This window comes from Arvicola amphibius, chromosome 2 (genome assembly GCF_903992535.2).
Source record: "Arvicola amphibius chromosome 2, mArvAmp1.2, whole genome shotgun sequence".
NCBI classification, from domain to species: Eukaryota; Metazoa; Chordata; class Mammalia; order Rodentia; family Cricetidae; genus Arvicola; species Arvicola amphibius.
In genome coordinates, this window is record NC_052048.2 from 60,248,773 (window position 1) to 60,392,951 (window position 144,179).

At 46.5% G+C, this 144,179-nt stretch overlaps 2 protein-coding genes across 3 annotated transcripts; one reads left to right on the forward strand and one right to left on the reverse strand.

The window, feature by feature from the left end:
- The first annotated feature begins 1,731 nt into the window (after positions 1-1,731).
- Positions 1,732-78,893, forward strand: Arhgap25 (Rho GTPase activating protein 25). Of its 2 annotated transcripts, none has more exons than XM_038318969.1 (11): positions 1,732-2,132; positions 36,653-36,852; positions 42,397-42,484; positions 44,990-45,106; positions 61,070-61,277; positions 66,903-67,035; positions 69,697-69,770; positions 71,112-71,233; positions 71,986-72,182; positions 75,374-75,906; positions 78,152-78,893. In XM_038318969.1, the coding sequence occupies exons 1-11, from the start codon at positions 2,072-2,074 to the stop codon at positions 78,363-78,365; spliced, it is 1,947 nt and encodes a 648-aa protein (XP_038174897.1). In that variant the 5' UTR covers positions 1,732-2,071; the 3' UTR covers positions 78,366-78,893. The 2 variants fall into 2 exon arrangements, with proteins under 2 accessions (XP_038174897.1, XP_038174898.1); XM_038318970.1 differs by lacking the exon at positions 1,732-2,132 and adding an exon at positions 36,399-36,502.
- A 29,050-nt stretch (positions 78,894-107,943) lies between these two features.
- Bmp10 (bone morphogenetic protein 10) lies at positions 107,944-113,465 on the reverse strand. Its single transcript, XM_038318931.1, has 2 exons — positions 113,070-113,465; positions 107,944-109,486 (listed from the first exon to the last, which is right to left on the reverse strand). The coding sequence occupies exons 1-2, from the start codon at positions 113,401-113,403 to the stop codon at positions 108,555-108,557; spliced, it is 1,266 nt and encodes a 421-aa protein (XP_038174859.1). The 5' UTR covers positions 113,404-113,465; the 3' UTR covers positions 107,944-108,554.
- Between the last annotated feature and the right edge of the window lie 30,714 nt (positions 113,466-144,179).

Here is a 144,179-nt window from a genome sequence, read left to right on the forward strand (position 1 = left end):
CTTGGATATTGACTTTGGGTTAGTCTGGGCTGCCTCTTGGAGATCTAAGCATATATGTACATAATTTGGAATTCAAAGGTGGTCGATTCTGGAGACACACATAGGGGTTGTTATATACGTGGTATAACTAATGCCCTAGGGCAGCCAAGCTTGTCAAGGTGAAAAGGGTGGAAAAAGAATCTCTGGTGGAATCATGGCTTACAGGCTGGAGAAACAAGAGGGAATTAAAGAGGAACCAGAAAGAGAGCAGAAAGAAAGGGGGCAGAAAACCAGGCCAGCCATGGACCCTGAGGGGCAGATGGAAGGTTCAGAGTTGTGTGACGGGGCAGTGCCCACTTATGTCTGACGCTGCTTGCGGTCCAGCGAGGCAAGCCTAGAGACCTGGCCTGCTGGTTTAGCGACAGAAAAACCACTGGTGTTCTTGAGAAGCCATTCTATGTAGTCCTGGGGACAAGAGCTTCAAATGAGGAATCCAGGAAAGAAAAAGAAGGGAGATAACAAGAAGTTCAACAGTCTTTATTAAAAAAAAATAATTCTCAAAATCAGGCTACAGCCAAAGGAGGAAGTGGCATCAAGAGAGGTTTTTTTAAAAGATGTGAGAAACGATAATGTTGATGGGAAAGACCCAAGAGAAAAAAGAAAGAGGTGATGTAGCTGAGCTAGGGGAGAGGGGAGGGACTCGTGCAGCAGGGAGCAGGAAGCTGGGTCCTCAGTAGACAGCATGAGAGAGGAGAAAAATGCACTCAGAGCTGGCCAGTGGGAAGGGAGCGAGTGGGCCTGAATGTGTGGCCTGTATGCGGTGACTATGTGGAGAGGCCTGGGGTCTGCAAAGACCTTCACTGAAGTCCGCAAAGTCCTTTTGTTAATTGCTACATTTACAGATGAGGGCCTCGAAACAGGAAATAGTCAAGGAACAGACCCAAAGCTGCATAGCAAGATAATTGTAAAGCTGGGATGTGAACACCAGCAATCCATTTCTAGAAGCTTTAACTGCTAGGTCAAGCTGGCCGGGATAAAGATGTGAAAGCCTACCACAAACTGAACTAGGTAGAGTGAAGGCTGAATTAGTGATCGTGGGGTAAATACCATGTGCCAAAAATCTGTACCAGGGGCCTCTGCAACAACTCGGTACACCCACGATCGGTAAGGAGCCCGTTTTTCTAAAGAAGACATTGAAGCCCAGGAAGATTCTTCCAAAGGGTTAGGGAACCTGGGTCATTAGCAGTTGGTCTGGTTGTAAATACCACACCATGTACACAAGGTGGAAGAAGCATTAGCCCTCTGCGTGGCTCTGCCCAGCTGGAATCAACTTTATCAGCGGAGTGCATCCTAGTCCTTCATGCTTCAGGCAGGGTCACAAGGAACCTTTATCCCAAGCAGGTGAGAGCTACGTGGTCCTCACACAGCAGGGATTTTAAAGAATTTTAAAGCTTTCTGCCAGGCTGCCTGAGCACTCTTAGGTGCTGAATGTTTGAGGCAAGAGCACAGGAGTCGAGGCACGTGCTGAGAGCCTTGGGATTCTCTCTCTTTTTAAATTAAAACCACACACAGCCTTATGTCACAAACATGCTCTAGCTTTACAAGAATTTCTAAATGTCTTCTGAGGAAAGTGTGCTCATAACGCCACAACGCTGAAGCCACCCACTTCCTCAAAATTGCAAGGAAGCAGACAGTTAAAAAAAAAAAAAAAAAGCAGAGGCTGTTGTTTATCACAGCTTCGCTTCAGCAAGGCCTGAGATTCTTCCGCGCAGCGCCCTGCTTCCCACAGGGCAAAGCATCAACTGGGATATTTCTGGTAAAACTCAACGCAAAGCAAGATGCCAGCCCTGGGGGACTGTGGGTGGGATTAGGGGAGCTTGGGTGCCATCCCCAAGTGACAGATGGATGGACCTTCCGTCTGAGAGAAAGGAAGAGACACATGGGCAGATGAGCCTGGCACGTAAGAGTGCCCGCGAAGCAATCACTAGGCAGAGAAGGCAGACGAACCGAAGGGAAAATCAGAAAAGCCAGAAGGGCACAGACTGTGACACACTGGCCACTTGACCAGCCACTCACCCAAATCGGAAGCAAGATGTCCCTGAAGTTGCCAAGGAACTGGGATTTCAACTTGAAAGCGGAGGCTGTGAAAATAGGTAGGTCAGGGTCCAGGTCTTTTCCTACGGGGGGGCGGGTGGGGGGGCGGGGGGTCTTATGCTTGAGCGCCCACTATTTGCATGCCGGGCTGTGGGAGCTCAAGTCAGCATGAGCAACAACACTGAGCTGGGTGGAAATTTGCATCCAGGTAGATGTGTTGTCTGAAGTCTCAGAGTGCTCTCCTGCCCAGAGGTGGGGTACACAGGTCAAGGGAACTCTGGTGGTCTTAGGCTGTGCCTTGTATACAAAATTGAGATTTTATTGATTTCTCTGACTCGGGAAGTTGTCTATCAACTGAATGGCTTCAGCAAGAGCACAGAGATTGCAGTATTTAGTGATTCATCTGTGAGTGAGTTTAAGTGAGTGTCACATTTGTGAGCCCAGGGGTCAACAAGGGGCTGCCTACAGGAAGGAGGAGACACGGAGAACGAGGCGAGAGCATGGAGAGAGAGCAGCGTTGTAGAGGAACAGAATGTGAGCGAGCTTAGGAGAGGTGAAACAGACAGACTTGGAACATTCTGAGATGTTCTGGCTCTCATACCATTGTCCCCTAACGACGACAATTACACATTGGCTCAGATCTATTTTTGGTTATTATATAGGTGTCTTTTTGTTTGTATTTTAAGACAGGGTCTTGTTATGTACTTCTAGCTGGCCTGAAACTTGCTATAGAAACTCATATTCATAGAGACCCATCTGCTTTGCCTCAGTGCTGGGATCATCGACATGGCTTGCATACCTAATGTTTCTTTTCCTATTAGATTTTATTTTTAAATTGGTCACAGTCAGATGAAACAATTGGGCTGAAAGTGATTGACTAGGTTACACACACACACACACACACACACACACACACACACACACACACCATCTACACAGTGAGAGAACTTCTTGATTTTAGACATTGGTGTTTGGGTGCTTGCAGCAGCTTGGAAAGATTTTGCTTGGAGGAAAGTTTAGGCCGATGATTCATGGTAGTCGGTGTGTTAAATGGTCCACTGGAAGCTCACAAATGGGAAGCAGGTTAGAAAAAGGGCTTTGAGATTAAACTGAAAGTAAGCCGAGGAGTCATTGATCTTGGTGAGCGGGAGACCACATTACCAAACAAAGCTGGGACTGTGTGCGGAGCTCAGTCCAGAGATGAGGAGCAGGCAAGCAGTCTCTGTCCTGTCCACAAAGCATCCGTGTCTGATGTTCACCCTAAGCAATTCACATCCAGTCTGAAGGTAAAGTCCATGACTGGGTCCTGGTGGAAACGGCCTGCCCTCCTGTGTAAAGGCATCCTGCTCCCTCCTCATCCATGTTCCAGCTGCAACTGGGAAACCCGAGAGAATAAACGTTAGAGTATTTTCAGAGATACAGAAAATCAGCACGTGAGATTCTCAAGCCTGGGGTTAGGTGGAGTGGGATTTTAGATTTCTACCACTGATGAGCCCAGGAGGGGACCCTGGGATCCTGCACTCTTGTGAGCATCCACCTGGTGAGCTTCAGCTTCCAGGGCTAAGTGCACAGGTTAGAGTCACTGTGCACGCAGCACAGGGCACAGGCTAGAGTCACTGCACACAGCATGGGGCACAGGTTAGGGTCACTGCACACAGCATGGGGCACAGGTTAGGGTCAATGTGCAGGCAGCACAGGGCACAGGTTAGGGTCACTGTGTACACAACATGGGGCATAGGTTAGGGTCACTGTACACAGGGCACAGGTTAGGGTCACTGCACACAGCATGGGGCACAGGTTAGGGTCACTGTGTACACAGCATGGGGCACAGGTTAGGGTCACTGTGCATGCATGCAGCACTGAACCTAGTGCCTGCACCAGCTGGGCAAACAGGGTTTGTTGACTGAGTAAAATCTGATTATCAGAAGACCATATTATTTAGTGTTACTTAATAACTTATAATTATAAGTACCTAATATTTAGAGGAGTCTTTGTCATTATCCATGTCATCTACATGTGGCAGTGTCATACAAACCGGCATCTGTGTCATAAGTGGAGGCCCTCTGAGGAGAAAGAGCTTGATTCAGTTGTGAGAGCTTCAGTCCCATCTCCCATGACCAGATACAGCGGTAGAAATGCATCTATATGTCTGAGAAGCCACCTCCATAGGAAGGGCTGTGTATTGGGAGTCTCACAGGGAAGTCAGGGACTGTGGTTTGCTGTCCTGGGTAGTATGATGGAGGGGGATCCAGGCTTCTCTGCCTGGCCACTGTTGACATTTGTGCCTCGGTAATTCTTATTACCAGGGCTTTCCTGAACATTGTAAGACAGTTGGCAGCATCCCTGGCCTCTACCACCACACACCACAGCAACCAAAAATGTCTCCAGACATTGTCAAGTGTCTCATGGAGAGAGGTAGCTGTAATATTTTCCCTGGACCACTCTACCAAAGGGTTCCAGTTATAAGGTCATGGGTATTGGAGCCCATACATCATATAGTTCAGTTTTTAGGAGGCTTTTGTTAAGATGTGACTTGAAGGGGATGAGAGAAAGCTAGGAGTTCCAAGAATGGCTCTTGATGGGAAAACATAAAACCCAACCATCGTGGAGCCCAGCAGGGAGCTGCTTTTCCTTTCGGTTCCTCTAATCTTGAGTGCTGAACCAGGGCAGAGGGAACACCAACATCTCTGAGACTGGGGAGGACTCCGCAGCTATGATTTTTCTCAGAAAATTTAGGGTACCCTTAGAGTAAGTAACAGGACTGCCAGGAGATCCCCACCATGGCTTGGGTGCTCCTGGTGCAGAGATGAGAGAACATGAACAAGGCCACCTTACTCTGACCCATCAATCCTAATGGGGGACAGAAGTCAGAACTAGAGGGTAAAGGCAGCGATCAGGACTTGCGGTGGGACCAGGAGCACATCTTTCTTCTTGGGATGTGGCATCATCCACCGCTTTAGTCTAGCCATTTGGACTATGACAGCCTGCCACTGTGTTCATGTTCACATCTGTTTTTCTAACATTTACACATTTGTACTACCTCCCTTCTGCCTCGCTGTGTGTGTGTGCCATGTGTGTATGTGCACACGGAGGCGAGAGATCAATCTCAGCCATCATTCCTCTCACCGGCCTGGAGTTCACGCAGGCTCAGCTGACAGTTAGCGAGCCCCAGAGATGTGCCTGTCTCTGCTTCTCCAGGGCTGGGATTGCAAACACCAAGCACAGATGGATACACAGATACACAGAAGTGAGCGGATAAAGACATCTCTGAATTACTGAACAGTAGGTAGACAACACAAATAGTAATACTTGACCAATAACCTTATGAAAATATGCAATCTTACTCTTCAGAGGGTGAAAGTAAGAAGCACTGTGGCAATTCATTCTCATCCACTAAATCAAATAAACAAGAAAATTTGGATAATTCCCAGTGTTGTCCATAGCATGGTGCAGGGAGGAATCAAGCCATTGTGGAGAAGTGCTTGACATAGCTAGCCTGAGCTGATGATCCACAGCTCTCCCCATGTTGTCTTTCTCTCCTGAGATCACATCCTAGAGAAGCCCTGTGCATGTCATCAGATTAATGTGCAGGAGAAATCTATGTGTTCATCAGCAAGGGAGTGGTTTAATGCTCGGTAGCATCTTTATGAGATGGAACACGGCACAAGAGCAAATAACTGTGGCTATGCACAAGTGAAACTGACCAGCAGCGACTTATTTTGGAGTTCCCAGAAGAGAGCGAAATGCACTCATATCCAGTTTAAAAAGTACATATGCTTATAGCAAAACTATAAAGGAAAACAGAACTGCCTGGTATAAAATTTAGGGTTATTGCTCTTTTGGGAAAGAAAGGATGGAAACCAGATGTGTGAGGTGCTGGAGGTCCCAGCTCAGCCATCCGCACACGTGTGGTTCTATGTCAAATGAACAACACTGCCACCGCTTCCAGATACATGGCAAACCATCAAAGGCATGCAAGGTTTGTGAACAGTGGTTAACTATGGGGAAAGACTTCATCAGTGAGATGCACTCACACACGAATGCGTTATTACCCCAAGACTTAGACTAAAGGCTTAAACTAAGTGTCGTGTATGAGGAACAAGTGTTACTGTGTCATTAAAAATGCCCCTTCCCAAGTGCTTGACCAAACAAGTTGGCCAAGGTCTTTATACGACACATGATCCTTTAGCAACGGGCTCCAAAGCTCTACGTTAACTGTAGAGGCTCCCCTAGGCTAGGACCCGCCCTTGCTCCCCCACACATCCCACAGATGTCCCAGGGAACAAGTATTTCTTGAGCGAGCTCCATCATTCTACAGCAGCTGGGTCAGCCTGCTGGAGTTCACCTGGACACTGGAGATGCTACTGCTCCCCAGTAAGGCGTTCTGACGCCTCACAGTCCAAAGCCACCTGTTTGTGGGTTCAGCTTTAGAGATCTATTTCTACTTAGTTGTCAAACATAACAGATGCTGATCCAGACCAGCCTGCATCTCCATCACTGAGGTCTATTTTTTGTGGCTTGTGCCACTGTGCTCCCTGTGCTGAAGATTACCACACAGGCAGCAGAGTCCTGGCTAGAAACACACCTTCCTTCACTGTCACCAAGGGGGGGTTCTCAGTCCAGGCACCACACCTGTCTTTCTGCAGAGGTTACATCATTGTCCATTGTCCCTAGGCTATTGTCTACTTACTTCTAAGTTGTTAATGTTAAGTGGGGGATACAGCCTTTCAGTCAGTTGGGTAACGAAGGCCGAATATCCCCTCTGGGTTTCCTGCAGTGGTTGCTGGGAGAGGATGGACTTTTGAGGTACCGGGAAGAAACACCTGTTTTCTACCCACTCACACACTGAGTGCCACCTGCAGACACTGGACAGTCTATACTTCCTGCTAGATTAGGAGCCGAGTGGCAAGGTAGGTGAGTCTCAGAATCCAAGTCTCTTAAATGGGTCTGGGTTGAGATGGCTCTGGCCTGGTCATATCAGCCTTCAGTAGCTCAGGAGTTCTGCCACAGCATGTCTGTCTCACACAGTTCACAAAGCACCATCAGAGTTCCGTGGGAGAAAGCCATGGGAATTCTATGCAGCAGCAGTGGGGAGGATTCAAGGATCTGATGGGAAGGATAAGTTGGTGACAACAGTAACTTGAGGCTGCATTTTCATTTTCTGGCTGCTCAGTCCCCAGTAATCACACAGAAACTTTTATTAATTACAAACTGTTTGACCTATTAGCTCAGACTTATTATTAAGCAGCTCTTACAACTTAAATTCATTTCTATCATTCTATATTTTACTGTGAGACTCGTGGCTTGTTACCTCACATCTTGCTTCTCCAGCAGCTGCTTGCATCTCTCTCAACTCTGCCTTCTTTCTCTTTCTCTGCTTGGATTTCCCACCGAACTATATTCTATCCTGCCCTAGGCCCAAACAGCTTCCTTATTAACCAATGCTAATAAGACATATTTACAGCGTGCAGAAAGGCATCCCATATCAGACACCCACAACTGTCCTTTTACACACAGGATGGCTTGAAAGAGAAAAACTTTGCATAAATTAGCACCATTTGGGGTTACCTAGGTAACATGAGCTATGATATGGGAGGGCACAAAAGACCCCAGCTGTGGCCATAACAACAGAGCCCAAATGACCCCCAGGAGAAACTGAGAAATCATGGACACCACAGTAAGGCCATTCAGGAGGGTCCCATCACAGAGGACAGCAGCGAAGTCTTCAGAAGCCCAGGAAGACCTGAGATAAGAAAGTCACAAAGAGAAAAGAGACTTTGCCTGTCCCCCTCTCCTCATCACCACTTCGCTCCTTGAAGAAAAGACTCTCACAGGATTGGCTGCCAGACCTAGGCAGCTGGCCTGTGTCTTAGGATCCCACGGGTAAGAAGAGGCAGACAGGGAAACAATTGCAAGATTGTGTTGAGAATAGCTGCACGGGTCACAGGAGACATCACTGAGCCAGAAGTCTTCTGCCACCATCTTCCTTCTCAACCGTATCCTTCCATAAGATACTGACCATTATTTCTTAAACTTTCTCTGATTATGAATTTTTTAGCCCAGGGAATTTTTGTGTGATTCCAGGTACATAGGTATTTTAAATTGGTATACAAATCAGTATTTATTGGTATTGATTCTTAAACAAATTTCCAATAAGTCTGTGGTACGCATATAATTTTAGCACTTATTGAAACCAGTTTACACACTGGTGAGAAGGATGTATTCGTTCATTTCTTGCACAGGGGATTCAGTCTTGGCTGAATATTTGATTGCAGAACACAGAGGATCTTCAAGGCTTTTCAGAGCTGTTTTAATACTTTGGTTTTATAACTCAATGCTGAGAATACTACTTTGCATAAATATATAATATAAAATGGCTTGGGGCTGGGAAGATGGCTAAGTGGTTAACCAAACTGTCTGCTCTTGCAGAGGACCCAGGTTTTCTTCCCAACACCCACAGAGCAATTCACAACCATCTGTAACTCTAGTTTCAGGAGACCAGGTGCCTCTTCTAGCCTCTGCAGCCACCACCCATGCATGTGGTGCACATGCATACATGTAGGCAAACACTCATACACACAAAATAAGAAAAAAAAACTTTATAAAAATAAAAAAGAGATGGCAAAAATATGTTTAGGACCATTTCAGAAATTGCTAGAAATTCTGCCCCAATTATAAACCAAAATTCATGAAATGATTTCTTTTAAATGAAACGCAAGTAAGGAACTCAAACAATTTTTAAAACCAAGCATTCCAACACAATCCAATCCAAAACATATATTAATTCGATGCTTACATGCTGAGGAAGGACGGTAGGTAGGAAAGTGGTTTTTAGTTGAAGCATTTTGCTACTACACAATTTTTTTGTACGTGTTGTAAAATCCCTGCCATAATTCCGTGATAATCTCGAGTCTGAGTCAGCTGTATCGGCAGTGCGTGCTGGTTCTCTGCGATGCAGGCTCGGCACAAAGTGCGCATGCTCCGTGTTCAGACCCAAGACTGCAGCACAGCCTGTGATATAGCGCAGGTGAATGCCGTCGCAAGCACCTCACATTCATCCTTTGAGTTTGAGTTAACTTTTTGGCCATTGCATATCCAGGAGGTTTTTACTCTTGCCATGTTTTCCACAGCCCCCACATTAGTTACAAGAACCTCCACGGGGCTACAGCCCGTAGATTAAGAAGCTCTGAGTATAGGGATTTATATTCTTCAGTGAGTCTCAGACTTCCCTTCAGGCCTATGTTAATTTTTCTGTGTGGTGTCTCGTACATATTTTATATCGTTCCTCTTCAAGAAAGGAACCAAACTGGAAGGCCTTGTGATCTAACCCCGGTACCCACTGCTTCCTCTTGCACTTCCCAAGCGTATCACACTGCAGACTTCAGCTGACTTCTTTACTTGCTCACCCTCTCTGCTCTGGGCTTCATCACCCAGTCTGCTGGAAGTCGGTTTATCTCTGGAAAGAATAGACAATGGTCCTTTCAAACAATAACAGAAAAGTTGACTCTTTTGAGATGATATTTGTGGATGCTTCTGAGCTCACGTGATTTAACTCAGTCCTGCCAGCTAACTGGTCGCTTTTATCGAAGAGTTTATTCTTCACTCTGTGGACTACTCTACCTGGAAGAGTTGGCATGGGCATAAGATTGGCATAGGGTTGGACTGTCTGTTGATGATTGATAGACAGGAAGGAGGCCAACATTGCCTTGGATGATGCTGACAGTTGATGGCAGACCTAGAACACATGGCTTAAATTCTGTAATAAGATTCGTAACACCTATGCGTTATGAGAAAGGAATAAAGTCTTTTCCTGCACATCGCATACGTGACGTGCTCAGCAAACATCGTGTCCTTTGTTTATAGACAAGCTCGTCCTTAAGCTTGATCAGACCAGCAGCTGTGCTTGTGTTCCCGGCAGAAGAAAGCCCACTGAGTGTGCTCTGGGCTGTGCTCTCGGGATTTAGTTTTACTACAAAACTTGGTGCAAGTTTTCCAGTTTGGAAGTAAGGACTGCCAAGGGCCAGCAGCTCTGAGATATCACCCCACGTGAGAAAGCTTTCTGAGTCTCCTTCTGATAAGGCACCCATCGGGACCTACTATGTTCCCCTTTCATCTTGGCTTCCAGGACACTGAGTCACGCCAACTTCTACCCACGGATTAGCATACTCGCCTTGCTGGGCCTCAGGGAGAATTTAGGAGTTCTTTGAGAATGATTGTCCATGAGAACATGAAGATCCTACAGCCCCTTTCTCTGATGACAGCATATAAGAGCATGCAATGTATCGGTTCCCCTGCCCATGTGTCCTGTGGGCAGAGCTCATGTTTTTTCGGCAGCAACTTTGCCATCTGAACATTGTGATCTGTCTCAGAGGGGCTTGAAGAGCACATTCGTGATGAGGACCGTTCCTTCCAGTTTTGAAGGAGAACACAGCTCCAAGCACACTCCTTCTCTCTTTAGAGGTTCACGGAGCAGCGGCATCTTTGGTACTTTCGGGCCAGTGACTTCATTCATTCTCCTGCTTGTTTATCCACCAATCTGTTCACTCCTCCAGACAGAAGCTCTCCAGAGGGTGTCCTTGCCTCTCTCTGGGTGTCTCCTGTGTGGAAATCATGTCTCCCCACCCCCGCCCCGCCAACCTTACTAAAGAAAGTCTTCCTTAACCTCTAGCCCATCACAGTCTACAGAAATTGAGTAGATGTGTCCGCGGGATTGGCTAGCTTTGACGAGCTCCGCACTCCTCAGCCACTCCCAAGCGTGCCTAGCCAGATTTTGTTTCTAGATGAGTCCAGGTGCCTCCAGGTTGCCTCTGCCTGAGTGTCCCGTGCTCCTCTGAAACCCACATTTCAGGGTTGTCCACCCCCCGGCACTGAGCTCACTCTGAGCATCCGAGTTCTCCCTTCTATCAGCTATCTCAGTTTCCCTTGGACACAGGGTGGGCTGGGGCCCGCCAAGGTGAATTTTCTACAAGGCCACACACAGCATTTGGGGGTAAAAATGGAACCTGGGAAAGTATTTTTAAGCTGGAATCTTTCTTCTTTCTAGGATCTGAAAGTCCTCCAGAGACTTTGCTCAGCCTATCTGAGGCTGTTTCTCTGGCTTTTAGGCAGCCTTCCCTTCTGCTCACACACTGGCAGCCACATCTGTCACTGTGTTGCCAGGCTATTCCTGGAGTCACACACAATCCCAACCCTTATGTATCCTATATCCAGCTCCTAAGTTTGTCATTCTGGGTTTGGGTATCCATCCAACTCTGCCCCTCCGTCCCCATTGACATGGCTACCACCCTCCCCCTGGGAAGCCTAATCAAATTGCCCAGGTGGGATCAGTTCCCCAGAAAGTTGTTCCATTTTGGTCATTTTTTCTTTATCCTGGTTGATAACTATTATCGGGTGTCTGTTACGTGCTGGACATCACACTCAGCTCAGAACTCTCAGAGATAAAGAGATTCTGACGGTTTCTAGAGATGGCTGCCATGAAAGAGTGGTTTCTGGTCATGGCAAGGATGCTGCGCATGTGAGCTTATGGCAGGTGTGACTGCACACATAAGATCAGGTCATCTACAGTTCCAGCCTGGGCTGGGGAGGAACTCGTGAGGTCCCACCCCTGCCTGAGGAGCTGTTGACAACTGCTGGCTGCAGAGGGAAGGAGAGACAGTTTACCTGTGTCCCCATGTGCGAGTAGACAGTCTAGACACCTCCCACACTCTGGAAGCGCTAAGTGGACTCAGGGGTTTAAAAAAGAAAGTACGAATCTGGGAAGTGAAAGAGGTGTTAGAGCGTATGGGGAGGGAGCGGGCGGGGCAGACTTGGTCAGAACGTACGACATTTCTCAAAAAATTCATTTTGCTTAAAATATTCCCACAGTGCCTTTTACCTGAGGGAAGAGGCCCACCCCACCAGAAAGAATCAGATATACCATAGTGACAATCATGAGATTGTCATGACAACATTTAAAGAGCCAACACAGAGTTTGTCCTATAAGGCCCTTATGTTGATGCCTATCATTCAAGCCTGGGTGGGCCTAAGAAATCTTCCACTCCCAGACTGCATTCCCATTTACAGCCAGCAGAGGTCGCCCACAGACAATGTTCTGTTGTTCCATTGCTACAGAGAGACTTCCTAGATTTTCCTTCCATATACTTTCCCAGAAACCTTGGATTTAACCAGTTCTCCAAACAGCATACATCTCCCCCACGCTTCATCCTTCTATGACCTGAAACGCCTAGCAGTACTGAAAGGAAAACATAACCACCCGCCTTCTCAAGGAAAAAGTAGCCATCCAGATTAAAGGATTTCTTGAACGAAAGGAAAAAGATCTTGATTTGGGAAGCCATTTCTAGCACAGATATGGGGTTGGGATCAGATTTGAGGACAGAGTCCTTGAAGACACATACACGTGGATTGGATTACAAGCTCAACCCTTTGTCACCCCTGACTCTGGACATTCTACATCAGTGTTTGCAGGGGAGTCACTCTGCTGCTTTGTAGGCTATTAGGCAAAGTCTCCTGTAACAAGGACAGGCCACTCACTGTACACTGTGCCATCTCTGACTTCACCTAAGTGACCCCACATCCTGTATACTTAGTTTACCTCATCCTACCCATTCTCTGACATCACCCCCCACCACTCTGAACATCCTAGAGAAAATCTAACCACTGGGCAGTCTGGTTCTACTTCAGGCTTATGCTCATCACCCTAAATGGGCAATTACAGAGTCACTGAGAGCCTGACTGATTATCTGTATATGATTGCAAAATATCTGTGACTAGTAATGCTAACGTTGAGATTTGTGCCTCACAACACTGGGTGCCGGGAATCCCAATGCCAAGGTTGTTGGTGGTGAAAAGCTATTGCATATAGATAGCACTACCACTGGCGTGATGGGAGGTGGGTACCACTGGCGTGATGGGAGGTGGGTACCACTGGCGTGATGGGAGGTGGGTACCACTGGCGTGATGGCAGGTGGGTACCACTGGCGTGATGGCAGGTGGGTACCACTGGCGTGATGGCAGGTGGGTACCACTGGCGTGATGGCAGGTGGGTACCACTGGCGTGATGGCAGGTGGGTACCACTGGCGTGATGGCAGGTGGGTACCACTGGCATGATGGGAGTGGGTACCACTGACGTGATGGGAGGTGGGTAAAGAGAGGTCACACACTATGAGTTCAGAAGGTGGAGGAACAGAAGAGGGCAAACCTGCTTCCTTAAAACATTTTGTAAGGGTCCTGAATCAGTCAGCTGTCTGCCGAAGAGTCAAAATGTCCAAGAAGATACTTGAAGGGAAAACAAAAACTTATTTCACCCTGTTCTAAAGATCTCTGTCCACTGTTGTCTAGTCTTATCTCTTTGGTGTGAAGTGAGATCAAACATCAGGGAGGACTGATAGCTGAGCAAAAATGGTCATGTCATGGTGGGCAGGAAGCAGGGGGGGATGGGGCAGGGACTATAGACAAGATGTGCCCTCCAGAGGGGCGCCCCACATCCTCTACCCAGATCCAGCTCCCCAGAGCCCACGAGGCTTTCCAGAGTCAGTGGATGAATCCACTGTACGGTCAGCATCCTTAAGACCCAGAACTACTCAATAGCACCACCAGCTAGAGGCTAAGCCTCCACACAGCGTCCTCAGGGCACAGCTCACATCGATGCTGTCCTTAACTCTGTCCTCAAGGGCAGCGCTCTCCTTGCTCAACAGCTTGCTAAGGCATAGCTACTTTGGGGGTTGAATTTCAATATGAATTTGGAAGGGGCGTTCATCACTCAGACCATGGAATCTATCAACCAAGGTTACTTTTCTTTGCCCTAAAGTCTTGCTGCTGAAGGTAGTTAATCGTGATTGCCAACCTGATTGGATAAGGGCCCCTGGGATGAGAACCTGATGGGATAAGGGCCCCTGGGATGAGAACCTGATGGGATAAGGGCCCCTGGGATGAGAACCTGATTGGATAAGGACCCCTGGGGTGAGATGAGTAAGACACAGCTGTGGGCGTGTCCATGAGGGAGTTTCTAGAATCCCCTAGAACCTAGTTTGCCCTAGGAACCCAGAAGGAATTTAAAAGGAGGAGAATGAGAGAGAGCTCTGTGGGAGCTACTTTCTCTCTTGGCCCCCTGGCCACCATGGGTTCCCTTGCTGCCCCATAATAACTAACACTTTGAAACCGAGAGCCAGAGAAAATTGTCCAGTTTTCCTCTTAGGTATTTATCATGCTTTTTCCTTCTCGGGGTCTTAACAATTCCTCATACTCTTTCTCAGACTTTTATATTTCAAAATGAAAAATGTGGCAGTGAAGTGAGAATTGTCCCCCTCTCCTAACACAGAGATTTTACCTGTCCCTACTTTTACCTCCAGTCTCCCTCCTCCCACTCTCACCAGTCTCCCTCCTCCCACTCTCATCATCAATCTCTCTTCTTAACTCTTTTTTATTGATTTTATTGAGCTCTACATTTTTCTCTGCTCCCCTCTCTGCCTCTCCCCTGCCGTTCAACCCTCTCCCATGACCCCATGCTCCCAATTTACTCAGGAAATCTTGTCTTTTTTACTTCCTATGTAAAATAGAACCATGTATGTCTCTCTTAGGGTCTTCATTGTTGTCTAGATTCTCTGGGATTGTGATTTGTAGGCTGGTTTTCTTTGCTTTATGTTTAAAAGTTACTTATGAGTGAGTATATGTGATAATTGTCTTTCTGGGTCTGGGTTACCTCACTCAATATGATATTTTCTAGCTCCATCCATTTTCCTGCAAATTTCAAGATATTATTTTTTCTGCTGTGTAGTACTCTGTTGTATAAATATACCATATTTTCCTTATCCATTCTTTGGGCAAAGGGCATTTAGGTTGTTTCCAGGTTCTGGCTATGACAAACAATGCTGCTATGAACATAGTTGAGCACATGTCCTTGTGGCACGATTGAGCATCCTTTGGGCATATGCCCAATGTGGTATTGCTGGGTCTTGAGAAAGGTTGTTTCCTAATGTAGAAGGAGCGGCAGCCTGCATCCCACCACCCGGATCCCGCACGGCTAGCTTTACACCCAAAATAACAACACACAAATTGTATTCATTTAAACACTGCCTGGCCCATTAGTTTTAGCCTCTTATTGGCTAACTCTCACATCTTGACTAACCCATATTTAGTAATCTGTGTAGCACCACGAGGTGGTGGCTTACCAGGAGAGATCTTAACCTGTGTCCTACTCAGAGAGGAGAGGCATGGCAACTGTCTGAGGCGTCTGCCTGACTCTGTTTTTTTCTCCCACAATTCTGTTCTGTCTACTCCACCTACCTAATTTTCTGTCCTATTAGAGGACCAAAACAATTTCTTTATTAACCAATGAATATAACACATAGACAGATGACCCTCCTCCATCATCCTAATTTTCTGAGAAATCGCCACACTGATATCCAAAGGGGCTGTACCAGCTTGCATTCCCACCAGCAATTTAGAAGTGTTCCCTTTCCCCATAACCTCTCCAGCATAAGTTGTCATCAGTGTTTTTGATCTTGGCCATTCTTCCAGGTGTAAGATAGAATCTCAGAGTTGTTTTGATTTCTCATTTTTCTGATGGCTAAGGATGTTGAACATTTCCTTAAGTGCCTTTCAGCCATTTTTGAATCCTCTGTTGAGAGTTCTCTGTTTAGGTCTGTATTCCATTTTTTATTGAATTATTTACTTTTTGATGACCAATTTCTTGAGTTCTTTGTATATTTTGGAGATCAGTCCTCTGTGTGATGCGGGGTTGGTGAAGATATTTTCCCATTCTGTAGGCTGTCATTTTGTCTGTTGACCATGTTCTTTGCTTTACAGAAGCTTTTCAGTTTCAGAAGGTCCCATTTATTAATTGTTTCCCTCAGTGTCTGTGCTACTGGGGTTATATTTAGGAAGTGGTCTCCTGTGCCAATGCATTCAAACGTACTTCTCACTTTATGAGGTTGGCTTTATGTTGAGATCTTTGATATATTTGGACTTGAGTTTTGTGCATGATGATAGATATGGGTCTATTTTCATTCTTTTACATGTTGATATCCAGTTATGCCAGCCCCATTTGTTAAATATGCTTTCTTTTTTCCATTTTTTATTTTTTGATTCCTTGTCAAAAATCAGGTGTTCATAGGTTTGTGAATTAATATCCAGGTCTTCAATTCAGTTCCATTGGCCCTCCTGTCTGTTTTTATGCTAATACCAGGCTGTTTTCAGTACTGTGGCTCTGTAATAGAGTTTGAAGTCAGGGATTGTGATGCCTCCAGAAGTTCTTTTATTGTACAGGATTGTTTTGGCTATTCTGGGTTTTTTGGTTTTTTTTTTTTTTTTGCTTTCCACATGAAGTAGAGTTCTGTTCTTTCAAGGTCCGTTAAGAAGTTTGCTGGGATTTTGATGGGCATTACATTGAATCTGTAGATTGCTTTTGGTAAGATTGCCATTTTTATTATGTTAATTCTGCCTACCCAAGAGCATGGGAGATCTTTCCACTTTCTGGTGTCTTTTTCAATTTCTTTCTTTAAAGATTTAAAGTTCTTGTCATACAAGTCTTTCACTTGTTTCTCAGGTACATTTGATTGAAATTTTTTCCCAACTCTTTACTCTGAGGCAATGTCTGTCTTTGAGGTTGAGGTGTGTTTCTTGTATGCAGAAGGAGGATAGATTCTGTTTTCATATCCAATCTGTTAGCCTGGATCTTTTTTGATCTAGCCTATTTAGTGTTCTGTAAGCTTCTTGTATCTTTGTAGGCATATCTTTCTTTAGGTTCAGCAATTTTTCTTCTATGATTTTGTTAAATATATTTTCTGTGCTCTTTGACTCAGAGTTCTTTTCCTTCTATACCTATTCTTGGTTTGGCCTTTTCATGGTATCCCATATTTCCTGGATATTTTGTGTTAAGCATTTTTTTTTTCAAGACAGGGTTTCCCTGTAGTTTCTAGAGCCTGTCCTGGAACTAGCTCTTGTAGACCAGGCTGGCCTCAAACTCAGAAATCCGCCTGCCTCTGCCTCTGCCTCCCGAGTGCTGGGATTAAAGGCGTGCGCCACCACCGCCAGGCTTTGTGTTAAGCTTTTGTTAGATTTAATGTTTTCTTTGACTGATGAATCTATTTCCTCTATTGTATCTTCAGTGCTGGAGATTCTCTCTTCCATCTCTTGTATTCTGATGTTTATGCTTGCTTTTGTGGTTCCTGGTTGTTTTCTCATGATTTCTCTTTCTATAATTCTCTCAGCTTGTGTTTTCTTGTCTCTATTTCAGTTTTCAAATCTTGAATAGTTTCTTTCATATTTTTGATTGCTTTTTCTTGGTTTTCTTTAAGGGATTTGTTGATGTCTTCCATTTTTTAAAAATATGTCTTTTCCTCCATTTCGTGAGATATTTTTTTATTTCCTCTTTAAGGGCCTCAAACATTCTCCTAAAGTTATTTTTTACATTATTTTCTTCTGCTTCATTTATATGTGGTTGTTCAAGTCTTGCTGTTGTAGGGTCACTAATTTTTACTAGTGTCGTGTTGTTCTTTGTGGTGTTGACTGTGTTCTTACCTTGTCTACCCATCTTTTCCTCTGATTGGTGTAGTTGGGGCTGTCTGTGACTCTGGTGATTAATCTTCCAGGTGCCAGTGGATCCAAGGCTCAGATGTTTGCTCCTCATGGTGCAGTCAGGACTAGGTTCCAGTCACCCTGTTGCTTACTTTGTGTTCCTGGAGGTCACTCGGTGTTCCTGGGGTTCGATTTGCATTACTAGGGGTAGTTCAAGCCTGCTCTCTTGGAGATTGCTTGCTTGGGGCTCTTTCTGCTGAGGTTGCTTCCTTGAACCTGCTCTGGCAGAGATTCTGGCTCAGGCCTACTCCCTTGGAGGTCCCAGACTCATGCCTAGACCCGCACCTCCTCCCACCCTCACCAGTCTCCCTCCTCCCACTCTCACCAGTCTCCCTCCTCCCACTCTCACCAGTCTCCCTCCTCCCACTCTCACCAGTCTCCCTCCTCCCACTCTCACCAGCCTCCCTCTTCCCACTCTTGTTCCATGCCATATTCTCCACACCAGGCTCAACTCAGCAGTTCTTTAAAAGAATCAAATCGTGTATTTGTTCCTTCAAACTATCAATGCATTTAGAATTAAATTAAAAATCATGGTCTCCATCTATAGGCTAGGCCTGCCCCTACCAACCCAGCAGCCAGAGCTCTGGTGCTATTGTCTGTGCCCAGGCACACTGACTTCCAGTTCAGCATGTGCTCTGCTTGGGGTATTCTCAAGGCTGGGCCTTTGTTCTCCTTGAAATACCCTTTCAGAGATTTACCATGGCCTCCCCACTACTCATTCAGCTTTAGTGAAAGCACATCTTTTCAGAGAAAGTGTCTGATGAGCTCCAGCGTCTCAGCATCCCACTCTCGGTGTCTTCCTGATGATGTGACTTTAAGTCTGAAATGATCTCATTTGTTGGTATAACTGCACTGCAATATCCCTATAGTCAAGGCTTTGTCTATTTCTTTTACTTTCAAATTCCCCAGGAGTCAGGATACACCTTCACATGGCAGCTACCACCAAAAATGTTGTGGGATAAGTGTTTTTTTCTGATTTTCCTTTATCACTAAATTAAAATGAGGCCAAAGCATATTTATTTATTTTAGTTATCTCTAGTTGTTATTCTTTTTTTAAGATTTATTTATTATGTATGTATACAGCATCTGCCTGCATGTATCCCCAAAGGCCAGAAGAAGGCACCGGATCTCATTATAGATGGTTGTGAGCCACCATGTGGTTGCTGGGAATTGAACTCAGGACCATCTGGAAGAACAGTCAGTGCTCTTAACCTCTGAACCATCTCTCAGCTCCTCTAGTTGCTATTCTTATCAGTGTCAGAGCAGTGGCTTGATGTGGAGCTTGTTCTGGCATCCTTACAGAAAGAGGTGACTGAGCATGTAAACATTCTGAGGCCTAGCATCTCTATGACTGCCTGGGATGGCAAGGAATACTTCTTGCTCCATCATCAGAGCAGAATTCCTCCACTTGAGACTTTGTAGGCAGGGTCTGTGGGTATCCTTTACACCTGCCTTCCCTTCCCTGCTCATCTCTAACTGGGCATTGGTTTTCTTCTTTACTGTCTAGGGAGCGGCCAACCCAGGAACTTAAGAACAATTTTAAACAGAGGGCTAGAGGTAAGATCAATAATGTAGCTTAGTTTTCCTCATTGGACAAAAATTAATTCACACTCATAGGGTGGTTTTCTGTTTTTGAGAATTCCACTTAAAACCCTGGAAATTTCAGCTTGAAAAGACTGGTAGCCAAGGGGAGCTTACCAACTACATACCCAGAAAATACCTTCATTGCCTGTCTATGATGGATGATAGCATGCTTGCTCCTCTAGACACTTCATCCCACCTCCCTGTGGAGAGGTTGAAAAACTAATCAGGGACTCTCTTGCAGCTAGAATTCTGGAACCAGATTACTTGTATTGATTAAATTAGCTAGATAAGATCAGTTAAGGGAAGGTGTCTTCCTGTGGTTCCACCATGGCCTTGTCCACGGCTGGCCAAGCAAGATCTCTAGAATTTCCTAGAAGCTAAGCTTCCAGTTCAGCCTTATGTCCATGCCACCAGAGCTGTGGCAGTCATCTCAATGGTGAGGCAGTTCCCCATGAGGTGGTTATGACTTCCTCTGACAATGGAAGAAGCAAGTGTCCTGGCTTGTGGAGGTATTCTAGGTGAAAACTCACTCCTTCAGTTCCTCCAAACATTCTATGACCATCCAAGTCTTCATAAATCAGTTCTTTCTTGCACTAAACTCTGATTCCTACACTGTTCCATGCTGTGTTAGCAGAAATTTTGCACATAATTCTCTTCTCTACCCAGATCAGCCTCCCCACACTATCAATGACTACTTCCCCAGTCACTGGTACTCCGAGCATCTCAATAGCCAGTCAGTGCCTACAATCTCAGTGATACATCATGCCATTCAGACCATTCACTTAGCAAGAGAGAAATCTATACCACTCTTGCTAGCGTTTCTATGGATATTTGCATAGAAAACCCTTTAATGATGGCCTTCTGTATTAGTTACTTTTCTCATTGGGGTGACAAACAGAACCAGCTTAAGGTGAGACAAGTTTACTTTGGTTCATGGTTTTGAGGAACTTCAGGTTATTATCGGTGTGTTGGGGAGAGGTATAACGGCATGAAGGACTGGAGCCAGCAGTGTGCATAGCTTTCAAAGGCCCGCCTCTAGGGACTTCTTTGTGCCCATCAAGCCCTATCTGCTAAAGGCTCTACAGTCTTCAAAATGGTGCCATAGCTTGGGACTGGGCATTCAGACATCGGCCAGTCAGGACAAATCAGATTGAAACTGTAACACCTTGCATCCCTGGTCATCCTGAGTACCTCCTCTGTGGGAGTCTCCTTCTTGTCTCATTAATAGCTAAGATCCTCTGCCCATGTGCCAGCTTTGCAGTGTGCACTGGCAGCCTCCTGACCACCTCTAGCCTGTGTGTACATGCTTTGCTTCTTTTCTTTTTCCCGTGAGAGCCTGTTATGTATTAACACTTTCATGGTTCAGTGCAATCACCCAGGCTCCAGCAAATCAAACAGCAGTGATTTTAGGCTCTAGGGATGAGTGCCCTCTACCTCTCCCCTGATTAGCAAATTTGACTGCCCTGGGAGCCTCTGGTACATTTCCACACCAGAGATGCCAACCAAAGTGACCTGGGGTAGGAGCTGGAAAGTTAGAGATTTTAGATTTTTAAATAAGTTATACTATTGTGTGTGTGTGTGTGTGTGTGTGTGAGAGAGAGAGAGAGAGAGAGAGAGAGAGAGAGAGAGAGAGAGAGAGAGAGAGAATGGATTGTGCCACGATGGGCCTGCCAGCCAGAGGAGACCTTTTAGGGGTCGAGTCTCTCTCTACTGTGAGGTCTAGAGCCTGAAGTCCTGTGGTCGGGCTTGCACAACAAACGATTTTACCTACTGGGCCATCTCACCAGACCTAGAAACTCAGACTTTCATCAGCTCAAGGGATCAAACATGCAGCAAAGTTTTGAGGTTTGCTGCTGTTGGTGTGGCGTGGGCAGGCTCAGCACCATGCAGCATTTATGTTGAGTGGAGGGAGGATCTGCAGCAGGACCTGAGAGCTTATAATTACGTTGCTCCATTGCAGCAGTGATTTTGACTTTTGAAACCGTCTCCTTTCTAACAGTGTATATTCCAGTAAAGGGCTGCTTGTATTCTAGAGTAAAGCTTGAGTAATATGCAGCTGACCTTGAGAGAACACTAACAGAGTTCTGTTGAAACCAAGGGGGATGGGTTCTCTCTGTGTGTGGAAGGGTGTGAAGGGACTGTAGAGACTGAGCCATGTGTCTACAGGTCCAGGGAAAGGAGGAGGCTGCACCCCTTTTCCCTCCTGCACCCCTTTTCCTCCCTTGACTGTAGAGCCTCTAAGAACATCACTGTGGACTCCAGACCATTTGTTCATTGTTTCTCACTTATACTTGTTGGTGGGGGGCAGCTTAACCCTGACCGTAAGGATTAAGACATGTTTGTCCTCAGTTGTCCACAGAAACAGGAGGATGTGCTCACACTGGGTGGTAAGGCTGTCGGCTTTTTTCTGAGTTTGTCTGGTTTTCTCGTTCCCAACACAAGCCTCATGGACAAAGATTTTGGATGGAGATGAGCGGGGTGGGAGGGACCAGGACTCCAGTGTGTGAAGCGGAAACGTGGTGCTAAGGGCAAAATGGAAAGTCGGAGGGTACTAGACACGACTAAACACAGCTAAGCACCACACTAGCATTTGGTATGGCCTAAGAAGGCAAGTCCTGCCCCCTAGTGGCCAACAATTTTCCCCTCCCTTTTCTCACACATGATCTGCTAGCTCCCTTTCTGTTCCAAATGATGTCAGAGTAGCTTAAATGATCCCTAGATAACATGGATATCAAGATTTTCCCCTTTGTGCTCATGGGCTGTTTCAGGGAATCCACGCCCCCTAGAGGTTGAATAAAGTAATGCACGTGAACTCGCCTATTCCCCAATGAGGTCTGTAACCTCACAAAGAATAAAAACATTGCTGTATGTTTCTAAGTGCAAAGACAGCCCTTCCCTCTTAAGAAGCGAGGCGGCAGGGACTTCTGTTGATGTTCTCGCTAGGCTGTGCAGGTGGCCACAGCCTCTTCCGTAGTTAAGGCACCATGGTAGTATAGACTTCACTGTTGAGCGGGAGGGCGTATCCTGCTCCTGCGGCCACATATTTGGTCCTTATAAAGGATGGCAGGAAAATCACGTTCCACCTCCTCACGTCTGAAGAGACACTGGATTTGCTTCTGACTGGTAGAGATTAACACATAGACTGCTGTGAATATCTGCCTAGAGACGTCCTGTGACCACAAAGCCTCATTTCTCTTGGGTACACGCTGAGGAGTGTGACTGCTGATGAACCTGAGCTTAACTCCGTAAGACACTTGTCAGTTGTCTGTCAAAGTGGCACTGCCGCTTCCTGTCTGGCCAGCCTCCTCGGAGAGCGCCTGCAGCTCCCGGCTTGCCAGGCTGCCTTTCAGCTTTGCCCTATGCATGCTAATATGCTTGTGTTGGCATCACACTGGGGTTTTATTTTACGTTTTCCTAGTGAGTAATGATGGATAGCGTCTTTTCATCTGACAAAGTGTCACTCCAAATAGTTTGGCCATTTTTAAGACTGGCATGTTTTCTCGGTGATGTCTTTGAAGAGTTCCCCCTCCTCTCTTCTCCTTCTCCTCTCCTCTCGTCTTCCCATCCCCTTCTCTTCTTCCGCCCTCTCCTTTTTTTTCTTTTTTGGAGAATATTTTCTTAAATTCTCTGTAGGAAGGTATCAGACTGGGAAGTTAGCGGAGTGTTATCTGCAGGCAAGAATCTGCAAAAGTATGTTCTAAATTCAAGTCTTCAGTCAGATGTGTGAGGGGAGGCACTTCCTCCCGCTCGGCCACCTGCTTTTCAGTCTCTTAGTGCCTGTCAAAGAGTGAAAAGTGCTGCTCCCGCTGGAATCCTGTGTCAACCTTTCCCCATGTTGGTTTTGGTGTCGAGTGTGGCCTCGGTGATCTCAGCTCAGGAGACTCTGGGAGTAGCAGATCCCTTCCATAAATACCCGGGACTCCGCGCCTTTCCTTCGCCTCCTTCCTGCAGTGGCTTGTAAACATCTTTTATGTCTTCCACCCTAGCACTGCCCACGAGGACACGCCACAATTAGACATAACAAATATGGGTTTCCCGTGTCTGAACTCTCCGCCTTCCTTTCCTAGGCCTCCCAAAGATTATAAAAGCAGCCTTTCTCAAAGTATCTTTTATCACTCAGACAAAAGTGCTGGAAGATTGGGTAGCTAGTGCAAACTTTATAGCAGAACACTCTAGAATATCACTCTGCATCCTCTAGAAGCTCATGCCCCCCCAAACGCTTCTACCCTGCAAATAACAAAAGTCAGACACAAGCAGCTGGCATTTCCCTTTTAAGGCAGTGGCCGTTTGTTTATATCTGTGTTGTAGAACCTCTTCCCCTGTATGAAGGGTGCAGATATTCTTGGAGGCTTTTCCTGAATCTAAGTGCAACTTCCTCCTGCTTCCCGTGGATCTGATTTTAAGTCAGCCCCTTTCGCAGCTGATGTGAGAAGGAAATGCCAAGGAAGAGAGGCAGAGATGATGGCTGAGCTAAGGAGAAAGAGAACGATTCACCCAGAAGCACAGGAAACAATGGCTTTCTCCCCATCTTATTTTCAGTTCACGTGACTATTTCCTCGTGCCATTGAGAACCTCCTCGGTAGAAGTACTTGCTGCATAAACCTGTTGGCTTCCATTTGCCCCCCCCCCCCCGCATCCAGGCTCCACAGTGGACATAGAGAATAGTTGCCCTTTGACCTCCAGTTATACACACGTGCACCATGACGTGTGCGCACATGCTCACACATATGCGTGTGCACAAACACGTGCATCAGACATCCAATAATAATGAACAAAAATTAAACATTTCCTGTTTTTCTAATTGTATCCCAACTCAGTTTATTATAAATTATACATAAGCTATTTTATTTTTGACAAATTTCTACTTTTTGGCTAGATCTAGTTGAACGGAAATAACCCATAGAGGATCTGGGACAGCAGGAACACAACACAGACATCTATATTCCTACCTGGGCGTCAACAATGCAGAATCCACCTAGTGTGACTATTTGGGGACCCAAGTCTCATGGAGGCTTCAGTTTGCCAGGAGAAGGTTTGGGTGGCAAATTGTGCTTAATTTTGGAAAATCCAGGTCTTTGCACATGCGTACTCACTGGTTCCCCACTACCAGCCCTGTGCCAGGCAGCTACAAATGCATCCCCGGAGCAGCTCTCTGCAGCAGGGGTGGAAAAAAGATCGAGTTACTAAACGATAGGGATCTGTGCTCTGACTACAAACACACAGGCAGAAAACCCTGGAGAGGGGACAATCTGGTTTCCAGAGTCACATTATTAAGTTCAAATGGTGGGTCTATCTCCCTCTCTCCCTCCTTCCCTCCCTCTCTCCCTCCCTCTCTCCCTCCCTCCCTCTCTCCCTCCCTCTCTCCTTCCCTCCCTCTCTCCCTCCCTCCTTTCTTCCTTCCCTCCCTCTCTCCTTTCCTCCCTTCCTTCCTCCTCCCTCCCTCCCCTTCCTCCCTCCTTCTCTCCCTTCTTTCCTTTTTTCAGGAAAAAAATCACAAATTATATAAATAAACAAGAAAGCATGGCCCATTCAAAAGGGAAAACAGATCAGCAGAAACTGTCTGTGAAAAGGAAATAGAAAAGCCGGGCGGTGGTGGCGCACGCCTTTAATCCCAGCACTCGGGATGCAGAGGCAGGCGGATCTCTGAGTTCGAGACCAGCCTGGTCTACAAGAGCTAGTTCCAAGACAGGCTCCAAAGCTACAGAAAAACCCTGTCTCGGAAAAGAAAAAGAAAAAAAAAGGAGTGTAAAAGAATATTAAAAGAAATGTTGAAGCTAAAAGTTATTATAAATGAAATAAAAATCTTACTAGAGGGTTTCAGAACCAGACACGAGGAGGAAGACACAGAATCTGCAAACTCAAAGGAGGCAGGTGGGCGCTGTCAAGCTTGAGGAGCCAGATTCAAGAGAAGTGTTCAGAACCTAGGGGTCTGTAGGACATGAGTCAACAGAGCAACACACTCACCGTGAAAGTCCCAGGGGGAGAGAGAAAGGGGAAGAGAGGATTCTGAAGAAATAACAACCCAAAACTTCTCACATTTGATGAAAGACACGAATATAAAGATCCAAGAAGCTGAGTCAATTACAAGCATGAGGAGCTTGGGTCCAGGGAGAGGCATTACAACCCAACTTTCAGAACAGAATGATAAAGAGAAATTTAAAAGCAGATGGGGAGAAGTGACTGATCACTTATGAAGGATTCTCAATAAGATTATGAGAAAATTTCTCATCAGAAGTTTTGTACTCCAAAAAAACAGTGATCTGATAAATTCAGCCTTCTAGAAGAGGAACTGTTGACCGAGAATCTTATATCCAGCAAAATTACCCTTCAGTAATGCTAATTCAACTCAAAAAAGGTACCTTCCACCAAACCAGATGACCTGAGTCCAAGCCCTGGGACCCACATGGTGGAAGGAAAGACCTGACCCCTCATGCTGGTTTGAAAGAAAATGGCCATCAAAGGACTGGCACTAGTAGGAGGTGTGGCCTTGTGGGAGAAAGCGTGTCACTGTGGGGGTGAGTGTGACATAAAATCCTGTTGCCTGCAGGACGTAGGACTCTCAGCTTCTCCAGCACATCTGCCTGTGTGTCGCCATGCTCCCTGTCCTGATCATAATGGACTGAACCTCTGAAACTGTAAATGAGACCCCTCAATTAAATGTTTTCCTTGTAAGAGTTGCTGTGGTCATGGTGTCTCCTCACAACAGTGGAGACGCTAAGACACCCCGCAAGTCGTCCTCTGATCCCCACATGTCCTCTATGAAGTTTGCGTGCACACACGTGTGTGTCGCACATACTCTACATACTCTACATAAGTAAATAAAAGATAGATTTTAAAAGTGAGAGGGAAGGTAAGACGTTCCTAGAGAAACAAAAGCTAAGAGCGTTTGTTAGTCTCATGCTTGCAAGAGGTTCTGAATGAAGCCCTTCAGGTCAAAGTGGAACGTTATTAACCTGTAACTCAAAACCAGCGAAGATATACGGACCTCAGAAAATGCGTGTGTATGACTGACAGGTACTAAAGCAAGTTATAACAGTACTACTGTAAGTGCTACCCTTTTTCTGTATGATTTAACATTTTTTTTTTTTTGGTTTTTCGAGACAGGGTTTCTCTGCAGCTTTTTTTTTTTTTTTTAGAGCCTGGCCTGGAACTAGCTCTTGTAGACCAGGCTGGCCTCAAACTCACAGAGATCCGCCTGCTTCTGCCTCCCGAGTGCTGGGATTAAAGGCGTGCGCCACCACCGCCCGGCATGATTTAACATTTTTAAAGATTACTCTAGATGCTAATATAATTGTAATTTTGCTTCATAAACTATATGGTTTTCTTAATAATTTAAGAGATTAAAACGTTCAAGATTAAAAAGTTGACAATTTTCTTGGAATTATAAGATATAAAAATGCAATTTGATGACATTAAGAACTGAAGGCATAGGGGCACAGGCATTAAAAAACAGTATTTGCATATTATTAATGTTAAATTGGAATAAATTCAAATTAGAAGGGAATACGTTTGTTCCATTAAATGCAATTCCAATTGTAATCAACATAAAATAGCTAAATAACATATGCAAGAGAAAATGAGAAACGTAAAACTTTTGCTATAAAAATTCAATTAAATAAGATAGTAATACAGAAAATGAGGAACCAAATGCCATAAGGAACGTGAAAAATGAATGGCAAATGTACAGAATTGAATCCATCATCATCAATGATTACTTTGAATGTCAATGACAAAATAGAGATTTTTCTGAGTGGAGAAGAAAACATGAACCAACAATATGTTATTTCTAAGAGGTTCACTGTGTATATAAAACCACAGTAGATTAAAAGCACAAGCATTAGGATACTTTCCCTGCTAATACTAACTGAGTGAAACTACACTCACAGCAACCGAAATGCCCTGGACCTATAGAAGGGGCTGCAGAAGAGACTCAAGTTACTGAAATAAAAAATGGAGTTGGAGACATTGCCATCTGGTCCACAGACACACAAATAATATGTGAGTACATTGGACAGTTATACACCAGCAACTTGGTAACCAGAATTGTTGGAAGAAAGTTCCAGATGGGCCACACTTTCAAGACTCAATCAGGAAGAACTAAGGAATTGGAACAAACCTTCAACTATAGTCAAGATTGAATAAGTAGTCACAGTTCTGACAAAAAGACCCACTACTTCACCAGTGAATTCCACAAAATTTTTATGTTTTGGAATTTATTTTTATTTTATGTGAAAAAGTAAATGTATTTATTTTGCCTGCATGCATGTCTGTGCATCTGGTGACCTTGGAAGCCAGAAGAGGGCATTAAATCCTCTGGAACTGGAGTTACACATGGTTGGGAGCCACCAGGTTGATACAGGGAATCAAATCCAGGTCCTCTGGAAGAGCAGCCAGTGTTTTCAAATGCTGAGACATTTTCCAGCCCTCCATCAAAACTCTAAAAATGACTGACACTAATCGGTCTCTTTTCCAAAAAAAAAAAAAAAAAAAAAAAGAGGAGAAGACTTCCCAGATTGCTTTTCCAAGCTAGCACCACCCTGAAATCAAAGCTAGGAAAAATGCTAAACAAAAAAGAAAACCACAAACCGTTATTGTTTATAGTATTGTTGTGAATATTGCCAACAAATTACAGTCATGCTGGACCCCACAATATCAAAGGCCATGCATCGTCACCGTGGCATTTATTGCTGGAACTCCAGGATGACTCAACCTTAAAACATCAATCAATACGACACGCCACATAATAGAAGGAAGGACAAATGCACAATCAAGAATGCTGAGGTTGTAGGAGTGTGCCACTCCACCAGGACATGTTCTTTATTGCCCAAGAAGGGAGCCTTCCATTCTTGATTTTGACTTTCAAGAAGGTTGATGTTGAAGGTATTGAATTCAAGTTTTTTTTTTGAGAACATTGAACCTTTTAAAATTTGTCTTAACTATGGATGATATAAGCCAGTAACTCTGCATTCATAGGACAGTCTGGACATTTGTCATAGTTAAGTGACAAAGCGGGCAAAGCTGCCTGACTTTGTGGATTGTATTAAAGTATTTAACTTTACAAACTATATTGGAAATCATTCTTATTACCCATGTAGAGATTAGTTTTGTTCTTCACTGTTTCCACTGTATTTTGTGTGCAGTAGCCTCTCTCTCTCTCTCTCTCTCTCTCTCTCTCTCTCTCTCTCTCTCTCTCTCCCTCTCTCTCTCCCCCTCCCTCTGGCTTTAGCCTCACCTACAACTTCTGATTTTGTTTCACTCTTTTCAGATTTTCTTCTTCTTGCTGCTAAGGTTGCTTTGGCCATTTCCATCTCAACAGCAGTTTGTAAAGGAGAGAGCTGTCCCTGGAAGCCAGAGATCTAAGTGCCTGGGTGAAGGATGGCAGTAGTGATGCCAAAGCTGTCCCTTCTTGATTTCCCCTCAGCCCTCTGGGCTTGAGCAGAATGACTGTGACCAGCAGCCCCAGCGGCTCAGTGCTCCCATCCATTACCTGATTAAATGATAGAGGGGGGAGCAGATCCATGTGAGGGAAAGGTGACCTGTTTAACGTGACATCTGGGTAGTCTCACTGATTCGAGGCTGAAGAGTAACCGTGGGGTCTGGAAACGCCAACTTGGAGAAAGAGCCCGGATGAAATTCACAGCAGCGACTGATGTCTGCGGGATGGAGGGAGCCTGATGGGATCTTGAAAGACGGAGCGTGCTTCCCCCACGTGCATTCCGATACATCCCATTTCTGAATTTCAATGTTTATTGAGGTTGTCACCTTTGAATCTATCCCTTCATTTCCTCTTTGCTGAGATATTTTGAAGGAAATTCCACATACAATGTAAGCTTTTTCTTCATGCTAAAGTAAACATCTTTAAAATCATGGCTGTTCCCTACACATTGCCTTGACCATGCTTACCCACACTAGTCAATATCTCATGTCATCAGCCTTCTGATCATACATAAAATACTTGGATTTCTAATGAGATATTGGATCCTTTTGTCAGGTTGTGTCTCTGGCCACCACACCCCAAAGGTTGTTCATATGCTGGGTATGTGTCGAGGCAGAAATCATTCTTCCCAAAGTTCAGTGGTGGCCCCAGGAGCCAACTAGAGCAATGTCTGAGGAAGGACGAAGGCCTGTGGCCCCCAAGACTCAGGTCTTGATGGGTCCAGAGTACTGTTTTCCTGGAAGGATTCTGCCTGTGAGGGGTAGGGCCCTCACTTGTCAAAACTGCAGCCTTCAACACCCTAACATACTCTGTATGGATGTTAGGGGATAATGAAGCAAACCCTTCCCTAAAGCGGCTAGTTTTGATGCTGGACAAAGGGCATAGCTCTCTTAATTAACTCTTGTCACTGGGTAGCTCATGGCTCTAACTATCCCACAGATGGGAAGCTTTGTTCCTAACAGTCACATCTGGGGAAGCAGGTAGCTTCTCGATAGCCAGAGCCGTGGCTGCCTGGTCTTTGAGTGCTCATTAGAACCCATTGCCGAATCTCTCCTTGTGTCTGCACTGAGGAAGAGGCCGCGCTCAGTAGGAAGTGCTCACGACACTTCGAAGTTTCTTGTTATTACACTTGGTTTCCTGTTATGCAGAGATGGGCAGAGAGAGAAAGAGAGAGAAAGAGAGAGCTGTAGCAACTGGTGGAGACACATGCAGACCTGGGAGAGGCAACTACACTCTACAGTCCTGAGAAACATGAAAGCCCCAAAATGTGAACACCACAAGGGGATCCTGAGACCTACCCTAAACTAGAATTTTCCTGAAGGCAGGAAAACTTTAGGACCTGAGGCTGGTTCCTAGCCTGGGTTTCTAGAGCTTCTGAATGAATAAAAACAACAGAAATCCAGGCCCTCCTAATCCCTACCCCCTCTTTCTCCCTCCCTTCTCTCTTCACACACACACACAAGGCACACAGACACACACCCTTCTATATCCTTTCTTTCTGTCAGCCCCCCCCCCCTTGTTACTACTGAGACAGCATTCATGCTGTTTCTGTCACAAGTCACTACTATCTTAGAATCAGTTCCAAGGTGGGCTCTGCTCTCTGCATCATCGTGGTCACCCAGCTGGTCACCCAGCTGGCATGAAAGATGTTCCTAGCAGATGTAGAAAGCGAAACACACTCCAGTCGTGGGCAGCCAAGACAAGCACTCAGGGACAGTTCTAGGCGTTGCGTCAACCTGTTCTCAAGGGTGAATGTGTCATTTCAGAGAAGACAGCAAAAGTCCCTCTGCTGCCTCCAGGCTCGCAGCTTGTTGTTTGTGTAAGTGGTGATATTCTTCATGCCAGAGCAAAACGGAATTGAGGTTGCTTCGTGGCTTGTTTGCAGCCAGAGGTAGCAATGGCTTTGCTGCTCAGAGGGTTCCTCAGCAGCTCCCTCTCGGCCTGTGGTGAAGCTGGGCTATCTCAGTACCCTACTCCCACTCCAGGCCCTCACTAGGATCCGCTCTGGGAAACTGCTCGGCTCCCAATGCTCTGTTAAGCAACAGAGACTCTTGAGGACCTCTGTGCCAACTGCTGCTCTGTGCAGCCACAGTGACTTCTGAAGATCATCCACCACTTCATTTTTCTGAAGTGAGGTTTTCGTGTTAGTTAAATTTTTCCTTCTAGCATCTCTTGATTCAGACCCTTAAATGTTAGGACCCAGAAGTCTGGGGCAGCTGGAAACGAAGCATTCTTGTTCTCTAATCAAAACCCCCTTGTTCCTGAGGCTCTGAGGGTTTCTTGAGGCAGAGAGGTCTGTGGTCTAGGATCTGATGCTGTCCTGCTACCTGTCAAGGGCTCGGCAATGTAGGCTGTGCGAGCAGTGGGAAGGGTAGCTTTCCTAAGCTATGTAATTCCAAGCCCCCAGACTCCTGGCTCCTTCTTATTCATTCTGCACTCAGCCTGCCCATCCCTTCTCAGTAGCATCTCACAGTGCATCCTTGCCCGCTAACCCCTTCCTAATTCAGGCTCGTCTGCTCCATCTGGGATACCATGTGGTGTCCTGCTAACCTTCCACTTCCACCTCCCTCCCCCTTTTATCCCTCCCCCTTCCCAATCTATCATTGCCATCTTGTTTGACATTAAATCAACTACATACTTTTAATGTTTACAGCACTGCTTGCTTTTCAGTTCTTATGGGTTTTTGTTGTTTGTTTTGTTTTCTCTGTGTAGCCCTGGCTCTCCTGTCTGTAGTCCAGGCTGATCTCAAAGTCGCAGAGATCCACTTGCCTCTGCCTCCTGAGTGCTGGTCAATTCTCATGTTTTAAAACTAGGCGCTGGCTGAGCTATGCCCTTTATCATTGTTAACTCTTGTGGGTTAATCACTCACAAACTGCCACTGATACTCACAAACTCACGAAAGAAGAAACACGCCGCAGAGTAGGCTGAGATTCAGCCATGGCCACTGCTACAGAAGCATCTGTACCCCTCTGCCTCCTGCCTGCTCTTCATTGGGAGCCAGGACACAGGATGAACAAGGGCAAGCAGAGAAGCTGCGCCCTTGTCCTCTTACATTGCAAGCGGAGAGGGAGACAGTAGGAAAACTACAGGCGAGGTGTTGGATGCTGGACTGCTTGTGTGCCCCTGGTGAGGAGGGGATGGTGCTGGAGCACTGCTGAGTTTAGCTGCTGGGTGGTAGAGGTGTGGCCTGATGTGACTCTCAAAGGGTGAGCAAGAACTTTTAAAGAGGAAATCCACACAAGAAGCATACTGTCCTGTGGGTTGGATGTGTAGGGAGAGCAGAAAATGAGCAGAAAGCCACTAAAACCCCAAGTCCAGGGGCAGGGTGTTTACACCTGATCTAGGAGAGGCGTTGACGTTCCGGGAGATCTGTAGTCAGGAGACAAACCCAAGTCGAGGGTAAACCTCAGAAGGGCCATGGCATCAGCAATCCCAAGTCGAGGGTAAACTTCAGAAGGGCCGTGGCATCAGCAATCCCAAGTCGAGGGTAAACCTCAGAAGGGCCATGGCATCAGCAATCCCATCAGCGCTGACTGCAGGAGCCACAGCCTATGGGTCCCTCACAGGACTGTTGTACACAGAGAAGGCAGGCAGGCGGGGCTGTGTTTGTGAGTTCAAGGTGGGAATGGCAGACGGTGTGAAGGCGGCGGAGTGGGGTGGGGGGTTGGGTTTGACTAGCAGTGTGGTGAACTTGAGAAATTCCCTGGTGCCTGCCCTGTAAGCAGCCGGGTGATGAGCCTGCAAGAGCAGTCTGGAGGGACTCCGTGGGAGCTATTTGTCCAGACAGGCGTCCCCGGTGATGCACGGCTCACAGAGAGAGAACAGCAACAAGCCCTCCCAGCTGTAAAGCCTGGTGAACCTTCCCCGCCACACCCCAGCCCCCTGAAGCAGACCAGGGCAGCTGGAGAGCACATGGTAGAGCTACTTCAAAGGTGGACCCTAGGAAAGTTTGCGGTTAATTTTCAGGTCAGTGGGTCAGCAGATGGGAGAGGAAGAGGAAGTGACAGTGTTTCCGAGGTAACCGCTCTGCTCATACTTCCTTCTTCAATTTTCTCTTGTTCCAACTTGGGGCAAAACTAACTTCTGCTGTAGAGATAAAACCCTGGGCACACAGCGCATCTTCTGTTTCTCCCCTCTCCCTGTGACTAAAATTCAGCATGGACAATCTCATTACAAAATGTGCTTATGTTTTTTTTTTTTTGTGGTCCCCCCTTATTCGGTAACATGAAATGGCTCCCTTTTCCCTCTCAGAGAAAGGTTGAAGCCCCAGTCTATACCTAAGTCCTCTTCTCTGGGCCCACTAGTCCATCGGCAGCCAAGAACCTGAAATATGACAGATGGGAACATAGTTTTACTTAATTCTATGTATCCTAATGTATTCATCTGCCTACAGCCACTTACAGTGAGTGCTGTGTTGTCTAGCACAGTGCTTGCTGAGGGCTTGGTCTTCTTCTTTCTGCTAGAATGAGGGTGGGTTTCTGACCTCACTAAAACCCTCACTGTGCTCTTGCAGGGAATTCTACAAACCCTGTGAGGCTGTGGCTTCGCTCTGCCTCCCTTGTCCCCAGTAACCTCCTGTAGCCCTGTCTACCTCGTTCATACCTCCTCCCGTAGGGGAACACTTCCCACGGGTGTGAAGACCAGCTCACTGCGGAGCTTATCACCATGACCGTGTTCGCTGTGAGGAATTAACCACCGACAGTAGCGATCTCCCACAAAAGGGCTGTTCAAAGATGCGACAAAGAAGGGCAGTCAGAGCCAAGGCCCACCAGGCCACTTCTCGCATACTTGCACCATCTACAAGATGGCCCGCCTGATGGCCACAGCTGGGACCCAAGACTGGGCAGGAAGTTCAGTTGCTGGCTCACTGTGCCCCCAGCTGTCACTCTCCCCCTGTATCGGGATCGACTTCCAGCTGTGTAGAATGGGCACAGATCTCTCCACATGCTCTAACTTAGGAGGGAAACCCTGGACATACAATCGTATCAGGGATAGTAAGAGGACAGTAAACACTCAAGAGACACTGGGCACATGGTGAGAGGGATCATGCCAGGCCAGGGTTTGGTATTGTGCTGTCTCAAGGCTATTTTGTCCTCTTTGGGCTGTATTAAGAATGCAAAGTACTCACACATTCTCTTGCCTTCCCCAGGCCATTCTTCAGGGAACAGATGTTTTTAACCGTGATTGTTTTTTTTGACTTTGTTATTGTTTATCACCCTAAAGAATCCTGAAATCCCCCCAGAACTAAGTATTAAAGAATACCCTAGCTACTGGGTTCCATGCTAATCAAATTCCCTCCACTCTGCAGCATCTTTCTGGTTCCTTCAGATCCCTGTCCCCTTTCTGGATGGTTCTGAGATCCTCCACTTTTCTTGCCTCTAAAAGTGATCTTAACCAGGTCTGTGGGGTTCTGGGAGTGGTTAAAGAGATCTAAGCCCTCAAAGACACCATGTGGTCTCTGCCCGACTTCTTCCCTTTCCTTGGTCCCATTTGTTCACATGGAGCCTAGCATTGCTCTGCTGCAAGAAGGGGCCCTCGTCCATATCTGGTGTTGCTGTAGATGAGGGGCCATAGGAGCCGCACTGGAACGAATGGGGTCCTCGTCCATATCTGGTGTTGCTGTAGATGAGGGGCCATAGGAGCTGCACTGGGACGAATGGGGTCCTCGTCCATATCTGGTGTTGCTGTAGATGGGCGACCATAGGAGCCGCACTGGAACGAATGGGGTCCTCGTCCATATCTGGTGTTGCTGTAGATGAGGGGCCATAGGAGCCGCACTGGAACAAATGGGGTCCTCGTTTATACCTGGTGTTGCTGTAGATGGGCGACCATAGGAGCCGCACTGGAACGAATGGGTTCACACTGCGGCCATATTGCAGCAGAAGAGAATGCCATGGCCTCACTCCCCCACCTTCTTCAAAAGCTCTGTGTGGGAGTGACACTTTCACCTTTGTCCATGTGTGCCCACTTCCTGGTACAGATGAGTCTTCTCAAGATACTCTCCTACAAAGAGAGATACAAAGCCACACCAAGTTTTCAGTCCTTCACTCAGGTCCGCTCCTCCTTGTTGCTCCACAGCCAGAGCCCGTTCATCCTCTCAAAACCTGGTGGTGCTTGAGGAAGTAATCAGCCCCAGTGAAAGACTCCGGGAATGAGTTAATAGCTGGGAAGGAAGACTGGAAGCAAAGTCTTGTTGTTGTTGTTGTTGTTGTTGTTGTTGTTAGGGTATCAAGACACAAAGCAATCTCTACAAACCAAATGGGCATCAAACTGAAATGTTACCTTCCACAGCCACTGACCGTATGCTCTCCTGTGCTGATGGCTGTCCAACGGAAGGCTCCATCAAGCATGTGTTGCAACTCTTCCAGTTCCCTAGTGGAAGCTAAGGGCTGAAGGTGTGACCCAAGTGTCTTCTAGGAACACAGAATGACTGCAGGGTTGAGGGGCTCAGGTAGGCAGACGTCTGTGCACACAGCTCTGTAGCTACATGCTACAGGTGACAGTTCTGGTACAGCTGAAGTCGGTGGAGCAAAGACTGTCAATCTGTGTAGTTCTGGTGCTAGAAGGTTGCTACAAACGTGAATAAAGGCTGAGAGCCATGGGCTTAGAGGAAGACAGGCAAGCAGGAATCAAATGCAACAGGGAGAAGTTTGCAGTTAGAGATTTACACTAAAGATGGGAGTGAGTGAAACTGGGGGGTCTGAAGCTTGAAGCGAGAGGAAAGCTGCTCTAGACACGAGCTCCATCCTTCGAGTTAGAAGCAGTCACCAGCGACAGAAATCAGAGTGGCATATGCTTAACTAAGTGTGCTAGATAGTTTCTATGTGTTGTCTGTCTAATACCAACAATTCTGTGTTGTAAGGACTATCAACAACCCAGGTTAGCTAGTATGGAAACTGACTGGGTCTTGGAGAAGTGCCAGTCAAAAGCAAGGCAAGAAAGGACAGCTCTCTATTCGGGTAAGGAAAAGGGATGAGAATAGACTCAATAATTTAACCATATCATTAATGTCTCAGGGACCAACCAAAGCTAACAAAATGAACAGTGAGCTAGAGATGTGCTTCAGCTGCAGAGCGGAGCCCAGACACTGCTGTCAGTGAGTCCAGAACTTGCACAAGGCCACAGCTCTGCCTGCTGCATTGGCTAGAGAAGCACAAAGGCAGGTGTTAGGAGAAAAGGTTGGCTGGAAGCCAGAGGGTGAATGGGTCACTTTGGGGGTACAGGAAGTAAAGACGGAGACAGTTGTTCTGGGTGGTTGTCACCATGGAGGCACAGGCCAGGACCCGATCAAATGTCAGGCAGAACTCTGTAGGAAGCCAAAAGCTGATGATAGCATGCAGTGGGTGGAGGGGTCTGGCTTTGAGATCCACTTCTGCTTCTGCTTCTGCTAATGGTGACATCTGACCAGAAACATACGACAGATGTACCAACCAAAGCCCTTGACCCTGCTGCAAAGGGATGTAAACACAGTGGGTAGGTGACTGGAGGACACAAGATGACGCTTGGCCAGAAACTTCAGGAGGTGCCAAGTCCTCTGGGTCTGGCACGGGGATACAGCCTGTTGGAGACACAGTGTGGGGCAGTGGGGTCCAAGCTCTGGGCTGACTCCTCAAAGGGGCCATGGAGGGAAAGCAGTCAGCTTCCGGTGGTCTGTGCAGCTGTGTGGGCCTTACTCTGGACACAGAGCAGGGCATTATTTTGTTCTCTGTCAGATACTCCCACGCAGGAAAAGGAAGCACCTCTGTCAGATGCTGTGGCCACTTCCTCTTCAGAGGCCCCAGCCAATCTCCGCTTTGCGGCTCGCGGGGCCAGAGGCAGCCGGACTGCAGGCTCTGGTTCGTTGGGCTCCTTTCAGGAACAGGGCCCCGGTTCCTCTCTGGGGTGTGGGGGACATCAGGGTTTTCTCTCAGGTCCCCCGGCCCCCCTGCTCTTGACTCCCTGCTTCATGTCCCTCAGTCAGCCTGCCTGTCTGTTCCTCTCTATAGCTCGGTCACGGAGCGTGATGACTGGGGAGCAGATGGCGGGCTTTCACACACCCGCCACCCCCAACCCCCTCGAAAGGCCAATTAAGATGGGCTGGCTGAAGAAGCAGAGGTCCATCGTGAAGAACTGGCAGCAGCGCTACTTTGTGCTGAGAGCTCAGCAACTCTACTACTACAAGGACGAAGAGGACTCCAAGCCGCAGGTACCCGCTGGGTGTGTGTCCTTGCTTTGGGCCCAGAGGAGCTGGGCAGGGGCCCCCTGGCTGCTTTCACTCCTGTAGGCCTCCTCGGTGAGGACACAGAATCATCCAGACACCTCCACCCGGGTGGTGCTATTGCCTTGTTGCTGATTTTCTCTATATGCCCCGAGTGTGAAGATGGCCGAGATGTTCCCGTTAGTGCAGTAGGGTTCCTAGGGCACCCCAAGTCCAATCTCACACCATAATGGTGACACAGATGGCAACCCACCATGGTAGCTCAGAAGACCTGGTGTGGGGACTCGTTGTTGTTGTTCAATAAGTATATCTGGAACAACGATTGTATTTAATGCCTAATGCATTCGCACATAAATGTTCCCACACCGGTTCACTGTGGACGTGAACTAAATCAGTGAATAGAGCCGGGGAAACAGCTGCTGAATGGAACAGAACAGAGTCACAGTAGATAAGGGAAGCCAGCAGCTGTTAGGGGAACGATGAGTGGTTGGGAGACACATTGCGATCTTAGGTGGGCACAGGAGTGCACACTGACTTCATGCAGGTGGTGGGGATGCTAAGGAGAGGGGCCTGCTAAGTGGGCCTCTGGTACCAGAGCCTGCTGGACAGAGGGAACGGCCACACGCAGACTAGAGGAGCAAGTGTGACCTGGGTAGGGAGCACCGAGGGTTCCAGGTGGCAGGAACGGAGCCAGTACAGAGACCCGGAGGGGAAGAGCTCAGAGAAGTGAGGGCAGGGGTGGAGGTTTAGGGTTGTAGGTTGTGAGCACCGCTGCACAGACTTGGGCATTTACACTGCGTGTCATGAGAGCCACTGCGGGTTTCTGACCGGACGGGAGGCCGTCTTTAGCTTGCTGTCAACAGATGGTTCTGTGTGTCCTAAACAGAATGAAGTTTGAGTAGGGAGCCCAGGAAACACTGTTAGTGGTGACAGGACTAGAAACGTCAGAGGGAGCTGGGGGCTGGGGGCAGCAGTGCCCAGATTCAGAATTTATGAGAACAGAGGCACAGCGTCACACCTGAGGGTCAGGATGAGTCCACAAGACAGCTTTGATCCTCGGTCTCAGGCCCGTCCCTTCTCCCTGCACCCTCTATTCTGCCCATAGTGGGAATGAGAGTGTGACAGGCTATCACTAGCTATGCCTATGGGATCCCGAGTATAAACTGAGGTCTCTAGTGCCTAAGACGGCTGCATTCCCACCTAGAGTTCCTATCTGTGGTAAAGGAAGCAGCGTGGAAGGACTTTACTAGAACTTCTTAGAGAAAATAGACTCCAAAAATTAGGAAGGAGAAGACGAGGCATCTATGGATATTGGAGGTGGCTGAGCAGATGAACTGACGAGCAGATGGGTGGAACCAAAATGAAAGTCTGCCTCGCCAGGCGTTAGCGGAGATCTGTATGTGGTGAGTGGACTTCCTGTTCTTTATGAACAACACAGACCTATGGAGCCCAGCAAACGCAAGACAAGATCACAGTGGCAGGCGTGTGAGAGAGACATGAGAATCCTCTGGGAGGCAAGGCCGTGTTTGCCACCCCAGCCTCCCGAGAGGGCCCGCTGGGTAGAGGCTGTCTCTGTGAAGTGTAGAAAGGGAAAATTGTCTCCCACGGAGCACTGCGCTCCCTCTTCTCGTGGCCCTGCAATTACCTCTGCCTTTTCTGGATTCTCCTTCTTGTTTAAATGAGACAATACTGCCTGGCCTGTGTTTATCACGTGCTCTAATAATATAAAGTACATATGAAAGCCTGTCTTGTAAAAGCAAGCTAGTGACAAGGGTAAAATCGTCACGTGTGAGTCCCAGCTTCTTCCCCGTGTGGAAACTCACCACTCCCATGATTAAATTGACCGGGGATGAGTAGGCGATTATGTCCTAAGTCTGCAAGGACAGTTTATTACGAAATCTGTGAATATAGTAATCGGACCAAGAGGGCAAGTGAGAAAGCCGCACAACCCCTACCAAGTGGTTAAAAAAAAAAAAAAGACTGATAAAATAACACATTCATTTCAGATCTAAAAATGAAGATCGTAGGGCTAGAATGGTTATTCCTTACAAAGGACATATTTTGGTGTGTGTTGTACTGCATATTTGTCTGGAAAAGCTGCACTTATACATGGTAGGAAATTTAGATCATTAGAAAAACACAAATAAAAATGATCACAATTCCCATCAAGAAGTAGCTGCCTAAGTCCAGCATTCCCTGGCCACAGACACTTAGAAAATTGTCCCTTAAGTGTGAAATAAGGATTTCATTTAATGAAAGGGGCAATATGTCACAAATATTGCTTCTTAGTATTGAATATTATTCTACAATGTCACCAATAATCATGGCAAATAATATACTGTACAAACATTCTGAAATTTAAGGTACTTTTTTGCTGTTGTTTTTTCATGACAGGGTTTCTCTATGAAGCCCTGACTGTCCTGGAACTTACCACAGACCACGCTGGCCCCAAACCTACAGAAGTCCACCTGCCTCTGCCTCTCAAGTGCAGGGGTTAAAGGCCTGTGCCACCATTGCCCCACAAATGTTCTGAAATTTAAATAAAAAGAAGCTGAATGTCTTCCTATTGGAAATTGAGTTGATGGCCACATTATTATCCCAAACCACAGCTGGTGACTGTCCTGCTGTCTTCATGCCATTCTCACATCTCATTCAAATGCAGATCACATCTGTTTAGTGTTCAGCTAACTATATGGTCATTTGTCACATCTTTGGGGATTCCTGGAACTATCTAGAAATGAACTGGAAGTTATAGCTACAGGCTAGGTTCTTGAAAACAAGTAATGCTCTATTTCCTCATTCCTGACTGTGGGGAAGACTTAAATGGGAAACACCCATGAGCAAAGATGCAGAAGACACGGCAGCTGTCTGCGTGGGCTTAGGGGAACTGCATTTTAAGAAACAAGGATGGTTTATTTCATAACAAAAAGTCAGTGCAAGAAAATAAAGCTTCAGATAATAAATGGGAAACTCTATGCACATATTTAGTAAACAAATGTTCTTACAATTTAAAGTATTCTTCCAAAACTGCAAGAAAAATTCAAACAAATCAGTAGAAAAAATGGCCAAATTTACAAAGAAATGCAATGTCCAGTTATCATCTACTAGAATTTTGATCTCAGTAACAATCAGTGCCATACAATATACATTAGTGATCCACCATGTCCTCTTGCCAAAGTAGGAGAAGCGTTCTAAGTGGTAGTGGATGAAGCCAGGGAACAGGAACCCTGCGCACAGTTGGTGGAAGTGTGTGGTGCCCTGACATCACAGAAAACCTTTGTCCCGAATTTCAAAGCGAAGGAATTCAGCCCAACAGGTCTGTCAGTGCTGTGACGTGTTTAACAACAGGCTCTCTGATGGCAAACTTTGTGTAGGATTTGCCAATATTTCTGTGGTGTAAATATTCATTTCATGTTTGCTTCAAAGTACCACATGAGGGCCAGAGAGATGGCCTAGAAGCAAAGAGCATTGGCCGCTCTTCCAGAAGACCCAAGTTCAATACCCAGGACATGTGTGGCGGCTTCAATTGTCTGTAACTCCAGCCCTTCTTAAGCTTCCACAGGCACCAGACATACACGTGGAATACAGCTATACATTCAGCAAAGACACCCATATACATAGAATAAAGTTGAAATAAAAAAATCGAAGTACCACATGACGTCACGGAAGGTAGAGCTGAAGAAGATTTGCAATGGCGCACGTAGTGTTCCACAAAATTTCTACCACACGGATAAATCCCGCCATAGACATGATAGAAAGGTGTGGGAAAGAACAAGAGGTGACAAGCTTCGGGTGACACTATCTTTTTCTTTTCTTACTTTGTAATTATGTGGGAGGCAGGGTGTATGTGCTGGGAACCATTTCCTGGAGGTGGCGCTATGGGAACACTGTGCTGGGAACCAAAATCGGCTCCTTTAGAAGAGAAGTAGGCACTCTTAACTGCTGAGCCATCTCTCCAGCTTCTCATTATTCTTTTGAATATGAAATCATTTACCATGCACTTACATAGTGTAAGTTTTAGTGATTTGGAATGTACCTAGATCTGCCGGTTCTGCTCCGTCTCTACTCAGAATCCACCCAGGCCAGCTGGCAAAGTCGGTGACAGTAGTGGCAAGCGCTTGAGCCATTTTCTTTCTTCGCTGTCCCCCCTTTACCCACCAGGGCATCTTCCTCTCATCACCATCCTGTTGGTTATAGTGTCCCAGGGTCTCCCCGAACAGTCTGGGGTGGGGGTGGGGTGCGGGTGGGGTGGGGGAGGAAGTTCTGTTGGGAGTGTTGGTACCCTGTGTGTGTGGCTCGAACTCTGCCGCTTCTTTGAGCTAAGTCTGGGTAGGAAATCCTGGTCAGGAATTCTGGATTCTCGCTGTCCAGTGTTCACATCATCATTTTCCTGTTAGTGTGACTTGTGGTGTTCAGTCAGCTAATTAACGTCTTGCAGCCTCGTTTCCTCACCTCTTCCGTCAGGAGAACAGTCCCTTCTGGATTTCTTGTGAGGATCTGCTCCACTAATCTGTTTGGGGCAGTGAGCAGGGTCCGGCACCTCACAGCTGCTCAACAGATTATACAAACATGCAGTAACGCCAGTACTTTATCTTTACAATTTGTGATGAAGTGATTCGGGGTATCAAGTCACAATTTAGAGAGGTACCTCTGAACATGACTTCCCTTCCTGGGGGCATTCCTTCCTGTACAGAAACGACAGTTTTCTTCTGGAGTCGTGCTAACCCAGACTAGTAGAGCAGCCACGTGACATAAGGATGGTGTGAGGAGTCAGGTGACCTCCAGACAGTGAGACCTGCAGGTGACAGCATTAAAGGTTGCAGAGGGATGGCAACCTTTCCTCCCTTTTTTCCTGTTCCTTCTTGCCGTCTCCTCCTCTCTCCCTCTTCTCCCTCTTCTCCCTCTTCCCTCTCTCCTCTTCCTCCTTCCTCCCTCTCCTCTTCCTTCTTATTCTCTCTTTTTCTCTCTCAGATATCTTTCTTCCTAGACCCCAGGAAACTTTCTTTTTCCAGGCTTCTGATGTTATTTTGGAAATGTCTTAATCTTCTGGTCCTTTATGCTTTTACCGTGGCTGCCTTTTTTTTAGATTGGAACAATGACAGCTTAGGACCTGATGTCCGACCTTCAACCTCGGTGACTTGTAAACAGGAGTAATTAAGTCTGGAGAAGTCAGCTATGTCATTTAGCTCCCAATCTAAATCTCATCGGAAAGGTGGATGTGACGGTCGCCGCCACTGGGGTGCTGTGAGGATCTAGTGAACTTCCCTGTGGGAAAGCCCAGTGCAGTGCTGAAGCATTTGTGCATGCAGGGTAGAAGTGACTTGGCTTTCCCTAGGCATCCAGCGGCTGCCGCTCACCTTGGCCACGACCCGAGTCAGAGGGATGGATGTCCCTTAACCTGGAGGCAGCTTTCCTGTTCCTCCGCTTGCCCTCCTCACTCACTGTTAGCATCTTGTTTGTTTCCCCCAAATTAGCTGCTTCCTAGGGAAGAAATTGTTGATTACATAAGAAGCAAAACCTTTGGTCTTTCAGGGCTGCATGTATCTGCCTGGCAGCACAGTCAAGGAAATCGCCACAAACCCTGAAGAAGCTGGGAAGTTTGTCTTCGAAGTTATTCCAGGTAGGTAGCCTGCGTTTCCACCTCACACCTCGAAGTCAAAGTGACGGTCCATCATTTAATCATGCCAGTCCCACAGAGGTCAGAAGCCAGGAAGAGCAGCTACGGCATTCAGTTCAGCCTTCAAGGGGACGTCCATCTCACCGGCCGTCTCTGTCTCTTCCTGCCACACTATCTTCCTAGTTACACACACGAGTGGGTATATAGAAATCCCAAACTCAGAACCTATGTTCCCGCAGCTGTTTCCAAGGCTCCATGCAGCCTGGACTCACTATGGAAAATGTTTAGGTCATCTCTTTGTCCTCCTCTTACAGAAGGTCATACTGCCATTAGAAACAGGATTCCTGATGAGGCCCCTATCTGGGCAGACCTCAGGTCCAAGGCTCACAGTAGTGTGCATTTAACTCACGGAAGACAGCTGTTGAGGGAGGGGCATGTCTACCTTTCTGCCTGACCATCAGCTTGAGAACAAGCATGGGGTTTCTCCTATTGGGTAACACATCCCACTCAGCCTTCATACGTAGCATTTAGGAGATGCCATCTCTCATCCAAAAGCAACTGTGCTGGGCATCCGCTGAGAGCTGGGGCTGCGGTAGGGCTGGAACTCAAAGAACGGAAACAGCCGCACGCAGCGTACAGTCCTGCCTCACGCCACATGGCACAGGTGAACCATGTAATCTTCCGGATGGGACAACAGCCAAAGCAAAGAGAGAACACGTTCTGTCTGAGGGGATGGAGGGGGTCGCTTTGTCCTTGATCATGGAGCAGGCTGAGGGTGTGTCACTGAGAACATGGAATTGGGGTAAACTTAGGAAGATGTTAACAGAGAAAATGAAGTGTTTGGCTGGAGGTAGCCTTTCTGGACAGGGATGACCAGGGCAATGTCCCCAAGCCTCCATGTGACAGAGAATTCCAAGTGGATCAGTGTGGTCAGGGTGGCATGATTTCAGGAATGGGGATTCGATAGGCACTTCTCGGCAATTATAAGAAAATGAATGTCTCCGCCAGAAGGATGTAAAGCCACTGGGCCATTCTATGGCTCATGTTCAAAATTCATGTGATTTGAGAATAAAATGTAAGTTATAGGGATGAGAATGGAGTGGAAATGGATATTAGTGAGGAGACTCATGCAACAAGGCAAGTCAGGGGTGAAGGCTAAAGGAAGTTTCCCAGTGGGGCTTCTCACGGCAGAACCAAAGGGAGCCAGTAAATCAAGATGTGTTTTGACAGTGTAGCAGACTGAAGTGTGTTCTTGGCAGAGAAAGACACCAGATAGGTTCTGCCCAGCAGGAAGTCCGTAGGGAGGAGGAGAACAGCAGCCTTGCCCGGTGTTTGGCTGGGCAGATACCTGGTATCTCTGGGCTTCGGTCCTAAGAACTAAAGCTGGTACCACCACAACTCCTACTCCATCTCAGAAGGACCCTGCGTTTACTCAGGTCATTCTTAGTTCTTCCCTGAGCACGTTTTGCTTCCAGGTCTACCCCTGGAGACACCCCTGAGAAAGGCTTTCGTGGAGAAGAGACTGACAAGATGCCTTTCGAATCGGCTAACCCCAAACTGAGAAAGAAGGGTTGGTGGTGCTAAGTCCAAGAGACCAGAACTAAAGGGATTGGAAAGCTGGTTTCTGCAGGAAAATCCAGGGCTGTGTCTCTGGGACAGTTGGAATATTCTCTCTCTCAGATGACCTGGCATTGTAGGAAGAGGGGGCTTCAACAGCATCTGGTGATCGAAGGGATTACTGCTGTTTTTGTCCCTTCTAACACCTTTATCAACTAAAGGAAGTTCTATATCTGCAGGTTTCTGCCTGCAAGAAGGCGTAGGAAGATGCCAGGTTCCTTTCTTCCCCTCATTTCTTCTTTTGTCACTTTTCCTCATATTTTGTCCCTCCTGTGCCACCTGTCCTGTCTTTTCCACCATCTTTCTGTCACTTGATCCATTTAAGTTTTACTCCGTTTACTAAAGTGAGAATGGTAAGCGAGCCCTGACAGTGCCCATTAAATGAGTGTTGGAAACCCACCCTCTGCAAGGCTCTGAGTGGTCCCAGCAGCCTGTGACAGGAGACACCCATTCTATGAGAAAGGCACTCTGGCACCCATTGTCCCTCTCGCCTGGGGCCTTTGTTTCCTCCCACATCGCCACAGCTGAGCTCAGGCTGCTTTGAGAAGCATCGGTTGTGGGCATGGAGACCAATGTCTCCTTGAATGCTGAACTGAATGCTGTAGCTGCTCTTCCTGTCAGTAGTGATGGCTTCTGACCTCTGTGGAAATGGCCCTCTGCCAAAGCCAGGGCAATTATGAGTCCTGTATTCAGAGACTTGTCAATAGGAATATGCTATTGGCTAAAGCCACAGGAGTGGACCAAGACCCAGGGTCACTGAGCGAAGCTGGACAGCACTGTTTTGACTCTCAGTGCTTTATTGAACTAGGAAACCAGGTTCAGTTTCACCCATCCCCTGGCTCTTGGCTCCTCCGGCTCTACAACCTTCCCATGTGCTACTCTTTCCTTCAGCCTCATGTGACCAGAATCGCGTGGGACAAGACTCCTATGTCCTCATGGCCAGCTCCCAGGTAGAGATGGAGGAGTGGGTGAAGTTCCTCAGGAGAGTTGCTGGCACGCCCTCTGGAGGTAAGGACGGGCACAGCAAACCATTTCTGAGCAAGTCTGGGAGGAGGAGGAAGCAGGCTCCAAGCACCATCTCTCATGGTGCAGTGTTCAGGGGAGAGGGTCAGAGACCTCTGAAGCCACTGGCATGGTCAGGTCCTTTGCTGAGTATGGGGAAAGAGGCTTCTGGGTATCTCGCCGTCCTTCTAGTTCACCTCAAAAAGCCAACTGCAGACCAAATAGAATCATAGTAAGTCCTTTGCCTTGTCCAGTCAAGGAATGTGATACCCCAAAGTAGGGGATTCTCTGCTTTGGCTAAAGTCCTGTCTCTGAGATGAAGAGATTGGCTAGCTGAGCTGAGTTACTGGTAGCCATAACTCTTACTGTGCCATGGGTCTATCTGTTATGGATCCAAGAAGTTAAGGACAAGATGGACAACCAAGGCTGGTCAGTACAGAAGGACAGCTGTCCCCCAGAAGATGGGGTCTTACAGATGTGTGGTAAATTCCGCATGTAGCCCTCTCTAGGGTATGCAAAGTGTTTGAGGTCTCTGGGCATCCTAGCGATATTTTCACTCTTGGGCAATGGTTGGACTACAAAAGACAAACAGCAAAAACCTGAGGCAAAATATATATGAGATCAACAGATGTGAATTTAGCATGTTTTCTTCATTTCATAAAAACATAAAGTAACTCAAATGGATAAGTTTACAAAATACCATTTTCCAACATTTTAGGAAAATGAGCTACTTGTGTTGACTCCAGGAAAACTATAAATATGTAATTAATTATTGATGCTGTCTCTTATTTTAGAACTCATTTATGGAAGCATTCATGGTTAAATATTGATTTTAGTTCCCAACAATTTCTTTCAGAAATTATAAGAATACCAAAATATGTTATGTAAAATTGAAAAAAAAATCAGTCATTTGAGTTCTTTTAATGCTTCTTTGTTCCAACCAGGGTTGTGCATAGATATATTTTTTTTCTAAATGATAAATGTAGAATGTATGAAATTTTATATGCTTTATCACTTAGTTATTTCATGTTACCATAAAATCTTTTTGCAGGTTTATTTTTATTATTTGTGTATGTATGCGTGAGTACATGTGTATGTGTGTGTGTGTGTATGTAAGCTCACGAGTGCATGTGCATGTATGTGTGCGCAGGCATGTACATGCATGTGGTTCTTGTGGAGGTCAGAAAACTGTGTCAGATCTCTTGGAGTCATAGCTACAGGCAGAGGGCTGCCTTTGGATGCTGGATCTATAATCGCATCCTCTGCAAAGCCTCTCTTATCTACTGAACCATCTCTCTAGTCCCTACCATAGAATCTTATTGAGTCATTCCAAAGGTTGTTTTGATGCAGAATAGAAATCACATCCAATGATGTTAAATAGCAGAAAGGGTTTCTGGGTAGATGCACTGAAGACAGGGACTGCCATGGACCCCACAGGTTCAGGAACTGAAAGATAAAATTCTATCAGTTTCTCTGGGCTATGCCTTCACTCATTGACTTCTCTTTGCATGCCTGCCTCGTTCCTGTCTAGCCAGCAGCCCCTTGTGCCCACACTTGTCCCACATTTATTCTTATGCCAGCCAACTTCTCTGTACCTCTCCTGCCAGCACTAACTCAACCTCTGCAGCCCCATTGTTAACCCCAGATAAAGAAACTCCACCTGGCTCAGCTGAGGTCAGGATTCCACCTGGGGACATAGGTCCTGTGGCCCACCAGGAGGGGCTTGGAGAAAGAAGCCTTCAGAATAAGAGTATCTTCCAAGGCTGCCATTAACATCAGCACCAATGCACAGAAAGCTCTGAAGCTACCCTGGCTGTTTCCCAAGACCTAGATGCAAGCTTCCATGATGGGAACTGTGCCAAGAAGAAGGTTTTATTTATTTATTTATTTATTTATTTATTTATTTATTAACATATGAAAGCTTGATCCTGTGCCGTGCCCTCTGGAATGTCTTCACCATGACCTTCCTTAAGTCCTGGACTGCAAGGCCAAAGGCCTGCTGACACGTCCTTTTCCTAGAGCAGGGCTTTGGTCATGTGCAGGGGTCATGGGTGTTATCTAACTTTGCATCTGCTCTGTGCTCTCACTGGGACCTGTGCCTTACAGCAGCCTGGAGGAGACTGGTCCTGCCGCCCTGCTGTGCTCTGTCCCCATACTCGAAGGGTTCCTCTTATCAAACCATCAGCCACCACCCTGAGAAGGAAGCTGAGTTTTAGTACTGGGAGTGGAAGGAGCACTATGGGCTTATCTGGGGAAGGGAACCGTGTTAGCTGTGGTGTGATGACTACTCACTGGACCAATGTGGCAGTGTCACAGAGTAAAATAAGGGAAACCGACCCTTGGTGTCATTTACCTGAGGCTGAAGAGTTCTGGTCCCTCCAAAGGCTGCCCTTTCTACTTATGGAACAATATAGCAAAGATGGCCTCAAATAGAAATGAAGAACTTCTGTCTTGATCAATCTTTTCTAGGAGTCTCGAAGTGGGGGATTGAGGAAATTGGTTTTAGGGCCCTATTGACTCAGAACAGCTCACGAAGCCACAGCCAGATAGCATCAGTCGGTATCTGCAAGCCGTTTGCTTCATGTTTGTTGGGGGCGTTGCTTTTAAGGCCTTCCTGCTTTCAGCAGATGGTCTTTAGTTTAATAACCATATCTTACAGGTACACTCCTTGCTCTGAGGCAGGTGCATGGCTGAGCCTCGAAGGAGAAATAGGTAGCATGGCACCTCACTCAGGAGTCCAAAGTGTCGTAAGATTGATGAGGTTACTTCTCTTAGACGTCGTTGGTCTAAACAGCTGGGACGCGGTGTAGAAGCCGAATGAGTGCATAGTTCTAAATGATCTCAAAACACATTATTAACTCGGTTACAGGTGAGGTAAAAGTTGGATTTGTAAGGACAAGTGTCATGCAGCACTTCTTAGAAAGCCATTCCCACAGACCCAACATGGATTGCAGACATCCTTCGTTGGTTCTTCCTATGTTAGATGAGGGAACTTCAGACATGAAAGAATAGATGGCCACCCCTAGAAGACTATCAGGAGAGGAGCAGTGGCAGGGGTAGAGCCAGGACTCGTTGTACGGTGCCATCAGTGAACTGCAATTGGATCGCAGGACATACTCCCAAACTGTGACATCACCAAGACACATTGCCATCTCCTTCCAGGCCTAGGGCAGCTGTGCGTTTCCCATGTGTGTCTTGTCCACTTCTCACTACCTCCATTCCTCCACCTGGTCAGAAACAGAGTCCTTCCTGATCAAACCCACTGCTAACCTTGCTCCCTCTAACAGATATGCTAATGTCATGTTAATCATGTCAAGTCCCCTCTGCTCAATCATTTCCTCCTCTTCCCTTCTCAAAGGAAAAGCTTCATACTGATTCACAATGCACAATGTTGCCTTTGTTATCTCTTTGTCCGTGTTTTCTAGTTCCTGCCCCATGCCCGTTTCTCTCCAACATCACCAGCCTCCTCAAACACCACGGGCACGCACCTGCCTTAGGGCTCTGCACCTTCTCTTCTTTGTTTAGAATCCTCTGCTTGGCTTGGTTACTTGTATGTCTTTTGTCTGGTTGGTTGGTTTTCTTCAGGTTTTTGCTTAAAGGCCACCTCAGTAATTCCCCGTTGGGACATTCTGTCAAACATTTAGTAGCTTTCTTTACCTAGTTCAGCCCTCCCTATTCCTCTGTTCTCTGTTTTTCTCTCTGGCATGTAAACCCTTCCTTACTTGATAAGTGTTTGTTTCATAGCCCCCCTCACTGGGATAAAAACCTCAATCTGTATGGCAGGATTTGGTTTTCTCTGTGTATCCCAGGACTGAAACAGTACCTGGCTTGTGTTAAATGGACTGGTTAAGGAGGAACCTCTCCACATGAGAGTCACACTGGGTCACTGCCCCACGCTATTCTTGCCATTGGCTGATGCCCACCAAGATAGGACTCAGTGAAGTGAACAGCTTCTTGTAGAATTAGTTCCCATGGAAGAAGTTAACAGCAAGTCTTGCTGAAGTTCTTTTTGATCCTTAGAAAAGCCAACAAAACTGTAGAACCTGACCAGAATGGTAGCTGGACATGAAGAGCCTTGCCTCCCACAGTGGGGGTGGGTATTCTCTGACACTTGTAGTACCAGCCTTAAATGAGAGAAACCACTCTGGGCCGAACAGACACTTCTCTTGCTCCTGCTGCTGAAGAGGTGACCTCCAGGTCTCCTAGCTTCTCAGATGTGCCTCCTTTCTGTCAGGCTCTGCAGGGTCCTCACATCTCCTTGGGGAGCAGCTGCTTGGGTCTTCTCAGTAGACTAGCTGTCTACAGAGGACCAGCTGGATAGACGGGCCGGAACAGCAGCCCTGGAAGCTGGGAATGTTATCCCAAAGTCTTGCCAGGAATAGAGAACAGAGGTAATCAGCTTCTAATAGCTCATCCCAGGCCTCAGTGTTCTGGTGTGTGTGTGTGTGTGTGTGTGTGTGTGTGTGTGTGTGTGTGTATTTTCCAGACTCCTCTCCTCTCAGCATGGAGACCACACTCTCGAGTCATCATGGTGAAATTTGGCTCCTGTCCCCAGGGACAGGCATCCAGGCTGTTGATGGCATCTCTGTTGACTGCTTCCCCTTGCCCTCTGGGCGCCTGCTCAGTGGCTCCTGGACGCAGGGTTCTCACTGAGGCTGCAGTTAGAAGACAGGGTTCAGCTCCTTTGTTTAGGTTTCATGGTGGATTTGCCAACACATGGCTTATGCAATGTAAATATTGAGTTATTATAAACCTCGAGGAGTTGATCTTCCTCCAGTCTTTTATTTCTTTATACCCTTCAGGACATGATTTCACAATCCCCAGCAGAGTGCAGCTTGTGGGATGCGCCATCCATTATTCTGTGTGATCTCGTCTTCCTTTCTAGATAAGCCTGATACACTTTTTATTTGTTTCTACTAACTCCCTATCTCCCCTTCCTCCAGCTCCTAAATATAAGAAAGGCATGCATTTGTTCATTTACTCTGAAACTCTATACTGATGACTTGCCAATACTAGGGAGAAAGACCTCTGGTCCTCCCCATGGAGGGAAGGGAGGAAGCTACTCAAGGAACTCAGTCTACTAAAAGACACTAAAATTAAAATTTAAAAACCAAGGGATAATATAAAACAATAATTTTGAAAAACACTATAAAGGCTCGGCGTGGTTGCTCATACATATAACTCCAGCACTTGGGGCCTGAGGTAGGAGGATCACTGAGAGTTCGAAGCCAGCCTGGGCTACAGAGTGAGGTCTAGGTCAGGCCAGGCTAGAGTGAGAAACTGCCTTATAAAATAAAAATGCATCATGAAAGGAAAATGCCAGAAACAAAGTAAATCTTTGTGAAGGAAATTGAGGAAGGCTTTTCTGAACCAGGAATGACTCACTGAACTCCAAATAGGCAGGGGAGGTGAACCAGACAGAGAAGCAGGAAAAGGAATGGTGTCTATATCAAAGGGAACAGCAGCTGCAAATGTCTTGAGACAGAAAGGTGAGTGTGTGCTGGGGTTTTGAGATGGGGTGAGGGTAGGTGGTAGCGGTAGAGACAGCTGGGGAATGTGTTGGTCACCAGGACCAAAAGGCAGCCGTTCTGGAGAAAGGTTCAAGAAAGAAGGTAGCAAAGTCAGATTACATTTAAGTTATTCTAGTTGCTGTGTGCATCATGGCCTGGGCTGGAGGCCCAGAGAGAAGGCAGTAGACCAGAAGCTGGAGCTGTCATCGAGGCAAGAATAGATTAGTGGCAGCTTGTATAGGACGAGGGCAATGGAGCTGGGAGAATCAAACAGGTTTGCACAGCGTTCCAGAGGTGGCATTGCCAGGACATGGTGTGAATTCCATGTGGAGAGAGAAGTTGGTGGGGAATTCCTGACTGGGGAATGACAGAGAGATGAACACTTGATTGGCAGTGTGAGATGGGCCCAGGCCCTTCCTGGCAGTTCTCTCCCTGCCTGGACCTCCGTGATGGTCTCTGGGTGCACAGGGTCAGTTACAGCCGTCCATTCTGTCTTCATAAAGGGTGTGTGTGTGTTGGGGGGGGGGTAGCTGGCTCGTTTCACCCAACAGCCTACCTCTGAGATCATTGTCTCAGAAGACCCTGACTGAGCCATGCATGTCTCTGAAAGCCTTTCCAGGAGAGGGTGGGCTGGCTTCATAAAGGCTAAGTGGCATTCTGTGTTGCTGCCAGACAGCTTGATATACGGCGCAGTGCTGGTAAACGCTTGTGTGGGGGATTTTCTTTCTATCTTTTAACCCACTTCTGAGCTGTCCCCTGGATGGCGGCTGACAATTAGCTGCTAAGTAAAAGGAGGCACTTATTTTTATTATATTCCGACAGCTTTATGTTTACTCTCTGAAAGCCAAGGGAGCCTCTTGTGTGTAAAGGTGAGTAGGGAGTAGGGAGAAGTGTTGGGAAAGGGTCGGGCAGGTGCCGACACATCCCTAGGGTTCCGCCCAGGAGTCAGAACCTGAGCAGCCTTTTGCAAGCATGTGCTGAGCTGGAAGTCAGAGAAGACAGTTAGCTCTTGCAGTGCAGGCAGAGAGGCCAGACTGACGCCTCGGAGGCAGAGCGCTCTGCAGCCATGCCTCACGTCCCCAGGATGCCGCGCTGGGAACTGGGCTGTGGCTTTCCCACCCTGGCGCTCCTCTTTTGCTGGGACTTCAGGAAGAGAGCCCCCAAGCTCCGAAAGAAAGGTATTTCTTTTCTGTTTGATCATTCTTCCATGATAGGGCAATTTTCTTAGCTGCTCTCTGCTCCAGTGTCAGGATAGGGTTCGCGTCTGAAGCTGAGCCCTGGGGAACCTGGAGCTGGCACAGGCTGTGCTGGGATCTGGATCTACAAGGGACTCAGAGAAGCCGAGTGGTGGTAGAGGAGGGACAAGATAGTGGGGGAGCTCACCACTGATCTAGCCATTTTCACTTCCATAAACCACTCAGTGCCCTGGGGTTTTGTAGCCACTTTTTGGAGAAATCTCTGGGGCTGAGGGTGGAAGATGGTTGAACAGGGAACAGAGGGGCAGCTGTGTTATCTGTGAGAACGAGATGTTACTGTCAAGGGGCTATCAGGACAAAGCGTCTTCTGTTCAAAGCCTCAGGTCTGAGGACTGGGGAACATGCGGGAGGTATGAGGCAGGCTGGTATAGTTGGCACTGTAGCATGGTGGGAGAAGCACTGGGAGGCCTCTAGCCTTGGATCCTTCCTGAACATGGATGATGTCTTAAAGATTATTACACTGACTTTGTGGGGGCTACTCTGGTATAAAACCCAAGACTTCTTGCATGATAGGCAAATGCTCTGAGTTATTTTCCCATCCCTTAAAATTAAAAAAAATCTTTGTGTGTGTGCACGTGCATGTGTGAGTGCACATGCAAGCACTGAGTGTATGCACATAGAATTTAGAGGTCAGCCTTGGGTGTCATTCCTCAGGAGCCACCCACCTGTGTTTGGAGATGTGGTCTCTCACAAACACGCTTGGGACTCGTAGGTTAAGTTGATGACCAGTGAGCCCTGGGGTTTGACCGTCTGCACCTCACTGGGACTAAGGTCGTGATCAAGATCGGGTACTGGTGCCTGAATAGCAAATGCTTTACCCACTGTGCTTTCTCCCCAGTCCCTGTTTTGTTTTCTTACTTTTTTTTATAAGACAATATCCTGACTTCCCATTGACTTTAATAACAACAGATTAAACTGCTACACAGAGGGTCCCAGAAAAAAGTATGGTCTTAGGACAAATTTCAAACCTGAGTATAACTTCTCAGTTTCTGGCTTCAGATTAGCCCAAGTAAATCAGTCAATTGTCACATTCAAAAATTAGCCAGACCAAAGTCTGTACATCTTAATGAACCGATATACAGTTAAAATTAGCATTCATCAATTGACTGAAATGTGGTCTTAGAGAGATTCCTAATCTGAACCCAGCTTATTTTGGTATGTGATACTTTTATTTGTAAGTTTTTAATAATAAAGTTTTGTTTTTTTTAAAACCCAGTCAACTGCTGTAAAGATTATATTGCATTTAGTAATTATATTGCATATCATACAATGACTGTAATTAATAAGTTGAATTTTATAACTGTTAAGATGAAAGCACTTCTGCTAAGTGATTGGCTCAGAGTGACAATGAGCTCTGGTGAATGATTTGATTGGACCTTACATTGCTGCCAAGAGCAGAACTATGAAGTCCAGATGCCCCGAAGGAGTGGGCACAACCTTGGTAGGCCACAGCAACACCTGCCTCACCGTCCTCTCCTTCACTGGCCTCTCTAGTTTTTGTCCTTGGGCTGCCTCTCTTCCAGTCCCTGTGTCCAGATTTTTCCATGTATACCTAGAAGCAAAGGTAAGGATAAGGACCAGGTGGTGGTGTCTCATGCCTTTAATCCCAGCACTCGGGAGGCAGAGGCAGGTGGTTCTTTGTGAGTTCAAGGCCACCTTGGTCTACAAAGCAAGCTCCACGATAGCCAGGGCTGTTATACAGAGAAACCCTATCCCCCCTCCAAAAAAGGGTAAAGACAAGGACCAAGAGAACGAGACAATACAGTCAGTGTGTTTGTGTGTGTGTGCATGTGTATTTGTGTGTGTGTGTGTGTGTGCGTGTGCGTGTGTGCGTGCGCGTGTGCGTGTGCGTGTGTGTGACTGGGGTGGTGTGGGGAATTGAATACCAGGGTCTGCTTTGGATTCCACACAATGTGATCTTCTATGACAAGTGATAAAACCTGACCAAGCTAAGCCTAGGGTGCTTTCTTTCATGGAAGAAGGGACACAGGGGCCCTCTTGTCTCTAGGGCATATGGCAAGTTCTCCATAGAAAGAATGGCTTTGGCCGAGTTCTGAGCCACAGGTATGAAGTTTGGAGACTTCATCCTGGAGGAATTTAAAGTCTTGAGTTTGTAAGGAAGTGAGCAAGGGCAGGGAAGAGACCGCCGAGGGACAAGCTAACGCTCGGAGGTCAGGGAGAAAGGAAGACGCTTTGGAGGAAGGTGAGAGCAGACAGTGATGTGAATGAGGAACCCAGAGAGGGCAGTTCCAGGAGCCACTAGTAAGTGTTGCAAGAGGGGGGCATGACCTACTGTACCCCAGCTGCTGACTGAACAGCCGAGATGAGCCCTAGAAATCTAACCCCACAATTAAAAAACATAAAGACCACTGGTCTCCTCAACAAGAGGGAGTTTGGAGAAATGCTGAGCGGAGGGAAGAGTGGGGAGCACAGGAGACAGCAGGTGGAACTTTCCTGAAGTCTAAGGCAGCTTCTGTGCCAGGAGATAAAAATAGGCGAACCAGACGGGCTGTCTGTCTCTGAGGCGCTCACAGCTCACGAAAGAGTGCTGCTTAAATAAATCATCGCAAAACTATATAAGAGGCGATAGAAGAGGGGCATGAATGGGTGGGGGGGATCTGTGGACTCAGAGATGGCTCCATCCCCTCCCCAAATCTTCCAAACTCAGAAAGACTGGGTGTCTAGGGCATGTGAGAAGAAAGCCATCAGCGTGGGGGTTTCTAAGTGCAAGCCTGCCTTTTATTTTCACACCATCACAAGCGTCAAAGATCCTGTAGATGTTTTGTGACTTTGTCCATTCTGCAGAAGAAACTGGCAAGGAGCTCAATTGTCCCTCCCTCCAAATTGTAACAACATAGACAGTGGCGGTGAGGCTGGAGTGAGTTAACGTGTTTCGGGTGGCCCAGTCTGGAGGGAGAGAGTGTTTATGGGTAACTCCAACGTGATGCTCTCAGTCTTGCTAATTGGTCCGTTTGTGTTGGGCACCTGGTGTCAGGTTTTGTGTTCTCTTGGCACTTGGGTGACCGAATGCTGTGGGCTGTGAGGAATGCTGTGTGGGAAGCAGGTACTAAAGAGGAAACAGGAGGAGCAAGGGATTGAAGAAGACACAGGGAGAGTCACTCTCTGTGTGTTCTGAGGGCAATAGAGGAGGGAGGGGACATAGGCTACAGCTATGATGGTTACTGGTTTATAGGTGGTACCCAAATACGTAGAGACATATAAAGGAGGCATACAGGAGTCATCAGGATGAGAGTGAAAATTTTGTAGGCACATGGAGAAGAATTGAAGGAAAGGCAACATGACACTATCAGTGTTTGGAGAAGACCAGCAGGTAAAGAATCATACCAACTCCAAAGGAGGACTTGGCCACTGGGAGGGCATCAGCAAGCACCAAGAAGTTTTGATGCAAAGAGACAAGCGATGGGAACTAAACTAGGATGGGTTGGGAGGTTGGGGACTGAATAATCCAATGGGCTGTGAGGGAGGAAACGCCCTCCAGAAGTAAGCACATGTTTGGTGGGTGCAATGGCAAAGAGAGAACGGCAAGAATTGCTGATCTGCAGAGCTGAAGTAAAGGATCGCTCCTGATAAACTGGCAATGACTCCTCATATCCAGAGAGAAAATGTCACTACACAAAGAGTAAGTCTCAGAAGAGGCGGAAGGGGTGGATGGAGCTGACGGGCTCAGAAAGCAGCAAGTGGAGGAAGAACAGGGCTCTTTTCCCTTCGAAAGAGGAAGACCCTGTTTAGGAGGAGGGTGTAGAGGCAGGGTCTGGGGAGTTAGCCTTGGCTATCTCTTTCCTCCCAAAGGAGTCACCTGACCTTCTGAAGCAGGGAGGAGGGTGGGATAGTGAGTATACAGGGGCGGAAGCCCAGAGAAGTGAAGATTCGGAACCAAGATCTCATGAGACTGGAGTAACACAGTACTAGGCTATGACGCTATCCACATATAATATGATGCCTTCAGAGTCCTCAGTAGCCTGACAAAGTCAGACCTGACAGGGTAGGGCTGTTGGAAGGGGACAGTCATATTGAGGAATGGATACCATGGCCAGAGCAGCATGTGAATGGTTGAGTGTGGCAAGGGGGTGCAGACTGGGCACACGGGAAGGCTGATGTGCCTAGGGGAAGAGAGAAATCAGGATATTTAGGCTATTTGTCCACATCTGAATCGAGTGGCCACCTGTGCCCACAGTCCATGCTCCAGAAGCCGTTCCCTCTGACAGTGACTCTGTACCTCTCAGAGAGAATTTCCCAGTATGCCATGGCAGCTTGTGTTTTGGGTCAGATCATTTCAATCACGATCTTCTGGCGTGGTGGAAATATCTATCCAGCCCCTTTCATAGCGAACAGAAGCCCAGTTCTGTGTGGTCCTGAACATTCTGACGGTCTTGGTATTTGTGTGTGTGTGTGGTCCTTTCATTTTCATAACGGGAAGTTGGCTAATTAGAGGCAACGACAAGGTCTTTGTGCTCCTTGTCATTCCACAAGGCTGCAGCTGGCCAGTGCCACGTACTTGACGATTGTTGCGGAGGAAACTGGATTAATTTGTGTGATGACTGCTGGGTTCCAACCAAAGAAATGTCAGAATAACCATGAGTTTTGGAAAAGTACTTGTTTAAAGATACTAACACACCAAGTAATTCAGCACAATCTGTTGCCCATCCTCCTTGTGCCAGGCTCCCAGGGGAAAGCAAAGAGACCTCACCTGTGTTTCTAACCACAGGAGCTTATGGTCACATGCCCAGACATCTATGCCCCATTTCTACAGTGCAGTGGGCAGAGAGGAAGGAGAGCACACACAGTGAGGATGTAGTCTGTCTACCCGAGAGCAAGAAGGCCCGGCAGAGATGATGATATTGGAAAAGTCCCAGGAGAGACTAACAGAATACTAGGAGGCAGGGAAGGGGGCAGACATGGGAGGGAGAAGAGTGTTCGAGAAACTGGCGGGCACTGGTTTGGGAGCATTGGAGTGAGGCGCCTTTGAAGACAGGTTAGTCGGTCATGTGAGAAGGGCGAGTGGATGTCAGGCCAGCACCGAGATATGCTAAAGTCAAACAGGAACAGATTTGGGATCAGAGATGATACCCTCAACCCCCAGAACCAGATACCACGAGGGAGGAACCATCAGACACTGAGGCCAATTGGAGAACACCGCCCTGGCAACTGAGGATGAGGTGTATGACCTCAGAAGCAGGGTGGCGGTGCTCAGACAGCATTTTGAAAATGCCGGATACTGGAGTAGAGGATTCGGGAGTCCAATACTGTTCTTCATAGGTTAAATCTGTATTAGCTAGTGTCTGGAGAGAGGAGAACAGCCAGAGAGTCAGGGGTCCGGAGAACCAAGAGACTTTGCGGAGGGCCAGCTTGTAGGCCAGAGCCCAGGTTCAGACAGAACTGAAGCCATTGCCCTCGGAACCTAAAGGGAAGAAGCCTTGGAGCTTGTGGGAAGAACAGGTGGGCAGTGGCCCTCTTCATTTAGATCTAATCTTGTCAGGCTCAGGGGTGAGGAGATTACCGAGCTGGTGCTGACAGAGCCAAGGTGGAGCTGGCCCACGCTTGCTTGCTGGAGGCTGTGTAATTTGGAAAAATATTTTTGCAAAGCAATTTGCATGCCGTCGGGACAAACCGCTTGACCCTAGAGCTGTACACGCAGAAAGTTGCCCCATGAAAATAGTTGAACAGCATGAAATATCTATGCTCATCTATCCAAACACTAATTAATTAATTAAAAAATAATCAAATATTATGCCTCCATGTGTGGACATTCCGGCGAATACGTTCACTGTAGCTGCACTTTTGGAAGTAAAGTAAACAATCTGAATTCTAAAAGAGGCCTCAATGGCTTAACTCGGTGCGAGATAACGGAGTGATGGGCTCTTGTCCTCCAGTGCCCCGTGTCACCAGAATTCAGTTCTTGATTTTTCCATGTTACCTTTAAAGAATTTAGGACAAAAATATTATTAACCAAGACCTAAAAACGAATCATTTAAATTTCCCAGGACGGTAATTTGGGATCGCTTCTGTCTGTCTCTATTTGGATCCCATTTTGTTTACATATTTAAGATAATACTAACCTTCTGCTGAGCACCGCATGCCAGGAAACTACTCAGATTCCTCTGCTTACTACTGTGGCTCATTCATTTCATCTTGACGGCAGCTCTGAGGTGACAGCTCTGTCATAGCCACTTCACTGTCAACTGCATCGAGCCTTGGAGGCACTGGCAAACTTGCCAGATGAGTAGCTGGGGCAGGGAACATTCGGAAGACAAGTTTGGTGCTGAGGCCCTGGGCTCCCGCGGGCTGTCTGTCATAATGTAATGGAAACAAGATGCTTTCTCAGTGAGAAACACACTTAGAGATGAAGGAGGGCTCTTTAGTGGTGTTTGACTGTCTGGAGCTAATGGCAAGCTAAGAGTCCACTCCCTGGTACAAGATTTCATTAGCATACGTGCACCTGAGTGAGGCTTATGCATTTTACATGCGCTGCCATCCTTCCAGCTCTCTCAGGTCCAGGCCCCAGGTTACACTTCAAGTATCATAAACAGAGTCAGGAGACTGCAAGTCTGCCTGCTTAGGCAGATAGAAGGTTTACATAGCAAATATGTTACATATTGCCAGAAGTATTTTAAGCATACCACTGTTGTTCTCTTTCAAATGGTTGTTAGCCAGTGTCATCTTGCCCACATGACAGGATCATGTCTTTTCTGATAAGAGCACAGGGAATTACATGGCAGGACAGGAGTTTGTGATGGTTGTACCTCTGGCTGCCACCTTGAGCTGCCCCTTAAAGGTCTGTGTTTATTATGGGAATGGGGTCTTAGTCACTGTTCTATTGCTGTGAAGAAACACCATGAACATGGCAACTCTTACAAAAGATATCATTTAATTGGGGCTTGCTTACAGTTTCAGAAGTTCAGTCCATTGTCATCATGATGGGGAACGTGGCAGTGTACAAGAAGCCATGGTGCTGGAGGGGTAGCCGAGAGTTCTACATCTGGATCTGCTGGCAGCAGGAAGAGCAAGTCACTGGGCCTGGCTTGGGCTTTTGAAACCTCAAAGCCCACCCCCAGTGACAAAGGCCACACCTCCTAATCTTTCAGATAGTGCCACTCCCTGGTGACCAAACATTCAAATGGATGAGCCTATGGGGACCATTCTCTTTCAAAGCCCCAAAGAGCCTAATGACTGGTCAATCTCAGTAAATAAACATTTATATCTTAGCACCTTATATTTCTCTTATCTCTGACAGGCTGATTAGTGTACTACCTATTTGGAGGGGCATTTTAGAGGCAGCGCTCCTATATCTAAATTTTACTTGTGTGACTAATGTCTTCTAAGTCAATCTATTAGTAAGTCTCCTATAATACCAATTCTCTTTATCAATAATACTCCCCTCAAGAGCCATAAACTGTCTAGTAAAACCTCCAGAGACAGATATAAAAATCTCCTTTTGAGTTGTTGGCCAGGGTGGTGAAAGAGACTCCCCAAAAATAGGCTACTGCAGCTATGCTTAGTTTCCTCCCAGAAGTTGAATGTGAAACCCTCTTGATAAAGGCACCACACATGCTAGACATACGACTTAGAAGGGCTGAACTGGGACTGACTCGGAAGCTCTCCCCTGAGGAATAGCTCTCTTCATAACCAAAGGTGTTATGCAACCTGCCAAAGGAGAAAAGTGATCAATAGTCCTGCCCAACTGTAAAGCCACAAGAATGAACAGGATGGCAAGATATCCCCCGAGGGTGTAATAATGGCACTTATGTTTTGGGGGCAACCAACAGCTGTCTAATTAGATTAAAGACCTGCTCAACAGAAAGGAATTCATGCCTGATACTATAAAGCTAGCAGCTACTCTTGGCTGGATAAGTATTGGACCCTAGAGGAAAGCCTATTACAGCTACTTTCCTAAACCAGTGTAATTCCTATTGGCATTCTATTTTTTCTTTCTTTTCTTTTTTTAGTTTTTCAAGACAGGGTTTCTCTGTGCAACAGCCCTAGTTGTCCTGGAACTAGCTCTTGTAGTCCCAGGCTGGCCTTGAACTCACAGAGATCCACCTACCTCTGCCTTCCTGCCTTCCGAATGCTGGAATTAAAGGCGTGTGCCACCACCACCTGGCTTCCTAACTGCATTCTTAGCACTTACCTTTACACCTACAGATGAATGTTACTCTTACCCCCATCAAAGCACTTCTTTTTGCTGGAGTTGAAGATCATTACAGAAGTTCCAAAATCATATCTGGTCCAAAATTCAGAAAACAACTGACTGTGTGGTACCCAATCCCATTAATACATTGAAAACACAACCATGAGAGAGCGGGCCAAAACACTGTAAGAACCGGACCTCTACTGGGAGTGTGTGTCTACTGTATAGGACAGGGAGTATGTACCCATAACAAAGCTCAAAAAAATGGCCGAAGAAGCATGACCTGAGCAATGACAATACCAGTTGACATGCCAGTGTTGAGGGAAGAGACCTCACAAGACTCTATCTCTAGATCAATGACTGCAAAGAGAGGGAGAATCAGTCTTCTACAGGGACAAACCCCCTGGTAGATCAGACAATCCCAGTGGTCAGCCCTAAACAAATACATAGAGCAACACTAAATGGATTTATATCTCTCTCTCTGTATGTGTGTGTGTGCACGTGCGTGCATGAACGCGTGTGAGTGTATGTGTACTCATGCATGTGCAACTGCATATAAAACAATAATTAAAGCAGAAGAGCTCGTGAATTTGAGAGAGTAGCAGGGCACATGGAAAGAGTTGGAGGTGGTAGAGCGAGGGATGGGAATGATGTAAATGCTAAATTCATGTATGAAATTCTCAAAAATATTAAGCTAAAAATGGATAAGATTTTGAAAGAAAAAAGGGGTTAGAGAGGTGCTTTAGTGGTTAAGAACACTGAGTACTCTTCCAGAGGAATTAGTTTTAATTTGGTTCCCAGTGCCAACATGGCAGCTCACAAACATTTGTAACTCAGGCCTCAGGGCAAGCCGATGTTCTCATCTGGCGTCCAAGGGCACTCATGCATGTGGTACACAGACATACAAGCAGGCAAAACACACATATGTGTAAAATGATAAAATAATAATAACTATTGATATTATTTTAAAAAGAGAAGAAATGTGCACAGTTCCTGACCACCCACTGACTCAGAGAAGGTCAGAATAACTCAGGGGCCCCACATTTCTTCTTCCCAGCGGTGTTCGGCCAGCGCCTGGAAGAGACTGTGGCCTATGAGCAGAAGTTTGGCCCTCAGCTGGTGCCCATCCTGGTGGAGAAGTGCACAGAGTTCATCCTGGAACACGGTGTGAGTGAAGAGGGCATTTTCCGCCTGCCTGGGCAGGACAACTTAGTGAAGCAGCTGAGAGATGCATTCGATGCAGGGGAACGACCTTCTTTTGACAGGTATGCTGTCCTCCTTACCTGCACTGTCCCGTCTGCCTGTGCCCCGTCCGACTGACTAGGCAGAGAAGATCTAGGGGAGCCAGGGAGCCTTCAAAGGCTTCAGAGGCCCCAGAACACAGTAGGAAAAGGCTTTGCTTGCTCTGTTCATCACAGAGAGGAGAGTGTGCGGACAATTTATATGACATAGTATGATCTGGGCAGAGTCAGGTGATGCTTAGGGCATGAGGGAAGGGGAATGATGCAGAGCATGGGGGAAAGCTGAGGCTTAGCCTAGGAACACGCCCAGCATCCTCGTCAGGCAGAGGAAAAGCATGAAAAGCAGGGTTTTCTGCATAAACACATGGGGACGATTAGCACATTTGTGTTTGTAGGCACCAGAAGTCTGCTCCAGCATTCCAGAAGTGGCTGGAATTGGTAATCTCATAAGTCTGCAGGTCCACAGCACTGTGTGATTCTGAACTCAGCTCTGAGCCATCTGACTGGAGCACACACCATCATAGCGGCCTGGTGTCCATTCTTATCCTCCTCAAAGGTTTCTAGCCCTGTATGAGGCACATCTGATGTGGTGAAAATTCCTGCAGTCAGTTCCTCTCACTCTCCAGGAACCCAACAAGGATGTCCTTCTCTACCATGCTCAGCTGCTCCAGCTGCACCACACACTGCGCGCTCAGCTGCTCCAGCCCCAGTGCACACTGCATGCTCAGCTGCTCCAACCCTATATCCACTCTGCATGCTCAATTCCCTACATCGACACTGCATGCTCAACAACCTACATCCACACTGCATGCTCAGCTGGTTCATCCCCACCACACACTGCATGCTCAACTGGTCCAGCCCACTGCATACTGCATGCTCAACTGGTCCAGCCCCACATCCACACTGCTTGCTCAGCTGGTTCATCCCCACCACACACTGCATGCTCAGCTGCTCCAGTCTCACATCCACCCTGCATTCTTACCTGGTCCAGCCCCACCTTCACACGGTACGCTCTGTTGACTACAGTACCTGATTGCCTGCATGCACTTGTCGTGCTGGCTTAAGACCAACCACTCTTACCAAGTTAGCTGCTCAGCAAACAAGCTTTGGTACAATGGGCCTGAACACTACCCAGTTCACAAATGTTGAAATCCTCTAGAGTTATTTAGGTCAGAGGGGAAGCTCTAAAGGCCTGAGTCATTCTTATGCAGGCATCTCCTTGCTCTTCCTCTTCAGCCCCATTCTGTTCACCAATGCAGCCGTTTTCCCTCTGAAGCATCTCTAAGGCCCATCGGTTTCTCTCCATGCCTACTCTGGCTTAGTCTTTGTTTGGCCCACCTATGACTTCTGCCTTTAGTGTGCCATAGGCTAATTTACCTATGTAGTTTAGGCAAACAGCGGTATATTTACCCCGAAACTATAGCAAGTTATGGGCCCGTTCAACAGCACAGCCAGTTACAGTCCATAAGCAGGAGCCTATTCCAGTATATTCACTGAAGCTATATTCAGGTTGCTTCTTAATTTTTAAATTATGTTTGAGTCAATCAAGAGATGTAGGTGGATTATTGCTTAAAGAGTAAAGTCAGGATGCCAAAGGACAGAGGTTCTAGTGGGATTTGCTAAATAACTGCCTTGGATGCCTGTTTGAATTCTTCTAGGTCTGTAGTCTTTGATTTCCATGAAATCTGGGAGCTTAGAAGGAGGAGGAAAGCTACCCCCACATACACACATATACAACACATATACACAACCACACAATACATACACATACATACATATACACAATATTACGCATACACACACATATATAAAACCACACACATACATACACATACACACATATACACATTATACAATAATATGCATGCACAATTGCACATGCATATAACACATACACATAGACACACATGTACACACATAGACACATATATACAATCACACATATCACAGAGAGAGAGAAAGAGAGAGAGAGAGAGAGAGAGAGAGAGAGAGAGAGAGAGAAAGGAAAAGAGATGGGAAAGAGTCCTTTTAGGGCCAGCTCCTGGGTCCATATGCCCCTTGAGTTGACAAACCTTATTTGGAGAAGAATGTAGCAATCTTTTGTTCTTGTCATTTAACTAAGTTTCAATGCATTTAGGGCCCAGGCTAGGAGTGTGTTCCAGCACCTATAGGTGACCATGTAGACATTTGCCACAGGCATAGCTGTGGTGTGAGCTACATCTCTCCTATAGTTACAGTTTTTCTGAACCCTGACTATAATATTTATCAATCAATGAGTTATAGGTGTTGGAAGGTCAAGAGGGCCCTTCCTGGCATCTCTAACACGGGGATAGTGGCTGGACACTGAGTTTCACGGGTCATACAGTTGGTACTGTCAAATGATCTGCTATGTTTTTTCACCTGAATGAAAGAAGCATGGTTCTTGCGCTTGGTGACAGGTGTACGTGGTTCTCACAAAATAGAGAAAAGCAAATATAAAAGCCTCCTTGTACAGCTAGGGCAGGTGGCTCAGTGGCTAAGGAGCTCCCCACACAAGAGAAGATGAGAATGGAAGTGCTGTGGGATGTCTTTCTGCATGTTGTGAATATGTGTTGCTCTCGTTGGTTGATAAATAATGCTGCTTCAGCCTATGGCAAAGCAGGATAGAGCTGGGTGAAAAATCCAAGCAGAGATACAGGAGAAGGGCAGAGTCTGGGAGATGCCAGCCAACCAGCCGCTGAGGATACAAGACATGTTAAAAAAAAAAGGTAATAAGCCATGAACCACATGACAAAGAATAAATTTAAAAATATGGGTTAATTTAAATGTAAGAGCTAGCTTATAATACGACTGAACTATTGACCAAGTATCTACAAGTAATATTAAGCCTCTAAATGGTTATTCAGGAAATGGCAGGTGAGAAAGAAACCTCTGATTACATGGGTGTTCAGATCCCTTGCAATGGAAGGAAGGCACCCATGTCAACATCTGTCTTCCACAGAAACATGCACTCACATGTATGTGTACCCACACATATGAGAACATGAATAAATACACACATCACACACATACACATGGAAAAAACAATTTAAAAAAATCTCCTTGTCAGTTTTTACTAGGCTTGAATACCTCTCGGTCACAACCCTGATGTCCTTTCCATCCCTGGGCTCTCTGTGAAAATGGACAGGTGTGCTTCATAGCACATATGCAGGCTCCAAGGCAACGTGGCAAGGACACCAAAGGTGGGTCAGAGCTCAGACCCAACAAAGAAAGTCACTTAAGGCTCATGCTTTGGTTTGGAGGAACAGCCAACTCAAGAGAAATTGTCCTGGAGACTTAGACCGTAAGGGTGACCCCCGAGGCAGCACCGACACAGTGGAGGGGACATTATGCCCCCAATACACAGAATGTGTTAGTGCTAAAAATGACAAGTAGAGAAAACAGAATTCAGAGAAAGGAAGCCTGACATAGTCTGGTAAACTAGAGAAGGCCTCGAGAAAATAATGTTGAGGATGAGACCCAATAAACCGAAATAAGAAGCTGGCCAGGCTAACCTCAGGCTATCAGCATCAACTTTGTCAAAATTAATTGGGCTTTCTGGATGTTTCTAAGAATATAATATAACATAACAACATATAATATGATATGATATGATATAATAATCTTTGAATTACCCCTATTGTATCTGTGGCTATATCTCCTTTCTATTTCTTCTTCCTTTTTTCCCCCTGAGACAGAGTTTCTCTGTGTATCCCTCGCTAGCCGGGAACTCGCTCATTAGTCCAGGCTCACTGTATAGACCAGGCTGACATCAAATTCACAGAGAGTTGTCTGCCTCTGCCTCCCGAGTGCTGGTCTCAGACGTGCACTCACGGTCCTCCCTGTCTGTTTATGACTGGTTATCTTTGCTGTCTTAGTTTCTTGAGATTAAACTGCCTGTTTTAAGCTGAGATTTCTCTCTAAGGGTCTGGTTTTCCCCCTTATCACTGATGCTATTTTTCTCACTGAAATTCTTTACCTTGTATGGGTGTGTTTTGTATGTTGAGGCCATGCTGTCAATGGACAGGATGGAGAGGACGGGGGCTGGGCTGGGGAAGGCAGTGGCTATCTGAAGTCAGGAGTGGAAGGAGAGGGGCCGTAATGGATTCATTTGAGATGACAGCTGGGACACAGAGTTTCATTGTGTACGGGGTAGAGGAGGGGGCATAGACAAGCAGGGCCCTGGATGTGGTAAAGACACTGAGTCAGGTGTAACACAGGGACATTTCGGAGCATCCTCCTGCGGACTGCCAGCCCATGATTCTTCTGCCACTTTCTTGGGCTCTTCTCTCTCTGTTCTCACCAAGAGTGCTTTCCTTAGGTGCCTTTTGCTTAGGGGTGTCCTAGACAGTGACTCTGTAGGGTAGGATGTTTCTGACTATCAATGTTAAGGGAACATCCCCGGCCCACATTTCCTGCCTTGGAGTGCAGATGGTATCCTGTGTAGCTTGTTCTATCCTTCAGAGGTAGCACGTTCACGAGCTTCAGAGGCAGGGGTGGGGGGAACGGATTGAAGGGGTAGGAATGGGGTGTGGTGTAGTATGCGGTGCAGAAGTCAAAGCCAAAAACTGGTAACTAAGAACAGAAACCAAAACAAAAGAAACACACACACACACACACACACACACTCGGTATTCTTGTTTACATCGTCTCAGATGCCTCGGGACAGGCCACAACAGTACTGCCCACATAGCTTCGGAGTAGGGCAAACTATACCACCTGGCTTTATGAAGATCACCCCTTGGTTTTCATGCAGTGACTGAATTCCCTAGTGGTGCATTTCTCAGAACACACCCCTTATTAAGTAACACACTGTAATGTGGTAGGCTCAGATTTAGTTTCTCTTTTAACAGACTAAATGCAACCACTGCCATTCAGGGACAGCAGACTTCCCAGGCCAGGCCACAGGTTGCGTTCTTAGGCTCTTGAGGGCTCTGCTGCCCTCTGTATTCTCACTGTCGGGAAGCAAAGGCAGTTTGTCAGTGAACAAGGGGGCTGTGTTCCTCTAACATCTGGTTTATTGAGGCTGTAACTGTGAGTGCATATACTTTCCCATGTCATGAGATAGATGCTTTTGGTTTTGTTTTCTCCAAGCTCTTAAAAAAGGGCTGCGACCAGATGGAACTAGGTATTGCTGCAGGTTTACTATGTAAATCATAAAAGGAAGGAGAAAAGGAAGCCCAAGAGAAAAATAAGCTTCCTCATTAGTTATGACTGAATTAACTACGGATGAAACATATGGCTGGACCCCAGCACTGCTTTGAGTACTCTGGGAGTAAACGAGAATAATGGACCAAGGATATAAACATGTTCACATGTGCAAAAAATGAGAGACTACATAGACATCATTAACTGTGATATATTAAGTGCTCTGAAGAAATAAGAAAACAGAAAAAGATCAAAATAGTTAAAGAGCATTTAACGAAAAAAGTGACCTTCATGTTAGCAGCTGTGTGGAAGCAGGAAGTGGCTGTGTTGCTCTAGGTGCTGGTGTCTGAGTCTGGGACTTTCCCAGATGCTGGTCCTTTTGTAACACGTCCCTCTGTAGTTCACGCTTTGACCCGGTGGCCCATCCCGATAAGTGAGAGGCCTCTGGGTTCTGTGCTCTAAGTGCAGCTGGTTTTCTTCCAGGGACACAGATGTGCACACGGTGGCCTCTCTATTGAAGCTCTACCTCCGAGACCTCCCGGAGCCCGTGGTTCCTTGGAGCCAGTACGAAGGGTTCCTGCTCTGCGGGCAGCTCATGAATGCAGATGAGGCAAAGGTCGGTTTCTCTCTTGCTGACTGTCCTTCTGCTTCTGAACAGGGTTCTAGCAGTGGGAGTGAGTCATGGGGGCCATGCCTCTTGGTAGGAGACTCTGTCAGACTGGTGCTTCAGCAGCAGTGCCAGGCCAATGGTGCCACTCCCATTGACAAAACAGCAAGAAGTCTGGGATTTGACCTTCGTTCTTTCATCTGGTGAATTATGCACTGTATGAGTTACTACTTCGCTGCTGTGACAAAATACCAGATGAAAGTCACATAAGGAAGGGTTTATTGGGCTTGGTTTCAAGATATGCTGTATGGTGGCAGAGAAGCCATGGCAGTAGGGGCATAGGCAGCTGTCACACCATACCCACAGGCAGGAAGCAGGCAGAGATGAGTTCCCAACCTCAACTGGCTTACTTTTTACCACAACACCAGACTCACAGTCAGGGTGGGCCTTCCCACCTCCGTTAAACCTCTCTGGACACACTCTTGCAGACGTCCTCAGAAATCTGCCTCCATTGTGATTTCTTCTACATGATGTGATTACCATTGATGAATAAAGAAACTGCCTTGGCCTGCTGATAGGGCAGAACTTAGGTAGGTGGGGAAAACTGGACTGAATGCTGGGAGAAGGAAGGCTGAGAGAGAGATGCCATGGAGCCACTGCCGAAGATAGATGTGCTAAAATTTGCCATGACCTTGTGGTGATGCACAGATTAATGAAGATGGGTTAAATTAATATGTAAGAATTAGCCAATAAGAAACTAGAGCTAATGGGCCAAGCAGTGATTTAAATAATATGGATTCTGTGTGATTATTTCGAGGCTAAGCAGTCAGGAACTAACTAATGGGCTACCTGTAACACCGTTAGTCATTCTAATAAATCCAGTCAGGTTGATAACTAAGGATAGCCTCCTCATGCATATTCTCTGAGGCTCAGTATATTTTCTTAACCCAAGAGGATTTCTGTGGTGATGTAATATTATCACTGTCCCCCGTGTTAACTTATAGCCACATGTGTTATCATGGCCATGAAATACAGGTAGTATACCGGAAGAGCCACATTCTTAATTTTATTTACATTGAATGGCTACATGTGGCAATTATTAGCACATGTGTTGGGCAGCACACACTTAGACAATGCCCTTGTCTGATTGGCTTGGGATTGTTCGGAGGATCAAGGCATGTGAAGCTAACTAGTAACTAAGATCTTTTTGGGTTGAGCAGTTCTCTGTTCTTCAGTATTTGTGATATAGTCTGAGTCTCAGGACTTCCAGGCCAGTGAGAAAACAGCTTTCAGACTCCCCAGGGTGGACTGCTGGTGGGGAACCACGATTATGGGGATCCATGGTGATGGGGAACCACAGTGATGGGGCTCCATTGTTACTGGGATCCATGGTTATGGGAAGCTATGGTTATGGGGATTCATGGTTATGGGACCCATGGTTATGGGGAACCATGGGTATGGGGAGCCACAGTTATGGGGATCTATGGTTATGGTGATCTGTGCTTATGGGGATTTATAGTTATGGGGATCCACAGTTATGGGAAGCTACAGTTTATGGGGATCCATGGTTATGGGGATTCATAGTTATGGGGAACCACAGGTATGGGGATCCATAGTTATAGGGATCCATGATTATGTATAGAGAACAATAGCTATGGGGAGCCACGGTTATGAGGAGTCATAGATATGATGATCCTGGTACAGAGGAGTGTTTTCCATCTCAAAGCTAGGATGGGAAGAGAACTGCAATGATACAGCCACCACGTAGCTGTTTCCTAAGAAGAAAAATTATGCCTCACAGTCTCTGAGGTGTGGGTGTTGCAGGGGAGAGATGGGAAAACTCTTAGTTTGCAGGGACATTTCAGATCATTTTTGTTAACAATAATCAATAAAGCTTGCAAAACACCTAGAAAGAACCATACTAGATGGCATCCCCCATGTCACCAGAGGGTGATCACAGGCTCTGCAGGCAGCTGCGGCTGCAGGAGCATCCTTCCTCTCCCTGGCGCATGTGACCATGAATGGCAGCATCTGACATCTACCGCTATTGTAGAATTTGAACCGCCCATCCCAGAGCGTGCCTTCCTGCTCGGCGGTCTGGCCTATGTCCCAGAAGTTCTCAGCAAGACCACAGGGCTTTAGAGCCACCACAGCAGAACCCTTTCTCATCACTTTTAAGGTCTTTCTGAGATGTTAGGTTGTGGTTTGTTTATCGGATCATTACCTCATTCATTCAGCAAATCATCATGAGTGTGAATTATCAGGTAATCCATTCTTACAGCTGCTCAAAGTCGGAGGTGGGTGGGCTACATTATTTCAAACAGACTTTTTAAATACACGGTAGAAAAAAATACAGCAGTTGGGAATGTAGCTCAGGTGGCAGAGCAATTGCCTAGCATATGTAGGGCCCTGGGTTTGATCCTCAGCATGGCAGACTGAGTGTGATGTAATCTCAGCTCTCCTAGAGGCAGGAGGACCAGAAGCTCAAGGTCATCACTGGCTACATGGGGAGTTCAAGACCAGTCTGGGCTTCAGTTCACACTTCATGAATTCTCAGAACTTTGATCTCAAAGGATTTTAACTCTTAGACCTATGGGAACAGTTTTCCCTACATTTGCTGCTGACAGACAGGCAGCAGGCTTGCTTACTCCTGTCCAACTCTCTTCCCAGGCTCAGCAGGAGCTGGTGAAGCAGCTTTCCATCCTGCCCCGGGACAACTACAGTCTCCTGAGCTACATCTGCAGGTGAGCCTCCTGGTGTGCAGCCCCAGCCTCCAGCCACATCAGGAAGAAGCCCTGGGGAGAAGAGGAAGCCGTTTCTAAGATCCCAGATTCTGGTCTGGAATTGTAGAAGGTCAATTTCACTCACACAGCACTGAGAGGGTGTTTTTGCACACGTTCCTCAGGGATCCTTAAGAACCTGCACACAGAATGGGCATATTTCTTCCTTCAGATATGTACCAGAGCATGCACGAGAACCTGGAATCATGTTGTCCCCAAAACTAGCACTCTGGAGACATTCACTCTAGGCCACCATTTGTATTTGCCCGCAGTCCTTTCTGAGGACCTACCGTGTGAGTCCTTGGGGCAACACCTTGCAGGTGGACCAGCCCAGGTCTGCTGTGCTGAGAATCTTCACCCCGTACACACCTCCATGTTGTCTTTTATTTTTCAAAAATACTGTGATGTAATTTCCAAATTATAAAGACGATTCTCACTTAATCTGGACACCACAAAGATACAAGAACTGTAAGTAAGAACCAAAACTAGATGCAACCCTCATCCAGTGACATCTCCTCTTGAGTACTTTCTCTTCCGATGAATCATTCCTTACATCAGTGTAACTACAGGGGGATGCTTTACACCCAACTGAAAAGCATGTCCTTTATCCAAAAATAAATTATCCTGTAATATGTCATATGTAATATTTTTCATCATGTGAACACATCATTTTTTTTATTTCTCAAATTTGGAGTTTTATGTTATTCCAATCTACCTACTTTGAATTTTTTTTTTTTTAAAAAAAAAGTACCCAAAATTCCTTTACTGATGTGCTCAGTCATTTTTGTTTTCCGAACAAGTCTGAGGACTTCAGGCTTCTGATGGGTGGAAGTGTAGTGGAACTTCCTTGTTAGACCCCGAGCATCTGCTGAGAGTGATAGACCTCAATTCTCTGATCAGAGGATGCCAGTCAGGAGGCCCTGGGGATTGTCCCGCCATCTCTAAGACCTCACTGACACATCTTTCCTCCCTGGAGACATGGATGGGGAGGGTACTGAGAAGCAAATGGTAAAGGCAAAACACTGAAGCTGTTGGGCACCCATCTGAGCCTTTCTAGTCATGCTTATTCCCAAACAATCCCTGCTGAGAGATTCTCCACCTCCAGCTCACCCTTCCCCTGGCTCCTCATCCCTCCTTGGTCCGTGAAGTTCCAGATTCTAGTTAAACTCTTACAGGCAGAGCCCATTCACTCCATTCCGGAAACAAGAAAGAGCTAGAATTCAACCAGTGTGCCCTTGGGTCAGGGGATTGCTCTCTCTTGGCCATTTCCCATCGTCTGAAATGGGGTTTCCTGGTCGCCCACAGATTCCTGCACGAAATCCAGCTGAACTGCGCTGTCAACAAGATGAGTGTGGACAACCTGGCCACTGTGATCGGAGTGAACCTCATCAGGTCGAAGGTCGAAGACCCAGCTGTGATCATGAGAGGTACATAGGCCGATCCTGCAATGGAGAGGTGCCTAGGAGAACACTCTCCCTAGCGTCTGTGTCCTGCTTGCAGCTCACAGAGCTTGCCCCTTGCAGTCTCTTCTGAGTGGTATTAGCAGCCTCCTTCTCAGTGGTCCCAGAGCATAGTAGTCCAAGGGCAGACCAGTTAACTAGTGTTTCCCAGTCTTTTGTATGACTTTAAAATAGCGTTAGCCAAGAGGAGTCAACAGGGTTTTGTCTTATGAGCCGGTTCACAAGAAGGCTGCTGTAAAGCTTGGCTGAAAAACTTGCTAAGGTTGTGTCTTGGCTTGATAAGCAAAAGCCCTGGTCTGAGGGGTGGGGCTCATGTCTGCTCTGCCGTATGTGTGGCGAGGAAGTGTTCCTGACACCCATTTGCTTGGGATGCAATAAGATGGCAGACATCACATTGAAGACCACAGCAGCAGAGAAAGATGCCTTTTTTTTCTTGACTATTATTATTACCTACTGCCTGATAAAACCTGATTCAGGGCAATATAGGTGAGAAATGTCCTCAACAGCTCTTTGTTCACCCCGCCCCATTTTTATATCTTTATTGTAGATATAATTCAAAATATTCTACTCCAAATAATTAAGAAGCATTCCATGAAGTACAAATGAGGCCTGTGGTTTTCAGGCTAGTGTGGAAACATCCTCTCAGAGGGTGGCAACCCTCGAGTGCTTCCAGGTTCCTGGTCCATGGACCAGCACTCCAAATCTCTTCTTTCCTTCAGGGACTCCTCAGATCCAAAGAGTGATGACCATGATGATCAGAGACCATGAAGTCCTCTTCCCCAAGTCCAAGGATGCACCACTGTCACCCCCTGTCCAGAAGAATGATGCCAAGAAGGCTCCAGTGCCCCGGAGCTCTGTGGGATGGGATGCCACAGAAGACCCGCCCCTCTCCAGGACAGACAGCTGCAATAGCACAGTAAGATGCTTGCTGCCTCAGCAGATTCTTCCTTTAGTCTGGTCATTCTGAGGCAGTGATGGGTGACGCTGGGCTGTGGGTAGAGCTGGCACAGACCCATCAGAATACATAGGGAAAACTTGGGGCTAGTGACATGTGTGAGAATTGCCTATAGGCTGGGTCTTGGGACCTTGTCTCCAAGGCAAAATCCCAGGGAAGTTCAACAGAAAAAAATGAATGCAGAATTGCACGTGTAAGAGCTGCTAAGCATTCCAAGCAGAAGTTCAGAGGGGAGGGGACGGCTGTCCTGATGATTCTGAGCCTGACTCCTTCCTCAGAGCTGGGGACGTGTTCGTGCAGTTACCCCCATTCCCTGATAAGCTGTCTAGGCAGTATCAGACCCTCGCTTGGAGAGAAGGCTCAGAGTTCACGTTCTCAGTGCTGCCAAACACTGGAGCCTCTAAAATATAGACTACTAGAGGATGAAATCTGACCAAGGTCAAATATTTTCATGAGTTGATAGGGACAGATGTTTTGTAAAAGGATAGATAGACTTTTTCTAGCAGCTTGCTTTTTTATATGTGGCCAAGTTAAAAAAATTAAATTTCTAGTTGACCAAGAAAGCTACCTATTGCCGGGCATTGGTGGCACACGTCTATAATCCCAGCATTCGGGGGGCAGAGGCAGGTGGATCTCTGTGAGTTCGAGACCAGCCTGGTCTACAAGAGCTAGCTCCAGGACAGGCTCTAAAGCTGCAGAGAAACCCTGTCTCGAAAAACCAAAAAACAAAAACAAAAACAAGAAAGCTACCTATGATGTTGTTAAGATGAGAGAAAAAAATTACTGTGATTGGAGTATTTTATTTATTTATTTATTTTTGGTTTGGTTGGTTGGTTTGTTTTGGTTTGATTTTTTGTTTTCTGTTTTTTTTTGTGGGTTTTGGTGTATGGATTTTGTATGGCTGCATTATCGTACTAACTCTCTAATACTAATTACAGTGTAAAGTCAGGCAACTTTGTTAATAAATCACCCACAGTCCTTGAGAGCCATGGCTCTGCTCCCCTGCTAGTGGGCCTGTAATGCCAGGAAAACCACTGTGCTGAGAAAGTCAATGAGTCAGTTCCAGAGTGCACACTCTGGAGGCTGTGATGTCAGAGTGCACACCCCTGGAGGCTGTGGTGTCAGAGTCAATACCCCTGGAGGCTGTGATGTCAGAGCCCACACCCCTGGAAGCTGTGATGTCAGAGTGTACACTCTGGAGGCTGTGATGTCAGAGTCAATACCCCTGGAGGCTGTGATGTCAGAGTGCATACCCCTGGAGGCTATTTATTTACCATGCTTATTTATTGTGGTGGGGGTCTGAGGCAAGAGAGGTTGATCAAGGGGGCAACACTAGCATCCCCTAGAGCAGGATGTCATGTCTGAAGTCCTATTCCCACTGCAAGACCACGTGCTCGAACCAAAGCAGGAGATTGCCTCTGCCTTTCCCATTGTATGTGGGGCTCATTTTTTTCCCTTTTCTTTTCAGTTTGATTTTACATACAACTACATTTTTTTTTTAAAAAAAAAAGAGTCCTAATTAAGTTACCAGCTGAGAAGCCATGCACCATGTTGGTTCTTACATGATTGCTGTAAGAAAAGACCTGGCAAAAGCTGCTTAGGAAAGCAGAGGTTCCTGAAGCTTGTAGTTGGCGCTTACAGTCCACGAAAGAAGAGAAGCCACAGTAGCAAGGGCTTGGGGCAGCTGGTCACAGTATATCCACAGTCCAGGAGCAGAGAGATGAGCCCAGTTCCCATTCTCCTTTTCCTTCAGTCCAGGATGCAAAGGCTCTGCCCCCAGGTAGGGTGGGTCTTCCCACCTCCATTAACTGACTCTTCCTCGCAGGCATGCTCAGGGGATCATCTCCATGGCGAGTCTAGATTCTGGCATGTTGCCAGTGTTGACAGACACACTTCCCTTTTCCTGCCCTCCCTTTCCGGATGTGTTCATTTGCCACTCACTCTTTAGTTGTTCCTATATATCTGTATACATAGCTACCAATGCGACCTCAGTTTTAACAACTATATGGTGTTCCATTCATTTACTGCGCTATGGTCCCCTCCCCAGGTCTGGGATGAACAGGTCAGTTTGGCACCACACAGAGCTTCCATAAACCACCCTGCCTACACTATGATATGTGCTCAGGCAGATAAAATTATGGGATAAATTCTCAGAAATGGGATTAGTGGGCAAGAATGTAAATAGATTTAAATATGTACTTTTCATACATGTTATTGGCATCTGTGCTATTTTATGCCTTCACAGCAATGCATGAGAAGACCCATGTTTCACGGAGTTGTGCCATCAGGTTTGGGGGTGACTCCATCTCATAAAGAACTGATAATTTGGTCATTTTAACTGGTCACCTGGCTGAGATCTACTGATTTTAAAAAGAGGCTAAATACCTTTTTAAAGTCTCAGGGTCAGTTTTTTTCCTCTGTGAACTATTTGGGGTTTTGTTCTTTAAATATGTATTTATTTTGTATGTATGTACATGAGCCTGCTTGAATACCTGTGCACTACACGCATGCAGGAGCCTGCAGAGGCCAGAAAGGGGCATCGGGGCCCTGGGCACTGGAGTCAGAGGTGGTTGTGAGATGCTGTGTGGGTGCTGGGAACTGAAGCTGGGCCTCTTCAAGAGTCAAGAGTAGGTGCTCCTAACCCCTGAGCAACCTCTCCAGAACAAACTGTTCTTCAAGTCCTTTGGCCATTTCTTTTTGGTCATTGATATTTTCCTTCTCAGTCAGTAGCACAGGGGTGTCACCCTTCACGGTCTGTGACATGTGTCACAGAGACATTGCCAGCTTGCTGTTTGGCTTCTCACTTAGTGGGTGGCAGCATGCTTGCTTTGCTTTCTTCTTCATCTTGGAGGTCGTGGAAATACACTCAGTGGGCTTTACTGAACTTCACTAAGGGCTGTGGGCTTTGAGTCACTACTGACAAAACTGCCTAAGTTCATGAAAGGATCCTAGCTTAGGATTTTCACACCGATTGAGCAGATGATGTTAGTTCACACTCCCTCTCTAGAATTTGAATGGTCCCTGATCTGTCATACCACTGAGGTGGCCCACTAAGGGTGTCACAGGTGTGTAATCAGGATAAACTCCTTATCTTGGGCACACAGAAAGGAAAAAAAATACTTATACTAATATCCATGGCTGTTTTTTTCCAGGCAAGTAGTCCTGATGCCACCAGCCCCACAGGACCACAGCCAGGTGACCAGTATCAGGAGGACAGTGGGAAAGGCCCCAAGGAAAACTCAGGAGACTGGAAGGTGCAATCTCGTAAAAGGACTCAAACGCTCCCCAACCGGAAGTGTTTTCTAACGTCAGCATTCCAAGGAACTACTAGCAGCAAACTGGAAATCTTTAAAAATGAGTTCTGGTCTCCATCTTCAGAGGCTAAGAAAGGGGAGGGGCACAGGAGAACTTTGTCTCAAGATTTGCGCCACCTTTCCAATGACCAGCGGACTTCTACCTACGACAATGTCCCGGCCCCATTAGGGTCTCCAGGGAGCCCAGCAGGTACACTCTCTCCCCCTGCCTGTGACCCCAAGAGAGATGGTCCAGCCAGCGCAGACTCTGAAATGGAGTCTGGAAGCAAGAACTCTGGAGAGGACGACCTTGACTCTTTGCAGAGGATGGTCCAGCACCTACAAAAGGAAATAGAAACCCAGAAACGCACATACGAGGAACAGATCAAAACGTAAGTCCGTGCAGAGGGCCATGGAGCGCACCTGGCTCCTGTGTTTAGGAGGAAGTATATATTGTCTCCACCTTCTAAAATGTTACACCATAAAGTATTTCAGGGAACAGAACAATCTATAACAACCAAACCTATCAAAGGAGAGGACAAACAGAGAGAGATTAGGTGGGAAAGTCCTGCCCGGCTTAACAGATCCTTGGAAACTTATGAAGCCCAATTAGGCCTAAGGGTAAATACGCTTAGCTGAGTTGAGGGAACTTTCACAGTGCTCTGTATTAATGGATGTTTTGGGGGCTGACCGTCTAGTATTGGATAGCGATTGCTGTGCTCTTCCCTGGGGAGGACTATTCCTCCACTCTCAGCATTCCTTAGCTGCCTGTCGTTCTTCGTGTAGGGTTGAAGCCTTGTGGGTCTTTCCCCGTTCACTTTGGCTTGCCTTTGTTTGGGCAGTCATGTTGGTGAGGCTTTATGGATTTCGCTTCTGAGTGGTTGGAGACACAACCTCTCAGCAAACTTCCTGATCTTCTGGCTCTTTTGGCTCATGCAATCTGTCCACTCCCTCTTCCCAGTTTTCCCTGACCCTTAGGTGACGAAGTGTTTTGTAGATGTATCCATTGGGAGAATAATCCACAACTCTGCATTTTGATTGGCTGTGGATTCTGTAATGGTCTTTGTCTGTCACAAAAGAGAAGTTTCCTTGAAGAGTGGCAGAGACTGCACCTACCCATGGATGTAAGGGCAAGTTATATGGCTGTTAGGGATTATGTTAGTTTGGTAAAGTGATGTCTATGGGTTCTACTCCAAGATCCGCAACTTTGCTGATCTTGAGTAGTAGGCTGAGTCTGTGTACCCGGCATGGTTTCCCTCCTATTGAATGAGCTTTAAGGCTGATTAGCTTCTGGTTACACCAACATGTGTGCCACTACTGCACCCCTGGGGTTATCTTGCCATGCTGGCCATTGTTGTAGCTCTTTCCCCTTTCTTCTCCCTTGGCAATTTTTTTCTCAGAGAGGTAACTTTAGTCCTACTTGACCCACAAAAATACTTGTCATAATGACAATAATGGACTTCCATATTTATGGATACTTCTTTTATTAATATTTAGGTGCCAGAAGGAAAGATTATTGTGAGTCTTTATCCACTGCTCTATACGGAGGGATGGCTCTCAAGCAAAACATATGTTTTTTGTCTGATAACTTAAAATCAACCATTTGTAGACTTCTCTGATACCTGATGTGGTAGCAAATCAGCCCCAGAAAAGGCTCTCATTGTGCATTAGCTCTAATGCCACTGAAGAGCAGGAAAGAGACTGATGACCATAGAGATATCTGCTCCTCCTGAATATAGAAGTCTCTGAGATATCTGTTAGCCCAGCCATGGCAGAGGCAGGAGAATTAGCAGCTTAGTAAGCACAGGAAAGCTGCTGAGGGAAGATGGGGAATGGTACTCATGGGATAAGCTTGGGATGAGGGAAGCAGCACCCAGAGGAGGAAACTCTGAAGCAAATTTCCAATCACACAGTCTGAAGTTCACCCACAGACCAGAAATTTCCTCCTTAGGCTTAAATAATGAACCATTTTCGCTCATTCTTAAGGTTTAGTTCTGCACGGCTTGGCAGGGCACCTGGGCTGTGTTAGAATCTTAGCCAGTAGCAATGCATGACATGGAAATTCAGGAAGCCTATAGTTCATCCCCCCACCCCTGGAGCAGGATTTAGAATTCCAGTGGAACCCCTGCTCCCCCAAATGTATTTCCCTTTCCTTTCCCAAATCTTGATCACAGAGCGGGGGTCTTAGCTAGGAAGGGCTCTGCCCAGGCTGCCCACTGGCGCATGGCGAAGAGGCAGCAGAGATGTTGTGGCTTAGAATACTGAGCATCCACAGCTTTGGCTGAACTAGTCACACACAGTGCTGCAAGGTGGGAACTCAGCTCTGTTACACATGGCCCTTCTTCCAAATGTTTTGTCTGCTTAAACATAGGGCACAATCCATAAAGTGACATGAAACACAGTAGCATGAGAGATGTCACCAGGGTGTAAAGTAAGGCCCTGAAGTGCCTAAGGAATTCGGGTTTCCTGTGAAGTCTTCTGTTGGGCAGAAGGACACACATCCACGGCCATGTCGAGTGGCATTCACCGGTTGGCATTTCGTGTCTCAGAGAGGCAAATGAACAAGAGGCTGTGAATGTGGGGAAAGGGCTGGGAAGGAAGGGTTTAGAGCTAATATTCTGGTCTTCTTCCTTGCAGCCTGGAGAAGGAAAATTACGATGTCTGGGCTAAGGTGGTGAGGCTCAACGAAGAGCTGGAGAGGGAGAGGAAGAAGTTTGCGGCCCTGGAAATCAGCCTTCGAAATGTGGAGCGCTCCCGGGAGGACATCGAGAAGAGGAACAAGGTCCTGGAAGAAGAAGTCAAGGAGTTTGTAAAGTCAATGAAGAAGCCTGAGACGGAGACCAAGGCTTGAGGCACCGAGCTGCGTGGCAGGGCGGTCAACGCCACTCTCTTTCTCCTGCTCCTGATGACTGGAAGGCAGGATCACCTCCAAAGCTGGACAGGGTATCTGAGGAAAAGTGCTATGGTCCTCAGCCAATAAACAGAAGACGGGGGTGAGCAGGAACACATGAGGACACCTGTGACCATGTGCTCTACTCAAGGGATTGTTATTCCACTGTGGGAAGAGTGAACTGGAATCTTCCAGTACATGGCTAAGTCCAAAGGGGACATTTAAGGTGTGTGGCATCTCAGGAGCCCAGCCCAGCACTAGGCCAAGGCCTCAGGACTTTATTTTCCGTGTGGTTGGACTTGGCTGGTCAGACGATGCTGGTCGTTTCTAAGACGTGCGCAGAACTTGATGGTTAGCTCTCGAGTGCTACCCGGTGAGGACTCTTTGGAGGCTGGAATGTTGGTACCAGAACCAAAACAATGAAGTGTATTTATGAAAACAAAATTGGCAAGGAATTTCTATTCAAATAAAGAAAAAGACAAACAAAAATTGAGCAAGGAATTTGACAATCTATCAAAATTTTATAAGAAGAGTTAGCTCAGCGGAGCGCACCGGCTGCTCTTTCAGAGGACCCAGCATCCACACAGTCACGATCATCTGTAGCTCCAGTTCCAGGGATCTGTCCCCCTCTTCTGGCCTCTGAGGGCACCAAGCATGCACATGGTACATATACATACATGCAAGCAGAACACCCACACACATTAAATAACTAATTATAACAACAACAACAACAAACGAATTAGGAAAGAGCACAGCAGGCAAGTCTCACGGCACATGGTTGTGTGAGTGGGGCTTATGCTGGGTTACCCTCCAGTGACCTAAACTATGTCTGGAAAGCCTAAAAACAAAGGGTTCCAACTATGGTGGGGAGGTGACTTCAGGAGTGTGGATTTGTATATTCAAGATGTTGTTATTGATGATGATTTTATTTCACCAAAATGAAAATGAGTTTACTCTTTAGAGGGACATCTGGCACTATCCTGTTTTCTTAACTATGGCTAGTGCTGCCTGCCTAGGCCATGGTTTATTCTCCAAACGTAAAACGTACAGATAGGAGAGTTCTGCTGTACCATGCCCAATGCCTTGAAGATGGTACTGATGCAGGGAGTGTGTAGAGAGCATAGAGCATCATCCTCGAGACATGCTTGTGGAAGAAGGGGGCGGTAGGGTATTACTAAGAACAGTTAAGGATGTACGAGGGACCTCAGTGGGTAAAAGCACCAGCTTACAGACCTGACCCATTCGAGAGATCCCTGGGACCTATGTGCTGGAAGGAGAGGCCCAATTCCCCAAAATTATCCTCCGACCTCCACATGTGCATGTGCCTGCACACACACACAGAGGCACACACACACACCACACGCACAAATGCAGTAAGAGGAGCAGTATAACATTTGACTTCTCAGGAAGCACTCGTTTGTAAACTGTAGAGTCACAGGTATGGTGCCAGAAGCAGGACAGCTGACCTGAATGGATGAGTACCCGAAGTTGCTTCTGCCAGCACAAGTCCTCTCACATGGCTTCATGTGATTTCTTTGTGTGTTGACAGAGTAGAGTATGAAAGTGAGCAGTGTCACAGCTACACAGGGGATATTCTTCTGAATATACTATCGGGGGTCCCTGGAGTCTGTTCCAAGGCCCGCAGTATGGAGTTTGGGTTTGGCAGCCTGCAGTCAGGATGGGTAGAAATGTTGCGTTTGGACCCTACTCTCTCCTAGTCTAGCAATGCCTCTCCCCCTCGTCCTGAGACAATGGAGCAGCAATTCCCACTTCAGAAGAACAGGGCCAGTGAGAGAGGAAGCAAGGACTCACAGGTCAGTTATTCAGTCAGGTCTAGACATCCCTGCCTGTGCTCAGTACAGGATTATAGTAAATCCTACTCTTCTCCAGACAAACCCCCACTTTCCCTTGCTCCCTCTTGTGTGGCATGCTTCAAGCATCCTTGCCCTGCCCTCTTGCCAGCAAGGCTTCCTCTCCCTCATGGTACCGATCACGGTATGCGTAGGTGCATATTTGTCTTAAGTATAAGGCAGATGTGGTGCTTTCTTTGAAAGTTTACAGACTGGGTGGGGAAATTTGTACCAGGCTTTGTCTGTAACAGTCTCCTCCTGGTAGACATCTGGGTGGGCTGGGGCAGGCTGGGGCAGGCTGGGGCAGGCTGGGGCAGGCTGGGGCAGGCTAGGGGAGACCAAGTGTGGTGGCATTCCTAGTACAGAGCCTGCAATATGGGATGTAAGCAATAAACCGACTTGGTTGTTTGATGAACTTCTTTAAGCTCTGCTCAGGGAGACAGGATTCAGGAGACAGCTGGAGACTCATAAGGGAGGAGGGCAAAGAGCTCAGAGCCTCGGTGAGTGCTGGCTGGACTCCACAGGCTTATGGGAAGACACATGTGTATTCACACTGGGTAAATGTCCGTCCACATTCCACTACTTCCTGTGCAGATACCAGTGAGGGGCCGGTCGTGGGCTCACCAGGAAGCCAGGGAACATTCGGATGTTGATACTACAAGCAAAGTGGGTGGCCTTTAACTGCATCGCATAAGGAGAAGGCATTGCCCAGGATGGAGGTCCAGCTCCACCCATCCCAGGCTGGCATCTACGCTCATCAGAGAGACAGAGCTGGGTCTTATGACTCAGATTCCCAGGGCAGCATCCAAAATTGTAGTGTTCAGGGAAGATGAATGTAACTGTGGGTTCTGGGTCAGGAAAACTCAGAATCATAGATTAATTCCTTAGTGTATCTAATCCAGCCTATACATTCAGTGGGCGGGAAACAGGGTGGGAGACTTGGCTGCCTGTTGTGGAATATTATTTTAAGATGTGTTAAACGTTTATTAGATGTGAATATTTATGCTCTGGAATATTTATTTCATGATGCAAAAATGTGTTGCATTCTTTTATGTTGCATTTGTTTAACTCTGTAAAGCTGTGTTACTTTCCTGTCTAAAACAGCTGATTGGTCTAATAAAGAGCTGAGCGGACAATAGTTAGACCAGAGAGAGGTAGGTGGGGCTGGTATTCAGACAGAATAATTGGGAGGAGAATTCTAGGCTTGAGAGAGGAGAGGGGACCAAGAAAAGGAGGAGAGGAGGATGCCAAGGGCCAATCCCACAGCCCCAGCAGCAGCTAGCTTCAGAGGAAGAAGCAAGGAAAGATATATATAATATAATAAAGAAGCTAAAAAGCTCAGAAGCAAAACACAGTTAAAGAAAAATGGGATAATTTAAATTCAAAAGGTCAGCTAGAAACAAGCCAAGCTAAGGCGGGGCATTCATAAGAGTTAAGTTTCTGTCATGTGTGTTTATTTGGGAGCTGGGTAGTGGGCCTCCAAAAAAAAAAAAAAAAAAAAAGCTACAACTGACTGACCAGTGTTTCCAAAGTACTAAACAAGAAAATTAAGGAGACAGGGGATCTACAACTTAAAATTCAGAGATTCTTGGCGTCTTTCCAGGAGTTCCTTTGCCTTAAACCTTAGTGGTGGGCTGAATCCCACTGACGTCAGCTGCCAAGTACTTACAGAGGACAAAGCTGGACTCAGCTCATGGTCACAGCTAAGAACCACCGAATATGAATGAAAGTGTTTGGTTTACTTCCTTTGCATCACCAACGCTGTTTCTGACAGCGGCTAACATCAGCCACACACCAGACTCACTTATGGTCTTTGACAAACATCCTGCTGCTGGGCACAGGGGGTAAAGACCAGTAATGCCAGCAATAGAATCAGAAGATAAAGACCCACTAGGACCACAAATGGGCAACTTACTAAAAGCCTATCTTAAAGGGAAAGTATGAAAAGTGAGCTGGGGTTCCCGTTACTTTCTGTATTAGTCAGGGTCTCCAGCAAAACAGAACTAATAGGGTGAATCTCTCTACACATATAGAAAGGGGATTTATTAGAATGACTTATGGGCTTCCGTCCGACTAAGTCAACAGTGGCTGGCTATCAGCGGAAAGTCCAAGCGTCTAGCAGTTTCTCAGTCCACGAGACTGGCTGTCTCAGCTGGTCTTGAGTGTATGTGCTGGAATCCCAAAGAAGTAGACCCTAATGCCAGCGAAGGGATGGACTTGGGAGCGAGGCAAGGGCAAGCAAGCAAAGAGCAGAAGCTTCCTTCTTCCCTATCCTATGTAGGCTTCCAGCAGAAGGCGTGGCCCAGATTTGAGGTAGGTCTTCCCACCTCAGGATCATGATTAAAGGTGTGTTTTCCGGCTTCGTAGATCTTCCTATCTCAAATTAAGCAAAACTCCCTCATAGGTGTGCCCTTAATTTTGGGGTTTTAATTAATTCCAGATGTAGTCAAGTTGACAACCAAGAATAGCCACCACACTTTCCTCACGTGTGAGAAGCCCTGGGTCCAATGAAGGACACAACAAAATAAAACAAATAAAAATCAGATTCTCAGCTCTTGCTCCATATCCACTGAATCAGAATCTTTTGGGGGAGGCCTAAAGAACTGGCTACTTTAAAAATTCACAGTTGATTCTAATTTTTATTTGTAGCCAGGACTGTTAAACACATTTGTAAACTACTCAGTGTGTGGATCATGACTAATGTTAATATTAAGTGAACATCTCCCCTCTCCTGTCCCCAGTCCATACAGATTCGTTCTCTGGTCTTCCTTACTGGTTTTTGTGTGGGTTTTGTGTTAGTAATTCCAATAAATCCCCTTTCTATATGTGTAAAGAGATTCATATTATAATTTCTGCTACCATAGAGAACACTGACTAATACAGAAAGCAAAATCTGTAAGACGAAGGGATGCCTAAGAGACAAAGTGGGGATTTACTATACATTCATTTCACAAATGGTAAAATATGACCCCAAAATCTTTACAAAAATTCAGTAATAATTTAGTCATGGACAAATGCAGGGATTCTGAGACTTTCTGACAATGACTTTGTTCAACTTGCTTTGAAGTTTGAGTCAAAGCATCAGCAAAGAAGGTAAGCACTTGAGGCTGGATTTAGAGTCCTGGGGTAGCTTGATTGCAACCATTTCCCTTTAAGAACCATATTAGAGCAAGAATCCCTGTGAGCAGTCTTGGGATACCCACCTTGAGTGCAGTGTTACTGGGGGACCATTAACACATGTTAATGTTAGCATCTCCTTCTGAGCAGAGCCTGACAGTTAATACTGTTGACTCGATGAGATCTGGCTTTACTTAGGAGACAGATGTCTGGGATTGTCTGTGAAGGAGTTTCTAGGTTGGGGTGAGGTGATAAAAGCCACCTTAAATGTGGGTAGCACCATTCCATTGGCTGGATGCCTGGCTGAATACAAAGAAGCAAGTGAGCTGAGGATGAGGGTTCATCCCTTGCTGCTTCCTGACTGTGACTGCAGTGTGACCAGCTGCCTCCCATCCCTGCCAGAACAACACCCTCAAACTCTGAGCCAAAATACACCTTCCTTTCCTTCTGTCAAACGGCGAGAAAAACACCCAACATAGGAAGATCACTGTAGGGTGGAAGAGCCCATTGCCTCGAGCACGTCTAAACATAGGCAGACGCTGCATCCCTGACTCCTTTCTGTCCTCTGTTGCCCATTGGCTAAAGTATGTCTTTGTCCTGCGGAGACTTACCATGCTAAATTTGCCCATGCTTTTACTTGACAACAGTCCCAACATTTTAACAATGACTACCATGAGCAAGCGGTAGGTACTGTGTGCTCCACCAGACTCTGTGCAGAGCATTTTATACATTCATTCCCTAAACTTTCATATTAAATATATGTACACACACACACACACACACACACACACACACATTCTATTTCAATACAGCCAAGCAAGGCACTAAAGAAAACCTGTCTAATTTGTTCAGATATGTAGTGCCGATGCCCTTATGCAGAACACACCAATGCTATCTTTTGGCGGTTAGAAAGATGGCTCAGTAAATGAAGGGCTTGTTAAGCCAGCTCAAGGATCAAGTTTGATTCCTCCAAATCCAGTTTTTCAAAAAGCTGGGCATGATGACACATGCTGGGGGAGGGGCAGAGACAGGAAGATCCCTGCAGCTTCCTAGCCAGCCAGTCTAGCTAAACTGGTGTCTTTTGGGTTCTGTAAAAGACTATCAAAAAAAATACAGTGGAGAACAGTGCAGGAAGATATTGCCTGATAGTGACATGTGGCCTCCACGTGCATGTGAAGGACTCTGCAAAGAGCAGGGTGGAAGGAAGCCAGGCCATGCGTTCTTCATCTCTTTCTCTTAAGATGCCTCTGAGTTGATATAGAGTCTAGTCTATGGAAGTCAGAGCCCAACAACTGCCCTGACTTGGAGCTCTCAACCTGATTCATGTGGTCTGGCTGCTCAACACTCCTGATGGGCCACGGAGCAGAAGCAGCAACACCATGTGCTTGCCATGAACAAGCCGGGAAGGTACCGCGATCCTGACTTGACCTCTGTTTCTTGTGTTTAATCACTGTTAATTTTTCTGGCAAGGACAAAAGTCCTTGTTTTTTTCTTAAAAGCTGTTTCTCTCCAAGGCTCTAAAGGAGGGTTGTAGCTTGCTAATGGTCTTTTAGAGGGAAAAAGATGGGTGAACAGGGGTGTCCTGAAAAGGCCTGCTTTGTTGGGAAATAATATTTTAAGGTGTGTTACTTTTGTTTGTTCTGTGGAACATTTGTTTAATGACGTAAAGATGTGCTGCTTTTGTTCATGTTGCATTTGTTTAACTCTGTGAAGCTGTGATTCTTTGCCTGTCTAAAACCCCTGATGGTCTAATAAAGAGATGAACGGCCAATAGCGAGGCAGGAGCAAGGATGGGCGGGGCTGGCAGGCCGAGAGGATAAACAGGAGGAGCAATGCCGAGAGAACAAGGGAAGGAGGCTGCCAGGGTCTGGTCAGTCAGCCACAGAGCCCGAGTGAAAGTAAGACGTACAGAGGCAGGGGGAAGCCCAGAGGCAAAGGTAGTCAGGAGACTTTAAGAAAAACTGGCAAGAAACAAGCCAAACTAAGGCTGGACATCTATGATTAAGAATAAGCCTCCATGTGTGATTTATTTAGGGGCTGGGTGGTGAGCCACCCCCAAAAGCCAAAAGAGTAAAGCATCACACAACACTACTTTCTTTTCAAAGACACAGTGGAAAGTTGGGCCTTTTCTCATTCTGCCTCAGAAGGAAGAGGGCTATGTGAGCTCAGCCACGAGCTAACAACCAAGGTGGGTTGCATCCAAGGCCCCTGGAATGAAGAATTCCCCTTAAAGTGAGGCCTACCACCAGGTAGTAATCTCCCAGGAGGGCAGAAATCCCTCCTGGTTCCTTGGGGTTTAGAATGTGGGCCTTTGATACAGTAATGTTTGGGTTCTTTAACAGCCTTCTGAAAGCCATCGGTGGTGAAAAGTTAGTATATGTGTCATTTGCACACAGTGAGAATTCACTCCACAGGGAGGGCCATCTGAACTGGAATTCCTGTTTTGCTCCTCTTGCTACTACTTTGGATTCTGTTATCACCATCATTAAGACTGTCAGGAAAGCTTGAAGCACGGGGTGGATATTTCTGGGAGCCATAGCAAAGAACCATAGCCGGGGTGACTGGAGCCACAGAAACTTCTTTAGTTACAGTGTTGGAGCCTAGAAGCCTGGTGACTAAGGGTGTGGGAGGACATGGTTTCTTCTGAGGCCCCCGTGACTGAGAGGTGGTTTTTCCTTCTGTGTCCCCGTACATGTTTGTGTCACCCTTCCGTGTGTCTCTCTGTGTCCTGATCTCACCCTGTAAGGACACCAGGCACATCTGGGCTAATTCCACATCTTGACCTCATTTTATTATAGTCACCTTATGTCTCCAGTTCCAAATACAGTCACATTCTGAGTTATTGGAAGGGCGGGGCTCTTCACGTAGATTTTAAGGAAGCAGGATTCATCATAGAGCGGTGTTTTTCAACCTGTGGGTCGCGACCCCCTTGTTAGGATTCATAATAGTAGCAAAATTACAGTTAAGACGTAGCAGTGAAAATAATGTTGCGGTTGGGGTCACCACATGAGGAACTTTAACACAGGTGTTAAAGGGTGGCAGCACAGTGTGAGGTGTCCGAGAACCCTGGAGTGTTCACCTAGCACCTTTGTTAGCGCTTCTGGTTGACTCACCCACTGTTCCTCCTCTCCACAGAAGTCAGCAAATGCCTTCATATCTGAATGCCTGGAATCATGGGCTTTCCGTTTGCTTGTTTTCTATATTTTACCCCAGGATGTAAGTAACACACACACACACACACACACACACACACACACATACACACTCACACAGACACACACACACACACACACAGGCACGCACACACACAGGCAGGCACACACATACACACCACACCACTACACACACTTCTAAATTCAGCACTGGATTCTTTCTGGTCAGAAACTCCCAAGCCTTCCAGCCCACCCATAGATAGCATAAGAAGGACCCTGGATTGTAGTCAGAGAAGTTGGCTTTTTACTGTTTTATTAGCTACTTTTTATATATTTTATTATACAATTATTTTAAATACCATCTAATAACATTTTATAGTTTTGTGTGATCATGTGACCCAGAAACCCTGAAGGTCTGCCCCCATGTTGACACAGCTATTACCATGACAGGTCTAAGGGGAGGTGGCCGCTTGCTCATTCTATATTTCTATAAAGTTTCTGCTCTGAACTATGGTTTTGTTCCCAAAGGGTCTGTCATGGGCCTCAGTGGGCACAGGACCCTTGCACTTGGCTCCAGAGTGGATCTGCAGCTCACACCCAAGGAAGGCCCACCAGTCTCCTCCATCCCTTCTGAGGCAAAGAGAAACAGAGCAAAGAAAATACCATCCTGAGAGGAGGGCAGAAAGCGCTCCTCGTGATCCCTTTTGATGTGGGATGCCCATCTGTATGCTGTGAATATGTTTTATTACCATTGGTTAATAAAGAAGTTGTTTTGGCCTGCAGAATATAGCAAGGCAGGAAATCCAAGCAGAGATAGAGGAGGGAAGGGGGCAGAGCCAGGCAGACACCATGTAGCCGCCCATGAAGCAAGAGGTAACAAACCACGAGCCTCGTGGTAAAATATAAAATAATAAAAATGGTTTAATTTAAGATCTAAGAGCTAGCTAGGAATACGCCTAAGCAATGGGCCAAACAGTATTGCAATTGATATGATTTCTGTGTGATTATTCGGGTCTGGGAAGCCAGGAAATGGCAGCGCAGACTCTGTTTATATCCTCACTTCACAGCTCCCAGCCTTTCTCACATGTGCCTTCTCAGAGTGTGTGGGGAGAACCACAAACAGGGGTAGGGTGGCTTGGGGGCTGTGGGGAAAGGAAGGTAGGTCCATGTGCATATGTAAAGGTTGTTAAAAAAAAGAGTCAAATGACTTTGAACTTCTGTCCTAGACCTGAGTCTTTGGAGATAACAATGAAGAGATTTTCATAAAGGCCTCAGGGGAGCCATGGCTCCATGAAAAAAATCCACAGAGACGACCAATATTGACAGTTATCCCCATAGACTTGATTAAGAAATACTGCAGCCACTAGAGGGAGCCCTAGACCCATGGCGCACACCGGCTACAGCTTGGAGCCCAGAGCCAGGATATATCTGGTCCTTCTGGATCAGAGGTCAAAAGGCCAATGACAACTCCCCTGTAGTGTGAGGTCTGGTAGTCCTGTGCCCTGCCAGCTGTCTTGGCACGAGGTTCCTGAAGCCACCGCTCACCTTTCCTTCCCTAAAGGTTTGAAGAGCAGGGATGCAGATGTTTAATAGCAAGATCATCTAATTAATAATGTTGGTCTCATCAGCTCACCTCTAAGACCTATGAGTCACAGACCATGTCTGTCCGTGTCGTTGCATGAGACACAACAGACACTATTTGGAGAATACTGGACACATGAAAATGAATGGTTCTGGAGAGTTCCAAACTGTGTGCCACAACAAACTCACAGGGGCGCAGTACTGGTTTACACGACGTTTTAAATTTTTACTTTGTTACTATTATGTGCTTGTGTACGTGAACGTGAATGTGAGCATATGTGCCACAGAGCACATCTGGAGGTCAAAGGTCAGCTTCCAGTGGTCAGTTCACTCCTCCCACAGTGGGATCAGAGGATCAAATTCCGGTCATCGTGTACGCATGGCCAGCGCTTTTACCCACTGAGCCATCTCCCCAGCTCTGTAGTCCACACTTCTGAGAGAAATACAGTGACCCTTCCACCCACAGAACCCCAGAACAGCCTGCCAGCTGTAGGTTCTTGTAGCTTGGGCATGAGATTGTTTGCCTTCCTTCTGGTCACAGCAAACACCACACACAAAGCAAGATGGACAGAAAACAGGAGTGGCCATGCTTAGTCTAATGTCCTGGTCTGGGAAACCACACAGAATGCAGCAAGAGCTCACGGTCCACTAGTGATTGTGATTATTAGCAGATGGGATTCTAAAAGCATGGGTTTTCTTTCAATTTCTATGTGTCCTTTCAACCAGCTACAGAGTTACTGAGGTCTCAGCTTTGGAGTGTAGATGCTTCCGGATCAGCTGTGCAGAGACGTGTGCAGGATGATGTCACAGACACGCGAAGGATCCCCTGGTGCTGATGTGGAGCTGCTGGGAAAGGATGATGCTGGGGAGCTCATAGTGTACGTAGAAAGTGATGGACCATCTCGGAGGAACAGGCTCCGGGCAGAGAAGATGAGGTGCACTGAGCAGAGCCATCGATCAGCTCAGGAGCCACCTCTGGTCCAGCCATAGGGGACCAGGTCACAGGAGGCTGAAAAAGAGACTGACTTGACCTCCAGGCGGGAGAGGTAGACGCTAACTATCCGGGGCTCACTCCATTGCCTTGAACAGGCACATGCCCTTACATCTAGCACAAGTGTTTAGCTTTTCCCCTTGGGTGGGCCCATGCGTCTCCCTGTGAGGAATTCTTAAAGCCAACCTCATACTCCTCGCTGGTGCCATCATTTCTCATCTGCTTCTTCCTTTGACTCCACGGTTCGATGCTTTGATTTCACTCCCACACTGCAGTGGGTAGAATAGTTACAGAGTCAGGGCGGGCATCCCAGAGGACAGGCCATCACCCTGGATGGGCATCTGTTCAACAGAAGCGCCTGTTCCATGACTTACTGTGCGCGGGCCAGGCGCTCACCACCCGGAGTCTGTGCCGTATTGGAGACACTGTGAAGAGACACATCCATTTTTTATAAGACAGAAACCTCTGCTTCCATACTTAGGGGCAGCCCCCAGAAATAACTTTTTAAAGACAGGTTCTCATGTATCCAAGACTGACCTTGATCTCTTGATCCTCTTGCCTTTACCTCTGGAGTCTGTTATCACAGGAATGCACCTTCACACCTGGTTAAACATGGCGCTGGGACTGAACTCGGGAATTCCTGCATGCTGGGTAAGTATTCCATCAATTTAGCTGCCCCCTCAGCTACACTCTCAGCTATGCCCTCAGCTACTCCCTCAGCTACACCCTCAGCTACACCCTTAGCTGTACCCTCAGCTACACCCTCAGCTATTCCCTCAGCTACACACTCAGCTATTCCCTCAGCTACACACTCAGCTATTCCCTCAGCTACACACTCAGCTACTCCCTCAGCTACTCCCTCAACTACACTCTCAGCTACTCCCTCAGCTACTCCCCAGATACTCTCTCAAATACTCCCTCAGCTACACCCTCAGCTACTCCCCAGATACTCCCTCAACTATACCTTCAGCTACTCCCTCAGTTACACTCTTAGCTACTCCCTCAGCTACTCCCCAGATACTCTCTCAGATACTCCCTCAGCTACACCCTCAGCTACTCCCCAGATACTCCCTCAACTATACCTTCAGCTACTCACTCCCTCAGTTACACTCTCAGCTACTCCCTCAGCTACTCCCTCAGCTACACCTTCAGCTATGCCCTCAGCTACACCCTCAACTTTCAGCTACACCCCCAGCCACACCCTCAGCCTTTCTTAGCTTTAGTTTCCTAATTCTCTGGCATTGAACTCAAAACCCTTCCATCTCAGAGTCGGTAGGTTTGTGCGTTTGCTCTCGGTTCCTTTGCCATGCCACGGGCATGAACTAAATTGAGATCTCTTAGCAGAGAAGCAGGAATAAACAGGGAGTCTGTTTTACCCACTTCATAAAAGCTGTCATGAGGATTAGGCAAGGTGTCACCCTTGGAGCGCTGCCTGGCACTTACTAAGAAGTTAGTAAGTGTTAGATACTATGTTTTATTTTTATCTTAATCATTTCTCTTCTGTCTCATCACCCCTTGCTGTGGCGGCCTGGCCACTGTGTAACCCTTTGTGTTCTCACTGGGAGAGGCGAGCCACACTCCACGCAATGCAGAGAAGGGGATCTTATTCTTCCTGAGAATCTGCAAATGGACAAGGGCCCCAAGGCCTGAAACCCTAAGAATCTGCAATGTCTTTAATGAAATAGGCCGGACAGATGCCCTGGAGGGATGGTGGGCAGTCTCTGGGTCACAGTCGATAGACACTGAAGTACAGAGCACTTGCTTGGGTCTCAACTTACTCCACAGAGTTGGGAAGAGAAAAGGAGTCAGGAAGTCAAGGAAATTCTGCCAAAAGAATGCCACCAGCTACGGGACAAGCATTTACAACCCTGCCCTGGAGGGGAAATTTTGATCCACAATCTGACAGTGTGTTATTGTTCCTCAGTCCTGGTCAATAGACTCACCATTCAGAGCCACCAGGAACCCCTCACACCCTGACCTTTGCTCCCACGAAATCTACTTTATCATGAAGCCAACCAGTTGTGTTTCCGGATGTATTTCTTGAGTGCATTCTTTCCGGACCTCAGGCGTGTGTACCGCTTCAGACCAGATCTCTATTTCACCGCCTGCTTCCCTAGCTTCTTCCTGCCTTCCTTCGCTGCCATCAAGGAAATCTGAAAACTCTAGGAAAGAGAGGGGCAGAGGCCCTGAGTCACAGTAAGTCCCGCTGGGTCGGAAGACTCACTGGCCGACAAGAGTCTTGAAGGCAGGCAGGCAGGAAATGCCGTCCAGAGTTTGGTATGAAGAGAGGGCTGCTTTCGATGACAGGCCCAGTAGATCAGTATGACCAGCTATGTAGGCATCTCCGGTCATTCCGGTTACCTTGGGCAATGAAGTTGTTTGAGGGAAACAGTGTGGGAAAGGCTCGGCGATGCAATAGGACGATTGATGGGCAGCACAAGAAACTTGGGAAGACAGGCCTGGGTCTAGCATGTCGAGTGTTACACTGGGCAGGTGCAGAGGAATATGTGCCTGAAGATTGGAGCTGGGGTTCAGAGACTCTGTCCCTGTGGAAACAGAAAAGACTGTATAGGTCTAGAATTCCTACAATAGTGGAGGGAAAGAATCATGCCTCGGAGAGAGGATCAGGCGATTCAAATCCCTCACTCGCCCAATTTCTAAGTACACTGGACACCGGAAATAGGCAGGATGTTTTCCAATGAGACCCCTTAAGCTAATACCGCCAACTTCTTTGAGGCCACTCACTAGCGCAGGCGCAATTGTCCCAGATACTCTCGCTGACGTAATTCTAACAGTCACAAAGTCTTTTGTAAGATAACTTTTTTGAAGAAATATCATATTTTATTCTTTAATATTCATCCATTTACCCATTGGACAAACGTTATTGGCTCCTCCTGCACCAGGCACTGCGCTGGACATGCAGTGGTGTATGATAACGGTCACTGGCTTCCCAGGGAACATGTGGGCTCCGACTCCAATAGTTTCCGCTTTGGCCGTTCCCCGCCAGCGCACTGCGAAAGTGCTACCTGGTCTCTGAGAGCCATCCAGCCTCTGGAGGGTGAAACTAGACGGATTTTGAAGCCACATCTAGCACAGATACTTAAACCTGCATTCACACAGGGCAAGAAAATATCCCCAAATCCCCTGGCCAACACCCAGAACCCACTTAAACTGGTCATAGTCAAGTCCTGAGGAAAGAGCGTCACGTGCCAAGACAGCTGAGGAAGAGGAGTGAGAAACGCGGACCAGTGGGCCCACTGCGAATGTGTGCGCAGACTCACGGAGACCATGGAAGCCTCGCCGTGACGTCACTTCCCCACCTCTGTGCGGTGCTGAAGGACTAGCCGCAACAGTCCCAAATTTCTCTCTGAGTTTGACTTAGTTAGAAGCCAAGTCACACAGAGGTCTGCAGTGGACCCAGAGGTGCTGCTGTGTTTCCTGTCTCCCTGTCACTCTCTCCTTCCATGATTTGGAAGCTAAATGTCTCTGGACATCACGGGGTGGTTCTAAAAGGAAGAGAATGGGGCTATGAACCAAACTTGCTTTCTGGAGGATAAGAAGGAAGCAGTGGTTTTAGGGATAGCGTCACTCCGCTGAGATCCATGCCCATGTTTGTTTAATGCTCACTTGGGAGGTCTCTCACAGATATTAGCTGCTTTTACATAGCTGAGGCAAAGATAACAACAAACAGTGGGGGTGGGTAGGAGAAGGAAAGATCCATTTGACTTGTGGTTCAGCAGGCCAATGAGGTTGCTTGGTTCTATACGTTTGACCCAAACATTGTGGTGACAGGAACATATAGCAGATAAAAACTGTTCACATCAGCAGAGAGTGACAAGAAGTGGCCCCCTCAGTCCCTGGAAAGATGAAAATAGCAGAAATTTCACTTGCGTCTCTTTCTATGGGATTTTCACTGCCAAATGAGACCATTTCAGATCAGTCCCCTCCTCTCCAGGGTGCCTACTCTGAGGAGCTGGAAAATGTCTCCGATGACACTGAAAGTGACCAGAAGGAGCTCCCTGAGAACTCTGCTGAACCCCCCCCCCAAAGTTGTCTGATAAATCTTATCCCATTAAAACCAACAATCAAGCAGGGGCTATCACTAGTTCGGGTAGATACAACACTTATGTAGCAAGCATGAAGCCTTGGGTTCTGTCCTCAATACTGCGTGAAACAAATGTAGTGTCAAATACTTATAATCTCAGCACCTGGGAGGTGGAGGTCCGAGTTCAGGAGTTAAAGGTCGTCTTCACATGGTATGTAGTGAGTTTGAGGTCAGCCTAGTCTACCTGAGACCTTGTCAAAAACAGATTAAATAAATATGATGATAAAATCAGTTTCTAACTAAGCTCTTTCCTGTGGAGAAAAGACTAAGAGCATGCCATAGGCAAGAGTGGGCCTAACTCAGAGGCGGCCAGAGCCTCCAGAGGAGCAGGCTTCAGCATTGGTGCTGCTGTGAGGCGCTGCCGTGCCCCCTCACTATTGGCACACACTGCCCTCGAGGATTATCACCATTAATCCTCACAATTGCCCATGAGGCTGACACTTGTATTCCTTTGACAAGCGGAACGGCCAGGCCCCTTTGCTCATACCTCAGAACGGGAGACAGGCCAGAGTGAGCCGAAGCAGTGTGGCCATCCGTATGTTTCCTGAAGCTTAGCAACTGGTGGGGACTCCTCCCCTTCACGCCGCCAGCAAGGTGAGCCTCATAAGGCTTTGAGCAAAATGCTGTTAATTGTTAAAAAGTTTCAAGAGTCCTAGGTTTGTAAAACTGTGGCCAGGAAACCTGAGGCCTTCTCCTCTCACTTTCCCTTCTTAGCTCACTTCTACTTCGTCTAATTTTGCTGTTTTCTGTGAGGTCACAAACGTTTGTCCTCATCAGATATATTTAGGGATACTAGCAACACCTAAATAGATAATCACACAGAGAAAACAGAAGAAACTCAAAATGCACTCTGCAGTGTGAGAAGTTGTCATTTTCCCCGATTTTAATGGCAATGGCTTCAGAGGTATGCAGTAATATAAACGTGTATCTGTGAGGTCACAGGGAAAGACGATATCACCTTTGAAGGGTTCCCTCAAGGGTTCAGGGTTTGTCCCATGGTGGATGGGGTGGGTGGGTGAATGTTACTTGTTGAAGGAGACTGAGGAAATTGAAAATCAGACAACCTGAGGGACCGTTCCTCATAGGAACCGTTCCTCATGGTGTCTTTGTCAGATGCCAATCCTGTTCCTGTAGGCAAACATAGATTCAAGTTTAAAACTTCACTCAAGGGCTGGAAACCAGACTACAGAAAGATGTCAGATCTCCGCAGACCTGCTTAGCCAGTCAGTGCACAGCCTGCAGCGCACTGAACTGTCTTTCAACAGATTCACGTTTAATTTCGTTTTACCACCAGGGCAATATTTGCTTCTGCCACTTTCATTCTCCCATAGATGTCACATGACGTGTGATGCTAACGTCGTGAAACATTTAGACTGCCTATAAGCAGGCTGCTTTGCAAGTGTCTAATATTTGCTGTTTTGGAATCACGCTTGAGTAGAATAGCAAGAAGATGAATGGGTTTTATTGTAACAAACGCCAAGAACGTACTCCTGTTTCAGAAGTCCTCCTTGCAGCCAGCATTTGAGGAGCTGCCCTTCACTAAGATCCGTTCTACCATTGAAGGAGAACATATAACTAAGCAGGCCACTAGGACAGTTCCCTTTGTCAGCTGAAAATTTATATGATGCCAAATTTCCTTCATATACCATATTCAAACTAACTGACTGCGGCCGGTGAGATGCTGCAGCAGGGAGGAAAGCGGAGCTGCCTCCCAGCCAGACATTTTCTAGATTTGCAAAGTTGTGAAGCAAAGCCAATCTTGTCTTTACAGCAACTTTGTTTTGCGTATTGTATGTTTCCAAACTGAATTACTTATTTCTATGTATGTGCAATTAATTTATTAATATGGATTAAGAAGTATATTTAAATTTTTCAGCTCTTGGCAATAATAAATATCAAGGGGACTAATCCTCATAAATGTGAACTCTTTAAGATGAGTAACTGAATTTTTAAAGGGTTAAAAGAACCCTGAGAAGAAAGTGTTTAAGGACTTCCTGCCCTATATCTTATGTACTTGATGAAGAGTGATGTCCCTTGTGTGACCAGGAGTCTACTTTGAACATTGTTCCTCAGAGCAAAGCAGGGGAAGATAGAAGAGTGAGAGGGAGGAGGGATGTGGGAAATGATGTCATCGTGCTTTAATTTTAAAAAATAGAAAAAATTAAAAAGAGAAGGAAATTCTTCCCCAGATAATTCCAACACATAAACTAGGTAAAAACAAAACAAAACAAGACAAAACAAAACAACAACACAAAACAAAAACTACGGAAGTGGTGTGCCTGGCTAACGGAAACCCCACTCACATTAATGGTAGGAGCGGTACAGGAGCCAAGGTTCTCACAAGTTCAAGGATATTGGAGGTAGCACACAGACACAGACAAAATGCCTAGAATGGGGTGGAGTGTCAGGAAAAACTTACTCAATGCCTATTGTCACCTAAGAGTCAAAGAGAGAAGTACAGCAGTGGGAGGGGCACATCCCAGCCACAGCAGTGGGAGGGTCTGTGCTGATCTTTGATGCTCTTGTTACCATCGAAAGCTGTGCAGACCCCCAAGGTCTAGGGCCACATTGCTGCTGGGCAGCAGAGACATCCAGACCCAGCTGCTGCTGAGGTCCATGTCAAGGTCCATGGTTCTACCATGGCTGGGATCTGTGCTGAAGTCCAGGTTATGCATCGCCACCAAAAGTCACATAGAGGTCCAGGGTTGGGGTCACAACCTGAGGCCTTGGTGGTGTCTGGTAGCCACAGCTGCCAGAGTCATCCCCACCTGAGTGGTCATTCCTTCCTCCCAGAGCCAGGATGTTGTTTGTCTCACAGTGATCCAGCTGTACCTGGAGTCTGTCTTGATGTCTGTGGTCCAGATCACATCAGGAGGCTTTAGGAATCATGCCAGATGTAATCAGAGGGCCATGCTGAGCCGGCCCCACCCTTTGCTGGCCCCGGGAAAGTTGTCCTCTTGGTGAACACTATAGCAAGAGAGCTGGCCCCCACACTCTGGAGAGATCACCCTCATTCTTCACCACAGAAAAGGGTGAACCTACCTACCCTGAGGGTGTACATACAGGGGCACTGACTTCACCCCCTCACTTGAGGTGGGTGGCCCCAGTGGCCTGGACTGATCAGTCTGGGTACCACCCAGACCTACAGCCAGGGCTTGGGTTGACCCACCCTAGCGTCTGCCTCACCTAGGACCTGCAGGAGTGCCTGAAGGGACTGGTCTTGTGGAACAGTCCCGCAAGATCTCCAAGACTGGGGGCAGCCACATGGTATCTCAGAGGAGTTCTGGTGAAGATCCAGTGAGGATGGTGTGCCAGAAACCAGAGGCCTCGAACCAGACCAGTGATCACTGTGATGAACATTTGCCAGTAAAGCAGATGGGACAAAGGGGATACAATATGGCACACAGAAGCCTCCATTGCCACCAGGATAACTAAAGAGGGGTTGGACAGGCAGGAAAGAAGAAGCAAAGAGAGTTTTCTGTTGTGGATTCTGTTTTGTTTTGGAGTTTTGAGTTTGCTTTTGTTTGCTGCTTGCTTAGTTTTGTTGGGGGGGCGCAGAAGGGATGAGGGGAGGATATGGGGAGACTGGGAGGTGAGAAGAATGGGGGTACATGATGTGAAACTCCTAAAGAATCAAAAAAGAAGTTATATTTTAAAAAGAAAGAAAAAGATCCAACTGAAGGCAGTTTCTTAATTAGTGATAGATAGGGGTGGGCCCAGGACATGGTGGGTGGTGCCATCCCTGGGCTGGTGGGCCTGGGTTCCATCAGAAAGCAGGCTGGACAAGCCATGAGGAGCAAGCCAGTAAACAACATTCCTCCATGGCCTCTGCATCAGCTCCTGCCTCCATGTTCCTGCTCTTTTCGAGTTCCTGCCTTGACTTCCCTCAGTGATGGGTTATTATTATTGGGAAATAAAAGTTAAAATAAACCCTTTCCTCCCCAGGGTGTCTTGTGTTTCATCACAGAAATAGTGACCCTAGCTAAGACCCTCAGCCTCAGAGAAGAATGAAGTTACACTGTTTGCAAGAAAGGGAAAGGAACTAGAAGAAATACATATCAAAACAGTAAGATTTTTCTTTACATTTACTAGGGTTATTATGATCTTAAAAATAAAATAAAATAACAAGTGTTGGCAGGAGTTTACAGAGAGAAACTTGTGCCTTGTTGATAGAAATGTAAAAACAAGCAAATGCCATTATAGCTTGCAGTGGCTTGAATAAAAATGGCCCCCATAGGCGTGTGTGGAGTGGCGCTGTCAGGAGGTGTGGCCTTGTTGGAGGAAGCGTGTCGCTGGGGATGGGCTTTGAGGTTTCAGATGCTCAAGACAGGTCCAGTGTCTCTTTTTCTTCCTGCTACCTGCCTGTACAGAATTCTCAGCTTCTCTCTCCAGCATTATGTTTGTCCATGTGCTGCCGTGCTTGCCGTCATGATGATAATGGACAAAACCTCTGAATTGTCGGCCAGTCCTAGTGAAATGTTCTCCTTTGTAAGAGTTGTTGAGGTCATGCCGTAGTCTCTTCACAGAAATAGAAACCATAACTAAGACATAACTCTTCAAAACACTGAAAATAAAATGACTGTGTGATCCATCAATTCACTTCTGGATATACATTCAAATGAATTAGAAGCAGGGTCTTAAAGAAATATTTATAAACTCATGTTTATAGCCCCATGACTTATAAGAACTAAAATTTGGAAGTATCCCAAGTGCCCATCAAGAGAAGAATGCTCAGTGAACAGTGGCGTGTATACCTGCTATTTAGCCTTGAGAAGGATTGGAATTCTGGCATGTTGGGAGCTACAAGGATGAATTTTGAAGAAATTACTAGAGATGAAACCTTGTGTGGTTACATTTATATGGAGTCTAAATAGGGTTGGAGAGACGGCTCTATCAACAAAGTCCCTGCTGTGCAAGCATGAGGATGTGAGTTCAGATCCCTATACCCCGCATGTCTGTAATTGCTGCACTAGGCGAGAAGGGTGGACGCAGGCAGCTCCCAGAAGCCATTTTATCCAAGTTAATAAGATTTTGGTTCTATGAGTGATCTATCTCAAGTAATAAGGTAGAGAGCAATCAAGGGGAGACAACCAACCTCTATCTTTGGCTTCCCCATGCAAGTGCACATGTGGACACACACACACACAAAGAAAGAGAGGGGGGAACAGAATAATCAAACTTCAGTGTCAGGAAGCAGAATGATGGGATAAAACAGAAACTGAAGAGATATTACCTGACTGGTATATAATTTGCCCCACAAGATCAGTGAAGTTACTGAGGGCAGTGGTGATGGTTTTCCTCTAGGACTGTGTTTAGCATCATTGGCTGCACACCGACAAATGATTAGGATAGCAAATTCAGCCAGGTGTGCTTTATCATAGTTTAAAAGCTGGGGAAAGAAGAAATCATGCAGTTTGATAGATGGCATTCAAACTAAGAGGTTAGCATGAAAGGCTGTGCTAAGTCAGGAGGGCACGGGCTCTCCCAGGGCTCACCCCAGGCCAGGAGGGAAAAGAAGACTGGAAATTTGAACTGAGCTCTCGGATGTGTGCTCCTATCCATTGTAGAATTCTACTTCCTGGAATCGGATTGAAAACGTCTCAACTTTTAAACCCTCTATTTCTCCTTTAGATCTTGGCGTTTGGCTGAGTTTCACACCTGTGCTCTCCAGAGGCCCACCGCCTCTGGAGAAGAGGCTTCCTCTCAGCTTCTGGCTTCCTGGCTCCTGGAGTTGCCTCTTCTGACAATCTGCAGGTTCCTGGATCCTTTGATGGTCTAAGAAGGAGCAAAAGCTGAAAGACAGCCATGCAGTCTCAGAGCAGCAGAGGCAAGTCCAGTTCAGCCCGAGGACCCCATGTTGGTGGGAGTGAGTCACTGGGGAGCAGGAGTTAGTGGCATCGAGTTCCACCCTCCAACCTATGATTTTAAGATTCTGTGTCATATTCAAAGTGAGAACTTGGATGCATTTGGATGGGCTGCAGTTCACTGATTAATTACATACAACTGTAGGTGGCTGATTAATTGCCTCTAATTGGTAATATTGGGACTTTGGAGTAATCAGATTTACATCAATGCTTTATTTTGGTATCACGTGGATGGCCTTGGAAACTCTGGTTACAAAGCACACACGGTATCTACCCTAGAATTCTGTTACTCCGTTGCTGACTTTTCATATCCAGTCTTCATTTGTCAAGCTAGTCAAGTAGAGCCACTTCCTCAAGTGTCAGCGCTGGATCCCAAAACATCTCTCAGAGATAAGAAGTTGTCATGGAGAACCACAACAAACCAAAGGTGACAGATCATGGGACTTGGTTACTGTACGTACAGGGGGACACACAGCCTTCAGTCTTTGCTTTCTCTGCACACAGATTTTCAACACCATGTCCTGGGCTGTCTCAAAAGCACTTTGCTCTTTGCTTTGCATCTCCTCAAGCAAATGGCATTCAACCGCACCGTGTGGCTCCTACTGAAAACAGAACAATATTTGGCTGGATTTATTTGTTAATACCTTGTACTTGTTGAAGCATGTTCACGAAAGTTCTGGAGTTCTTTGTTTTATGCCTCCTCAGAAAATAAGGTGTCCTGTAGTTGTTTTCCCCCCCTCTTTGTTCTTTGGTGCTCACCACCCAGCTTCCAATAATCACACAGATTATTATTCTTGCTTATGAATACCCAGCCTTAGCTTGGCTTGTTTCTAGTGAGCTTTTCTTAACTTAAATTAGTCCAGCTTCCTTTTGCTTGTGGGCTTTTACGTTTCTCTATTCTGTATACGGTTTTTTACCTCTTACTTTGTGGCTGGCTGCATAGCTGGGTAGCTGACCCCTAATGTTCTCCTCTCCTCTTTGCCCTCCTCCTCTTCTCTTTTTCTCCTTCTACTTATTCTTCCTGCCTGCCAACCCCACTTATCCTTTCTTCTGCCTTGCTATTGACCGTTCGGCTCTTTATTAAACCAATAAAATGTTCCAGGCAGGCCAATTAACACAGCTTCACAGAGTTAAACAAATGCAACATAAAAGTATGCAGCACACGTTGCATCATTAGACAGATGTTCCACAGCATAAACACATCTTCAACTAATATTCCACAACAGGGTCTGGCAGATGTCTGGGTAAAGCTTCAATGAAACATTCTGTTTGCATGACGCTGAGTCCTCAGATGCTGGGAAATCTAGTGTTAGGATAATACTTCTGTTGATTGCCAAGGTAACCTCACATAAGTTATGTTTATTATTGGTGTTATTGTGTAGTCCCAAAAGGAAGAATGATAAATATGGATTTAAAATATACAAAAAAAGTGGTGGGGGATCTGAAAGGCTCTATGTCTCTGGCTTGAACGTACTGTTAAGATATTTTCAATTTCCAAGTATTTAAAAACCAGAAATGATTTGACTTTAGGAAAACTGTTATGATATTGGAAAATATTCTCCACACCTACAAATATTCTATAAAAGTTGGCTTTAGTAACTATTAATTCACATCTAATGAATCTGAATTCACTTAGCTGACTGCTAAAATGGGGCTGGGTTGGGGCAAATTTAATGAGAGTTTCTTTAAGGAGAGGTCCCTTGTTTTCGAAAAGAGAAGCGACATGAAGGATTTAAGTTGAAGATCGAACCAGGAGATCTGGGGTTAGATGGGGTCTGTGACCTGGACTGGTGGGAAAATGGAGAGACCTTAGGTCTCTCTTTAAGCTTAGTCATAGCAAGGAACTCACAAAGTGACCAGTGTGCTTCTGCACTCCTTTGAGGACTTATCAACACTCCTGCCAGAAGGGGGCAGAGCTGCCATTGCTCCCATGAGCCTGCATTGGCTTAAGGACTCATTTGCCCTGAAGGACCTTGCAAAGGGGGCGCTTGAGGGGGCGCTGTACTTCTGAGGCAGAACATGCACTCTGGGAGCGGTTCAGCTGCCCTAAGGCGGCCTTGTGGGGAGAGAAAATGGAGACCTAAAAGGCTCTATCCCAGGTGCCTTGATGGTATCCCTGCCACCATTGGACCAAGGACATCTTTGAGAAGTCCCCTCAAAACTGAATCAGCCCAAGAATTAAGAGCAGGAGTAACAGTCACCATCTAAAGAGCTTCCTGGGTGTGGTTTGTTACACTGCAGTGGTAGCAATAACTAGGTACTCTTACAGGCAAGATTTGGACATCAGTATGCAAGGATCAGGGCTGTCATTGCAGGGGTCAACAATCAGCTCTCAGGTCATGGGCCTGCAAGTGTCCAAAGAATTCACTAAGGAGGCAGAGGTTTGGACCGACGACCTGAGAGAACCTGACAAGATGTGAGGAACTCCTGTGGTTTGCGGTGTGGTGATCAAGCAGGATCTCTTCTTCAGCCGAGAGCCCTGACTGCGGGTCCCCTGAAGAGCCCCTTCAGGAGTGAGCAGGAGAACCTCTTCCACCCCTATAACCTTCTGAGCCATCACGCATAGGCTGCCAGATTCCACAAATAAAAACGTGCAATTAAATCTGGACTTGAGGTAAACTCTGAAGACTTTTAGAATAAGTACGCCTTGTACAATAGTTGAGAAATGTTTATAGTAAAATCGTATTATTTATCTTAAGTTGACGTTTCACTAACCAGCCTGAGGACTGATGTCTCACCTCACACTGTGTCAAGAGGGGGCCCTCGGAGCTAGGCTTTGAAGCCAGGTCTCAACCTCACATGCTTTGCAATTGTATTTTTGCAAAAACTTAAAAAAAAAAAGAAGGAAATAATAAAACGTATGACGGTTGCAGCAAAAAACATAACAGAAGCCGGTCTCTCGTAAATATTATGTTAATTAAAACAGATAAACAAAATAACTTTGGGGGCTGGTTTCTGTTCCGCCTGGATTTCTTAATATAGTAACTCAGTTCCCATCCTGTTAGCGCCCTTTCCTTATCAAACACTGAACCGGGTGTAAGGAAGTTTAAATTCCCAGGGATTGGAGCGTGTTCTCTAAACACTTGGAACAGATGGTCTCTTGCCTAAAAAGCATGCTTCCTTTCGGGGAATAGAGGGTTGAACTTGGCTGTATCAGGAAAATGTCTACTGGCTCACTTTTATACGTCAGGTTTTCCACGCTTCCCCGTCCCATCCTTCCAGCGAGTTTGCCCACAGGGCAGAGGTCCCACGTGCACACATTACACGTCACAGTAAACAAAGAGACCCTAGTCCTGCCTCCTGCACAGCTTCTCACCACTTCAAAGAAAGTGCAATCACCTTAGAGATTTGTGAAGATAAACGTCCATTTGAGAGGGTGTAATTGATAAAGTCGGACAAATCACCAAGTAGAGAATTAACAACAAGAAAATGTCCTTTCTGCCCTTTCAGAAAGTTCTGGGTTCCACTCCAACAGCACATGTGGTGCCGCCAGAGTGCTTTAATCTCTTCTAACCCCTCTCAGTGCCTCAGTCCTGGTTTGCCTTTTTTTAAATCTTTAAACAGAATGTCTGTTTTGCATAATGTTCCTTGCATGGCTCCTCTGATATTTCCTCATAATTAATCAGGTTGTTATAGGTTTAGGCAAAGATTCTAATTAGAAGTTAGGCTTGCTGAAAACATCTCTGGCCGTCAAGGAAACCAGCCAGCATCCTGCATGTGAAATGGCTCTGCCAAGTCTTTCTTGATGCATGCGACAGCCCTGTTTATGCCTCCTCTCAGAAAACCTTCACTTCAGCTAAGTGGTCTAAATTGTTGTCAGACTCGAAGAATCTCATTCCTAAGTAAAAGCGGACTGTGTGTCCATGCATTTCCCAGCTGTCTCGGGGTGCATGAGATACTGGAGGTCTTTGCGGACAGACTGAGGAAGGGCAAGAGAAGCAGGAGCCATTTCTTTAAGCCGACAGTTGAGGAGAGAGGGTCCAAGATAATCACATAATCCATTTATAACCGCCAAGTTAGCAAGCTCTCACCTCCAAATATACCCCTCATTTACAAAGAGCCACTTCAGTGCAAAAGTAGGCCCTTGTCCATGTGACCAGAGTCACATGCCGGGGTCCCGACACCACAAAGATCAGTTCATACAAGCTCATTGTTAGAATTGTAACATGTTAAATACACGCACGCACACACACACACACACACACACACACACACACACGTGTATATAGCCCTGAACATAACTTTCTCACACTTCATTATAAACTTTCTCCTAAAATTATTTGCCCCTCTGTTCAGCTCAGTGCATCCCAGTTGCCTCAGTAAAAGAAAAAAAAGACACCCAGAATGAAGTAGCCAATCACAGAGGCCTTGCCCAGGTCAGGTCACATGTGGAGAAAAGCTCCAGGCCTTGTGCCGTGAGCGGCATCTATAAATGGCATTATTTACCAAAGAATGCATAGGTTGCTAAAGTATTCAAAGCTGTGTCATGAGAATTCCTTCCCTAACCCCTTAGTCCAGGCCTGGCCAGTGTCCTTGAGGAGGACTCTGTACTCTCTTCTCCAGGACTGAACTCTGCCTCCCCTTGTCAGAGCTCATCCAAGGACAAGCAAGGGCTGTGCTCCCTGTCACACATGCCAGCCAGGGTGTTGAGCCCACTCAAGAGAGGCAGAAGGTCTTACGGGAGGAACTGTTTCCTCCAGTTCGCCCACAGGCTGTCTCGCTGCCTTTGCAGCCCTGCATGCCATGAGAATGAACTTCCTCCCAGAGCATGCTCCGTCCCTCCTCCTGTTCCCATGCATAGCAGGGAGCCACGTGTCTCACAGGTCCAGATGTTTGCTCTGCATCTCCTGGGGCTCTAAAGATCCTTTGTGCTTTCCTAGTGACTTTCACAGTCAACCAAACTATCTGCTAAACCGAGCACAGGAGAGGTCCCTAAGAAGTCAGGATACCCTTGTCTTATAGCTAATATTTGCAGAAAATTTGGGTGTATTTTGATGTCTTTCTAGAGAGTAGGACCCATTAGGCAGCTCTAAGCATCCTCCTTTACACTTGGGGTCATGTGACATTCAGTAATAAAGAACAATCAAATGTAACATGAATACTTTCCAAATTGATTGCTCTTTAATATAATACAATCAGGATTCAAAGAAATGATTTCCAGTTATTAGTAAAGAGGAGCCAATTTATTTTTCTTACCTGTTGTTAGTGTTCCTGGGGTTTATAGATATCATATAGGATGAGAAGAACATATAAAAGCAGAAGCTCAGTGCAGCTTTTTTACTGTCTCTTTAAATCATTTTCTGCTGATTAAGCAGGAAGTTTTATTCCACCTGAAAGCACTGTGGTGTGGAAATATAAAAAGAGTAGGAAAGAGGGACAGATTGCACCTTCAAAAAATAAACTGCCAAAGATTATTGTCAAAATAACTTTTCCATTTTATTTAACACGATGACTCTAATGTACACATTTTTTTTTAATGAACAGAGTGTAAGATATCTATATCCGTCTTCCTTTCGGTCTAACTTCTAGAAGATCTGGACATGAATGATGAACCTGCTTTACCGAAGCACTTGGCTGTGCTTAGCTGATTTGGCATGTCCAGGTATCAACTAATTTTCTGGGTGCCTCTGAACCTGCAGGGTAAGAGCTAGCATCAATGCCCTCACACAATTAGGTCAGCATCTCACAAACACCAGTGTGCATGTGCGATAGAAGTGAACAGATCACCACAAGTGATCGTCTCCACGCGGTGTTTCTGTGTAGCTACGTTTCTGTGTGTGGAAATGGTTTCGTGTGCGTGTGTGTTGGTGTGGTACAGGGATTTCTCTCCCCTTTCACTAAATGTGTAAAATCAGATGTCTTTGGAAACAAGAAAACACACACAGAAACCAGTGTTCCTTTTCCACCACACATGAACTTGTGGAGGGATAAGTGGGATGGAGTGGGGCTCACTGAGGGGGAGCCACACTGCACTGCAAATACAAATGGCAAAAGAGTTTGCCTGAACACTGCTACACTTTATGAACTTGGTAAAAATTTGAGATATAAATTCCTTCATATGAATATATCCTTCACTGGAAGATTATAAATTATAAAAAAGCTTATAAAAATTCTAGCGATCGTTTTTTAAAGTATTTCACCATTAAATTCGCAGACTCAGAGTCTCACACTGGAATAGGGTAGGTAGCATGCCTGGAGGTGGACTCCGAGGAACTATGTTTGTACCCTTGACTTTCTTGGTGCAACTGGGTGTCTGAGTTACCAGATCAGGAAGACAATAGACATTTTCAGAAAAAAAGGCCCCATTTTAGGGGTCCAATCAAATGCCACTTCAATTAATGGAGCAGCAATCATTCGCTTACAGCTGACTGTGTTTCTCTCTCATGATGATGTGATCAGGTTGACTTAGGGCATGGACACGCCATTTGTTGACGTTAGGAAACATCTGTACTTCAGTATAAACACTGCTATTTACAGTCGGCAGATGCAGAGAGGGGCTCACAGTCTGCCCACGAGACACAAACACGCAAAGCTATGGCCGGATCCCTAAAAATACCAGCTTGATGCCGAAAGCAGAGGCAGACAGACGTGTGTGCATTCTAGTCGAGGTACACCCCCAGCAAGAGTACACCGTGGACTGCAGAGGAGGCTATTCTGTCCAAGAGGGAGTCACACACATAAAAATAAAATAGTTCATATACTACACTATATTACAAAAATAAATATATTAATCAATAAATAGTATGAAGCCTAGAAACTTTGACACGCCCATGCTGGTGGCGGGCTGCCCGAGTGCCCTGCTAGTGTTTCCCTCAAGAGTTGTTAGGTTTGTCAGCTTCTGCCATCAAAGCGTAAGCAATAAAAATAAGGCAAGTCTGGTTTGGGCTGGCCATGGTGGAAGATTCGTCATCACAGAAATGTGTCTCTAAATTTTAATTTCCTGAGGACCCACCCACTCTGTGGCTTCCGGGTAAGGCAGTGAATGAGAGGGGCTGCAGGCAGCTGCCAGGAGAAGGGAGAAGAATGCTTCTATTTATGGCTTTTGTCATTGCACTTTTGATAAGGCAGCAAAAATCATAACAATAATGAAAACAGCCACACTTGAATATCTGCCATGTGACTATCTGCACGCCCTGCTACAGGAAGACCACCATGCAAAGCCCCAGCTTGTGTCTGCACTCCAGTCAACAGGGCAGCCTGTGGGACACGCGGACAGCCTCAACTGTCACCTCTCTTCAACAGCTCAGCTCAGTCTCTTCAGGAGCTGACTGGGCGAGCAGCCGTGGGCGTGGCGGATACAAGAGCTGACACCTCTGATATCAGATGTTAATGTCAGTGGAGTTCTCTGGCCAGAAAGCCTGCACTTCCACAGATATGTCTGTTGTCTTTTCCTGGAGTTTCCGAGTCATTTGGCATCACATGACACATCTAAACTATGGAAATTACAAGGCTGAGCTTCTGCTTGCCCTCGACTGGTTGTGGAGCCATGACTAGAACTTAGAAGACACTATTCCTGCCAAGCTGAGATTTTTATTATATGTCTATTACAGTGTCCTTGAGAAAGAAGGACCGGCAGTACCGTGGAGTTTGAGTATGTGTGGTGTACCATAGAGTATGAAGGCTGTACCATTTCCTCAAGGGTTGCTGGCATGGTTAGCCAATCCAGCTACCATGTATACAGACTTATGCATGTGTTCAGACACACTAGGTGAGAAAGAGGCTAACACATAATATACTTCTTAGTTGAACATCCATCTCAGCTAACACAATGTCCCTCACTGTGTTCCCACTTATGACCAAAATATTCCTCTTTCAGGGCAACAACCACTCTGAGATTTGCTTTTTGACCGACTAGGTATATGAAGTTGAAGTTCAAATTCAAAAACTACTTGTCCTTGACAGAACAATCTGAATGTATAACTCTAAGAAGCTTATGGAAAGGAGGCTGATAGCTGGCCCAAAATTAATATCTATAACCAATAGGGTAGAGGTGGGCGATTACTGGAAGCCATATTCCTGCATCTCCTGTGAGTCATTGTGCTACCTGTCTGCTGATGCTGGGGTGACTGCACCTGCCTGTTCTAGCTCCTCCTATACAGAGTCTAGGACCCTAGCAGGAAGCTGTAGGACCAGAGCCAGAGTCTATATGTCCTTTCAACTCTCTGGATGACCAACAGTGATTTCAAGGAGGAGGGCAGAGTGGGAAGAATGGGAATGCTACAGACTTCCTTCCAAGATTTCAGAGTTTAAGCTCAACATTTGAGTCACCTGCTTCTGAGTCTACTAATTTATGGGCTTGGATTCTTCATGAAAAACATAGCATAAAAGATATAGCTACAATCAAATAAAGTGAAGTTTCCAGAAGTCTAGAACTCAGATCCCTAACTGAGTGAAAATATTTTCAGATGCCTCCTCCCAGCCCATGCTGTGGGTGGTGAAGGGAGAGAAACACAAGAAAACAAGAGACAGGATGCGCGGGAAGTTAAACAAAGGGAAGAAGACGAAAGAGAAAGTAGAAGGGGCCAGCAAGAGAGGGACATCACAAAATGAAGATGTTTTCAGAGTCCACAAAATAGCTCCCTTCTGAGAGTTCTCTTAGTCTTGGGTGATTTTATTTTGTCCAAAAAGATTTCGTTATCCCATTAGAATTTTGACGATTTTTACCATCACACCTGAGGACATCTGTGCCCTTCTTCTTTTGTCCCTCCTCCACCTCTGTGACCCTCTACAGCAGTAAAGGCTGGCACAGGTAGCCTTGCCTCCTGTTGACTGAAGGGGAGTCGGTCCTGAAGTCCCCCACCCCCAGCCTTCTTGCCTAGGCCCCGCCCTCTGGAGAGCACAGCCCAGGGGCCCATTCTTTGCAAGTGCATTTCCCTGTCAAGGCCATTTGTTCTGTGTATCTGACAACCCCACCCACCTCTTGAGCCTGCGGAAGACTGCTTCTCAAGTCTGCTGCCCTGAGCCATGGCAGCTACAATGGAAAGAACTGCATTCACACTCCCAGAACAGTTGGAAAATATGCTTCTCTAGACTGCTAAACTCCCGAAAGGAACTTTCTTACCCTAAATCCCATATCCAGTAATGCAGACACTCTGGAGGAAGCCTCTCACATGTATGAGACTCGTCTGCCTCTGCTGGACAAAAAGGTTTTCATAAGTCCATGTGCACCTGCACAAACATGCACAAATATCTGCGTGTTGACACTGTTTCCCTTTAGGGGCTGTTCTTTCCAAACTGACATTGAGGATGAGTGGTACGGGCCCGCATTTTGTTGTTAGAGATGGTGTCACTGGGAAATGAGAGTCCAGAGAAGATAAATGGAAGGGACTGGATTATAGAACAAAATACACATTTTCTACAGCACACTGACCTGTCCGCTTCCCTAAGGTGGCAACCTCTATTATCTGTACACCTTCATTAAATAGTTTCATTAAATAGAACACAAAATATACACATCTACAGTTATTAAATAAGCCACAAGACTCCTCTTCTATCTACAGCCACATTCAGACACAGCCATTCCTTCATATTTAAATTTGTAGGTGACGACACCTTTGTCTAAATAGAGGATGGAGATGGGATCCAGCTTCGTGGGCACACAGCAGGCTTTGGATGCTTTCTGGGAATTCTTGAGGTGGACTAAGGCCTGGATAATCGCATGCTTTGTGGGTGTGAGGTGCTCGGCCAGAGGGTAGTTACAGACGCCGCGGCACTCATAGGCTTCATACCCAGGCGGCGCGATGATCCAGGAGTCCCAGCCAATCTCCTTGAAGTCGATGTAGAGCGAGGTCTTCTTGCAGTAGTTGCCCTTGGCGTTCCTTCTGATGCGCGCAGTAGAGTCATCGATCAGGTTTGACCTCATCTGCAGCAAGGCCTCTTCGTCAGGACCCCTGGAGAAGCCATCCGTGTCCAGGTCCAGATCCTGCTCATGAGAGATCATCTCATTCAGCTCGTCTTTCTTCTCCCTGTCGTTGCTTTGGTCATCAGAAAACACAACGAGCAAAGGGTCGTGCTTATTCTGGGCACTGATGTCTATTTCCAGTTGTCCCCTTCCTGTGTCCTCAGCTTGGTTTTGTCTGCTCTCGATGTGGATCTCCAGCTGATGGGTAGATGGGCCTGACTTTTGCCAACGCCTGGTGGCATCCGTGACATCGAACGCCTCCCACTCACTGTTGATCCCGTAGATCTCTGTTGACACTAAGACCAGCATGCTCCTTTCATCCTCATTCCCCTCAACACTCTCGAGTACTTCAAAAATGGTGATCTTACGGTCCACACCATCATACATCATACGATCTCTCTGCACCAGTGTGTATAACCTGAGTTCAGCCATGATGACCTCTTCGTGGTGCGGGATGGACACGTTGAAGAGGAGAGGGTATTTCCGGAGCCCATTAAAGCTGACGGGTTGAGAAAACAGACCTAAAAAGGAAAAATATTTATGGGAAATCAGACTCGCCAGGTATGCTGCATAATAAAGCAGGTGTTTAATTGGGTAGTGTCCAGACTGAGCTGCCTCATGGGGACAGAACTGGAAAGAACCTTGGTGCTGCAGACAAGCCCTCCTCTCTTTGTCTGACCAGTAATAAGCCCTGCAAGGGATTGTGGAGATTGTTCTGAACTAGCTCATAACTAAAGCTTCAAAGCTTCTGTTTGTAATGGGCAATGGTTTCCATGTGGTTGGCTGGCCACTGGTCTTCATGGAAGGTCTCCACAGATCAGGGTTTTTACACCAACAAGCCAAACTGGGACTGTCATATGATTTTTGAAAACAAAGCTTCACCAGCGCACAGCCCATCTCGGGTATTGCTCTGCTGTCTCTGGCTAATTTTGCCCTGCAGAGGCGGAATTAGATATGGACTATCTGGCCTTTGAGAGGAAGTTTGTTGACCCTGTCCCTACCCTACGTAATAAGGTTCAACAAGGTCAGCAGAACCTTGCTAAACTGGTCCTGGAGCCTGTGGTCCTCCCTGAGTGAGTGAGATAGGATGTGCCTGGTGGGGCAGAGGTGGCGGTGTGTGTGTGTGTGTGTGTGTGTGTAGACGGCCTGCCTTAGTGCTAGCAACTTACTAGCAGCCAGCATGGAGTTGTACACACACAAACCTCCTGAGATCTGTATGAAACAGTTTGTTAGAAATCCTTTAGTGTCAGAAGCACGTTTCCAAATGCTTTCATACTGTTTGTTTGTTTGTATGCTGGCAAGGTTTTGTGTGGCCCTGGTTGGCTGTAACTCACTGTGTAGAGCAGGCTGGCCTGTAGCTCACTGTGTAGAGCAGGCTGGCCTGTAACTCGCAGAAGTCCTCTCGTCTTTGTTTTCTGACAGTGCAGGCATGTGTCACTATGCCATGCCTGATATGATCTTTCTGGGTGAGAATTTCGCAGAGATCCAAGAGCTCCTGCGTGCCTACCTCAAATAATTTGTCTCTACAAGGACTGAGACACTTGACATCAGATTATCAAAGAATTGTGACACCAAGATGCCAGGGACCTGCATCCGAGGGTCCTCTGTTGTCCTTGGCAACCATTCCCCAACTCATAACCTCAGTGGATTCTCTGACCCACACTATGTTCAGCATCCTTCTGCAGCGGATGGCTTTATACTTACTCTCTAAAGGCTTGAAGTTTTGCCCTTAAGCTGATAGTTGTATGGACTTTTTAAATCTACATAAATAAAACACATAGTTACTTCACACATTTCACGGCTTCCTGTGGGTGCTAACTAAAATTATCTTCACAGGGCAGTGGGGACACTGACACAGTGGCAGTGGGATGACCCTGAAGTCACTGGTGTGGCCAGAGCAACTGTGACCAGGGCTTACATCCTGATCAAGCTTTGCTTACTGTTCATTCTCTCTAGCACACAGGATGCTACAGTTGCCCAAGGGGTATTTATTGACCAGCTGAATGAATAACCTATTTGGATAATAGCTTTCCCACTCGAAGAAACAAAATCAAAAGCTACATGCCCTCCTCTGTATTCTGTACCATTGAGGACGTTCTTCTGATTCCTGGAAAGGAAGACCTCTTGCCTCACTTCCACGTCCCCATCTTTGGCCTCTGCCTTGAGACCTTGGCTCTTTCTGAGAGTTTAGCTGACTAGGAGTCATCTGTGCACTTGCTGTCAGGGAAACCCAAAAATGGGAGCTCAGGTGCACTGCTCCCCCAGGAGAGAAGGGCAGAGAATATGTTCTCTAGATGGAAGAGGCCATGGGGGTTGGGTCATTGGGGGTTGACCGAGGTGGGGGCTTCAGTGGATGTGTGACATGTAAACACTTAGACTATGTACATTAAATACGTGCAGATTTCTATATATCAAATTAAGTCAATAAAGATGTGCTTTTAAACGTTAAGCTTACTTACATTCAAGAGGTTGAGACAGGAGGATTGTGAGTTCGAGCCCAACCTGGGCTACATAGTAAAACCTTGTCTTTAAAAGAAACTAATAGTTTACAATTTTTTTTAAAAATTTAAATGTGAGTATTACAATGCCAACCTGGGCTACAATGGTAAGTTCAAGACCAGCTTAAAACAAAAGAAAAACAACACACACACAAACACAAAACCAAGCCTTAACTAAATAAAACCACCCACAATCATTTTCATATGTGACAAGAGATCCATGGAGGAGTCAGTCACATTCCAGAGCAAGAGAATTGGGTCTTTGACAGATCTCACACACCATTTGCTCTGGAAACTGTGTGCCTGTCACGATGATGCCCACAGTGCACACATGGATCTGATGCTGGTTTTGCACCAGAAGAAACCAAAGCACCACGTATGGATAGCTCTGACTTCCTAGGCAGTACAGAGGATGGAGCTAAGCTGAAACCTCAGCCTGCCGTTTCCACCAGAAATATGTCAGTGAATAGAAATGGCGGTGATCAGCGGAATTGTAAAAGCGAACACTCTCCTGGTTTCGGAGGAATACCCGCTCAGTGTTTATTCCCGCGCCTAGAACATTAAGTAATGCATTAAAAGTCATCTTGGTTTGTCCAGCACCCCCTAACAATGAGCCTTCTCTTGCCTCTAGCCACTTGTGAGTCACTCATTTGTGTCATGCAGCTTCCATTTTACAGGAGGAAGTTGGGGGGGCCCCCGTCATTAGTCACACCGTCCCAAGGCAGCTAGCTCTCCGCATGCTGAGCTGCTTCGTGCCACTGCCTTCTGCTTTGAGGAGCATCTGGCAAACACTGATCAAACCTTCTTTTCGCTCGCCCAATGTCTATGAAGGCACAATTGGTAAACAATACAGAGCCAGTTTCTCTATATCCACAGCCTCTACTATCAATATCATATTATTTCTACCAGTGCCATATAAACACAGGGTTAGCTCGCTGACTCATTTAAAGATCTGAGGGGAAGGAACAACAATTTGAAATTTGTACATCACTCTTCATGAAGATACCGTCACCATGAGCTGGACAACCGGTTAGCTGGCTTCTTCACACTGCCAGGGGTCTTATCACGGCTCATTAAACACGACACAGCATTAGAAGAACCTCCCAAATGCAGTTCCATTCTATCAGGACATTGCTTAAATGGAGTCGCAATTGGAAACTCACCCAGAATTTGAATGAACCACAAATCCCAAATTCCTAATTTATTTTTATTGTTTTCACCATTTTTGATCTAAGGAAAAGGTGACAGATTTTTATCAACCCCAGATAGAAATCAAGTCCTGTCTAGAAAGCGGCAGACAAGATAAAAAAGCAGATCAACATTTATGGGCTTTTTTGATACTTGGTGTCCAGATTAAAACGCTATCAAGAAACTGTTCTGATGCCAGAATGATGGGCGTTTTGTGGTTTTTCCTTAATGGACATTTTATAGCACTTTTGGAATTCTAGAAGGACCAGGAGAACAGTTGATAGATACACTGTACCTGAGCCATGCATTTCTATGAATCCATCCTCTCCCACATCATCCCCCCATGGACATTTACTGATTTCTTCTTGAAAAGAAAGGAAAGCCAAAGCCTCATAGGTGCAAACACAAGCCAGCCTACCTTCGTTTTTGAAACTCCGAATGGTGTTAGCAGACGGCATGGAGGTACGGTCCGTGGCGAACTTGTTGTAGAGTTCCAGCATGTACTCGGGCGGATCCACTTTGGCCGTGTCCTGCAGGGGAATGTCGGACAGGTTCAACGTCTTGAGAAACTCGTCCTTCATACTTTGCAGCAGTGTGTTGAAGTCAATACCATCTTGCTCTGTGAAAATATCGTCAAAGAAGGGCATGTCTTCTTCCAGGGGTGACTGCTCAAGGCCCATGATGGGGCTGCCAGAAACTGAGTGAGCCACCAGGCAGAAGACGGCGCTTAGCGGCAGGACCAGAGAACCCATGGTTCTGCTCAGTTCCTCAGGACAGCCTAGGAAGGCTGAACTCCCCCTGAGCTCTAAGTGGCAGTTTTATCTCGCCGAGTGTAAATGTCTTATGTCACTGGACACGACACGACACAAGTATGGAAACTCTTCCTCTCTCTTCCCCTCCCCCTGGGCTACTCCCCACCCCCGCCAAAAGTCAGGTTGCAGTAATTGGAATGCAAAATCCCCTATAGGGCCTAGCCTCCTCTTATCTCCCCAGCGTAAACTTGTACACCAGATTTCATTTTTATCTTGCAACCCCCTTTTCTTTTAATGAGCATTTTGTAAACATTTCCACATTCTGACACTGGTGAGGGATAAGACAATTTCTCTTCGCAAAGGCTCTGCTATTCTTTCTTTCATTTGACTTCCTTTTGGTAGGAATGTCTGGATTCTGGGCTTATGGGATTCAGTTTTGCATGTGTGTAGGGCAGATATTAAAAATCAACAAAATGCACATCAGTGGTGACACATATAGATTCAAGACAGAGCTAACTTCAAGTTAAGTGGATATAAATGACTCAGAAACAGACTTTGAAGTATTTGCTTTTAGAAGCAGGGAAGACTGAGAGTCGCGGGCATTTTCCTACAGACTCGATCAGGCTGAAGTAAAGCCAAGGCCTGAGAATAATGAGGTCTGGAGTGTGGCATGGTGAGGAGCTTTTCAGATATCACCTAATGCACTTCCTCCAATAACCCTGTTTTCCTTCCTGTTGTGTGCGTAGACTCCTGGAGTCCTGCAGCTGGCCAGAAGTCACTGAACTGCACAGTCGTGAAGCCCCAGGTTAAGCCCAGGCCGTCTGATTACTGTGGACTGGAAACTGCCCAACTTTGTAACCAAGGTTTCTCTAGACCAGGAATGGGTAGTAATAGCAACTAGACCCCAGCCCAGCCTTCTACCTGGTAGGCAATGAAAAGGCAGGTAGCTAGGTGTGGATTCAGGTCCTATGCTTGTGATACCTGATCTCAATACATACATGACACATGACCAAGATCTCTGCCAAGTTCACCTCCAAGACTAAGTCCAAAGCTCCAGCAGCTTGGCATCAGCATTACTAAACAGATAAAAAAAATGCCAAGCATTTTGGTAAGGGGGTGGTGGGGCTGGTAAAATTGATTGTGTGTCTACATTAGGAATAACAAGCCAGGCTAACCATATGGCCCACGCTAATTGGTGGCCGCAGTAGGCATGGTGCTCTCCTGGTGGCTCTGTAGCCAGCTCCAAGGGGTGATTTCCCACAGGGACAATTATAATGGAATCTCTTCTGCTTGTATGTTCTCTGTGCAACTCTGCAGGCAGCCTTCGGTGCATTCTCGGACACTAGAACACTGTCTTGGCTTCTTGGTTAAGTTTTTCTGCTCTCTTTCTAATAGGCGAGCTGCAGTACCCCCCTTTACCACTTCCTCTGGTTCCCCAAGTTTCTAATCACCCTTTGACTCTTTCTCATCCTCCCTAGATGTTTGCAGCATTCATTTTGAGCTGTCTTCAGAAGAGTCTTCTTTAATCCAACTCACTGTCTGCTTCTCTGGTAGTTGATTCAAATCTGGTGTTTTGACCAATTTTCTGCTCATGGAGCAAAATGGAGACTGCACATTGGAAACAGATTGCATCTGAGCAGGCCCACCAACGAGCGCGGCCCAAAGCCATGGCCCACTCGACCGTGACGCGTCTCATCACGGGGCTCCTGAACACATGACGGTAAGGCTCCTGTGTCATGTGCTGATCAGGACAAGCACCCGCTTATCTTTACACACACACACACACATGTGGACACACACCCCAAAATTCTGAATGGCAGGTGTGTACATGCAACTGCCACGGACATCAGAACAAATGGCTGCACTAATTTTAAAGGTCTGAGGACAGACACCCCCCCACACACACACCCACTCCAAATTGAGCCCATCACTGAACCCAGAAAGAAAAATGTGCCATGGAGAATTCACTGGTTTCTGTGTCTATACTTGGTGAGAGAGAAGCTAACCATCAATGTGTCTTTAGCTGGGTAATAGTTGTTCCAGGAAAATGGGCACGGTTCCATCTCCCTCGCTATACTACTGGATTCTAGACCACAGCTAGAGTGGGTTTCTAATTTTATCTCCATTTAACCATTGGCATTTTAATAGTTGCTCTTAGCTAGTGACTGTCATGTTGGGTAGTGTGGCCTTGGATTATATTCCATAAAAACAAACATAGGAATAGAGTCATTGGTTAGTAGGTAAGACTCCCGATTTAATACAACACCAGATTGTTCTCCTGAATAGGTTTCCTTGCCAGCATGTGTCACTGGACTTGGGGAATTCTGGATGAACTGAGCGTCTCTGCGCACACCTACCAACCCAACCCTGAAACTCCTGAGAGATGGGAACTTGAAGAACAGGATTAAAAACAGCTGTGAAGATGCAGAAAAATTAGATGGGGGACTCATGCTAAATACTAATGTCTATCAAAACTCAATGACATTCCGAACAGTTCATATTGTAGGGATAGATCAAAGTATAGAAACAGCCTGGGAAAGGGTTCACAAATAAGGAAAATTGGTTAAAAAAAATAGCTGCTACCATGGCTCAATGAGGAAACAACAAACAATAAATAATAAGGGATCGCTTACTGAGATATCAATTGTCCGTGCCATTCTTTACACACAAAAATCAAGTTTGGATTGATGGAGAGTTCTCACAAAAGAGGAAATCTGAACATTAGGGAGGGTCCCTTTTGTCCTCACATCTGCGGCCACTGCAACCACAGAGGAAAGCAAGGACAAGAATGCTTTCCTGGCCGGCTTAGAAACAGAGGAAAGGAAGGTCATGTGTAGAGAAAAAGGTACGCGTGAATGCCAAGCATCTGACGACGAGAATGCCCCTTGGAACAGTGAGTGGGACACACTTTAAATCAAGCTGGCTATGCTCACCATCCTTTCAGGAGCACAGGCAGCCCAGAAAGGAGCAGCATTTAGATGCGACAAGAGGTTACATCACCTGCAGTTTAAGAAACATCTTTGTTGTTCTTAGAGCAAACACTCCATGTTTAAGTATGCTTTTTAAGTAAAAAATGCTAAAAATGAAAATGCCCTCGGACCTAGGATATCCTGGGCATGGAGTGGACAGCCCGTCAGTGTGCTCCTCACACACTGGAGGTGTTTGACAGCTGCGCTCAGCAACAGTCCAGAGAGCAGTGGCCAGGGCGCAAAGGCAGCCAGTGCGCTCTGCCACGCAGGAGATAAGTCAAGCCCTTTAACACCAGCGGCTGCTAAGGGCTTATTCCACACTCGGAGCGAGATAAGCTGCCCTTCATGCCTCGCAGCACACCCCAGTCAGGAAAGCAGCTCAGAGAAAATCCAATCAAGGCAACGAGGCACAGACAATCATTTTAGGGATGAAAAGGAGCAAACTTCAAGTTGTTTTGGTTTTAGTTTCTCGAGTATCTATCTGTCGAGAGCCTGTACTTCAGAATGACTGGCTTTTCGAAGCATGTCATCACCGCAGGGTCCGCACAGAGCCACCTGCCAGGCACTTTGCACTCACAATCCAAGCCCTAGTGTCTAAAGTACAGTTTGTTTTCTCATTTTTCTGAAGCACCCAGGGTCCAAACAGTTAGATGAAGTGACTGGATGACACATGCTTAGAGGGAGTGGAGCCACACCCTTGCCACTAATTCCTCCTAATTCTCTCCACCGCTTTTGTTAGGCTGGTAGTTCACAGAGTTGTTTTGACTATACACCTGAGTTAGATACATTAGCGGTCTCCCTGTATTGTCTGCTAAGCTAATTTCCCTGAGACGAATGAACCCTCTAACGTTCTTGTATTTCCTCATTCAGATTCAATTTCAAGTGTGCCATTTCCGCTTAAGAGCAAGCCGGATATGAGTCTACTTCCCCGCCTCCTCTTCTTTTCTTTCTTTCTTACAAAATGCAATCACGTCGTCCATAGAATTCAGTGTAAACAAGTTTTGGAAGAACAGTTCACATTTTGACTTAGAGAAGTCATCAGCAGGTCCCTGCCCGCAGAGCTACCAGGTCAAGGTGAGCCACACTCATTATTCCAGAAGGATGGAGACATGTAAGACCAGTAGGCCAGTCTGGACGCCAGCGCCACAGCCTGAGGCCATATCATCATCGAGGACATCGCAAATTAACCTCGATTTCCCATTTCCACAATCTACCAGGGCAACAGTGTTATTAAAAAGGGTGAGGCTCTGAGAGGTGGAAGGAAAACGAGAGGTCAACCTGCACAGGAAGAGAGAAGCAAGAGGGGAAAGAATGGGGCCTGTCTTGTTGGTGAGTGCCAAGTTCCTATTGACTTGAACTGAACAAGGATCTGCAGAGAAGGTCTTAATTCAACCATGGCCAGTGCATCAAATCAGAGCTAAATGTGATTTGTCTTCATATATAGTTCATAAAGGAGAAAAGTTTCTGGAAACTGTGGGCCATTTTTGAAAAAAAATTATTTAAAGTATCATTATGATGACAAACCCTTTGGTAGAACCAACCTTGTGGGGAAGAGAAAGTCACACTACCTCCAAGCAATTTTTCCCCTTCCCCCAAAGTTGAGACTGTTAGGGCCAGAGTCTGCTCTAATGCGGTTTGTGAGGCAATCGCTCTGATTATAAAATCCTGATGAGCCAGGGTGTGTGCAGACAGGCAACAAGCTGGATTACAGACAGGGGTCTCCAATAACCTGATTTTGATCCAACTTATATTGTGTGTGCCCAGAGGATCAAAATCATGTATACGATTCTCCACAAGTGCTCCCAAATTATTACCAAATGGTCTATCATGGCCGTTTAAGACTCGTCGTTAATTATTCCCGAGGATTTGAAAGGGTTGGCATTGATAACAGTACCTAGGAGGAATTCTAGGAAATGATAACAGCAGAATTCCTTAAGCAGGCAGCCAGACAGCTAACCCATGCCGTGTCACTCAGTAATGTGTGTTTTCACAAAGATTTCTGCAGTTGCCTTGATTCTTCTGTCTGCTACTTGGCGGCCATTGGTTTAGTAAGATGAAACCTCCCAGTGCAGTATATAATAGTGCCAAATGGCCAAATGTGTGATAAAAAATGATTCCAAATTTTGCTCCCAATCTATTAGTCCAGACACAAGAGTGACCTTTCTGTTGCATGGTTGACGTAGTTCTGAGTTGTATCAGCTTCCACAAGATAAAGTTAGAATGTCCGTCTTCTCAAGTAACACAGACAACTCAGAGGCAGAAGCGTTTTCCGTTCATGTATCCCTGGAATCCATAAGGAGCCTGGCACACACAGGATGCTCTCTGGTCAATAAACACAGGTGTTACGATGTGATTTTGCTTTTTGTTCTGTAAATTACCTATCAAATTCCATTCTGGTAGTCTCTCTTTAGACAGTGTTTTAGGACCATTGGCCAAGGTCATTCAAATTAGTGAGGTGACATGGAGGGCTGGAGGGGCACTACCCCTTGACCCAAGGTTCCCTCTGAACCACTTAGTTTTCCTCTGGGCTTCCTTTAAGCTCTGTCTCCTTAAGCGGACAGATGTACTACTCCAAGAAAAGTCACAGACCACTGAGATAGCTGCTGCCCTTGCTTCTGAGCCTTGAAGCTGCTTCCGGCCAGAGCAGAGTTGCTCCACTGTGTGGAACTGGTCCAGGTTATCAGGGGATCACATGTTTGGGGGAAGTTTCCATAGTAACAGAATGACTGCCCAGAGCACTCACTTCATAACATGCTCTCTCTGGAACCTCCATGAGGTGAAGCATCCCCAAGAAGGCCAGGAATCTTGAGCCTCGGCCAGAGGCAACCTTATCACAGCCAGCAGTTTGCCATTCAGGGCCACCACTCGAATAGATGTTCGTTAAGCATCTGCACTATGTAGTGCACGGAGGCACGGGGCTGCCAGGGAGGATGCTCCAAGGCCAGCCAATGTAAAAATAGAAAGCTTCCATTGATTCAGGTTCTGCTTTGTGCCGGATACCAGTGCCCAGGCTTTGTGTTGGTTGTTTCTCCCATTTCTCCTCCAAACCTACGACTTTAGGATTAGCATCAGCAGAAGGGGATACTGTATAAAAGTCGGGAAGAGAAAGACACAAGATCAATGCCAGCTCTACCAACCCTGAAGGTCAGACCCTTCATTACACCTGCTCTGTACCCCCAAGGAAGTTTAGTCAGTTGGAAGGGTAGCACAGAGGAGGGTACGGTTTGGGGGGGAGTGAGACTAGGAGGGGACTCTCTGTTGCAGCTTTGAAGAGGCGAAAGAAGCAGAGAAACGTCATCTCTAGCACCCTGAGCTCGGTGTAGGAAGACAGCTGAGCTCATCTATTGAGAAAAACGGGTAGAAGCCCTGGAGAAGGGACAGTGGAGACACGTGGCATTGATGGCAGAAAGTATCGAACACATGTGCCTGGCCATACACTGACCATTTCCATGCATGACCTCTTAATCCTCATGGTGTCTTGAGGTCGATACTCTTCTGCCCCCAGTGAAAGTGAGGCTCGATGAAGATGCGGAAGATGCCCACTGGGGACCACATACTGTGACTACAATTGTGACTCAGAGATCAGGGCTTCCTGGGAGCCAGGAAGGTGCTCAGAGGTGTGAAGTCATGGCCCCTAACTAACTTCTAAACTTAACAGATAAAAACTGGAAAGCCCGTGGCCTCAGGAGTGGTTGGTGGGGAAGTTGTGAGCTTGAACCATGAGGGCAAAAATGAGACAGTGGGAACACTAAGTCGAGAGGTAGAAATGCAGAAAGCCAGGCTCAAAAAACTGGAGCAGAGATTTAACGGTGAGAATAATGACCAACCTAGTGAGAAGCGGCTCACGATAGGTAGAAATCCCACTACTTACTGAAGCTATCTTTAAGAAATATAACTTCCCTGAGCAAATTCAACATCATATAGCAAAAAAGGAAGGACCCTTTCAGAATCTTCACCATTCTATATACATAAGAGTAGAGCCATTCCTTCAGCCACCGAAGTCAATTCTAACACTGATTTTTGATTTTTCAGGAACCAGGAAGAGCGATAGCCCATGTCAGGAGCAGAGAGCTCACGGGGGCTGCAGAACCATGGCAATGGCGGCAAGTAATGTCTGCTCAGTATGGCGCTGAGCACTCCAGAACAGGAGCGGAGACCCCAAGCATGGGAAGCCATGACTGCCCATCATGAGGTCCCCCTGTGAGGGAGAGGTAGACTGTCTTCTCAGAAGGTGTCTGTTCCCCTCAGAGCCACTTGCCTCGCTTTCCTTGCCTCACACCAATGAGAAAAATTTTGGGAAGAAGGGAGTGTCTTCCCCTCACTGCTGGGTTGCTGCTAACAATGCTTCCCAGTGAAATGTTTCATGTTTGATGACTACCTCAAGAGCCCTGGCCAAAGTCTGAAACCCCATCTCCACAGTCTTTCAGTTAGCATTGCACAAATTTCTACCCATTCCTCTCCAGGATGCCAATCAAACTCCACTCTCTCCCCCAGCCCCGGGCTCTGGCTATGCAGTCACAGGACATACGTTCGTGTTCCACAGGAGGACATGTCTACAAGGGCTGAACTCCAGGGCTCTCGATGAGAGGCTCACGGTGGGGGTGAGGGTGGGTCCTCCAAAATATTTTTAATGTTCACTGCTCAGGTGGCAATGTGGTATTTCCAACACAGCTGGAAATTGAATCTACAGATAAATTTCTATTCATTTGACCAGGAAATAACATGAAACAAATGTGAAATCAGTTTAACAGGATCACACAAGGCCTCGTTCCAGAACCTGAAGGCCCAGCTCAGGGCTCCCCACTGCTCAGATTGTGAGCACATGGTCGGAATACTGGATCCTTGTTCGCTTCAATTAAGTTATTACTTATGGCTTCGAAGCTTTCATTTTGTCACCTATAAAGAGGGCTAAAAATAAGGCTTGATTCTGGACCCGTAATACAAAAGCAGAGATCTAGTCGGCTTTGGGCTTTGAAACTTTGTTTTCCCTTCAAGAGAAGTTTTGCTTCGGCTTTAAAGTCTTCTGTGTCTCTTGTTACGCCTCTATCCGTGACTCAGACGAAAAGAACAGCGACTGGATGCGTACACAGCGGTCTCACTTAATGAGAGGTCATTCCTTGGCGCGACCCGTTCCCTCACACTTGCTGTGTAGTTGTGGAAGGCCAGGCCATAGCTCCAGGAAATCCCCATTAGCTGTGTCCACAAGGGGGCAGACGTGAAAACTGAAGTTAGAAAAACTTGGAAAACACAATACCCACCTGCCTGTGTTTCCCTGGGTGTAAGGACATGTGTGAGACAGCCAAGGCACACAGAGGAAACCCGGAAAGGGCCCGGGAGATTCCCGACACTGATGAGATGGGTCTCCACCTGTCTGATCCTCAAGTCCCACAAAGTGACCCAGAGGAAGTTGGCCAGGTGCTTCTCACGGTTGTCAGGGAAACTGGTTAAAGCCCGATAGTTAAACCAGATCTCAGAGAGTGAGGAAGCCTGGCAAGAGATTATTTTCCAATGGACAATGTCCTGCGTAGCACTGTGATCATGAAACCAGTAGTTAGCTAATGATTCTGACAGTTTCTGATGCCTGGGGCTGGAGAGACGGCTCAGCAGTTAAAAGCATTGGCTGCTCTTGCAGAGGATCCCAGTTGGGTTCCCAGCACCACGTGGTGGCTCACAACCATCTGTACTACCAGTCTCAGAAGATCTGATGCCCTCCTCTGGCCTCTGAGGTTACTGCACCTACATGGTGTACTTTCATACAGACAAAACTCAAACACATATAATAAAAATAATAAACAAAACTTTGAAAACAATTTTAGATGTTCTATAGGCCACAGAGTATTTGCTGATAGTTTGAGAAGTTGAAACCAACAGATCAAGCAAGGATAGGTATGGTGTCTCTTGCCTGGAATCCAGAGAGAGAAGCTGGAGGATGACCATGAGTTCAAAGCTAACCTGGGCTAGGACCCTTGAAGAAGAAAGAAAGAAAGAAAGAAAGAAAGAAAGAAAGAAAGAAAGAAAGAAAGAAAGAAAGAAAGAAAGAAAGAAAGGAAGGAAGGAAGGAAGAAAGATGGCAAAAAAGTCAAAACCAAAAAATGGGTGAAAGTGTTATATATACTTGTTACATTTGGTTCTTCTGTATTAATTCACAACTAATAAGTCCCATGAATGCTCAAATAGATTTGTGATCTGCCTAAGGTAATCAATCACCTAGACCACTGATTTTTGGAGTGGTCCTTGGAAGGTTTTTGGAGTGAGAGGGGCAACATTGAACTGATATGATATCATATCAGTTCAATGATATGATATTGAACTGATATCGTCATTAATAGTTGTAAAATATGGTCTTAATTTGTATCTCCTTTTTCCTTATCATAAACATAGTTGCACATCAATAAACATTCAGGGAGATTATTGGCACTAAAAAGAGGGTCATCGGAACAGCGGCCGCACAGGGACCTTGTCAAGTCTCAGGCTCAGAGTTCTGACAAAACACCCTGTCTTCATGTGCACCTCTGATCAGCGGCTTCAGGACAGCTCTGGGGCTGGGCTAGAGTTTTAAATTTTGCTTTTAAGACTAAACTCTGACCTTCCATGGGGCTGCTGACATGCGGTAACAGGAAGAGTGGCGGACTCCAAGTTGGGATGGAAATCAGCTCACAGAGTGTGCCTGCGTGCTCGCAACTTGGCTTTACAAGGCCAGACGGCAGGCTGTTCCTCAGGAGATGGCCATGACGCTCTCTGACTCCTTCCTGGTAGCGGTGACAAGATTGGAGTGTCTGTTTGGAGAGTTACACACTCATTCACTGTCAGAATGTCAGGGCGGTTGACACTTAGACCTCTGATGGGGGATTCCTTCAGAATGGACCATGTATGGGAAAAACTGTGTATGATTCCACAGAAGGAAGAAATGAGATGGCAGATTGGAAACTAATTTTAGTCTCTATGCACATACCGGTCCCTGTCACACTCCCACTATCTCCTCTCACGGTGTCTGATAGCAGCAATGGGCGGCTTCATGATGCTCTTCCAGAATGCTTTGGAAGGACTTAGCATCACGCTTCAGTACCCATGACTTACAAAAATGACTTGTATCACTCCATTGGCCACAGGACAATGACAGATATCAAGGATTCCAAGATAGCTTCAGAAGCAGTTGCCAGCACACATTTTTCCATTCAAAAGTTACAGCATGTTGAGTTATAACGTCAGGGCTTTGGGAACGAGTGTTCGTCACGAGACGCGGTCAAGTAGTCACACGCCGGTACTCTAGCATCTGGTGACCCTTGTTGGTAAACCCAAATGTCCTATCACACAGAACCCCTTACTGTCTGGATAGATGCAGGCTGAGAGTTCTAACGGAACGTGTTAGGGCAGGACCTATACAGATTTCATATCTCCTCTACTGCTGCTTCTTATTCCATTTTTCTCAAATTAATGCCGTCAGTAGCTGATGATTAGATAGAGCACTCTGAGACCCTGCTGGAAAGAAAGGGATACAATGAAGAATTGAGAGGTTTGTCCCACAAGGTAAAGGTTCTGGGTGGAAATTAGGAGACAAGCTGAAGAGGAGGTAAGCAGAGGGGACAACTTCCTAGAACTTCTACATGCAGAAACAGCACTGGACCCAGCGAGAGACGTCACAGCTTACAGGAGACAGGCGTGCTTGTCCTGGATATAAAAGGAAGACACAGGAAGGATTTCATGATGATGTACCTTGTCATTCACCGTTTCTTCTGCCAAGGGGATCGGTGAAAAGATCATAACTATAAGATCATAATGGGTAGATGATATTTGAACTTTATAGAATAAGCACTATTTTAGTCTTTAAAATTGGTTTCAAAATTCAATTTCTTTTTACAACATGGCAAAATCATTTAAAAAAACACTGCATTCATGATTTGCGTCAGCTTGCTTGGGTTTGGAGAGGAAACTGAAATCTCCAAAGTGAAGCTTCACTAGCCCACACCGTCATCCGGTCCTCATGCCGCCTGTGCTGGTGTTACGTCAGCTTGACAGGAGTTAGGTTCATCTGAGAGGAGTGAACGTCAATGGAGAAAATGCTTGTGTAAGATAAGGCTGTAAGCAAACCTGTAGGGTTGTTTTCTTAATTACTGATTGGTGTGGGAGGGCCCGGCCCATTGTGTGTGATGCCACCCAGAGCAGGTGGTCCTGGGTGCTCAGAAAGCAGACTGAGCAAGCCGTGAGGAGCAAGCCAGTGAGCAGCTTCCTCCAGGACCCTTCATCATCACCTCCTGCCTCCAGGTTCCCTCTCAGTCTGAGTTCCTGTCTGTTTCCCTCAGTGGACTATGATTCAGGATTTGTAAGCCAAATAAACCCTTCCTCAAGTTCCTTTCAGATATGGTGTTTTTAACTGCAACAGTAACTCCAGCTAAGACCACCCCCCTCCAGGTCATTATTGATGTGACACCGGCCCCTAGTTTGGGGTCACAGGAGAGAATGTTGAGGGGTGGGATGACTTAAAACGTGACCATCAGATGGGCTCTGTCACCCATGCAGCTGGCACGATGAACACATCGGAAACTCTCCTCATTGCTAACCCATAAATTGCACTTACTTACTTTAAAAAGCTAATCTATGTTGAATCTGCAGACTTCGGAACTGCTTCTCCAGCCTGCAGAAATGCCTTCAGATTCCTTTTTTTCTCTTTCTGACCTCACCCTTGCTTCAGGGGTGGGGTTAGAGGTGCGGGTCAAGCTAAGCAATCCAATGCCCAGCTGCATCTTCCTTATATGGTAAAACTCTTGCCAAGGACCCACGTTCTCTGTCCAGATAGGAAAGTGTCCCACCTTCCTTCGCTCTAACTGGTTAGTGTGGTCATGTTATTTTAATGTGTTATCATTTTATTTTTATGGTGCAGTTAAATATTATTATGTAAGTGAGCTGTATATGTCATAAGGCCTGTGGCAGCTGATTGAGATTCTAGGGAGCTATCAGATACCTGATTTTTAAGATGGCATGTGTATGTGGATTATGTGAATGAGTAAATATAAGGATGTATGCCAATATTTGAAGGTGATTTAGTTTTTCAATATATTTTTTGACAACCATGCTCTGCTATAGTTATGACTGTTAAACATCTGGAATACAGGATATCTGTTTTCTGTGTTTCAAATAATCTTTATTAAGTTTTAATTATAAAATATAATTGGTTTATAAACAACTGTATTTTATATATAAAATTTATTATATAAAAAATAAACCCTTAAAATTTAAAATTATAAACCACAGAGTTGTTTAACCAGAGAAGAAAAAAGTCTTTTTCCAGACATAGTTTCTCTGAGTAGCCCTGGATGTCCCTGAACTCACTCTGTAGAGCAGGCTGGCCTCGAACTCAGAGATCTGTCTGACTCTGCCTCCTAAGTGCTGGGATTAAAGATGTGTGCCACCACCGCCTGGCAAAAAGAAAACATTTTTATATAAGATGTTTATGTAAAAAAATTATGAAGAATGCTTACAATATAGTTTTATCTTAACTAGTTATAGTCCTGAGATCAGAATCCTGTTACATACAGCCGAAGGCTCTCCTAAGAACTGATCAATTCTTACTAATGTTCACCAAATCTTAGCAATGTTTACAAAAACTGGCTTATAAAAGCTAAGATTTTGTTTTATCCTTTAACTAAATGAGGTATTTAAAACCTGTGATTATGTTTCTCTAAATACTGTCTTTATGTTTTATCGTTGAGTAAGTCACATAGTTTGACCACAGACCTTATTTTACTGGACAAAAATTTAAATATATTTATTAACATGACTCATTACACAAAATATTATTGTGCCTATGATCTTCACCCCCTCTAGAGTAACATTTAACAATTGCCACTAAGAAATCGTGACACCCTCTCTAGGTCAGTTAACCTTGGCCTTCCTGATGCTACACTCCCTCATGCTGTGACCCCCAACCACAAAATTACTTTTGTTGCTACTTCATACTTGTAACTTTCTATTGTTATGAATCGTACTGTAAATGTCCATGTTTTCCAGTGGTCTCAGGTGACCTGTGAAAGGACTAGTCATTCTCCAAAGGGGTCACGACCCACAGGTAGAGAACCATGGCTTCAACTTAAACAGGAAGTTCAGGACATCTGTATTTCTTAAATACTGTTATGCTTACAAGATGTTAAAATTCTACTGGGTTATTCCTCAGTGAGGAAAATGTCTAATCTTGATTCTCCCGAGACTACAAATAGAGACCACATCGAGCCTTTCTGATGCAACCGTGAGTTGACGCAGACCCTACCTTAGTTAAACCTTTGTGTGAATACCTGATTGACACTCCTCTGATATAAATTAGCACGTCTCTCTCCTTCGTCTGTCATCTTTGCTTCCTTGAAACATACTGTTCTAAATTACTTTAATATTAAATAGAATTCCTGCGTGCTACATCGATGTTAAAACACAGAAAAGCCATCCCTGTGTCGTGAAAACGCTGGCGATAAGCTAAACAGTTACAGGCTCAAAGCCAGTTGTCTTGAACTATCTTCATCTTTTTAATAGAAGATATATTACCCTCTTGTGTATATGACAACATCCGTGCGAGTAAAGCTCAAAGACTACTTCAGAGGATTGACTTTCACGGTATCTATAGAAGCTTATTAAAGCCTGTCTTTACTTTGATGCCATCTCTACGGTCACCTTTAAAATAATAAATTCAGATCACACCCATAGGTGCGTTTTTTGTCATTAACCCTTGTGTCTCCTTGGACCCTGAGAGCTGCTCAGGTGTGCCTATGTACGCGGTGTCTCCCCACTGTCCTCGCATCCTGGTCCTGCGTACCAACCTTACTCTGGGTTCTGGTGACTTCTCTGGACTTTGTCTTACTCCTGAGGTCTCAGTGGCCCCTCTGGAGTTCTGTCCTACTGTTGGGGTTCTGATGGTCCCTCCTCTTTACTGAACTTTTAATGCTGTTCTCAGGATTCCAGTGCCCTCTTCCCTGGGCTCCTGCAATTACCAGAAATCCTGTCCTTTCCCTCCCTGCCCCGGAATAGCTTCTGAGTTCTGGCCCTACACACTTTACTGTGCTGCTCTCCGAGTCCATCCACTTCCATAAAGTAAAGCAGGACTCAAAAAAGACATTTGTCTGACCTCTCTTCCTTTTCTGGACCCACTTAACTTACCAAACATATACTCCCTCCCCAATGGGCACCGCTCAGTCTTGCCCATCCAATGACCCTTCTTGGTGGCCTTGTTCTAGGGCCTCAATCGCTACTTAACAAGGTCAATATTTTCCCTATATCAGGCTAAGGAGGCAATACCAAGCCTTCCACGGTTGATTCCTTTATCTTTACATAACGTGTCTACTGGATTCTAAAAGAAACCTAGACCTTACCCAGCCATATGCAGCCTACTCAGGTGAGACTCTGGAGACGGCAGCTCTACCAGGGCAAACACCTGCTCTCTCTGCCCAGCATCTCCAGGAATGCCTCTTCTCTGGCAGACACAGAATATTCTCTCCCCCACAACACTACAGGGCTCTTTTGTTACACACGTTTTGTCTGATTCTGGTAAATATTCTGGGTCTATCACTGGACTCAACAATATCTCTTTTCTAGCCCACAACACTGGATTCCTCCTCTTCTCTAATCCTTTAGGAGAAAAGTAATCACCTGCTTATCTTCTGTTTACGGGCAACTAGGTGCCCCTTGTATAGAGAGTATATTGGTAAGTTAGTATGTACCTGTTTAAAACTTCTTCTTATTTATTCGATGTGTTCTTCACATCATGTGTCTTGAACCTACTCATTTCCCTTCGCATCTGCCCTCCACCTCTGTAAAGCCTCACCCAACAAAACAAAATTTAAGAGAAAAAAAAAAACTGAAAATCTTGTCATGCAAGCTGCACTGTGACACAGTGAGTCATGCAGTAAACCCTTTGTCCATGTACCTTTACTTGCATGTGTTTATTGCAGAGTCATGGTTCGATGCCTCTGGTTTCTGCTACACTATTGATGCTGGGCCCTCACTGGGAATCCCCGTGGTATCCTGCTGTGGCCCTGTGTTGTGGACATCCTGTAGCTTTGGGTCTGCGGGTCAGGCACCTACACATGCTCCAGCAGATCGTAGATGGAGTGGATGTTGGGGCTGACCAAGTCATAACCTTGGATCTGGGCCTGGGCAACTTCAGGGCCGGTTAGCCTGCCAGTTCTCCCCTGTGCTCACCATCAGGGTGAGCTCTCCAACATTGCCCTGGTAATTCGCCCTTGCGCATGAGAAAGGGGTGGGGCCGTTCTCCTGCTTTCCTGTCCTCAAGGTTGGGTCTCCCACACCTACACCATCAAAGCCATCTCTACTGCAGTGCCCAGGCCAATCGCTGGAGCCACTATCCTGAGTGCTTCGGGTGATTGGGGCAGAGACAGCTTTCTCAGTCTTACGACCCCACAGCTAGCTCCTCCACCTGTCTTGGGTTGACGGGGTGTGGGGAAGGGGGCTGTTGGGGAGGATGACAACTCTCCCCTGCCTATGCTGCCTCAAGACAGACTAGTAATGGAGAGAGCTCTCCCTTGCTCAGCACTTTGGGGCTGGCTCACCCACCCGTCCTCTGTTGTGTTGCCCAGGTGAGGTACAGGGCCTGCTCTCCCAAGTGTTGTAGCAAATGGGGGACATTTGAGCTCTTGTGACCACAGGGCCAGCTTTTCTACCTACCTCAGGTGTTGATGGGTGTTAGGGGCATCTTTCCCCCACACATGCTGCCACAAGACAGTTGAGTCATGGGAATAGCTCTTCCTTGCTTGCAACATCGGCGTTGGTCACCCACAACCCCACAACAGTGCCAGCTCAACCGTGCTGCCAAATCGAGGAGCAGGGCCATTTTCTTGAGTAGCATGCACCTTCTAAAACTCACAGAGAAGCTGGCTCAAGAACTAAGATTTGACCATCCATGTCAAAACCAAGCCTATTTATTCCAAAGTGTTTCAATCTCAGCAGTCCTGGGTTAAGGAGGTCCCTGAGTCTGTAACAGGAAGAAAAGAGAACAAGAAAATAGCACAAAGTAAAAGCACCGTGCCTTTGAGAGCCACCAAAAGGTAGAATACTTCATATTTCCAGCAGAGGTTGCTTTTGATTAGCTTGTGATATAAGGGGCTACAGTGGGGCTAATGGGAAGCCGCTGCAGGAGAGGACTCTGCCCAGAAGTCCCCAATCATGACCCTGGTGTCACAACGATTAGGCCTCTGTCGTCCGTTCTGCTGGATGTTGTGGGCATCAGTTGATGTTCTGCTACTTCTCGGTGGCTTTCTCTCTATCCGCTATGTGTACTCATTCAAAACTCATGTGATTATAGATGTGGAGAGTCATTCTACAGACCATGCAGAGCAGAAGAGTTCTTCCTGGTGTTTTATGTTTTCTGTGGGTTTTTTTTCTGGGGACCCACAAGGCCCAGAGTTTAACGATATACAGGTAATATTAATTTATTACATTATGCTCTATTTGGATTCAGAACTCCTTTAATTAGATGATACGTTTATTTGTTGCTGTTACTATGTCTCTTGGTATCCAGAAAGGAAACAAAATGACAAGGAACCAGCAAACAGCAGGAAGTGCTGAAGGTGTGTAAGCAGGAAGGTATTTTTAGGAAAGGTCGTCTATGTGATGGGACTTTGCCCAAAGATGGATGTGTGTTTTTCCAGAGTGAGAAAGAAAGCCGCAAACCCTAACTAAGCAAGCAACAGAAACTTTCTTAAGGTTAAAGTTCAACTCAGCCTCTATTTAAATTAATTGAGTTATCATAAGTTATTGATCTACTCTTGGCGGCACTTGCAAGAACAGAATCACAGTTCTCACCAGGATTTATTCAGAAATGCTTGACTTCTGTCCAAGTTTTATCAGGATATTACACAGGACTTCAGATGACCGAACTGGTGTCGCTGATGTCATAGGTACTGCACTGATGTGGAGAGAGGGGTTAAAGGTCTTGCCCTTTGCCCTCCAAGGATAGCTAATTCTCATGGCCCTGATGTCATGAGCCTGTTCTGATGCAGCGAGAGGGGTTAAATGTTTTGCCCTTTGCCCTCCAAGGTCAAGTAATTCCCACGGACCTGTGGAGCGTAGCTATGTTAAGCCACTTATCCCCTTGTTCAAAGAGGCCATGAAGACCCCACTGAAAGGACATTAATCAGAGTCTGAATCCAAATAGATTCATGTAATGTAGTTGTTCTTTCTACAAATGTAGAGATTAACACAGAGGAAAAAAATCTTCCATTCTTTCAAGAGAAGCCAAACAAAGCATTTGGCTTGTCCTTTTTTAAGCAGACTGAGAAAAAAGGAGGAGGAGGAAGAAGAAGAGAAAGAGCAGTACCTGAAGGAGCCAGAGGGTCCTTCTCTGAGGACCAGACCCTTGCCTGGCCTTAACTGTGTTTTGAAAAGTGATTAATTTTGGTCACCTACATGATCTTAAATACCCAAAAAGAATGTATAATCAAAGTTAAACTAATTTAAAACAGGCAATGGGTTAGGCTTTACCAGCCTGTGAACGGGCTAGGTGGAGTAAACGTAGCCACCCCAGCTTTAATCAAATCAAGGAATTTCCAATTTCCAGGCTCTTTGTAATAATAAACATACCACTATTTGTATATTTCTGACAATTCTGCCAGTGTCTTATTTGCTTTGCAGAGTCTCTAAAACCATACTAAACAGCATTATCACATTGGTGGCTGGCTTTAAACTGGGGTCTCTGGACCTTCATCGTGAAGCGGGCCAGGTCTGGTATAATCTTAGTAGTGGGGCTATTGCTCGCTGGACCTTGTACACTCAGCAGCCACCTCAACTTTGTCTCCTCTTTTTACAGACGTTCACCCTAGGATGGTTCAGTGGCAATCCAACTCCGTCCATCTGGGTGACTTTGATTGCTCTCCCATGCCTGGATGTCACAGGAGTAAATCCCTCTTCATCCCTACCATCCGCCAGAAGCAAGCAGATTGATTTAATGTCCATTTCCTAAATGGACTTTAGGGTCTCAGCTCTTGAGTGGAGAATGTTAGACAGATAATGGCAGACTGGAGGGCCACAGAGGAAGGGCCCCTTCAAAGCAGCCCCCTCCTCCAACAATATCAAATGCCAGCGATTGCCCCAAGACCAACCCTCTCCTCCCCACAAGGGATGCCAGCCACCCGTGTTCCGCGGAAAAGAGCAGTTCTGGCTTGCTTCTCTACTCCTGTAACAAACGCTACAAACAAATGCAACTTGAAGGAGGAAAGCGTTTATTCGGCTTAGATCTGCTAGTGGCAATCCACTGTTGCGGAAAGTCAGGACAGAAACTCAAAGAGAACAGAAGAAGAAGTCATGGAGGGACACTGCTTACTGGCTTGCTCCCTAGGTCAAGTCAGCTATCGAGCAAATGCCTCACAGGCCTGCCGCAGACAACATCTGATTTGGAGAATTCTTCAGCTTCGCTTCGCTTCCTTTTTCCCAAGCCTCTGGGCTGTGTTCAGGTAGCATTAAGCCCTACGGGCTCAAAAGTTGACAGGCCCGTTCCCTTTTCTTGTGTCAAAGTCGGGAATGTTAGCCACGGCCTTCTTACTGTAGAAAGTGCCCTTGAAAAGTTCCAGTGGCTTCCTCAACATCACAGTAATTAGCATTCTGTGATCACGACTAGGAATTAGCCTGGATTCCTGCCACACACCTGCTGTAGACCCTTGCTAATGCCTGGCCTAGAATCCTCCCACACCCACCCCTGCAGGCTCCTGGGAACAGCCAAGGTAACATAATGGTTTGGATCACCTGACATTCCTTCACTCATTGCTCGCTGTTTGTTCACCCCCAGCAAAGGCCAATCTCTGGCCCCCAAAATGAAACTTTTCAACCTCCTTCCCCACCCTGACATTTCCTTCCTGTAACTGTCCCAACATGCAAGCCCTATTCTAGCACCCACCTCTGCAGATGCTACCTCACCCCTACAGATGGTACCCATCCCTGCAGATACTAACTCACCCCTGAGGATGCTAACTCACCCCTGTAGATGCTATCTCACCCCTGCAGATGCTTACTCACCCCTGCAGATGCTAACTCACCCCTGCAGATGCTACCTCACCCATACAGATGGTACCCATCCCTGCAGATACTAACTCACCCCTGAGGATGCTAACTCACCCCTGCAGATGCTAACTCACCCTTGCAGATGCTAACTCACCCCTGTAGATGCTACCTCACCCCTACAGATGGTACCCATCCCTGAAGATACTAACTCACCCCTGCAGATGCTAACTCACCCCTGTAGATGCTAACTCACCCCTGTAGATGCTACCTCACCCCTGTAGATGCTACCTCACCCCTGCAGATGCTACCTCACCCGTAGAGATGGCACCCATCCCTGCAGATACTAACTCACCCCTGAGGATGCTAACTCACCCCTGCAGATGCGAACTCACCCCTGCAGATGCTAGCTCACCCCTGTAGATGCTACCTCACCCCTACAGATGGTACCCATCCCTGAAGATACTAACTCACCCCTACAGATGCTAACTCACCCCTGTAGATGCTACCTCACCCCTACAGATGGTACCCATCCCTGAAGATACTAACCCCTGCAGATGCTAACTCACCCCTGTAGATCTACCTCTCCCCTGCAGATGCAACCTCACCCCTGCAGATGCTAACTCACCCCTGCAGATGCTAACTCACCCCTGTAGATGCAACCTCGCCCCTGTAGATGCTACCTCTCTCCTGCAGATGCAACCTCGCCCCTGCAGATGGTACCCATCCCTGCAGATGTTATGCCACATAAAATATGCCACTGACTGAAGACACTTGGTCTTTCTTTCCTTCTCACTGACCTTTCAGTTCATGGTGACGAGGATACTGACCTCGCCCAGCAGGAAAGAGCTGCCCCCTCCCTCTGCCCTGTAACTAACCACCCCAGCATGTGATTCTTACAGAGATGCCCTCTACAGACCTCCCCACAACTTGAATCCAACACTATCTCAAAATAAATAAGTATGGACCCAAAACACAAATCAGGAGGGGGTTAAAAACCTCAAGAGACAGAAGACATGTCACCAGGGGACCAGCAAGGGAGGTATGGGCCAAGCGCCTGCTGAAGGCCTGTGGAATTTCTTCCCCGTGACTGGGAAGTCCTGTAAGCGACTGTGGTGACAGCTGCCAGTTCTGGGTCTCACACATTGAACGGCGAGTTTTTCATTTATTTTACATATTGACCACAGTTTCCCCTTCCTCCTCTCCTCCCATTCGCCCCCACCTCCCATCTAACCTCCAATCCAATCAGAAAGGGGTAGGCCTTCCATGGGAGTCAACAAAGCACAGCACCCCAAGTTGAGGCAGGACCAAGTTCCTCTTCCTGCATCAAGGCTGATTTAGGTATCCCAGCATAGGGAGTAGGTTCCTGAAAGCCAGCTCAAGTGCCAGTCAAGTGCCAGGGATAGGTCCTGACCCCACTGCTAGGAGCCCCACAAACAGGTCAAGCTACACAACTGTCACCCACACGCAGAGGGCCTAGGTTGGTCCCATGTTGGCTGTCGGTTCAGAGTCTGTGAGCTCCCACGAGCTCAGGTCAGCTGTGTCTGTGGGTTTCCCTGTCATGACCCTGACCACCCTGGCTCACAAGATCTTCCTCGTTCTTTTCAACTGAACTTCCAGAGCTTGGCCCAGAGCTTGGCTGTGGATCTCTGTATCTGCTTCCATCAGTTACTGGATGAATGCTCTCTGATGACGATTAGGGTAGTCACCGATCTGATTATAGGAGAAAGCCAGTTCAGGCATCTCTCCACTGTTGCTGGGAGTCTTAGGTGATTGATAGTGAGTTTTATTTGTCAACTTACTCATCAATCCATCTCCTAACATCAAAAGGGAAAAGCAATTTATTTCACAAGCTTTAATCCTGAAGTGACAGCGCACAGCCTCAGTCAGATTTAGTGACTTCTGAATTCCCTGTGCTGTGGAGGCTGCTCAGTAAACTACTTCAACACGTGACCTGAATATACTTTACATCAGTGTACATTTGTATAGTTTTGTTAAGTGACTGAAGATTCTCCATATAGGTACACACATATATGTGTATGCGTATGTGTATATGTATATGTACATATTCACTTGGCCAAACTCTTACTGGGGGGGGGGGAGTTGTTTGAGACAGATGTCCCTGGCTGTCTTGGAACTCACTATGTAGACTAGGCTGGCCTCGAACTCACAGAGATCCATCTGCCTCTGCCTCCCGAGTGCTAGGATCAAAGGCATAAGCCAGACTTTTATTATTAAATATCTAAATTGTTTCTTAAAATACCTAAAGAAAAACATTAGCAGAGAAACTCTGGTGAGCAGAATGACTAACATGACATATTGTTGGTGGTTCCAATAAGAGTCAGCATCAACATTATAGCCAGGAGGTGATGGCCCATGTCTTTAATCCCAACACTCCAGAGGCAGAGGCAGAGGCAGAGGCAGAGGCAGGCAGATCTTTGAGTTCTAGACCAGCCTCATCTACATAGTGAGTTCCAGGGTGGCCAGGGCTACACAGAGAAACCTGTCTCGGGAACAAAAAAAGAGTCAGCATTGTTTCACCTCTGCAGAACTAAAAGGTGAACCCAGCTCTGTGAGGCTGGGGCGTCTCTGCCCTGGTGCTCATAACTGCCTTCCTGTCAGCTAGCCAGTGTGAACCTGTCTTCCTCTAGCTTGTGTTTGAGGTTGTCCTAAAACTGGGTTCTGATTTCCCCAGTAATTGTTAGAAATAGGAGAAACGTAGTGCAGTTAGCACTAGGGAGTGGATATTACTTTATTGTAGTGTTTTATGTGTCTGGGTGGTTTGCTTGCATGTGTATCTGAGCACCATGTGCATGCCTGGTGTCCCAGAGGCCAGAAGAGGGTATTGGGTCCCCTAGAACTGTTATGAGACACCATGTAAGTGCTGGGAATTGAACCCAGGCCCTCTGGAAGAACAGCCAGTTATCTTAACCACTGAGCCATCTCTCTAGCTCTAAACCCTAGGTTTTTAAACAAGTGGCTGCTAATAACACTGCTTGTTTACCACCTTTGTCTTTTGCACAGTCTCTGACTTCTGCACAGACAGTGGCCTCCTGCTGGATGATTATTGTATGATAAAAAAATAAAGTTGAACCTCACGGAAGATCACCTCTTTCTCTAGACAGGATCAGCAGGTGGGAAAGTTTAGGCAATGTCCCCCTCCCCCAGGCCCTCAACCACTTGGTCTAGTGTGCTTTTACTAAGACATGATCCAAAAGGATGGACAGCATGCCTGCCAGGGTATTTTTCACATCTTAGTATAAGCTTTCCCTTCTTCTCCAAGGATAGTACAGCCCCAGTTCTTCTGGGAATTTGCTTTCCCAGCCCATCTCTGCTAACATGGAGCATGTGAGTTCCATACCTGGCTTCTGAAAGGTCTTGGTGTCTCCAAAGGAATGGACTCCATTGGAACTTTACTTACATTTGTTTTGCTTTTATGGGGGGTTGTGAAAGTTTAAAGGGAATCAGACAGAAAAAGTTAAGGAGGGTGTTATAATTTCTTTGAGAACCAAGAACCAGTGAAGTGCCCCACCCCCGGCCCTCTCCACATTCTTGCCCTCAGCCATCCCTTGTAGTCTACAGAGGGACACAGACCCTTTCATCACCAAGATCAGCTGCCCTGACACTTCCTGGGTTCTGCTTCTCTTTCCAGCCTTTCAGCACTGAATGCTGGGCACGCATTCCTTAGAGCCCGCAGCAGCCTCAGCCTCGTACAAGCGGCTGCACATCGCAACCACACACCAGCGTCCTCCCAGAGCAGGTCAGATTCCAGAGGCAAGGCACTTCCTCTGCTTATCACTGGCGCTTTTATGAGGGCTGGGATGGAAGCCCTTCCAGTGCCCAGAGTGCATGAATACACACGGCTCTGGGACGTGGTGCTCTCCGGGGTTTCTCTAAAGAGGAAGGTCCTAGGAGGGTCGGGCTACTCAGGACTGCATTTATTCATCCACAGAGAACCCTGGGCAGCCCAAACTTGTCATACTGGACCAGTAACCAGCCTGTGTGTGCAGACTGAACATGCTCTAAAGGGACACTTGTCCTCCCCTCTCTGGTACCAGATTGTTTGAAAGAGGGGACCCCAAGAAACAGAATTAAAGGATCCAAATGAGTAGTGGGAAGCAGGAAAAGGATGTGCACACTGGGAAGGTAATAGAGACCCAGCGGCCCACCCCCAGCCTGGTTTTGTAAATCTTTCCCCAGAAGACAAATTCTATCTCAGGGTGCTCCACTTCCTGTCCCAGCATAAGATTCTAGAGGGGATTCTGTTTCTTGATGTGGCACAAGCGTGAACCCCAAGTCCTGTACCAGACCTGTACAGTGGGAACACAGACACGGCCAGCCCTAGCCATCAAAATGGTGTGGTGGACGATTAAAACACATGTGTAGTGTTATGAGGAGCTGAAGCTGTTAGACCGTAAGGGCACCAGCGACAATCGGGTCACACACTGGATTAAGAATTTGTCTCAAGGCTGGGGAGACAGCTTCTGGGAAAATTTAAAAAAAATAAAAAGCTTTCAAAGAAGAGTGAGGGCCTGAGTTCCCATCCCTGGCACTTGTCCAAGGGTCAGATTTATAATCCTAGAGCTGGTGGGCCATGGTGGAATTGAGGATCACTGCAGCTCGCTGGCCTGGCAGCCTGGTCAAACTGATGAGTTCCGGTTTCAGTGATACATCCTATCTCTAAATTAATGTGGAAAGTGATGGAGGAAGATGCCTGACAGCCACAGCTGACCTCCAATGCTTGCGTGCACACCTGCACGTACACACCAAGACACCTGCACACATATACACTGCACGCCCCATACACACACACACACTAAACAAACAACATTTTCTCATGCCCCTCCATACATGAGTTATACAGTGCCCCCAAAGGTCCCTCGGTGAGCTCATAGGATGGGGGACAGCCCATAGGGGTTTACACAGAGTCCATTCTGGGCCCCAGCATCGCAGTTGTTGAAGGTTTGTTCTTGAACATAGAATATCTTCTTGGGAGGGAAAACTTTATTTTTAGACTTAGTTTCTTCAACTCCCAGCCAGTTGAGAGAGTTGTCATCGGGAATATTTCTACAATACACTGCTGTGATATGAAAGCTCACCTCCCATTTCGGGCTGGTGGGTTTGCAGGTCTCTTCCTGAGATACTTGGTAATAGTTTCCCAAGACCTATTATATGGGACACAGGAAATGCTCATGTGTGTGTGTGGGGGGGATTAGAGTGAGAATAGCAGCCATGATCCAGAGCAGGGTGTCTGAGGACATCAGACAGTGGCAAGGAGACAACAGCCTGGAAAGTCTTAGGACAAACAGTAATGGGGTACAAAGAATGATAGAGGTACGTCCAACACTAGAGTTCACTTTCCAGCACCTATGGTAAGCAACTCACAATCACCTGAATCTCCAGTTCCATGGGATCAACAACCCTCTGGTCCCCATGGACACACACACACACACACACACACACACACACACACACACACAGAGAGAGAGAGAGAGAGAGAGAGAGAGAGAGAGAATAAATCATTGTTTTTTAATTAAAAGGATACTTTGCTCTGGAATGGTGCCAAGTTGTGGGAGAAATGACTTCTCAGGCATGCATCATAAGGCATGGTCCTCAGATCCCCTGTGAGCTGTGAGGTGTGTCACGGGTGTGTCAGGCACAATTCACTGGGTCCTGGTCCCTGGAGGATGGGTGTAAACCCCTCCCTGGCTCCCCACCACTGTCATTCGAATAGAGAGGCCGTACTCTGTGGCCTATTTGGCAGTGCTGGGGATTGAACCCAGAGCCTCAAGCATACCAAACGAGTGCTCTGTCTCTGTGCTACTTCCTATCCCCTACTCTGTGGCAAAGAGACAAAAAGACAGCTGGAGGTATGTGCAAGAGATGACTGAAGAACCCCGTCCCTGATCCTGAACACACGCGTGCATGCACAGTCACGTGTGTGTAGGCGTCTGGTCTACACCCTGGCATGTCTCTCTCCCCTCTGTGGACCTCCTGAGACAGTGCTTCCTTCCCAAGGAAAGCACTTGCCTCCGTTGGCCTTGGTTGTTCTTACCAGGCAACACTGGAGCGTCTAACACTAGGTGCTGAGAGGCACGCCCAAAGGTCTAATTTCCTCAGCGACTTAGCAAGATTCATCAAGGCCCGTTCTTTAATGGACTTCCTGTGATGGTGAAGGTGAGGCAGTGGTTGTCCTGAGCTGCCGCAAATACTTGGAAGCTGCCTGCAGATGCTCAGAGCTGCCCACAGGTGCTCAAAGCTGCCCGCAGATGTTCGGAGCTGCCCACAGATGCTTGGAGCTGCCCAAAGGTGCTTGGAGCTGCCCGCAGATGTTTGGAGATGCTCACAGATGCTTTGAACTGCCCAGATGCTTGGAGTTGCCCGCAGATGCTTGGAGCAGCTGCTCGCAGATGCTCAGAACTCGTTTCAATACTTGTTTCTGACACATGTCTTCTGTCCTCAGGGATCAACAGATCCTAACGTTCTGGTCCTTTGATGCCCTTCAGAGGCTCCTTATGAGTAACCCAGAAGGAACCAAGATAAGTGGCAGGACACGTCCTTGATGTCATCAACCCCTCACCTAGCTTTTCATTTCCCAGTTTCTCACTTAGCTCTTGGTCCCATCTTGAAACACAAACTTTCTTTGCTCTCATTTCCCTCCTGAACCATAGAAATGCGTGGCCTGGTTAAAGGATGACTTGTAAGGGAAGCTGAGACTCGAGGTCAGCACCCAGAAGGGAGATGAGGACAACAGGTGTGAGGTGCAGCCTATAGGACACAAGCCCAGCGCCCCCTACAGGGTGAGTGGAGACGAGAAGGGGCACTAACAGTGATTTTCCTCTTGTTTGCTTTGAATTTTAGTTTCCAGTTAGCTTGCTTCTTGTGGATACTAAAGCTGGCACAGGCTCTGCATCTTCTCCAGATCCTCAGAAAGGGTCTTGCCTGCCTGGGTTCGCTTATTCATCTATAAAATGAAAGAAAATCACCTTTTTGCTACCCCAGGAGAGGCTGTATGAGTGAAGTGCTGTAAGCTACATACAAGGGTAAGATGGAGTCTGCAGGTACACAGTCCTCCTTCCTCTTTATACCCTTTACTGGGTTTCTCAAATGCACCTAAGGAGCGATTTGCTCCTGCGCCACCTGGTGGCCACGTGGGGAATGGCATCCTACTGTTACAGGATGGTGAGCAGAACCAGAAAAGGACATCAAATTTACAAGCTGAATATGATTTGTTAATGCTCTTCCTCCAAGTTAATTAACAAATTCAATGTATTGCCAATAAAAGGTAATTGATAAGATTATCTAAAATTATTTAGAAAAAATGAGCAAAAAGAGATGAGACAAATTTAAAAATAGGAAAATCAAGGAGAAAAAAAGTATTTGAAGACTATGGTTTCAAAAATACAACTATTATGAGAATAGAAAAATACGGAATTAACACAATGAAAAGTGTACAATCAACGTAAAAGCAGGGATTAAGAATCCAATGAAGACAGCATTTAAATGAGCTGAAAAATAATTATATTAACAAATAACATTGGAATAAGGCTGCCCGTTAAAACCCAAGCCATACATTTACAAAAGTAAACCTTAAATAAATTATACTTAAACTCTAAAATGCAGCAATATTGTATTAAGGAAAAATATTTCATGAATATAAAAAGCTTTCACAGGGCTGGCGTGATGGCTTAGTGGCTAAGATCACCTCTTGATTTTGCAGAGGACCTGAATTCAGATCCCAGCACCCACAATGGGGGCTCAGAACTGCCTATAACTCCAACTTGAATGTTTTAATAGGGGGCATTCTCTGTACAATTAGAAATTTGTTTAAAGACAATTGCTGTCATGAGTGGCACTTTTCAAAGACAGACACAATAGCTCTACCGTCATCTGCTCTTGACAATAAGACCCTACCATATCCTATCGACTTTTCAAATACCAGAGTCAACCTCCAAAGCCAGGGAGACGGTGCCCAAGGCAGGCCTGTGCTTGTGACTGACCTGACATGGCTCTTTCTAATCAATTCCTAAACAGTCCCACTCCGGCAGTACTGCAGAATCTCCGCTGTCCAGGGGACTCAGCTGCTAACTGTACATGATAAATAAGAAGAAAGGAAGGAGGAGAGGGGGAGGGAGGGAGAGAAGATTGTTTTAGAGAAATGTTTGATCTTGTCAATAATTTTGTCAGTTTCTCTCCAGCTGCACCGTGACCTGAGGGAAAGCAGCATCAGCGGAGGTGATTGCCACGCGCGGCTCCAGCAGTCACTCAGTTCCTTCCAGGCCTTGGCGAGAAAGCAACATGGTTGCCCGAAAGAGGGTTAACTTCACATCTGCTGGAAGCTGGTAAAGAGAGAGGGGAAGAAGTGAAGAAGAAGGGAGGAAGAGAGGGAGAAACAGGAGAGAGAAAGAGGAAGAGGGGAGAAAGAATGGGGAGGGGAAGGGACAGAAGGAAGGGAAGCTGGCGTGAGAAAGAATCTGACCCAGGACAGACACAGGTCCAAAGGAACGACAGGCTCCCCGGGGCCACTTCTTCCATTTGGGCCTCCACCTCCTAAGGTGTCCAGCTGCTTCCACCAGCTACAGAAGAAGACCCCACCTCTTGAGCCACTAAGGGGACATTTCATATCAAAACCATAACAATAATCAAAGAAGTAAAACTGAAACACAGATGTGATGTCCTGCCTTCTAAACAAAATTGCATGAAAAATAAAATGGTTCCTAGATATAGTTTTTGTAGTAATACACACTGAGTGAAATCAAAGATCACTATGTTAGAAACCAGCTGTCGGTGTATGGTACACACGTGCCACCCTATCTCTGTTCTGATTTGGATCTGCTTCTGGAAGGTCATCTTGACAAGGGCTGTGCCCCTAGCTCTGTTTGCACACGGAGATGTTCTTTATAATGTCACACTCGTAGTTCTGCTCACAGATGTAAGAAGTCAGGGAAGCATAAAGGAAGATCACACAAGGATAACCACAGCATTGTGGTAGCCTCGAGACACTTAGCAATGTCATCTGTTTCAAACTTGATGTGCTTTTATTTATCTCTGTGTGTGCATGTATGTGTGTGCATGGCACTCGTGGAGATTAGCTGACAGCCAATGGGGTCAGTGCTCTCTCTCTGCCGTGTTGGTTCTGGGGATTGAACTCAGATCTTCAGGCTATTTTTATTTATTTATTTTTTGGACAGGGTCTTTCTACATAGCCCAGCTGACCTGGAATTCACTCTGTAGACCAGGCTGGTCTTGAATTCAGAGTTTTTATTTTTAAAGGGGGAAAATGTACTGAGGATGCCTATCTGCCCAGCTGTCTTTTTCCTTAGGTCACAGCACTGTTCTGATTTTTGTTTGTTTGTTTGTTTGTTTTTGTTGATTTAACCTGTCAGAATCAGGAAAGCTCACCCCATTGTCAGGAGCAATGCTGATTTCTTGCTATTCTCTTGGGATGTGATGACAACAGAGAAAGGGGCTTAAGGTACTCAGAGCCCTCATAGTTCCTCCTCCTCCTCCCATGGGGAGGAGCCAGTCCTGGACTCTCTGATCCCTCCTCCATGATTCTGCCATTCCCCAGCAGCAGGCCTGCCCATCAGAGGTGACTCCAGCAGAGTTCAGTGCCAAGGACTGTTATCTAGATAGAGGATTAATGCCTCTATTGGTTTGATGGAAAAAATAGCTCAGAGATCCCCTCTGGAAAGCCCTTGCTTTATCAAAACCCACTCCAGTCTCACCCACTCTGCTGTCCACAGCATGGCCTGTGGAATCATTTGAGAGAAAGAAGGATAGTTTATCTGCTCAGAGATGGGAAGACTGAGGGCAGCAATTCTCTCTCTCTCTCTCTCTCTCTCTCTCTCTCTCTCTCTCTCTCTCTCTCTCTCTCTCTCTCTCTCTCTCTGTGTGTGTGTGTGTGTGTGTGTGTAAAGAGAGAGATATTCATTCAAATGTAACACACTTTAAAATAATATTCCAAAGTAGTTGTTCAATGTATAGGACCCACAAAGAGCTACCTCATTGGAATGTCTAGGTTTACACCTGACTGGGGTGGGCTCAAGGGAGAGAGGGAGGAAGCAGCATGGATGGTGACTCCCAGAGATTCTGCGGCAGTGAAAGGAGAGAAAGGGGCAGGCATGCTGTTGCAGAATATTTGTATACACTGTGAAGAGGGTCTTTACCAAGACACCTCTGGTTGCTTTAATAAAGAGCGGAATGGTCAATAGCTAGGCAGGAGGTGGTTAGGTGAGACTTCTGGGGCCAGAGAGAACTCTGGGAGGAGAGAGGCAGGGAGACACCAGTGAGACTCAAAATAAGCCAGACAAATAGGACAGAGGAGAGGTGACAAAGACACGTGATAGAATATAGATTAATAGACACGGATTAAGTTACAGGAGGCAGTTAGAAAAAAAGCTTAAGCTAAAGCCAAGCTTTGAAGATTAATATTAAGTCTGCATGTTATTATTTATGGGCTGGAAGTCCCGACAAGAAAGTACTCCTATAGCATGCTCTCAGGAGAGGGCTTTATTTATTTTCTATTTCTAGTATGACTGACAATTTTCTTTCTTGAAATGTAGGGAAGGTAACAGTGTGGTTTTGCTCACAGGAATAATCCAGAAAAGAAGTGAAAATGGACAACCCAATGTAGACAGAGCTGGTGTGTGAGAGAAAGGGGAGGGGTGAGGATGAGAACCAAGCAGGCCCTCAGCTCATCCTCAGACATGGGCAAGAGGGTGGAGTCCACACACTCAGAGCTGGCTACGTGTGAACGTGGAGGGGGAAGGGGTTGGAAGTTTTCATCTGATGGTTTCCACACTCTCAGTGAAGTGGGAGCAAGGTCTGCCAGTGTTTGGAAACAGGCAACATTTTCAGGCAAAGATTAATGGAAGGAATCACGTGGTTGGAGAAGCAGGTGGAAAGCGGGGCGTTACCTGGAAGAGGACCACAGGTTGCTGATGGTGCTGGTGCCCCTGTGAATACTGGGTGGGAGTCACCGCTCTGCAGGTGCCAGAGGTGTCGCTGGGGCTGGAGCCTGTGACTACCCAAAGACAGCTGCCGTTACCAGCACCACAGCTAGAGTGATGGTTCTTGCTTCTGCTTCTGGCCTGTGTCTGTCCCTGCTCCTGCCCTGAAAACATCCTAGGGGATGCAGGGATGGTGGCTTGAATACTGAAGCATTCTTCCGAAGCTTTCCCTACTAAAGGCTCTGTCCCCAATACAGGCCCTGGGTGGGAGAGACAGTCATGGAGTGTGCCTTAGAATGGGCATCTGGCATCTATCTCTGCTCCATGGTTACTGTGGGATGAACATTTCTCCTTCGTTTTTTTTCGCCAGTGTTCTGCCTCATACAGGCCCAGAAACGATGGAGCCATCTGACCATGAAAGAACCAAAGTAAATCTTTTCGTCCATGGACGTTTTTACAACATCTATGTTATCATATGGGTGACTAACTAGCAGCCTGTGGTTTGGAAACTCCACATCCACTGAAATACTAGCAAGCTCTTAGAAGGTCAGGAGTAGTCAGACAACACAAGCCATGTGGGACGAGCTCATGCCTGGGCACTTGCTTCCCGGAGGGCAGTGCTTTTGGGCAACTGTGGAACTTTTAGGAATAGGGTTTAGCTGACAGAAATATGCCATCCGAGCCAGGCCTTTGAAGGATATCCTCACAGCTCATTCTAGTTACCTTCTGCTCTGCTTCCTGGTCCACCAAGACACAAACAGTTTCCACCATGTTCCTCTGCCATGGACCGAGCTGCTCCACCTACCTTCTCTTCCATAATGGATTGAACTCTGAAACCTTGAGTGCAGATAAACCTAGCCTCCCTCAA

Coding starts and splice junctions, on each gene's coding strand:
- Arhgap25 (XM_038318969.1), top strand. CDS start 2,072: ATGTCCCTGAAGTTGCCAAGGAACTGGGATTTCAACTTGAAAGCGGAG. Junction 69,771..71,111: donor CTCCTGAGCTACATCTGCAG/GTGAGCCTCCTG, acceptor GGTCGCCCACAG/ATTCCTGCACGAAATCCAGC. Junction 72,183..75,373: donor CAGACAGCTGCAATAGCACA/GTAAGATGCTTG, acceptor GTTTTTTTCCAG/GCAAGTAGTCCTGATGCCAC.
- Bmp10 (XM_038318931.1), bottom strand. CDS start 113,403: ATGGGTTCTCTGGTCCTGCCGCTAAGCGCCGTCTTCTGCCTGGTGGCT. Junction 109,487..113,069: donor TCGGAGTTTCAAAAACGAAG/GTAGGCTGGCTT, acceptor TTTCCTTTTTAG/GTCTGTTTTCTCAACCCGTC.